A 138,272-nucleotide genomic window follows, 5' to 3' on the forward strand; every position below is an offset into this window, starting at 1 on the left:
TGAAGCAATGAAACATGACAAATGGAAACAAATGTACACAATTCCTATTGAATTTCTCAGTTGGGAAAGGCTAGTGTTTTAGAATCATTAAAGACACACGACAACTACCTTTTAGCCTGGCATCACACGATGTTCTAGAGTATAGATACTTTCATTTGTCATTCAATTCTGTGTGTACACCACCATCTTGTGGAGAAACTATTAAATATGACAGTGATATAATACAGAGGGATGAATAATTTCATCTGAAAGACAATTAGCCAACAAGGAAGGAACATAAACAGGAGGATCTCTAAATTCTCCATTTCTTATGAAATCAATCACATTCACATTTTCAAACTGAAGAGTATTTCGTAAGAACTTTTATTTTTTGGAAAAAAAAGAAAAAACTCAACAATATTAAAATATTTCTGATTTTTCTGGAGGAAAAGGGGGCATAAAATAATTCATATAAAACTCAAGCATTAATGGTGCAAATATCTTTCCAATCGGATTTGCACTCCTTGGATGTTGTCACTCTGACAACAAATCAGAGTGAAGCAAAGGTGAGGACAAAATCTCTTGGTCAAGGAACAGTACACGAATATTGGAATGCTCATCCATGAATTTACTCCACATTAAATTAAAAACAAGACGCTCTCAGCATCAATGATTCGGTCACTACCTTTTAAAACAGTTTCTATGAGCCTGCTGAAAAGACAAAATCAGCCACCTTCTCAAATACCATATCTTTCTCTCACCCAGAGACTTTCAAAAGCCCGTCTGTGGGGAACGGAATGGGGAGATGACTGGTTCCGGCACCACAGAATGCCGAAGGTGGACTCCACCTCATCGAGGGGATAAACCCACTGTGGCACCTGTGGGGCAGAGAGCTTTCTGTTCTCTGCGAGGAGGAACTGCATGGCTTATGGCAACTGAATTCGGGAAAGAAAAGCACCTACTTTGGACAACTACTTTTTGCTAACGATCTGTTGAGCTGGAGTGATAGTTTACCTCACCGGAAAAGCACCTACTTCGGACAACTGCTTTCTGCTAACAATCTGTTGAGCTGGAGAAATAGCTTACCTCATCAGACGGCGCCTGCGTATCCTACCACACAGGTCAGAACTACCCTAGAAGCTACGGTTCATTTTATAACAGCAGAAACTGCCCAGGAATTGGGAGACAGAGGTCTTGTCCCCTCACCTGAGACTCTTTACTCGAGTTTTGACTTCTAAATCCCCTCCGAACATCCTCCACGGGTTCCTTCCGCTCCTTGGAATGCCCTCAGCTGCTGCTTCTGTGAGGGACGGGAAGGCTCTCGTGAAGATACTTTAAGCTTCCGTTCTCCGAGAAGTCAGATACTACATGGTCCTGGCCTCGTAGCAACCACTTGGTCGTCAGCAGTCCCTCGATTCCCACGGGGCCCCGGGCGTGGATACGAGAAGTACTGATGCCCACTTCCGCTCCTGCAAAAGGGGACAGGACACAGTGCAGACTGGATGGACGGGGTCTCCTCCCTCCTAGATTACATTCACCCGCAGTAGAGGGACCCGCAAGGAACACCAAGCCTCTCTCTCAAGCCTGGCTATCACCCTCTCTCTTAGACCCCTGACCCACCCGGAATTCACCGTCGAAAGCTGCCGTCTGCTCCCTCATCTGCCAAAAGAGGCTCTCTTACCAAGCCCGAAGCGGTAGCCGTCTGAGAAGCGAGTGCTGGCATTCCAGAACACGCAGGCGCTATCCACATGCTGAAGGAAGAACTCCGCCGTTTTCTCTGCCAGGACAGCCAAGAGAAAGTGAAGATCAGTGAGCGCCCACAGAGCTCAGCACTTCCTCGGTTTCAAAAGCAACCAACCAAGGTAGAGGTCAGTCCTCTCATTGTGCTTTATTCACGGTTTAAGGCTTGAGGATAGAAGGGAAACCTTGATGAACAGCAAGAGAAAACAAAGGCCACGTGGAAATAAGGAGCATGTGAGAACAAGTCTTTTGGGGAACTTGACGTGCCCTCATCTGTATCAGAAATTGGGAGAGAAACAAGATGAACGGTCTCTACTAGTCTCAGTACATTAGTAGTGTCTCTTCAGGATTTTTATGTTTGCCCAGTGCTTTATAAAATGGAAAGTTCTACCCAACCACCTGGAAGACCGCACAGCGGGAAACGCGGCAGGGAGAGACAAGGACACAAATAATATATATTATAAACAGTGAGAGGCAAAGTAGGACAAGGTGGAAGGCAGCCACATCCACTTCCCCAAACAGCCAACAGTTGTGGAATTTCTCCCCCAAGAGGGAATAGGTGCAGCCCAGCTCCCTGAGGTGGGCTAGATCCAAACAGGCTCTCATAGTTGGTCAAACCTTCCCTAATAAAGTTCTAGCTATACCATGTGGTGAAAATGTGCTGTATGGCAGAACTGAAGGTACTTGAAAAGTGACAAAACAGAGATCAAGAAGACCCCCTGACCTGCTGAAAGTCACAAAGTCAGGGACAGAAATGGTAACAGGATCACGGCCCCTACATTCTGGACTGTAGTTTGGTATTTGGAGATATGTTGCGGCCCTCTAGAGAGTAATTAGCTTGCTTTTTCATGAGAAACCATTCAAAAGACCAACAAAAGAGAAGGACTAAGCCTCTGGAATAGGAATGAAGGTTCCAGGAAGAAATGGAATGGACTAAGGCTGCCTAATGCCAGACGCTGGCTACCTGGTTCTCTGAATGCCTCACTCTTGGCTTCAAAGCTGTCCATCACCTTGCCCCCTCCTACCTCACCTCCCTTCTCAATTTCTACGCCCACTCCGCTCCTCTGCCGCCCACCTCCTCACGTTCCCTCGTTCTCGCCTGTCCCGCCGTCGACCCCGGCCCACATCCCACCGCTGTCCCGGAACGCCCTCCCTCCTCACATCCGCCAAACTAGCTCTCTTCACCCCTTCAAAGCCCTACTGAGAGCTCACCTCCTCCAAGAGGCCTTCCCAGACTGAGTCCTCCTTTTCCCTCCCCATTCCCCCTACTCCCTCCCTCTGCTCTAGCCCCTTCCCGTCCCCACAGCACCTGTGTATATTTGTATAGATTATTTCTCTATTTTACTAATGATGCGTATATGCCTATGATTCTATTTATCTACTCTGACGGTATTGATGACTGACTGCTCGTTTTGTTTTGCTCTCTCTCTCCCCCTTTTAGACTGTGAGCCCGTTGTTGGGCAGGGACTGTCTCTATCTGTTGCCGAACTGTACATTCGCTCTTAGTACAGTGCTCCGCACACAGTAAGTGCTCAGTAAATACGACTGACTGAATGAATGGGAGAGAAGCCGTATACTGACCATTTTCAGTAATGATGACATCTGTGTGGGAGCTCCCGTATTTGTGGATATGTTCGATGGCTTCTTGAACGCTGTCCACCACTTCAATGCAGCACTCCAGATCTCCATACTCAGTGCGAAGAGACTTCACCTCAGAGGGACTGAACGTCAGGTAGGAAGCAAACTTCGGGCCCGCGTGGATCTTCACCTGAGACAGGCGGGTCAACAGCAATGAAATTACCCCAAACCCGCCCAGTTTTTGCTCTACTTCTAAGGATCTCTCACCTGCATTTATATCTAAGGATATAAGTGCTCTGTAAATAAGATGGATTGATCTCCCCTAAGATTTTTCTCTTCAAGTTCCATATTTTCAGAACAATATAAAAATCACAGTACAAAGCTCTCCATTTTAATACTTTAGATTCATAATCGATTTATGGCCACTTGAACAATTCGGAGTCAGCTCCACTGGTCACGACGAGACCCCCTCTTTTTGACCGCCTCAGGGTGAGGAGGACTCTACCTCTGTGTAGACCCCAGAGCTTAGTACAGTGCTCGGCAAATGGTATGAGCTTAACCAATACCACCACTATTATTATACTTTGAATGGGAAACCACAGAAAGAACCTATGACAGCCGCTGGTCTGAGGAATGGCAGTTCAGGACCCAACCGCCCAGAGCGATAACCGATCCACTTGCTGACTGACTGCGTGCGACTAACCTGTTCCACTCTCAACATGTCAATGATCTGGTCAAACAGTGGCGTTCTTAGTAGGTCCCGGTGAATTAACAAGGTTTCCAAGGCATTACAGGCAGCGGGGTATTCACACTTGGAGTCTCTGACTACGCAGGGAAGAACAGACAGACACTTACATCTCACTTTCTCGAAGGTAACGCCACAACACATCCGACTGCGCGATCGCCAAATCAGGCGCCAAAAAGAGACGTCTCGCTCTTACCTATTCTTGTGACCTTATCGACGCTAGCCTCTGGGTCGACATACATGTGGCAGATCCCTTCACTGTGTCCCATCACGGGGATTCCTTTAGCGGCTTTCTGGATGTCTCTGACCAGCTGAGAAGAACCCCTTGGGATGATCAGGTCTATCAGTTTATCTAGACGACAGAGGTCTTCGACTTCCTCTCTGGTGTTCACCTGCCAGGCCATCAGAATTAAGAGAGTTTAGGGAGGACGCCTAAGACGTCGTCATTGGTATAGAGGATGTCTCACTCAACAAGGTGTCTGCTGCTGCTGAGAAAATGCATAAGGGCATTCTGTTCCAAGGCCACCCAGAGACCACACGCACACTCTGCCTCGCGACGCACTACTGGCCTCAGGGGAAATAGGTAAGAGAGTGAGGATGCTTCAGCACAAACCAGGATCACTACCATAAAACGAGAACACGCTTTCATAACTTCCAAAGCTGAATTTCATGGTAGGTGACATTTTCTTCGCATAGGGAGACTCTCTCTCTTTCCCCGCCCCCTTCTCTCTAAATTACGCAACGGCTCAGATTCTCCAAAGCTTAATCAACTGGTTCAGACTGTTGAGACCGGAAGATAAATCAAAGTCGGTCACAGGGTCACTAAAAGTAATGATCCTACCCCAGAAGATTTCATATAATACGGGGTGGAGGATGAGCTTGGGGTAGAATTGACTGGGTGAGAGAGCTGGCCTTGGGTAGCACTCAGGAGTAGGGAAATATATCTCTGATAGAATGAGGAAGCAGCCCGGCCTAGTGGATAGAGCATGGGTCTGGGAGACGGAAGGACCTGGGTTCTAATCCCTGCTCTACCACTTGTCTGCTGTGGGCAATTTGCTAAACTTCTCTGTGCCTCAGTTGCCTCGGGGGTTAAGATTATGAGCTCTATGTGGGACATGTACTGCTCCCAACCTGATTAACTTGCCCAGTGCCCAGCACATGCTAAGTGCTTAACAAATACCATAAAAAAAATTTGTATTGTACTCTCTCAAGCGTTTAGTACAGTGCTCTGCACACAGCAAGTGCTCAATAAATACTATTTATTATTACTGAGTTGATTGTGAGCCCTCTGTGGATCTTATCCAACCTGATTATCTTGTACCTAATTCCAGGTCTTAGGGTAGTGTTTAATATGTACCATTATTATTACTACTACTATTAATGATGCTTTAGAAGGGAGTGTGTTTTATGGCAGACTACAATTGTTCAGGAAGGTTGCTAGAACTAGAGGCTCTGCACTTAAAAAATGGCCAAAAAACCAACACCACGGCACAAACTACAAGTTGGTACACAAGGGTGTTGATGGCAAAGTCAGTTGGAGAAACCCAAGATATATATATACATATACACACATACATATATATATACACGCCTGTTTTACTTTTATCCTTTCTAGTTGTAAATATTTCAATGCTTGTCTCCCCTGTTAGAGTGTAAGTTCCTTATGAACAGCGTGGCTCAGTGGAAAGAGCCCAGGCTTGGGAGTCAGAGTTTATGGGTTCGAATCCCGGCTCTGCCACTTGTCAGCTGTGTGACTGTGGGCAAGTCACTTCACTTCTCTGTACCTCAGTTACCTCATCTGTCAAATGGGGATTAACTGTGAGCCTCACGTGGGACAACCTGATTACCCTGTATCTCCCCCGGTGCTTAGAACAGTGCTCTGCACATAGTAAGCGCTTAACAAATACCAACATTATTATTATTATGAACAGGGAAAGTATCTCTCCATTATTCCCTATTTCCCAAGTACTGAGTACAGCGCACCGTACCAAGAGGGCACCCTATAAACACTACTATATCTATATAGTTGTATAATCAAGTATTACACTAAAGTATTAAATAGTAACATCATAAAGCAGCAGGGAGAGGTGCTTTATTTTAAAAAAACACACTCAGTTGCCTGATACGCAGGGCGCACAAAAACATCCCCCCCATCCCCGGAGAAGACACTTGTCCGAACTTGCTTCTCGGAACTCACCAACTGCACTGCGTCCTTGACCCCATACATAGAGAGGGCCTCCTGGGTCAGACTGTGAAGTATCCGGTTGCTGTGAATCGCCTCTTTCCCTCCTTTAAGCAACAAACCATTCCCACTGGCAATAGCTAGGGCTGCCACCTGTCAGACAAAGACAAACGCGGTTGGATCCAAGAAGCCCGTTGGGGACCTCGGCGTCTGCGGCTTTCGGCCACAAAGTTAAGGAAGCGCGGTAGGGCTACGGACCCTCCATCACTTCTTTGTGACCTCAGTGAGTCAGGTGGAGTGATGGATGGAAATAGAAGTCCCTTTCTAAACGAGGAAAGCCCACTCCGGAATCACTAAGCTGATGCGGACCGATGTAGGGGTTGTGTGACGATGTCTACGGAGGACAAAAGTGCACGACTGAGTCACGGAACTCAAACTGGAACTCTGCATCAATCACCCACCATCCCACCATCCCTACTCCTATTTCTCATGAACAATAATATATGCCATCTCCCAGGGATGGAGTGGGTTACATGTCATAATCGGTTACGTAAACAAAGTCTATAAACAAAAATAATTAGGGGGAAAAGCCTCATTTCTTCTTTTCCCATTCCCTTCTGCCTCCCCCTTGCACTTGAATTTGCACCCTTTATTCACCCCTCCCTTGACCCCACACCACTTATGCACATACCCACAATTTGTTTATTTTAATGTCTGTCTCAACCTCTAGACTCTAAGCTCACTGTGGGCAGGGAACTTGTCTACCAGCTCTGTTATATTGTACTCTTTCAAATGTTTAGTATAGTCCTTCACACACTAAATGCTCAATAAATGCGACTGATTGATTGATTAATTAATTGAAAACTGAACATGCCTTTTCTTTGGTCATTAAAATCCCTTATAAGTAGCCTGGCTCTCCAACGTCTGGGCTTCTGACCACCTACCTGGGGCAGGCAGTCAGGACGGGATTCAAAAATCACCAGCAGGACTCCAATCGGGACCGTCACTTGCTCCAATTCCAGGTTCTTGGCAATGAGTGTCCGCCGCACTACCCGGCCGACGCTGTCCTGAGACGAGGATGCAATCTGACGTAATCCGATGGCCAAACTGTTCAACTTGGATGTAGAAAGGCTTAAACGTTTCAGCAGAGGGGGTGCCAGTCTCCCTTGAAAATAAAAAAACAAGAGAAATGAAGAGTATAAGTGGTAAATAAATACTCGATCCTGAAGACCTATTATTGGGAGCCTGATTCCACTATTAACTACCTCCTCTCAAAAAATGTAGTAGGATTTATAGGGTGCCCTCTTGGTATGGTGCCCTATACTCAGGACTCGGAAAATAGAGAATAATGGAGAAATATGTTCCCTGTTCACAAGGAACTTATACACTCTAACGGGGGAGAAAATCACTGAAATATTTATAACGAGAAAGGATAAAAATAAGACATATAACTATATATATACACACACACTCAAGTGATATCAGTATAGATGTGTATAACTGTCTATATAAATATGTAAAAAGCCCCCACATTTACACAGTGATGTCCTTTTTTCCCAAGTGCTTTCCCAACCAATCTCTCATTTTCAACACGTAACATCCTTGTGCGATAGATAATATTTCCCTCATCTTATAGGTGATGAAACCAAAGCACAGAGAGGCTAAGTTTCCCCTGAGGTCAAACAGCAGGCCAGTTGAATAGCCGGGAGTAGAACTCAGCTTTTCTGATTCCCGGGGTTGCATTTTTACCACTAGGCCATGCTACCCGATGGGAAGTGCAGGGTTGTCTGCCTGAGTCACCATCGAGCGCACCGAGTGGCAACAAGATGGCTTCCAGGCAGAGACGGGCCACAGCAAGATCTAGATATGGGGGAAGGAGAAGGGAAATGTGAGGGGACGAGAGAGAGGAGGAAGCAGAATAGCAGCGTGGCCTAATGGATGGACATGGGAGTCATTCATTCATTCAATAGTATTTATTGAGCGCTTACTATGTGCAGAGCGCTGTACTAAGCGTTTGGAATGTACACATCGGTAACAGATAGAGACAGTCCCTGCCCTTTGACGGGCTCACGGTCTAATCGGGGGAGACGGACAGACAAGAACAATAGCAATAAATAGAATCAAGAGTCAGAAGAACCTGGGTTCTAATCCCAAGTCTGCTACTTATCTGCTGTGTAATGTAAACCTGGACAAGTCACTTTACTTCTTTGTGTCCCAGTGTAGCTCATCTGTAAAATGGGGATTAAGACTGTGAGCCTCCTGTGGGACATGGACTGTGCCCAACCTATCTCTTCCCTACCTCAGCGCTTAGAGCAATGCTTGACACACAGTAAGAACTTAAAAAAAAAAAAAAAAAAAAGCAAGGAGCTGGATTAACAGGTGGAGGTGAGCTGAGGCCCGAGGGCCTGGAGCCAACAGGACAGCTGAGGAAGAGAAAAAATAGGAGACAAAACATAAAGACGGCAGTGCTCAAAAGGCAGGGGCAATGGTTTTTATGTTTTGCACAACCCAGCTAAAATGTAAGCTCCTTGATGGTAAGGATCTACCAATTCTATTGTACCCCCCCAATCTTTTAGTACTGGGCTCTAAGCAGAGTAAAAGATCAATAAATGCTTAATTGACTCTAAACCAGAGAGCCCAGTTCAGAACCGTGATCCGTGGCAAATTGCTCTGCACATAGTAAGGGCTCAATAAATACTGTTGAATAAATGAAAGAAACCACTCCAAGTTTCTAGAGAATAATAATGTTGGTATTTGTTAAGCGCTTACTATGCGCAGAGCACTGTTCTAAGCGCTGGGGTAGACACAGGGGAATCAGGTTGTCCCACGTGGGGCTCACAGCAGTCTTAATCCCCATTTTACAGATGAGGTAACTGAGGCCCGGAGAAGTGAAGTGACTCGCCCACAGTCACACAGCTGACAGGTGGCAGAGCTGGGATTCAAACTCATGACCCCCGACTCCAAAGCCCGTGCTCTTTCCACTGAGCCACGCTGCTTCCGAGAAGAGAGGACAGCAGCGCTCAAAAGGCAGGGACAACGCTTTTTTTATGTTTTGTACAATTCCAGCTATATTGTAAGCTCCCTGACGGCAGGGATCATGTCTACTTACTCTATTGCACTACGGCTATACGCTTCTCTATCATAGCGTAATTCTCACAAGCCCTGAATAATAATGTTGGTATCTGTTAAGCGCTTACTATGTGCAGAGCACTGTTCTAAGTGCTGGGGTAGACACAAGGGAATCAGGTTGTCCCACATGGGGCTCACGGTCTTAATCCCCATTTCACAGACACGGTAACTGAGGCACAGAGAAGTGAAGCGACTTGCCCAAAGTCACACAGCTGACAAGTGGCGAGCCGGGATTCGAACCCATGATCTCTGACTCCAAAGCCCGGGCTCTTTCCACTGAGCCAGGCTGCTTCTCCTGTGTTTCACTCCAAAGACTCTTTTCTTCAGGAAATAACTTACAGGACACGTTTTCTTCCAGCAGAGAAAAGAAAAACTCTCCCAAGCACTAAATACAGTGCGTCGAACCCAGTAGGCTCTCAATAAATGCCATTTCTACTGCCGTCATTGGGGAAATAATGGGATTGGAACGATCAACACGCTCTCATGCTTCCACGAGCAAAACCGACTCGGTCGCCTTTACCCTCAGCCTCTTCCATGTCTTTTTTGTTGGCCAAAAGAATCTCATCCCGTTGGTCCGTCAGCAGGTCAGCAAGGCGATAGATAATTTCTGCTCTCTAGAAAGAACAAAGAGAACAGGGCGTTAAGAACACGCAACTGGCTTTTGAACCCTCCAGAGAAAGACACAAGCCAAGAAGTCTTGTTCTCACTCTCAAGTTTCCTCAGAAACTTGCAGGGTCACTTTCTGGTTTACTGTTATGAGGTCTAGGACCTCGGACAACCAGTGCGGGGAGCATCCCCAGGGAAGACCCCCCCAAGCCCGAGGAGGGAAAACTAGGACCAGAGTAGTGAATGGGGCAGAAAAGATGACCAGACTCTAATCGATAATAAGAATGTTGGTATTTGTTAAGCGCTTAATAGGGGCCGAGCACTGTTCTAAGCGTTGAGGTAGATACAGGGTAATCGGGTTGTCCCACCTGAGGCTCACAGTCTTCATCCCCATTTTACAGATGAGGCAACTGAGGCACTGAGAAGTGACTTGCCCTAAGTCACACGGCTGACAGGTGGCCGAGCCGGGATTAGAACCCATGACCTCTGACTCCTAAGCCCGTGCTCTTCCCACTGAGCCACGCTGCTTCTCTATACAGTTGCTCTGTATGGGGGTCCCTCCCCAGAGGGTGAGAAGCAGCGTGGCTCAGTGGAAAGAGCACGGGCTTTGGAGTCAGAGGTCATGGGTTCGAATCCCGGCTCGGCCACTTGTCAGCTGTGTGACTTGGGGCAAGTCACTGCACTTCTCGGTGCCTCAGTTACCTCATCTGGAAAATGAGGATGAAGACTGTGAGCCCCACGTGGGACAACCCGATTCCCCTGTGTCTACCCCAGCGCTCAGAACAGTGCTCGGCACATAGTAGGCGCTTAACAAATACCAACATTATTATTCTTATTAGGAAAGCTAAACCAAAGTATTCAGTGGCCACCTCAGATATTCTAGAGGGGCCCCAGAAGCATCAGGGACCGAACCGGACGGGACAACCGCTCAGAGAAGGAATCCAAATGACACTTCGCAGTTGTGCTCTATCTCCCCGCCCTGAAGTCTTGACAAGGTACCTACTGCCCTTGACGGTGACCCCTGGGTCACTGAGCACTCACTTCAAGTTCTGATTGGCTATGACTGATTTTATTTTTTTTAATTCTATTCCTGATTCTATTTATCTTGATTCTATTTATTGCTCTTGTCTGTCCGTCTCCCCCGATCAGACTGGAAGCCCGTCAAAGGGCAGGGACTCTATCTGTTACCGGTTTGTACATTCCAAGCGCTTAGCACAGTGCTCTGCACATAGTAAGCGCTCAATAAATACTACTGAATGAATGAATGAATTTATTACCTGTTCGGGCTGCAGAGCGGCTAATGTTCTTCCTCCGGATCGAGCCATTTCACCCTGTTGTTCAACTGTAGGGCCTGCAAGCGCATTTCCAAAAATAAAACAATGTTTGGGTTAGCTCTCCGGCCCAATCCCAGTTTATTGATAATTATACTCATACTACTAATCATTATGGTATTTGTTAGTGTACCGGGCATTGTACTAAGGGCTGGGGTGGATGCAAGGAAATCGGGTTAAGCACGGTGCCTGTCCCTCGTGGGGCTCACAGTCTCAATCCCCATTTTACAGATGAGGCAACTGAGGCTCATAAGGGAAGTGACTTGTCACACAGCAGACAAGTGGCAGAGTCGGAATTAGAACCCATGACTTTCTGACTCCAGGACAAGCTCTGTCCACTGCGCCATGCTGCTTCTCCTTGTTTCCACGATGAAGGGCCGGGGGCTCCCAGACCCTCCATGTCTTAGTTCCGACTTTATAGCTGGGGGCGAGGGATGGTGGATGAACAAGTCATACAAATAAACCATCAGTTTTTCTCAGCGCCTGCATAACGCTGAGAAGCGGCGTGGCCTGGTGGAAAGAGCACGGGTCTGGGTGTCAGAGGACATGGGTTCTAATCCCGGCTCCGCCACTCGTCTGCTGTCCGACCTTGGGCAAGCCGCTTAACTTCTCTGTGCGTCAGTTACCTCATCTGGAAAATGGGGATGAAGCCTGTGAGCCCCACGTGGGACAACCTGATTACCTTGTATCTATTCTGGCAGTTAGAACAGTGCTTGGCACACAGTAAGTGCTTAACAAATATCATTACTATTACTACTATTATTAGGTAAGCAGCGGATAAAAAACATTTAATGACCCTAGTTTCGGTTTGATTTTCATGGCAAATTGAATGTGCTATAGATAGAAGCTTCAGGGGATGTGGGGACCTGTACATAGGAAGTTCAGATGACTGGGAGTTGCTGCTCGTAAATCTATGCGGGACCAATTCACATTTTATGGGCTAGTAAAAGTCTTTCGTTAGGCTAATGTGTATTAGTGAGTCAAGTGCAGAAAAGAGAAGCTTTCAGAGGCATCCAAGTGCTTAGCAGAGTGTTTTATACACAGAAAGCATCCATTAAATATCCCCAGTTCACTGACTGATCCCACCTAGACCTATCATTACCTTTATCTCAAAGCAGGCACAGGAAAGCTGACTGCGGAAACTATAAATATCTAATGTGGAGTCCTCATAGATGCTCTCTGGGGGCATGGAATGTCACTCTTTATTGTTGTACTGTATCTCCCAAGTGCTCAGTACAGTGCTCTGCACACAGAGCTCAATAAATACGACAATGAATGAATGACAGGCTAGGGATCAACACGGCCAAAACTGACCACAGTGAGGCTCAGGTCCCAACACTGAAACGGCGGGCATATCCTCAGCACGGCAGACCCACGAAAAACGCGGGGATTACTCCCATACCGTATCACTGGCCTCCCAGGAGCATCCGACCCCATCATTAGCCTGGGATTCACCCGGAAGACAGTTTGGCCAGTTCAATAAAAAAACCTGCAGGTTTCTAGTCAGACAAGCTCCCATCTGTATTGGAACAGAGAAGTACTGTGCAATAGATCCATCCGCTCTACTAAACCTGTTTTACAGAGCTACACTTGAGGTCTCAACAAGGCACCTGAAACTTATTAAAAATAAGACTGCAAAGCGTGGACGCAGGTGTTCAAAGGCAGCGTGAACTGAGAACGATCTCCCTCAGTCATTCATCTTCAGACACAGAGAGTAATCACGTAACCCCTGAGGGATACGGGTGACCACACTCTGAGTGAGTCGGAGACCAATTTACCTGCCGGTTTCACGTCTGAGAAAAAAGTGCCGACTTTCTTCCCTTCCACGATGTCTGTTATCACGTGGCCCGAGATCTTCGGGTGGGTTCCATTGGCGATCACCACCGAAGTGCCACCCTGGAGGGCCCAGAGAGCGGCCTTTACCTGGAGGGACAGCGGAGGAGATTTCCACATATTAGATTCAGGACAGGCCCCATTTCTCACCCCCGGCTAATCATCCTTCTATCTGCTATGTGCTGAGCACTTAGTGGGGGCAGACCACTGTATCAAGAACCTGTGAGACGACATAGTAATAGCAGACGTGATCCCTGTCCTGAAAGAACTTACAGTCTAACAGAGATGGGAGTTGGAGGGCTGCTCCGTACTACAGACTCGGCAAGTCACTGGCGGGAAGTGTAGGAAGCAGAGGTTTCTCGAGTATTATTACTTTCACGATCCCGACCTGGACTGGAAAAGTCGCCAACTCGGCCCCACTCTGACGCCGGTGCTGAGGCCGTCGGATAAACGAGGTGAATGTTTCCGACCTCACGTATTAATTCCGCCGCAGGGATGCTAACCTGCCCTTCTGTTGTTCGATCTCTTCTTTCCTCTTTTTATTTCTGCTCGGGAGGACGGTGGGGTGAAAGATGGAACGGGATAAAACTGAAGACTGACTTTAGGACGGAGCCTTGTAAGGGCCTAAGACCCCAGCAAACTTGGCTAGTGGGCAAAAACCGATCCCAGTGGGGGACAGAAGCAGCGCGGCCTAATGGATAGAGCCCGGGCCTGTGAGTCAGAAGGACCTGGGTTCTAATCCTGGCCCCGCCACATGTCTGCTGTTTGACCTTGGGCGACTCACTTCACTTCTCCAGGCCTCAATTACCTCATCTGTAAAATGGGGATAAGACTGCGAGCCCCACACGGGACAGGGACTGTGTCCAGCGTGATTTGCTTGTATCTACCCCACTACCTAGTATAGTGCCTGGCACAGAGTAACTGCTTAACAAATTCAATTATAATAAGAGATCACTGCTCCCTCTGAAGATGAGGTTGGGGCTGGTGGGGATTGCTTATTACTCCAGATATGATCCTAACACTCCTAGTGCTGGATTGGGCTGCGTCTCTCCACTGTGGGTACTAAAGGGCCCAAATTTAAAGGCCTCTCTTTCAATTTCTGAGAAGCAGCGTGGCCTAGTGGATAGCGCATGGGGCTGTGAGACAGAAGGACCTGGGTTCTAATCCCAGCTCCACTGCTTATCCGCTGTGTGATGTTCTAATCCCAGCTCCACTGCTTATCCGCTCTGTGACCTTGGGCTAGTCACTTTGCTTCTCTGTGCCTCAGTTACCTCATCTGTAAAATGAGGATTAAGACTGTGAACCCCATGAGGGACACGGACTGTGTCCAACCTGATTACCTTGTATCTACCCCCAGCACTTAGAACAGTGCCTGGCACATAGTAAGCGCTTAACAAATACCATTTAAGAAAACCAAAAAAACCCCCTAAAAACCTCCTTACTTGTTGCCCTGAAGGCTGCATTGCATTGCAGAAATTTTAGGGATCTACATTCAACAGTAAAAAAGCCTCGTCATTTGAACTTGTGTTTTGAGAACCATCCTATACTTTTTCACTGGGTCTTTTTGAACAACTCCCCTTTCATTCCTGCCCTGTGGCATGGATGTTGGCATCTTGTTCCACTGTTGTTCCGTACGCACATGGGAATCTCTTGGAAACAAAGAAAAAAGCTTTTTGGGGAGGCACGCTTTTTAAAGGCTTCCATCAATATCATGGTTACCTATTTTCTGAGCACCTCAGTGTGTGGTACGGTATTAGGTCTCGACCGTGAGCCCGTTGTTAGGTAGGGATTGTCTCTATCTGTTGCCGAATTGTACTTTCCAAGCGCTTAGTACAGTGCTCTGCACACACTAAGTGCTCAATAAATATGACTGACTGACTGAATGAATGGTTTAAGAGAATGAGCAAAAATATGGTTCTTCTTCTCAAGGAAGAGAATCCAACTGGACCGTTCCCTCCTCAATGGCTGACGCTACAGTCTGTTAATCCCTCTGAAAATCCTAGGGCCATCAGTGCCTGGCATATCTGTTCAGCACACACCACCTGGCTCCCTGCCAGCCCTAAAAACTGTGCTGGGGAGGGACGTGACAGAGACAGTGGATGGATAAGCCATTTTTCAATTGCATAACCGCTGCGTAAAATTCTGTTTCTGCTGTATGGTCACCAGCGTTCAAATGATCCAGATGTACTGCAAAGGTCACTGGACACCAAGTGCCAATAAAATCAGGGTCTGCATTATTATTCCCCGATTAATCCCTCTTTTCCCCGGCTCGCTCTCCCTTCTGCGCCGTCTATATACTTGGATCTGTGATCTTTGGACATTTGGTATTCGCTCCACCCCCAAACCCACAGCACTTATGTACATATTTTTTTAAATTATATATCATAAATTATTTATTTATATTACTGTCTCTCCCGCTAGACTGTAAGCTCATTAAGAGCAAGAACTGTGTCTGCTAATTCTGCTGTACTGTAGTCTCCCAAGTGCTGTAAGTACCTTAAGCCCGTTGTGCGCAGGGACTCTTTTTATTGCTGCATTGTACTTTCCAAGTGCTTAGTACAGTTCTCTGAGCACAGTAAACACTCAATAAATACGACAACGAATGAATGCTTAGTGGAAGGAGCCTGGGCCCAGGACTCAGAGGACCTGGGTTACTGTGTGATTTTGGACAGGTCGCTTCACTTCTCTGTGCCTCAGTTGTCTTATGTTTAAAATGGGGATTAAGACTATGAGGGCCCCATGTGGGACGTAGGCTGTGTCCAACCTGACTGTAGATATAAGACAGTGCTTAGTACAGTGCCCGGCACATAGTAAGCACTTCCCCTCTACAATGTAAGCTCATTGCGGACGGGCAACATGTCTGCTAATTGTTTTACTGTATTTTCCCAAGCACTTAGTAGAGTGCTGTGCCCAAGGTAAACACTCAAAAAATACCACTGAATGATTGCTCTGCACACAGTAAGCGCTCAATAAATATAATTGAGTGATGATATTCTCATTTTTATAAAGGATAACAGACAATTCACATGAAGCAAGCTATGTCTACTTTGAAAAGGCAGCAAACAAAAGGGCAATCGCACGTGTTTGAAACACTCAGGGATGCAACCTATGCAAGAAGTTCCACCCAAGGCACGGATAAAAAGCGAATTCGCAAACTGCTGAACTAGGTGTTTTGTTTCTAATTTCATATATTTTTAATAAAACTAGGCCAAGCAGAAGGTGTCCATACCTTGGCCTCCATGCCACCCATTCCCACTCTGGACTTGGTTCCAAATGTCACCGACTGCTGATCTCCAGGGTAAAATATGTCAATGAGCTTGGCATCATCTGAACCCGGCGGGCTGTCAAAGAGACCTGAAATGGAGACCGGAACATCAATTTTGCTGTTTTCTCCTCAGGAGAAAAGAGGCAGGGACACGCAAACCCCAACCCTATTCAAGTTGGGCCACCACCAACCCGCCCCCTCGGGATCCCCCATCGTGTTAGAAATGTGAAATAGGAGCAGCTTAGGGAATGGCAAGAGGGACGTCAGATCTCTAAGGAATTAGTAAAGGGGCTAGCTATGCCTCTTTTAGAGCAGCCAAGAGAAAAATCGGGAGGAGTGTTAGGGGGAGGACTGTACAAGTACTTAGTACAGAGCTCTGCACGCAGTAAGCGCTCGATAAACACCACTGATTGACAAAAGAGCTGGAACTCCGAGGGAAACCCAGACAGCCATACTCCGAGCCCTTAGGCTGAGACCCAGAGGAAAGAAAAGGCTTCATTACCTACCTTCTACATCTGAAAGAACAATCAACAGGTCGGTTTTCATTTCCACCGCCAGCCGGGCGGCCAGGCTATCATTATCCTTAACACTAATGACCTACGATGCAGGTAAAAGGTCACAGATGAATCGTTACCCCCCCAGGGGCCGGCTCCAGCCAAGCTCTTCGCTACGCTCTAATGCCGCAAAAGCAGTGCTGGAGGACTGACAACAGAAGCCATGCACAGTCACCGGCCAACTCCCTCGAGAAACCCAAGCCACGCCAGCATCGCTCTTTTCGGACCCGGATCCCTCCGCCCACTGTGAACCGGCAAGGCATCACCTCGTTTCGCTTAGCCCACAACATTTCATTCATCTTAACGGCACGGCTGGCTTCGAGGGCCGGAGAGATCTCCTCGTGGGAATCCTCGCGGCTCTTCCGCATTCTCCCATCCCCGACATCGCTCCTGGGGTCACGAGGTGTTAAGCGCGACAAGCTGCCCGGCCGGTATTAGTGCCTCCGACAGACTCCACCCACAGGAATACTTTACCCACATTTACCCCCTGCAGGTCACTGTTGGGCTCCGCCGGGGGCACGACGGCATCGTTCGTGTTAATAATCGGGACGATGTTCATCCGCAACAGCTCATGCAATGTCCCGTTGAGGTTCCGGCGCTTCTGCTCATCGTGGAAGTCCAGATTGGTTACCAAGATCTAAAAGCAAGGAGTCAAAGAAATTACAGGATGAGAGCCATGAAACCTCACACGGGCCAGGCGTCTGACGTAGATCCAGACAAACAGAAGAGCCGTGCCACGCTGTACTCTCCCAGGCGCTTAGTGTAGCGCTCTGCACACAGTAAGTGTGCAATACATACGATCGACTGACCGACACTGGGACCGACGTGGGGCAATTCCTCAGAGTGGAATCACCGCCTGACCCAGCCAGTATGTCCGATGCACACTAACACCCCCTGGGTTTGGTTGGGACTCTCAATTTCCCCCGACTAGGCCTGAACTCCTCAGGGGACCCGGAACTGACCCGACTCCACCGGCCAAGACGGCAACGGCTGCCCGAGGACCAACCTGGGCTGAGCCAGATTGGCCTCAGCCCAGGTGCCAGGCACTGCCTTTCTGACCCAACGACGGTCACTCCAACCTTGCCAGAATGGCCTTGCTCAGGTTACTGTGTTGCATGGTTCCATATGGCAGCCCGTCCCGGTTTTCTCTCCATCAGAGAAAGTGCAAAGCGAGGTGAGGTAGGAGGGGACAAGGCGATTAAGTGCTTTAAAGCTGATGGTGAGGAGTTTCTGTTTGATATGGAAGTGGACGGGCAACCACTGGAGGTTCTTGAGGTGTGGGAAAACATGGACTGGATGATTTTCAGCAGAATGAAATATGGGCTGGAATGGGGAGGAACAGGAGGCAGGGAGGTCAGGAAGGAGGCTGATGCCGGGAATCAAGGCACATGGGACTGGAATAACGTGGTAGGTTGGATGGAAGAAATGGTGGATTTTAGCAATGTTGTGACGGATGAACCGACAGGACCTAGAGACAGACTGAATATGTGGCTTGAAAGAGATAAGTCACGGATAACGCCAAAGTTATGGGCTTGTGAGAAGGAAGGATGGTGGTGCTGTCTACAGTGGCAAGAAAGTCAAGGGGAGGGCGGGGTTTGGGTGGGGAGAGAGGAGTTCTACCTTGGACATGTTAAATTGGAGGTGTCAGCAGGACATCCAAGTAGGGATGTCCCGAAGGCAGGAGGAGATGTGAGACTGTGGAGAGAACAGGGCCGGAGATGTAGATTTGGGTATCATCCGCATAGAGGTGGTAGTCAAAGCCACGGGATCGATTGAGTTCTCCAAGGGAGTCGGTGTAGATGGAGAATAGAAGGGGACCCAGAACTGAACTCTGAGGGACTCCCAAAGTTGAAGGGTGGGAGGCAGAGGAGGAGCCCGTGAAAGAGACCGAGAACGAGTGGTCAGAAGGATAGGAGGAGAACCTGGAGAGGACAGGGTCGGTGAAGCCGAGGTTGGTTAATGTTTCCAGGAGAAGGGGATGGTTGACAATGTCGAAAGCAGCTGAGAGGTCGAGTAGGATTAGAACGGATTAGAGGCTGTTGGATTTAGCAAGATCATTGGTGACCTTTGAGAAGTTGGTTTCTGTGGAGTGAAGGGGGCAGAAGCCAGATTGGACAGGGGGTCAGAGAGAGAACTGGAGGGAGAAAAAGTGGAGATAGGTGTAGACAACTTGCTCAAGGAGTCTGGAGAGGAATGACTGACCGATTCTGAAGCTGCTTCAGAATTTGGTCCGCTTGAGGGTGGGATCAAAGTAGTCCCAGCAGTTCCCCAAACCCAGTTTCCAAAAATAGACTTCTCGGAGCAAGACACACTACAAACCTGCCTGCAAGGCTGAACAACCGTGGCTCACATAAATCCCGATTTAGCCGAATCAGAGCCCAGGTTTGCAAGAGACCAGAAATAGGCACACGCCTTTTCAAGTGGGGCGACGTGGCCTTTGCGAAAGGCTGCCCAAAAGATCACTTACTTAATCAATCAATGATATTTACTGAGCTCTCTACTAAGCACTTGGGAAAGTGCAAAATAAAAGAGTTGGTAGACATGATTCCTGCCCACAAGGAGCTTAGGGTCTACAGGGGGAGAGAGGGAATAAGAGAAACTACAGATAGGAGAAATAGTAGAGCATAAAGATATTTACATAAATGTTACAAGGCTGGGGTGAGTCACGCCACAGTCAGAGCCTCCGGTCTAGTCAAGAGGGGAAGAAAGGTCAGACTCAGGGTCAGACTGACTGACAGCAATGGCTTTCAGCTGTAGTTATCTCTACCTAGTAGAAGATGCCTGTGAGTCAGCAGAACACGGCCTTATTATTACCTCTTACTAACTCCAAGACTCCTTTTTTTTCCACCTGTGCCTTCAGGAACCTTGTAAAGGGAAGAGAATCTTGGCAAGTTTTAAGGTTGAATAAAATTAAACCAAGAAGATTTGGTGAAGTTACTTAATTTCTCTGGGCCTGTCACCTCATCGGTAAAATGGATATTAAGACTGTGGGTCCCATGTGGAACACGGACGGTGTCCAACCTGATTAGCTGGTATTCATTCATTCAACTGTATTTATTGAGAGCTCACCGTGTGCACAGCACATGTGAGAAGCAGCGTGGTGTAGTGGATAGAGCAGGGGTCTGGGAATCAGAGGTCATGGGCTCTAATCCGACTCGGCCACATGTCTGCTGTGTGACCTTGGGCAAGACACTTCACTTCTCTGTGCCTCAGTCACCTCATTTGTAAAATGGGGATTGAGACTGTGAGCCCCACGCGGGACAGGGATCGTGTCCAACCAAATTTGCTTGTATCCTCCTCAGGGTTTAGTACAGCGCTTATCAAAATAAGCTTGATTCATTCAAAACATTTTACTAGTATAAGTGCACAGGATAATACATATTAGAAAACTTTACTCTATAGAAAACCTCACCTGGTTCCATAAAGAACGATCTGAATTTTGAACCTGTTCGGCTCTTTGCCCTGGTGACACAACTTGCTCAAGATTTTCAAGAAGGTATTGACAAGGTATCCTGGTAAAAGATTAAGGAAATCAAGGAGCCTTGGGAAAAGGATAAAGTCCTTTTGTTGATAAAACCTTGGTAGTAAGCAGCAAGAAGTGGGGTGATAAGAGGTTGGGGGTAGGGGCAGGTGCTAGTACCCACTTGGCAGTGGGGTATCTGTCGAGCTACGCGAGTTGAACTATTAACTGAGGCCCAACTTGATGGTACAGACACAAGGGGACACTTGAACAATGGTAGATTTGGGAAAAGCAACTGTCATCTTCTACTTATTTTGAGGGTTTAAGCAGCTACGAATCTAAAGCAATTTCCTGTCTTTATATTACTATAATATTTGCTAAGCACAAACTATATGTCAAGCACTGATCTAAGTCTGGATAGACACCAAATAACCAGGAACACAGTTCTGGTCCCACATGAGGCTCCCGGCCTAAATTAGGTTTTATGTCATGGTTTTTCTTTTGTTTTTTTTAACAAGCAACTCGATAGCCAATCAGTTGAGAATGGACTAATGGACTTGGACCTGCACATCCTGAGTTTTTATTGAGTTTTAGAACTTAAGTACTTCAAGGACAGGGAGTTGTTTAACCTCCCCCCACCAAAAAAAAAAAAACCAAACTAGGACACCTGTTTTCCAAGGCTTTCAAATATTGTCTCATCTACCTACCTATGAGATGCAGGAAGATGAGGGAGAAGAGAGAGTGAAGGACTAAACTGACAGAAAAACCAAACCTAGACAGCATAAGTGACTCACCATGGGACAAAGCTAAGTGACAGAAAAACCAAACCTAGACAGCATAAGTGACTCGCCGTGTCATAAATTCCAAAGAGGGTCTATGGGTATGCCGGTTGCATGTGAGAGTGAATGCGGAAGGTGCCCGTGCTGTGGCTAAAAAGCAGCAGAAGACTCTGGAGAAGACTACAAAGATGCCCACTGATACAGCCCATCCCTACAGCTGTACTTGCTGATTGTGAACTGTTGATAATGGAATGCCCTCGGTAACACTCCCTGAGAGTTGGGTACATTCAGAGGAGTCAGCAATATCTGAAGACCAGCAGAGAACTGTACCAGCTCTGGAAGAAGGAAGGTTAAGAACGGCTAGGATGAATATTTGGTGCACAGACTCAAGACTATACATGGCACAGTGGAAAAAGCATGGGCCTGGGAGTCATAGGCCTTGGGCTCTAATTGCGGGTCTGCTGTGTGACCCTGGGCAAGTCACAACTTCTCTGTATCTCAGAATCCTCAACTGTAAAATAGGGATTAAAATACCTGTTCTCCCTCCCACTTAGACTGTGAGCCCCGAGGAGGACTTAACTAACCTGGACCTACTCCTTCCGCTTAGAACAGTGCTTAACCCACAGACAGCGCTTAATACCATAATATAGGACATTCGTAGATGAGAATGGTGTATATACAGAATGTATATAAACTGAAATCTTCAGAACCACTCCATTAATCAATCATATTTACTGAGCGCTTACTGTGTGCAGAGGACTGTACTGGCTGGAAGAGTACAATGTAACTGAATTGGTAGCCATGTTCCCTGCTCACAAAGAGCTTACAGTCTATAGGAGGAGACAGACATTAAAACAAATTATGGGTACGGACACCGGTGCTGTGGGGCTGAGGATGGGGTGAATAAAGAGTACAAAGCTAAGCGCGAGGGTGACGCGGAAAGGGGGATGAGGGCTTAGTCGGGTAAGGCCTCTTAGAGATGTGATTTTAAAAAGGCTTTGAAGGTGGGGACGGTGATGGTCTGTTGGATATGAAGAGGCAGGGAGTTCCAGGACAGAGGAAAGAGTGGGTGAGAAAGAAGACGTGGTAGAGGTATCAGTGGCAGGACAGAAGAGATCGAGATACAGCAAGTAGGTCGGCGTTAGTGGAGCGAAGTGAGCATGCTGGGTTATAGTGGGAAATCAGTGAGGCAAAATAGGAGGAGAAAAGGTGAATAGATACTTTAAAACCAACGGTAAGGACTTGCTTTTTGATGCAGAGGTGAGTGGGCAACTACTGGAGGTTCTTGAGGAGTGGGGAAACACAGACTGAATGACTTGAGAAAAGTGATCCAGGCAGCAGAGCGTAGTGTGACTGGTGTAAGGAGCAACATGGGGCAGAGAGGTCAGCAAGGAGGCTGATGCAGTAGGCACGGAGGGTCGGGATAAGTGCTTGGATCGGCGTAGCAGCCGTTTATATGGAGAGGAAAGGTGAATTTTACCCATGTTGTGTGACATCATCTGAAGTCCCGGGTGGCTTCCAAGGTTCAGATCAACACCTTGCCCTTAACCCGGTCAGTTAAGAGTGTGAAGAAGCCTGAATGTGTGTGACTGGGAGGCGACAATTTACATGGGTGATGAGGCGACGTGTATGGGGGTGGGGAGGGGTGAGTTTGGAGGCATAAATATGGGTATGAGTGTGTTAGGGAAGTATGATGGCATCTGTTAAACTCTTTCTATGTGTCAAGCGCTATTCTAAATGCTGGGGTAGACATAAGTTAATCAGTTTAGATAGAAGTATTGCCCTGTGAAAACAGGTAATCGAATCCCCATTTGCAGGTATGGAAACTGAGGCCCACAGAAGTTAAGTGACTTGCCAAAGTCACAGGCAAGTGGCAGAGCCGGGATTAGAACCCAAGTCCCCTGACTGCCAGGCCTGTGCTCTTTCTGCTAAGCGATGCTGCTTCCCTACACGATATCGAAAAACAACGAATCAATAAAATTGTGATGTGCATGTAGAAACGCCGGGGTGCTCCTTGACTTTATTAGGCTAGTAGAACTGACTCTGGGGAAATCTCTGAGTGCCAGGAGATCCAAATCCCGGGATTGGGAATCCATGACAGGCACTGCTCCCGAGCAAACCATTAGTAGGGCCAGGTGGGTCCAGGACTCCGGGAGAGCGGGAAATAGATCTTTAGTAAAGAAATCACCACAGTGTGAGTGGATGCTCAGTCGAGGAAATGCCATTTTCCTCTTCTTTATCATTTCCTTCTTAGAAACGACAAAAAAACCCAACCCACAAGAGTAGGACACTCTGCCTCAGAGACGCGGCTTCTCACCTGAGCAGCACAGATGCTGTACTGGGTAAACATGGCCTCGTACAGCGCCATCAGGCCACTCTGTCCGGCGGCTGCACAGGCTCTTGCCTCCAAGACTGGAATCGCCTGCAAAATAAAAATAATGATAACGGTGCTATTTGTAAAGCATTTACTACGTGCCAAGCACCATTCTAAGTTAATAACAGGGCCCAGGCGTCCCTCCGCCCAAAGGGAGAGCTGGCGGGGTGGCTCCGTCCCGGCGTTGGCGGCCCCCGGCCCTCACCATCTCCTTCAGCTGGTTCTTCTGGCCGGAGTGGAGAGCCTGCCTCACGCTCTGGGAAAGCAGGATTTCGTGGCGCAGTCGCTGCTTCCCGAAGGCCACGGCTCCGCTGGTCACAAGCATCATTTCTCGGCCCTGATTCTGCAGCACTGATACCTGTGAGCGGCGAAGAAAGAACCGTCACCCCCATGCGGTGTGGGGAATCGAGTCACTGGGCATTCTCTTTCCTCCTTCCTTGTCAACTGGATGAGTTGCCCTAAGGGATGGAAACCCAAATGACTGGAGGGTAAGGTTTCCCCCACAACTTGTCCACATTCTTCAGTCCTGACCCAGGGGGAGTAACTGTTTTGTGGAGAAGGCCAGGGTAAGGAAAAAAAAAAATCTCATCACCAATTTTAAAGTTTTTCCCCTGAAAGCCTTCGCGAAACGGAATCCCCGCCCCCCCAAATCAGCATCCGTTGGGCAAATAAAAGTATTTAAACGTTGGCTGGTATTTACACTCCTATTAGCAAACAGAACTGGATGACTATTTAGATTATTTGCACACTATCTATGAGCTGTGAAATTTTCTTGAGCTACCCAAGTTTCCCACACTCATCTTCTTCATGTGTCTCCATTTCTTCTGTCCATTTGAGACATTCTAAAGTTTCCCATTGTTCTCCCCTTTCCACCTCTTGGGTCTCCAACACTCACCTTGTTGGTCACCATTCCCATTTGCCACCGTCTCTCCTGTCCCTCTCTGCCACCCCTCGCCTACCCTCTGCGATTGTGATGGGAGTCCAAGAGGCAGAGGCAAGCTTTCTTCACCTGCTCAGGTTTGTGGCCGGGTTTCGAATTGGGAGACAGGTCTGGGGAATTCGGCAAGGGTGTCTCCCAGCTGAGCTCATCAGCGGGCAGGATTAAGGGGCAGAGGAAGTTTTAACAATCTGACCTCCTCCCTAAATACAAAGTAGGCAGGGGAAGCCAAATTAACTGTGAATACAATGGGCAATGGGCAACATGACTTCGACTATTGTAACAGAAGGGTGTGAAGAGAAATGCAGCAGCAGAAATACAGATGAACAGCCAGCAGCACCTCGATCCCCTGCCTAGATTCTTGGGTTAATCCAGGGACTAACTACTATCTTTTATTTACATAGGTACCACTTTTCCACAACCCTTGTAAAACGATTTGGAAGGCTGAAAGAAGCCAAAAAGAGATGGAAATCTTTGTTTTTGGGATATGGAAAAGGTAGACAGAGGAATCAGTAACTTCGGTGTAGTGCTTAAAGATCGGCAGGGCAAATACCTGTTCAACAATGGAGGCCAATCTTCCCAGGGCCAGTCCACACTCGTCCCCTCGAGTCACCACGGCACTCCCCAGCTTCACTACAATCCTCTTAGCGTGCTTTAATTCACTGCGGTGGGAGAAAGACTTGCCGTGTGTTCGACTGAGGGGCAGAGTGATGAAGGGGATGTTGCTCCAGGAACGAGAAGATTCATGCTGGAAGGCCAGAGGTCGGATAAGAACGCCTGGAGCCCGGGAAAAAGGTTGGGAGAGAGTAACACCACTGCCATCACCCAAAGAGAGAGTGCGCAAGGACAGCGAAAACAGAAATGCATGCCTTCCCCGACTTTGTCCCCCAGTACGGATCTGCTTTCACTCCTGCTAAATATTTTGTTTCCTTGAAACTCCTACTTGCTTCCAATTTTGCTCTGCAGCAGAGGGTGTTCAAATCTCCTGCCCAACTCTCCTTATCCTACTGTTCCCTCCCTTTCGTCAAGCAAACCTACTCTTAACCTCTTTGTCCTCTTCTCCCACATACCCCTAACTAGCCTGATAGTTCTCTCATCATTCCCAACCTTTCTTGATTTTCACCTCCTGCAGGAAGGTTGCCTAGAACCTTCTCCTGCTAGTTGGGATGGTAGGAAAATGCTCACCTCTCTCAAAGGTTTGTCTGATGTCTTTCACTTTGATGGTCACACAAATACATAAATTAAAAAATTAGAAGCTGATTACTGAAAGTGACCTATACATGTGCTCAGGATAAACCCAGCTCTCCTATATGTTTTGCGTTCTCATAAAACAAGGCATCCTATGCTTCTTCCTGGAAATAGGCTATTTTCATCAGCAATGTACCCTAATACCTATATAACACTTTCGGCGAAGAGGGACCTGAGTTCATCCTTGAAGTCGAGACTAGAAAGCTCCAGTCTCCTTTAGAATTTCTGGAACTACCGCACAAAATTAAAACCTCTTAAGCTCCAAACGCAAGACGCCTTCTTAAAAGTGAAGTTGATGACATGAGAAGCTCCTTAGAGCACAAAGTTATCCCTGGAAATGTTGCCCTCACACACGTTCCTCTCGTGTCTTCCTCTCCTACCCATTTCTTAACTCAGAAAGCGCTCATTGAACGTCATTGATTCAATTAACTGATGGAACCTCGGGGACCCAGTTACTCTCCTATTAACTTGAATCTACACCAATTACTCCAAGAATTGTCCTGGCCTAATAATAATGAATAATTGTAGTAGTTCTTAAGCACGTACTATGTGCCAAGCACTGTTCTAAGCACTGAGAATGATACAAGTTCATCGGGCTGGACACAGTCCCTGTCCCATATGGGGCTCAGCGGCTTAGTCGCCTTTTTTATAGACGAGGTAACTGAGGCACAGATAAGTTAAGTGATTTGCCCAAGGTCACAGAGCAGACATGTGGCAGAGCTGGGATTAGAACTTCTGACTCTCAGGCCCATGCTCCATCCACTGAGCCAAACTGCTTGCTCTAATGAGCTACTACTCCCTAGATCTCCCCGGGCCCCGGCCCCGCGGCGTCCCGCCTCGGCCGGCGCCTAGCAGCTGACTTAGAACTGGTGCGGACCAGGGGAATCCGACTGTTTAATTAAAACAAAGCATCGCGAAGGCCCGCGGCCGGGGGGCTGCTCCTTTTCAGAACGATTTTCCCCACTGGTTCTCCCCAGAGAGAAAACGAAGAAATGGTTCAGTGAATAGGCCTGTGGATCTGTCGACCACCCTCTCCCCTGCCCAGAGTTTCTCCAAGATACGTACGAGTTCGGGAGCCAGCTGTGGGCCGCACCCAGGGAAGGAGGTGGTGACTGGAAGGCTGGAAGCCGGGACAGTGAACAGCTCGGCACAACATGCTGAATGGCCTAGAACGATCAAAGTTACCTGAAGGTTATATTTAAAAAACAAGACCAAAAAAATCAAGAAAGGCACCATCAAAGTCCCCTACAGGTTACGAGAGAGGTCCCTACTTCCTGTTCATCCTCTGAAAGTCTTTTAAGGGATAAAATTTCATCCTGCAGTTTCCATTCCCTGGGATCAAAATTCAGGGTCGGACTGGGAGGTTGAGGGACCCTCAGAACAACACAAGGAGCACTGGAAATATAAAAAATCTTAACCTATCCCCAAAGGAAGGTGAGAAGAAATACTGGAAGATATCCACAGCAACCCTCTAATTTCAAAATTAATCGGACAAATTCTGATTCCTACTCATTGTGTACAACTTTCCCTCCCATCTTCAGCAAACCAAAGTGCAGGCTTTACTTCCTTAAAGAAGGGATCATAAAGTGACTGACCATGTGGAAGAATTTCTAGGGTCTCTCTCATTTTTACTTCCCTGTCAACAACAATCACAGTGCAGTCAAACTAGAACTCGGGCCTTGTATTCCTGTTCTTTTTGGTCTAAGGGTATCATATGAACCGTAGGATCCGCATATAAAATTGGAGAAGGGCAGGGACCCCAAGGCAGAGAAGACTTGCATGATAGGCTGCCTGGAGGGGCAGGAGATGTGAAGGCTTCTTGAAGTTTAAGTAAAAATGTGAAAGCTTTTTAAGTTTAAATGGAATGAGGCTTGAGCAAGGATAGGCAGGTGGTCACGCTTTCAATCGTATTTACTGAGCGCTTACTGTTCGCAGAGCACTGTCCTAGGCGCTTGGAAAGCACAATTCGGCAACAGATAGAGACAATCCCTACACCACGGCTGGCTCACACTCTATTCCATACGGGAATAGAAGGGAGACAGACAACAAAATAAAACAAAGGAAATGGACGGGCATCAATAGCATCAATGTAAATAAACAGAATTATAGCTATAGACACATCATTAATAAAATAGATAGAATAATATGTTCATATATACACACACGTGCTGTGGGGTGGGGGTGAGGGGGTAGAGCAGAGGGAGTCGGGGCAATGGAGGGTGGGGAGGAGAAGCAGAGGAAAAGGGGGGCTCAGTCGGGGAAGTGACCTTTCATTAGGGTTTTGAAGGGGGGAAATGTGCTTGTTTGGCGGATGTGAGAAGGGAGGGCTTTCCAAGTTAGCGGTAGGACGTGGGCCAGGGGTCGGGTGGGACAGGTGAGAACGAGGCCTCGTGAGGAGGTTAGCGGCGGCAGAGGAGCGGAGTGTGAGGGCTGGGCTGCAGAAGGAGAGAAGGGAGGGGAGGTAGGAGGGGGCAAGGGGATGGAGAGCTTTGAAGCCAACAGTGAGGAGTTTTTGCTTGGTTTGAAGGTTGATAGGCAAGCACTGGAGATTTTTGAGGAGGGTGACATGCCCAGAGCGTTTCTGCGGGTGGTCCTCCCACCCACTTTCCTCCCCTTCCTCCCCCATCATTAATGACATTCAATAACAAAAATAATGATGGCATTTGTTAAGCACTTACTATGTGCCAGGCACTGTACTAAGCGCTGGGGTGGATACAAGCAAATCGAGTTGGACACAGTCCCTGTCCCATGTGGGGCTCACAGTCTCAATCCCCCTTTTACAGATGTGGTAATTGAGGCAGAGAAGTGAAATGACTTGCCCAAGATCACCCAGCAAACAAGTGGAGGAGCCGGGATTAGAACTTTCTGACTCCCGGGCCTGTTCTCTATCCACTACGCCATGTTGCTGTGGGTTTGATGGGACCTGAGGTAATACTCTGGTAACGAGGAGGAATGTGAACAAGCAGCGTGGCTCCGTGGAAAGAGCCTGGGCTTTGGAGTCAGAGGTCACGAGTTTGACTCCCGGCTCTGCCACTTGTCAGCTGTGTGACTGTGGGCAAGTCACTTCACTTCTCTGGGCCTCAGTTACCTCATCTGTAAAATGGGGATTAACTGTGAGCCTCACGTGGGATGACCTGATCCCCCTGGATCTCCCCCATTGCTTAGAACAGTGCTCTGCACATAGTAAGCGCTTAACAAATGCCAACATTATTATTATTACTATTATTATAGTCAGCAAGGGGTAAACGGTCCATCAGCTCTCACACCCTCACCCCGATACAAACACAAACACACACGGCTCATCAGCGGCATTTATGGAATGCTTATTCTGTGAAGAGCCCTGTACTGAGCACACGGGAGAGCACAATATAACAAAGTGGGGGGGCAGGGAACGTGTCAACCAAAGAGCTTACCTGGTAGATCAACTTGGAAGTGAAAACAGAATTAAACCACAAATTAAAGCATGTTTGTTCACGTTCCTCTCAGTGTCAAACTTTTTCAAATTGGTGACTCAGCAGGTCAGCACTGGATGTGCATTTGTTTCGGTAATAATAATGGTGGTATTTGTTAAGCGCTTACTATGTGCAGAGCACTTTTCTAAGCGCTGGGGGAGATACAGGGTCATCAGGCTGTCCCACGTGGGGCTCACAGTCTTAATCCCCATTTTCCGGATGAGGTCACTGAGGCACAGAGAAGTTAAGTGACCTGCCCAAAGTCACACAGCTGGCAAGCGGCGGAACCGGGATTCGAAGCCATGACCTCTGACTCCCAAGCCCGGGCTCTTTCCACTGAGTCACTCTGAGCCACGTTTTAATGCCCTCAGACTCAGTGAAAAGTTTTCATTAGTGTTTTATTTAGATGGCTTGGTGCCCAAGGAGAAAACAAAATATCTCCAACACAACAGAGTTCACGGCACTGTACCTCATTTCACTGTGCAGCACAAAATGGACAGGCCTTAGGTTATATTAGCAACAAATTTCCCTCAAAGTGAAGCCGACGCCACGTGAGGTTTCTCGGGGAGCAAAGTTATTCCTGGAAATCTGGCCCTCACGTCTCCCTGGCCAACCCATTTCTTGACTCGGGATTTCTCTGCCTGCAACTTTTTCCTCTTCTCCATTTCTCCTAGGGAAGACTAAGTAAACTGTTTCACATGTTGGCTCTCGGCTCCCTTCTTTGCCAGTTATGAACTTGGAAATGGTTAAGTTTGCCCTTCCCTTTCAAAGCTTGCTAGTCATAAAGGTTGCCTCATAAGGAAGCAGAGCTTCTTACTGTGTGGTTTTATTAGTGCTCTGAGCTGAGAGTTACTTGCTTTTCATAAAGGAACCTCGTGTGGGACAGAGACTGTACTGTACCTATTTATTTTGAGTAAGCCCTTAAATACCAGTTATTATAAGGGAAGATGATGCTATGACGGGGAAGCCTATTCATCTGTGGGTCTAGTTTTTAAAATCTATGTGTCACTAACACTGCGCTCCGCACCACAAACATATAAATGTTGTCCTTTACTGACCTGATGGGCTTAAGGCTTGCAGTCTCTACAAGTCACCGCTTTAACATTTAGCATTTGGTTTCCCTTCCTTCCCAAGTCCCATTTTGTAGGACCGGATAATGAATCAATCAATGGTACTTAGTGAGTGCTTACTGTGTGCAAACCACTTTACCAGTGCTTGGCAAAGTACAGTTCGAAAGAGTCGGCAGACGAGATCCCCGTCCGCAGGAGCTTGCAGTCCTCAGTGGTCGTCAAACATCAAAATAGATTACGGACAGGCCTGAGAAGTGTCCACATTACTGCTCTCATTTTTCAAATGTGAAGACTTGAGCAGAACGAGAAAGAAGCATATAGTTACCTTTTTTTATTTATTTTTTTGGCCAGTGTGAGGTGGAGACAGTGGAAGCCACATTATTCCTGCTGCGATTCGATCTGGCACCAAAAGGCAAGATCCAGTAGTTTGTCAGATTCATCAGAGGAGTCCTGGAAAATGGCTTGGTGGGGCAAGTATGCCCAGGAGGGCTATGTTCTGCCCACCTCTGCCCAGACCATCCCTTGGAGGCCCAGACCAGTGGTCTCCTCTAGGACTTTCCCTTGGCCACCAAATGGTCTACACTTTGCCCGTGCCTTGTCCTCTATACAGTCCATTAGGCAATTTCCAAATTAAAATACCGAACCCCTGTAGTCAAAGGAGCATGGCCTTCGGTTTAGTGCAAAGAGCTGGAAGTCAGAAGACCTGGATTCTAACTCCAGCCCCGTGACTTGCCTTCCGTGTGATCTTAGGCAAGTTACTTAACTTCTCAATGTTTCAGTTTTCTCATCTGTGATTCTTTTCCCCCCAAATGTGAATTTTCCAGATTCAACACACACGTGCACACACGGCCTGGACATCCTGCAAAGCTCACACCCAAATGCAAGCATGTGCAAACCCTGCTGAACGGGCTACAAAACACCCACGAACCCCTGGCAGTCTCCAAAACACACACCCCCGGATGGCCAACAACACACAGAGGCATGCACCCCTACGTGGATGGCCTAACACTCACACACAAACACATACACGCTAGATGGCCTACAAACCAAATAGACACCCCTGGTCAGCCTTCGAACCACGTGCGCACCCACCCACACACCTAATGACCTCCAAAACAAACACACCTGGATGGCCTTCCAAACACACACACCCACACATCTGGTGGGCCTACCAAACACACATCTGGAAAATCTAGAAAACACACACATCTAGACTGCCTACCAAACACACGTACACTTGAACGGCTTACAAAACATACACGAACAACAAAACGTACACCAACACATCCTTCGCCTGGATGCCATTCAACAGCCAGACACAGACGCACAAACACATCCTCTGCCCGGACAGCCTAAAAAACTCAGACATAAACACACGTAAACCCATCCTCTGACGGGATGGCCTACAAAGCCCAGATTCATTCTCTCTCTCACCCTCTCTCTCCCCCATCCCCCATTCCACCCCCCACCACCAATTCCAACTGCCTGGACGTTACAGAAATTAGGGACCCATGTGGGTTTGTTCCAGAGACGCAAACTGCCCCCTGTAAAATAGCGGGACGGGGGAATAGTCTAGAGAATTTGGTAAGCTGACATTTTTTGCTCTGCTAGCTTTGCATTTTGAGCACGGGTGGAAATGACTGGCAGAATTTTAGGGGATGTGACTTCAAGGTGCTGTGGTATCCACAGCGCACAACTTGGAATAGAAGTCCTGACTCCCCTTCCAGGAGGGCCTCCAGTGAGACACCAACACCCTCCCCCTACTGCTCCTGCAAAAAAGCAAACAAAAACAAACCTTAATAACCACAAACGGGTCAGAAGGATAAAAAGGATATCCAACCCCTCAAAGGCAGCATTGGGCCGTACTGTCCTTCCTTAAGCACACTGCGGATAGCTCTCAATCAGTCCCCCCCAGTCATCTAGATTCACATCTGGTTCTTCTCACATACAATCCCCCTTTAGCTTGTGGCCCTTCCTACTCAGCTGGATGTGGTCCTTAGGAAATCCTAGTGGAGACTAGGGGGATTCTGAAAGCAGGTTTCTGTACCACGTCCGAAAAGCCAGATCTTTTCTCTCGGTTCATTTCATTCATTCAATAGTATTTATTGAGCGCTTACTATGTGCAGAGCACTGTACTGAGCACGTGAAATGTACAATTTGGCTACAGAGACAATCCCTGCCCAACAGTGGGCTCACAGTCTAAATAAGACCAGCACATTTGAGGGTCTGCAGAGACAAAGTAATGCTCGGGGAAAGGAAAGTACAGTATTTTACATGTGAAGAGTCCCAAAAGAACAGCCAAGTTTATACTCTCACAGCGTCCACACAATCCAGTCCTTCTATATAAAGTTGTTAAGTTCTTTCCTGGGTCGGTGAACTCGGGACCAAAATAAATAAAGGCTGCTCCCCTCACCCCCTCACCTCACCCCAACAGTGATTTCAAGCCCCATACAGATTTTTATCATCCCTTTACTAAAGCAGACAGCTAAAGTACCTGTACACTTATTGTTCTCCAGATAAAGGCTTCTCTATTTTGACCAAAGAACATCTCCAGGGCAGACATCTCTCTTCGAAAACAGAAAATCTTATCTCGCTCTTTTGGTGGAGGACTGAACTTCAATCCCCAACCTTCGCCCCAAAACATATGCTCGGTTTATCCCTCGGGCCATTCCAGACATAAAAGCAAAGTCGATCAGAAACGCGGCTTCCTCCGGGAGAAAGAGAGAGGGAAGCTATGAGCCACAGAATTTTTACGGCCAGTGCTGCAAGAGACAGCGAGAGACCCTGTCTCGGCTACAGATAGATTCGCGGCCCGCCCAGCCGCACGACATTATCAATCCAGGGTATCTACTGAGCACCCACCGTGTGCAAAGCACCAGACTAAGCACATGGGAAAGTACAATACGGAGGATGGACACGATCCCTGCCCGCCACCTTACAATCTGGTGGGGGAGACGAACGTTAAAATAAATTACAAGTCCGGGAAACGACCGTATCGTTATAAATCCACTGAAAGGGGGAACTACCCTATGTGATGCAGCCTGTGGAATCTCTTAAGGATAACGCCGAGGCAGCTCCCTCAACTTCAGCAGTTGTCCACGTCGGCAAAGTGCAGTTCTCTGCACACTTCGAGCGTTCAAAAAAAATTACCAGCGTTTGAGCCGCCAAACAACAACTGCAAAGACAAAGCTATTCTTGAATGCAGTGGACAAGGCCAAACCTTCCCGAGGTCAACTGGAAAGCGTGGCCTGGTGGAAAGAGCACGGGCCTGGAAGTCAGAGGACCCGGGCTCTAATCCGGTTCAGCCAATTGCCGCTGTGTGGCCTCGGGCAGGTCACTTCACTGGGCCTCAGTTTCCTCAACGGTAAAAATTCTCCCTCACACTTAGATCGTGAGCTCCGTGTGGGACAGAGACTTCTTTTAATGGTATTTGTTAAACACTTACCACGTGTCAGGCGCTGTACTCAGCACGGGGGTAGATACAACATAGATGGGCTCACCATTTTAATGAATCCCCATTTTACGGATGAGGTAACTGAGGCACAGAAGTGAAGTGACCTGCACAAGGACACAGAGCAGACAAGCGGTGGAGCTGGGATTAGAACCCAGATCCTTTGTGCTCTATCCAGTCAGAGGGTCATATTTTAGAGCCTTTCCTGGGTGCAGAACACTGTACTAAGCGCTTGGGAGGCTACAACAATAAACGCACACATTCCCTGCCCACAACGAGCTGACAGTCTAGGCGGCAAGGGTAACTACAGCGATCTCATCCACTAAGGCCGGCTGCTTCTCTAAGACTGTATCTCACCTGGTAATAAGAATTAAAATAATAATGATGGTATTTGTTAAGCTCTTACAACGTGCCAAGCACTGCATTGAGGATTCCAGAAATGACACCAGAAGGGCTCCCAGGACTGGATTAGACTAGTCTAGACTGGAAGCTCTCTCTGGACTGGAAACACGTCTACCAACTCTGGTATATTGTACTCTCCCAAGTGCTTAGTACAATGCTCTGCACACAGTAATTCATTCAACTGTATCTATTAAGCGCTTACTGTGTGCACAGCACTGTACTAAGCGCTTGGGAAAGTACAATACAGCAATAAAGAGTGACAATCCCTGACCTGAGTGAGCTCGGGGCTCGCGGGGGGCAGGGGGCGGGATGGTCATCAGTACAAATAAACAGACATCAAGATAAATAAATAAAATTCTCTGTGCCTCAGTTACCTCATCTGTAAAATGGGGATTAATTGTGAGCCTCAAGTGGGACAAGCTGTATCTACCTCAGCGCTTAGAACAGTGCACATAGTAAGCGCTAAACAAATACCAGCATTATCATTAAATGACAGATAAAAAGCCACGTGCTGTGGAGCGGGGAGAGAGTAAAGGGGGCCAGTCGGGGCGACTCAGAAGGGGGTGAGAGATGAGGAAAAGTGAATGAATGAAGGAAAAGTGGGGCTCATTTGGGGAAGGCCTCATTCATTCAACTCATTCGATCGTATTTATTGAGCACCCACTGTGTGCCGAGCACTGTACTAAGTAATTGGAATGGACAGTTCGGCAACAGATAGAGACAATCCCTGCCCAATAACGGGCTCACAATCTAAAAAGGGGGAGACGGACAACGAAACAAAACCAATGGTCTGGCATCGGTGCCATCAAAATAGATGAATAGAATCACAGATTTTACACACATCATTAATAAAATAGAGTAATAAATACGTACAAATCTACACAAGTGTTGTGGGGAGGGGAAGGGGGTAGAGCAGACGGAGGGAGCAGGGGCGGTGGGGAGGAAAGAAGGGGCAGAGAGAAAGGGAGGGCTCAGTCTGGAAAGGCCTCTTGGAGGAGGTGAGCTCTCAGTAGGGCTCTGAAGAGAGAGTTAGTTTGGCGGAGGTGAGGAGGGAGGGCGTCCCGGGACGCTGGGAAGACGTGGCCCGGGGGTCGACGGCGGGACGGGCGAGAACGGGAGCCGGCGAGGAGGTGGGCGGCGGAGGAGCGGAGCGTGCGGGGTGGGCGGTGGAAAGAGAGAAGGGAGGAGAGGTAGGAGGGGGCAAGGGGATGGACAGCCTCGAAGCCCAGAGTGAGAAGTTTCTGTTTGGTGCGGAGGTCGATAGGCAACCCCTGGAGGTTTTTAAGAAGGGGAGCGACAGGCCCAGAGCATTTCTGCGGGAAGATGAGCCGGGCGGCGGAATGAAGAACAGACTGGAGTGGGGAGAGACGGGAGGGAGGGAGATCCGAGGAGGCTGATGCAATAATCCAATCCGTATTTATTGAGCGCTTACTGGGCGCAGAGCACTGTAGCGAGCACTTGGAAAATACAATACACCAATAAAGAGAGAGGCAATCTTCAGCGAGGCTCGGTGGGGAGAAAGACTAACTGTCTGAAGGATGTGAGGCTAACATATCTGCCTCAACAGTGCTTGGTATCTGTTGCCGAACTGTACTTTCCAAGTGCTTAGTCCAGTGCTCTGCACATAGTCAGCGCTCAATAAGTACGATTCAATGAATAGTTCATGCTCACAGACAGAATAATAACAATAATAATAATAATAATGGGAGGGGCAACGATTAGAGGAATGGCCCTGAGGCCCAGGGTTGGGGGGGCGGCCTGCGGGAGATGAGTGGTCCACGGTGGGGGGGGGGGTGTCTCCCCTGCTCCTCCTCACCAACACCGCTTTTATTAATAATAATAATAATAATAATAATAATCAGCGATTTCTTAAGCCCTTACTATCTGCCAAGCACTGTTCTAAGTACTGGGGGAGATACAAAGCCATCAGGTTGCCCCACGTGGGCTCACCGTCTTCATCCCCATTTTGCAGATGAGGGAACTGAGGCCCCGAGAAGTGAAGCGACTTGCCCAAAGTTAGGCAGCTGACAAGCGGCGGAGGCGGAATTCGTACCCACGACCTCTGACCCCCGAGCCCGGGCTCTTGCCACTGAGCCACCAATTTTCTTCTCTGTCCTCCAAGAGGTGGCCACACTGAACCCCGACTCCACTCTGTTATGAGGGGGGAAAGGCCCTCAGGGGGAAATAATAATAATAATAATGATAAAGATGGCATTTCTTAAGTGCTTAACGATGTGCCGGGCACTGTCCTAAGCGCTGGGGTGGCTCAGTTGAAAGGGCCTGGGCTTGGGAGTCAGAGATCACGGGTTCTAATCCCAGCTCCGCCACTTATCGGCCGTGTGACTTTGGGCAAATCACTTCACTTCTCTGTGCCTCGGTTCCCTCATCTGTAAAATGGGGATGAAGACTGGGAGCCCCACGTGGGACAACCTCATCACCCTGTATCTCACCCAGTGCTTAGAACAATGCTTGGCACAAAGCAAGTGCTTAACAAATACCAACATTATTATTATCATCGTGGCTCAGCGGAAAGACCAAGGGCTTGGGAGTCAGAGGTCGTGGGTCCAAAACCCGGTTCGGCCGCTTGCCAGCTGCGTGACTTTGGGCAAGTCACTTCACTTCTCTGGGCCTCTGTGACCTCATCTGTCAAATGGGGATGAGGACCGGGAGCCCCACGTGGGACAGCCTGATGACCTTGGATCTCCCCCAGCGCTCAGAACAGTGCTTGGCACCTAGTAAGCGCTTAACAAACGCCATAATTATTATTATTATTAGCAAAGCAGAACAGAAGAACCCGACAACATTATAAAGATAAATAGAATCGAGGGGACGCCCACCTCATTCAGATAATAAACGGGGTGATAAATAATATATAGAAATGAGCACAGCGCTGAGGGGAGGAGCGGAGGGAAGGGGGGGGGGGCTCGGTCTGGGAAGGCCTCCTGGAGGAGGTGCTGCCCAAAGTGGCCCGGCAGAGGAGGGATTAGTAGCATCCAGGTAATGATACTAATAATGTTGGCATTTGTTAAGCGCTTCCGATGTGCGGAGCACTGTTCTAAGCGCTGGGGGGATTCCAGGCGATCAGGTCGTCCCACGTCTTCATCCCCATTTTCCAGAGGAGGTCGGTGAGGCCCCGAGAAGCGACTGGGCCAGAGTCACCCAGCTGCCAAGGGGCAGAGCCGGGGTTGTTGTTTTTGCCCTTCTGTCTCCCCCTTTTAGACTGCGGGCCTGTCGTGGGGCAGGGACGGTCTGTCTCTGTGGCCGAACTGTCCGTCCCGAGCGCTTAGTCCAGCGCTCTGCACATCGTGGCGCAGTGGAAAGAGGACGGGCTTGGGAGTCAGGGCTCATGAGTTCGAATCCCAGCTCTGCCACTTGTCGGCTGTGGGACTGTGGGCGAGTCACTTCATTTCTCTGTGCCTCGGTTCCCTCATCTGTAAAATGGGGATGAAGACGGGGAGCCCCACGTGGGACAACCCGATTCCCCTGTGCTTACCCCAGCGCTTAGAACAGTGCTCCGCAAAAACAAATACCAACATTATTATTATTATTATTATTATTATTAAATACCACCGAATGAATGAACGAGCTCCGGCTCCCCAGCCCGGGCTCTGCCTGCGGGCCAAGTCACTTCCCTTCTCTGGGCCTCAGTCTCCTCCTCTGGAGAATGGGGAGGCTGGCGTGGGCCGGCCCGATGACCCCGGGGGTGTCTCCCCTCCCCACCCCCCGGGCGCTCAGTACAGTGCCGGGCCCGTAGTGAGCGCTTAACCGGTACGAACACGAGGCCCGTTCCGCGTCCCGACTCTCTTTATTGCCCGTTTTCTCGTCTGACCCCCCCCTCCCCCCCCCCCGCTTAGAGCGTGAGCCCGTCAGAGGGCGGGGAGCGTCTCGGTTACCCCATCTGTCCACTCCGAGCGCTCAGTCCGGTGCTCGGCACCGAGGAGGCGCTCAGTAGATAGTAGTGAATGAATAAATACTACGGATCGAATGAGTCCCCGCGGGCGGGAGCGCTCAGCTAGGCCTAGATGGTGGCGGCGTTGGCTCGGCCGGTCCCGCCCCGCCCCTACCTGCTCCGGGAGCCGACTGTGCGCGACCCGTTGGGCGGTCCGGGGGGGTCCGGGGGGGTCCGGGGGGTCCGGGGGGTCCGGGGGGTCCGGGGGGTCCGGGGGGTGAGGGCCCGGGGGCCGCCCCGCTCCGAGCCAGCGCAGAGAGGCCGCCGCCGTTCGGGCCTAAGCGGCCGCCTTGAGCCGGCGCCGCGCTCCACGTGTCCGGACCCGCCTCCCGCCCCCTCCCCCCCCCCCCCCCCCCCGGGCCCGCCCCCCGAACCCGGCCCGCCCCCCGCCGCGCCCGCTTTCCCCGCTCTCTTTCTTGCCCTCGGGCGTGCATGCGTGCGTGCATTCATTCATCCGGCCGGCCAGCCATTTATTCATTCATTCACTCACCCACCCATTCACTCATCCTTCCTTCCTTCCATCCATCCATCCATCCATCCATCCATCCATCCATCCATCCATCCATCCATCCATCCATCCATCCATCCATTCATCCATTCACCCATCCATTCATTCACCCATCCATCCACCCACCCATCCGATCCATTCACCCACCCACCCATCCATCCATCCATTCATTCCCTCACCCCTCCATCCATTCCCTCACCCCTCCATCCATCCACCCACCCACCCATCCATTCATCCACCCACCCATCCAGCCACCCACGCATCCATCCATTCCCTCACCCCTCCATCCATCCACCCACCCACCCATCCATTCATCCACCCACCCATCCAGCCACCCACGCATCCATCCATTCACTCACCCCATCCATCCATCCATCCATCCATCCATCCATCCATCCATCCATCCATCCATCCATCCATCCATCCATTCATTCATTCATCCACCCATCCATTCATTTACCCATCCTTCCATTTATTCACCTATTAATTAATTCATTCACCCATCCATTCATTAATAATAATAATAATAATATAGCTATTTGCTAAGCACTCACTATAATAATAATGTTGGTATATGTTAAGCGCTTACTATGTGCAGAGCACTGTTCTGTGCGCTGGGGTAGATACAGGGTAATCAGGTTGTCCCACGTGAGGCTCACAGTTAATCCCCCATTTTACAGATGAGGTAACTGAGGGCCAGAGAAGTGAAGCGACTTGCCCACAGTCACCCAGCTGCCAAGTGGCAGAGCCGGGATTCGAACCCATGAACTCTGACTCCCAAGCCCGAGCTCTTTCCACTGAGCCGCGCTGCCTCTCGCTATGTCCAAGCACTGTTCTAAGCGCTGGGGTAGATCCGGGGTAATCAGATTGTCCCACGTGAGGCTCGCAGTCTTCACCCCCATTTTACAGATGAGGGAACCGAGGCCCTAGAAGTGAAAAGACTTGCCCAAAGTCACCCAGCTGACAGGTGGCAGAGCCGGGATTCGAACCCATGACCTCTGACTCCCAAACTCGGGCTCTTTCCACTGAGCCACGCTACTTCTCTGCAATTCGGCAACAGATAGAGACAATCCCTGCCCAGCAACGGGCTCACAGTCTAAATGGGGGAGACCGACAACAAAACGAAACAATAGTCTGGCATCAATACCATCAAAATAAATAGAATCATAGATAGATAGATAGATAGATAGATACATCATTAATAAAATAGAGTAATAAATAATATACATTCATTCATTCATTCAATAGTATTTATTGAGCGCTTACTATGTGCAGAGCACTGTACTAAGCGCTTGGGATGAACAAGTCGGCAACAGATAGAGACAGTCCCTGCCGTTTGACGGGCTTACAGTCTAATCGGGGGAGACGGACAGACAAGAACAATGGCACTAAACAGCGTCAAGGGGAAGAACATCTCGTAAAAACAATGGCAACTAAATAGAATCAAGGCGATGTACAATTCATTAACAAAATAAATAGGGTAACGAAAATATATACAGTTGAGCGGATGGGTACAGTGCTGTGGGGATGGGAAGGGAGAGGTGGAGGAGCAGAGGGAAAAGGGGAAAATGAGGCTTTAGCTGCGGAGAGGTGAAGGGGGGATGGCAGAGGGAGTAGAGGGGGAAGAGGAGCTCAGTCTGGGAAGGCCTCATGGAGGAGGTGATTTTTAAGTAAGGTTTTGAAGAGGGAAAGAGAATCAGTTTGGCGGAGGTGAGGAGGGAGGGCGTTCTAGGACCGCGGGAGGACGTGACCCGGGGGTCGACGGCGGAATAGGCGAGACCGAGGGACGGCGAGGAGGTGGGCGGCAGAGGAGCGGAGCGTGCGGGGTGGGCGGTAGAAAGAGAGAAGGGAGGAGAGGTAGGAAGGGGCAAGGTGATGGAGAGCCTTGAAGCCTAGAGTGAGGAGTTTTTGTTTGGAGCGGAGGTCGATAGGCAACCACTGGAGTTGTTTAAGAAGGGGAGTGACATGCCCAGATCGTTTCTGCGGGAAGATGAGCCGGGCAGCGGAGTGAAGAATAGACCGGAGCGGGGCGAGAGAGGAGGAAGGGAGGTCAGAGAGAAGGCTGACACAGTAGTCTAGCCGGGATATAACGAGAGCCCGTAATAGTAAGGTAGCCGTTTGGGTGGAGAGGAAAGGGCGGATCTTGGCGATATCGTAGAGGTGAAACCGGCAGGTCTTGGTAATGGATAGGATGTGTGGGGTGAACGAGAGGGACGAGTCAAGGATGACACCGAGATTGCGGGCCTGCGGGACGGGAAGGATGGTCGTGCCATCCACGGTGATGGAGAAGTCTGGGAGCGGACCGGGCTTGGGAGGGAAGATGAGGAGCTCAGTCTTGCTCATGTTGAGTTTTAGGTGGCGGGCAGACATCCAGGTGGAGACGTCCCGGAGGCGGGAGGAGATGCGAGCCTGAAGGGAGGGGGAGAGGACAGGGGCGGAGAGGTAGATCTGCGTGTCATCTGCGTAGAGATGGTAGTCAAAGCCGTGAGAGCGAATGAGTTCACCGAGGGAGTGAGTGTAAATGGAGAACAGAAGAGGGCCAAGGACTGACCCTTGAGGAACTCCAACAGTTAAAGGATGGGAGGGGGAGGAGGCTCCAGCGTAGGAGACCGAGAATGATCGGCCAGAGAGGTAAGAGGAGAACCAGGAGAGGACAGAGTCCGTGAAGCCAAGGTGAGATAAGGTATGGAGGAGGAGGGGATGGTCGACGGTGTCAAAGGCAGCAGAGAGGTCAAGGAGGATCAGAATGGAGTAGGAGCCATTGGATTTGGCAAGAAGGAGGTCATGGGTGACCTTAGAGAGAGCAGTCTCGGTAGAGTGGAGGGGACGGAAGCCAGATTGGAGGGGGTCTAGGAGAGAATGGGAGTTAAGGAATTCTAGGCATCGATTGTAGACGACTCGTTCTAAGATTTTGGAAAGGAAGGGTAGTAGGGAGATAGGACGATAACTGGAGGGGGAAGTGGGGTCAAGAGCGGGTTTTTTTAGGATGGGGGAGACGTGGGCGTGTTTGAAGGCAGAGGGGAAGGAGCCCTTGGAGATTGAGTGGTTAAAAATAGAAGTTAAGGAAGGGAGGAGGGCAGGGGCGATGGTTTTAAGAAGGTGAGAGGGAATGGGGTCCGAGGCGCAGGTGGAGGGGGTGGCACTCGCGAGGAGGGAGGAGATCTCCTCTGAGGATACTGCAGGGAAGGATGGGAAAGTAGGGGAGGGGGTTGTTGGGGGGGAGGGGAGAGGCGGAGGGGTGACTTTGGGGAGCTCAGACCTGATCGTGTTGATTTTCGTGAGGAAATAGGTGGCCAGATCATTAGGGGTGAGAGATGGGGGAGGGGGAGGAACAGGGGGCCTAAGGAGAGAGTTAAAGGTCCGGAACAATCGGCGGGGGTGACGGGCATGGGTGTCGATGAGGGAGGAGAAGAAGCTTTGCCTGGCGGAGGAGAGGGCAGAGTTAAGGCAGGAAAGGATAAATTTGAAGTGTGTGAGGTCGGCTTGGTGCTTGGACTTTCGCCAGCGGCGCTCAGCAGCTCGAGCATAGGAGCGTAGGAGGCGGACGGAGGAGGTGATCCGGGGCTGTGGGTTAGTGGCGCGAGAGCGGCGGAGGGAAAGGGGGGCGAGAGAGTCGAGATGAGTAGAGAGGGTGGAGTCGAGAGCGGAGACCTGATCGTCGAGAGTGGGAAGAGAGGACAGGGCGGCAAGGTGAGGCGAGATGCTATTGGAAAGACGGATGGGATCGAGAGAGCGGAGGTCTCTGTGGGGCAGTAGCGAAGATTTGCAGGGGGAGGGAGTGTGAGAGATGAGGCGGGTGAGAAGGTTATGGTCCGAGAGAGGGATTTCAGAGTTGGTGAGTGAGGAGATAGTGCAGCGGTAGGAGATGACGAGATCGAGGGTGTGACCGAGTCGGTGAGTGGGCGCGGTATGGTGGAGGAGGGGGTCGGCAGAGTCGAGGAGGGATAGCAGGCGGGCGGCAGAGGAGTCGTCGGGTACGTCCGTATGGATGTCGAAGTCTCCGAGGATCAGAGTGGGCAGAGAGAAGGAGAGAAGGAAGGTGAGAAAGGGGTCAAGGTGGTTGAAGAAGTCGGAGGTGGGACCGGGAGGGCGGTAGATGACGGCGACAAGTAACTGGAGTGGGTGGTAGAGGCGAACGATATGGGCTTCGAAGGAGGGGAAGGAGAGGGAGGGGGGAGGAGGGATAGTGCGGAAGCGGCATCGGGGCGAGAGGAGGAAGCCGACGCCTCCTCCCTTACCGGTGAGTCTGGGGGAGTGGGAGAAGGAGAGGCCTCCGCCGGAGAGAGCGGCGGCGGAGACCGTGTCTTCGGGAGAGAGCCACGTTTCCGAAAGGGCGAGGAGGAGGAGAGAGCGGGAGAGGAAAAGGTCATGGATGAAAGGTAGCTTGCCTGTAACAGAGCGGGGGTTCCAGAGGCCACACTTGAAAGTAGCTGTGGGTGCAAGGGGGGGAGAGGGGGAAGGGCGGGGGGAGGGGAGGGTTTGGATGGGAAGGAGGTGATAATAATAATAATAATAATAATGTTGGTATTTGTTAAGCGCTTACTATGTGCCGAGCACTGTTCTAAGCGCTGGGGTAGACATAGGGGAATCAGGTTACCCCACGTGGGGCTCACAGTCTTAATCCCCATTTTACAGATGAGGGAACTGAGGCCCAGAGAAGTTAAGTGACTTGCCCACAGTCACACAGCCGACAAGTGGCAGAGCTGGGATTCGAACTCATGAGCCCTGACTCCAAAGCCCGTGCTCTTTCCACTGCGCCACGGGGCCCTGGACGAGGAGAGGGGGATGAGGGGTGGCGGTGGGACAAGAGGACTGGGATGGGGCATGGGTGGGGAAGAGAGAAGGGGGGAGGGGGTGAAGAGGGGGTTTGGTGGGGGGAAGAGTAGGGGGAGGGGGAAGAGGGGTAGCGCTGGTAAAGTGGGGTTCTAGGGCGGGAGAGAGGAGGGGGGGAGGAGACAGAGGAGAGAGCGGGAAAGAGCTGAGCGAGAGAGGGGAAGGGGAAGGGGAAGGGGAGGATAGGAAGGGGCGGGAGGGGGGAGGAGGGACATGGCGAGGCCAGAGAGGTGGGTGGCAGCACTGACAACAATAAACAGTAATAAACGAAATCGGTAATATAGCAACATGATACAATATGATACAATACAGTGGTGCTAATATAGCAACATGATACAGTATGATACAATATCGTCGTGTTAATAAAAGGGGTGATGACCAGGGTCGGGGGTAGACTCGATTAAGGGGCGACCTGATCAAATTCAAAATCTGACGACAATAAACAATAAAAAGCGAGATCACAAATATAGCAACATGCTACAGTAAGGCACACTACAAATATACAGTAGGGCTGTGGGGAGGGAAGGAGAGGTGGAGGGAAAAGGAGGGCTCAGTCTGGGAAGGCCTCCTGGCGGGGAGGTCTCATGAAACTTGATCTTCCATCTGAGGATGAGTGAGCGCAGAACTCCATCGTCACCACATCCTGCCACGCCACCGCTCCACCCTGCCCAAATCTTCAGTGGTTAATGAAAAAGGAACGGGAAATGGGAAGCGGCGTGGCCCGGTGGCAAGAGCACGGGCTTGGGAGTCAGAGGTCGTGGGTTCTAATCCCGACTCCGCCAAGGTCAGAAAACCATGGTTAGGTAGTGTTCCCAAAGCCTCCCCTCTGACCTCCCTTCCTCCCGTCTCTCCCCGCTCCAGTCTATTCTTCATTCCGCCGCCCGGCTCATCTTCCCGCAGAAACGCTCTGGGCCTGTCGCTCCCCTTCTTAAAAACCTCCAGGGGTTGCCTATCGACCTCCGCACCAAACAGAAACTCCTCACTCTGGACTTCGAGGCTGTCCATCCCCTCGCCCCCTCCTACCTCTCCTCCCTTCTCTCTTTCCACCGCCCATCCCGCGCGCTCCGCTCCTCCGCCGCCCACCTCCTCGCCGACCCCCGTTCTCGCCTGTCCCGCCGTCGACCCCTTGGTCACGTCCTCCCACGGTCCCGGAAGGCCCTCCCTCCTCACCTCCGCCAAACTCACTCTCTTCCCCTCTTCAGAGCCCTACTGAGAGCTCACCTCCTCCAGGAGGCCTTCCCAGACTGTGGTCCCCCCTTTTCCCTCCGCTCCTCCCCCTTCCCCTTCCCTCAGCTTAGCCCCCTTCCCCCTGCTCCCGCTCCCCTCCATACCCCACCTTCTGCTCCTCCCCCTTCCCTCTTCCCCTCCCCTTAGCACTGTGCCCATTTGCATATATTATTTATTACCCTATTTAATCATAAGAATAATGTTGGTATTTGTTAAGTGCTTACTAGGTGTCGAGCACTGTTCTAAGCACTGGGGGAGATACAGGGTCATCAGGTCGTCCCACGTGAGGCTCACAGTCTTCATCCCCATGTGACAGATGAGGTAACTGAGGCACAGAGAAGTGAAGTGACTTGCCACGGTCACACAGATGACAAGCGGCAGAGCCGGGATTCGAACCCATGACCTCTGACTCCCAAGCCCGGACTCTTTCCCCTATCTATGTTGTTAATAATATGTACATCCCCTTGATTCTACTTATCGTGATGATGTCGTCTTGTTTTTGTTTTGTTCTGTTTGCTCTGCTGTCCTTCTCCCCCGATTAGATTGTGAGCCCATCACTGGGCGGGGATTGTCTCCATCTGTTGCCGAATTGTCCATTCCAAGCGCTTAGTCCAGTGCTCTGCACATAGTAAGCGCTCAATAAATACTACTGAACGAATGAAAGGAGCCTAATCCTGCCTACTTGTTTTGTTTCCTCGTCTGTCTCCCCCTTTTAGACTGCGAGGCTGTCGTTGGGCAGGGATTGTCTCTATCTGTTGCCAAACTGTACACTCCAAGCGCTTAGTACAGTTCCCTGCACACAGTAAGTGCTCAATAAATGATTGAATGAATGAATAACCCTCAGGGTCAGGAGCAGCCAGACGGTTGAGGATTAAGGCGGAGTGGATTCTGCTGGAGAAGCAGCCTCTGCCACATGTCTGCTGTGTGATTTTGGGCAGGTCACTTCACTTCTCCGTGCCTCACTTACCTCATCTGTAAAATGGGGATTAAGACTGTGAACCCCAGGTGGGAAAGGGACCGAGTCCAACCTGATTAGCTTCAATCTACTTCTCCGTACCTCAGTTACCTCATCTGTAAAATGGGGATTAAGACTGTGAACCCCAGGTGGGAAAGGGACCGAGTCCAACCTGATTAGCTTCAATCTTCTTCTCCGTACCTCAGTTACCTCATCTGTAAAATGGGGATTGAAACCGTGAGCCCATGCGGGACGGGGACTGTATCTCCCCCGGTGCTTAGACCGGTCCTCGGCACAGAGCAAGTGCTTAAAAAATACCATAATTACTATTATTAAAAAGGGATCAGGGTCTGCCCCTCCCCCTGCCTGTCCGCAGAAGCTTTCGATCCGCCTAACGATCCGCAACCTGAATCCGTACAGAACTGTCCACTTTATTATCGGTCACCCGCTGGGGCCGGTTGGAGAGGTTCACATCATTCTTCCCGTTTGAAAGATGGAGAAATTTGCCCCAGTTAGGCAAATTAAGGGATTTTTAAATTAAATTAAGGGATTTTTCCCCATGGACTTCCTGGGACACAGGTCCAGGACCCATTTGATAAATGGTATTTCTTAGGCGCTTACTACGTGCCAGGTACTGTAAGAAGAAGAAGAAGAATGACGGTATTCGTTAGGTGCCCACTATGTGCCAGGTACTGTAAAAATAATAATGATCGTATTCGTTAAGAGCTTACTATGTGCCAAGCATTCATTCGTTCAATAGTATTTATTGAGCGCTGACTATGTGCAGAGCACTGTACTAAGCGCTTGGAATGGACAAATGGGTAACAGATAGAGACAGTCCCTGCCCTTTGACGGGCTTACGGTCTAATCGGGGGAGACGGACAGACGAGAACAAAAGCACTGTTCTAAGCGCTGGGGTAGATACAGGCTAACATGTCCAGAGAAGTAGAGTGAAGATAATCAGGTTGGACGCGGTCCCAGTCCCTTTCCTACGTGGGGCTCACAGTCTTAATCCCCCTTTTCCAGATGAGGTCACTGAGGCACAGAGAAGTCAAGCGACTTGCCCAGAGTCACGCAGCAGACAAGTGGCGGAGGCGGGATTAGAACCCGCATCCTCTGACTCCCACGCCTGCCCTCTTGCCACGAAGCCACGCTGCTTCTCTGCGCTGGGGGCTAATCAGGTCGAACACGAGCCATGTCCTAGACAGGGCTCACAGTCTTAATCCCCATTTTGCAGATGAGGTACCTGAAGCCCAGAAAAGTGAAGTGACTTGCCCAAGGTCCCCCAGCAGACGAGCGGCAGAGGCGGGATTAGAACCCAAGTCCTTTTGACTCCCAGGCCTGTGGTTTAAGGACTAGGCCATGGAGTTTGTAGGAGCTGGGCTTGGCAGGTGTGCACCTCATCAGGGAAGACAAGTAAGTTGGCTGTCTCTATCAGGCGTGATGTCCCTAAAATTTCCACCACCCCACCCCAGTCCTCCCTCCATCCTGCCCCTTCTAAAGAAGCAGCAAAGCCTAGTGGCAAGAGCCCGGGCTGGGGAGTCAGAGGTCATGGGTTAGAGAAGCAGCGTGGCTCAGTGGAAAGAGCACGGGCTTTGGAGTCAGAGATCATGGGTTCGAATCCCGGCTCCGCCGCTCGTCAGCTGGGTGACTGGGGGCGAGTCACTTCACTTCTCTGGGCCTCAGTGCCCTCATCTGTAAAATGGAGATGAAGACGGTGAGCCCCACGTGGGACAACCCGATTCCCTTGTGTCTACCCCAGCGCTTAGAACAGTGCTCGGCACCTAGTAGGCGCTTAACAAATGCCCCCGTTAGTATTATTATTATTCTAATCCCGGCTCCTCCACTTGTCCGCCGTGAGACTCTGGGCGGGTCACTTAACTTCTCTGTGCCTCGGTTCCCTCACCTGTAAAATGGGGATGAAGACGGTGAGCCCCACGTGGGACAACCCGATTACCTCGTACCTACCCCAGCCCTTAGAACAGTGCTTGGCACTTAGGAAGCACTTAACAGATACCACAGTAAGTGCTCAATAAATATGACTGACTGACTGACTGAATGAATGTTAATGCTTGAAAAGTGTGTTCCTTAAGTGTATGACTTTAAAAATGGAGAAATCATACATGGTCAATGAAAAGGGTGTTCCTTAAGTGTAAGAACAACTTTAAAAATGGAGAAATCATAAATGGTCAACCTTTAAAATCACATGAAAAATCTCGAACTCTCAAGCTTATTTCGTCGAGCACAGTTCGATGGTATTTGTTATGTGCTTACTACTAATAATAATGTTGGTATTTATTAAGCGCTTACTAGGTGCAGAGCGCTGTTCTAAGCGCTGGATCATCAGGTTGTCCCACATGAGGCTCACAGTTAATCCCCATTTTACAGATGAGGTCACTGAGGCCCAGAGAAGCGAAGCGACTTGCCCGCAGTCACACAGCTGACGAGTGGCGGAGCCGGGAGTCGAACCCATGACCTCTGACTCCGAAGCCCGGGCTCTTTCCACTGAGCCACGCTGCTTCTATGTGCCCGGTACTGAAATAATAATAATCATAATGATGATGATGATGATGGAATTCGTTAAGCGCTTACTATATGTCAAGCACTGTTCTAAGTGCTGGGGGAGATACAGGGTAATCAGGTCATCCCACGTGGGGCTCCCGGTCTTAGGGTCCATTTTCCAGGTGAGGTCACTGAGGCACAGAGAAGTCAAGTGACTCGCCCAGGGTCGCACAGCAGACAAGTGGCGGAGGCGGGATTAGAAGCATCTTTTGATGCCACTGTCAAAAACGGAATAGTGAACCGGATGCCTCATTCCCATGATCACATATAGGAAGATACTACAGCGGTGTGGCCCGGTGGTTAGAGCGAGGGCCTGGGAGTCAGAAGGACCTGGGTTCCAACACCGGTTCCACCACTAGTCCGTTGTGTGGTCTTGGGCGAGTCATTTCACTTCTCTGCGCCTCGGTCACCTCATCTGTAAAATGGGGGTTAAGACCGTGAGCTCTAGGCGGGTCAGGTACCGTGTCCAATCCGATTAACTTGCATCTACCTCAGCGCTTAGTACAGTGCCTGGCGCCCGGTAAGTGCTTAACAAACACCGCGGTTATTATTATTAAATTGCCTCGTAGTAGAAACATTATAACACGATTGGATTATATCGGAATCTTTATTAAAAATTCCCCGAGGCCTTGAGAGAATGAATCAGAAAAACAGAACCCAGGTCTCGACTCCCGTTCTAGTGTTTTTATCAGTGAGATCGTCGCTTCTTTACGTAAATACATTTATGATACTGACTCCAGGGAAACCCTTTTCACAAAACCAGCCGAGACACATAGACTACCCCATTTTTCCTTCCTCTCACTCCTGTAGGAAAGGAAGAAGGGCGCTGTTGTCCAGGTGTGCTGGAATTCCTTCGCCTGGGAAGATGCTGGGAAATTCTCTTTTTCCTTTTATGCCTTTTTGGGAGACTGTGGATAGGAGAGGAGCCCACTGGCTGGTGAGGGCAGGAGTTACGAGGCAATTCCCCTATAGCACCTATGTACCTATCTTTTACGCTCTACTGCTTCCTCCAATCTGCAATATATGTGTCCATCTCTCCTGCTGGACTATAAGCTTCCTTGAAGGCTGGGTCATGTCTATTAATTCTGCTGCACTCTCCCAAGTGCTCAGTACAGTGCTCAATAAAAGCGATCGAATGATAGACGGGTTGAGTCTGCCTGGTTAACTCGTTTTTGTCGGACCTGTTTTACTCCGAAGAAGGAACGCTACCGAATTCAGAGAATTCACAGGGAGCGGCAGTCGGCAGGTGAAGTCAGATCTGGTTCAGGTGGAGAGTGCAAGAGAAGGAGGGTGGACACTTTTCTCCCCTCCGCACTCAGAAAGGCACATTGGCAGCGCCTTACCAGACCTAAAGGAGAAAGCCAAGCTGAGTGACATTTTTGTTCTCACCTATTTCCTCTAAAATCCCCACTGTTTCCTGTCCAGTGGCCCCTTTCCTTTTGCCCTTTACTGCCCCAAACCCTTCCCTCTTTTCAAATCCGGGAAGGAATCTGAATGAATCCCCCGATGGAGCAAGCCACCGCGTCACCGTTCCCATTTTGAGGATTTTCAGAATCTGATTCTTCTCCTTCATCTCATCTCCAGGCCGAGAACGCGGTGGAACAACAAACAGGATAGGACAGAGGCCGTAAGCAGGTCTCGCGAAGAGTCCGCCCCTCCGTTGAACGCGGCTTTGAAGGGAAAGAAGAAGTCGAATGGCAGTTTCCATTCCTTCTTGGGTTGGCCGCGTGGAGGCTCTGGCCTCCGCGTGATGTCAGTGAAGGTCACGGAGGTCGACAACGATACCTCAGTAACGCGAACGGATAACTGCAAGAAGGAAGACGATGCAGGTTCAGTGTTCCGAGAGGTGCACACCTGACAGCCAACTCTTAACTTCTCTTAAGATCATTCATCCCGGCAAAGAAACTACAAGTCCCACAGAGACCCTTGGGCCATTTCCACTCCCAGACTTTCCTTTTTGGCTCAAGCCTGAATAGTATTCCTGCTGTAGTCCCGCTCCTTACAGCACTTAGGTAAATGTCCTTCTACTCTTCTATTTCCCCTATCTGTAATTCATTTTAATTCATTCAATAGTATTTATTGAGCGCTTACTATGTGCAGAGCGCTGGACTAAGCGCTTGGAACGGACAGATCGGCAACAGATAGAGACAGTCCCTGCCGTTTGACGGGCTTACGGTCTAATCGGGGGAGGGTACTCAGGTGCTCAGTACCCAGGTGCTCAGTACAGAGCTTTGCACATAGTAAGCGCTCAGGAAATACCACTGTCTGATTGATCTCAAGCACTCAGTGCGCTGCTCTTCCCCATAATGGGTTCAATATAATGTTGGGATTTGTTAAGCGCTTCCTATGTGCAGAGCACTGTTCTAAGCGCTGGGGGAGATACAGGGTAATCGGGTTGTCCCGGGTGGGGCTCACAGTCTTAATCCCCATTTTACAGATGAGGGAACTGAGGCCCAGAGAAGCGAAGTGACATGCCCACAGTCCCACAGCTGACAAGTGGCAGAGCCGGGAGTCGAACCCATGACCTCTGACTCCGACGCCCGGGCTCTTTCCACTGAGCCACGCTGCTTCCCCATAATGGGTTCAATACCACCGAGTGATTGATGCAAAATGGATAAGGATGGGGAAACACGGAAGAAAAATACCTGTGAGGCTCTGTGGACCACAAATTGAACAAAATCCAATAGTGTAAGCATGCAGAGAAAAGTTTTGGAGGGTAAATACGTAAAGATAGGCTACTCTTCTCTGGTCATAACAAACGAATTGAAGAAGCACTTTGAGGGCTTTTAGGCTGCAGCTGAAACTAAACCGGGGTCAGGAAAAGTGGGACACTAAATGCAAGGCAAAAGTTGCCAAACCCAAGAGGCAACCACAACTCTTCAGATATCAGAAATTGCGGGTGATTTCTTCGAACCTTGGGGTCTCCTTGCACTTTAACTAGGGCTGCCAATGCCTAGGCCATTCCCCGCACGCATCCGCCTCCATCCACGAGAGGATGGGGTGATTTCTCCCTTGCTAACAAAATCTCCCAGGGCCGCTCATCCCTACGGTAGGGTCAACTGAGACAAATGGCCCGGGCCCTGCATCCTAGGGAGAAGCAGCGTGGCTCGGTGGAAAGAGCACGGGCTTCGGAGTCAGAGGTCATGGGTTCGAATCCCGGCTCGGCCACTTGTCAGCTGACTTTGGGCAAGTCACTTCACTTCTCGGTGCCTTAGTTACCTCATCTGTAAAACGGGGATGAAGACTGTGAGCCCCACGTGGGACAACCTGATTCCCCCGCGTCTACCCCAGCGCTTACAACAGTGCTCGGCACATAGTAAGCGCTTAACAAATACCAACATCGTTATTATTATTATTAGGGACCCCTGGACCCGTCGGCCACCAAGAGCGTGCACGTCAGGGGCCGGGAGGAAGGCAGGAGTGGTCAAGCATCCAGGGCCAGTGACTTCCTTGTTCCTCCTTCCCCATTTCCCAGCTCAAAATGGCAACGGTCATACTGAGTCCAATTCTCTGGGAGACCTGGCACCCCTGGGACCTCTAACAGCTCTGGGAAGGATGGAGCGGGGTGGTTACCTCTGTCACCGCCTCCTCATCCCAATCGGGAAATACCACAAACGACCCTACTGTCTAAGGGACCCCAGCTATCTCCAAATGGCCTTGCCCACAGTAAACTGGGAGTTGTGCCACCCACGAGAGCAGGGGGAGAGATTTAAGGGTGACCTTCCTCTCTTGAATCCACTCTTCCTCCTGCCCCAGCAGCCCCAAGTAACTCCAGTCCCCAAATCTCCCTAAGAGATGGCCTTGTCAATTCTGGGGAGTGGATTAAACAGTCAGGATTTAGAAGGCACTCGATCACAAGGATTAGACGCTGCATCTTGTAGGTCATCTGTTCACCTAGATTCACTTGGGGCGACTAGACGAGGATGGCTCACTGGGACCATGGGCCATAAAAACGAAAGGTTCTTCGAGGGGTATAATTGAAGGCTGAAATCCAGGCTTATATATTAGCATTTTCAAAAGTATCCTTCATATCACCCATAGGTTCCACCCAAAGGAAAATCCAAATGATAGCAGGATGAGAATGAGGATATCTCTCTCAAAATCTGGTAGTTTTGTTTCTTTTTATCCAGAGAGACAAAAGGGCAGAAAGCAGGGAGTTGAGTAAGTACATTTTTGGTTTCGGACTAATCAACTCCATTCAACTCCACATCAGCGCTGACTGAAGCCATTTCAGTTTCACTGTAATGATCTGACCTGACTCATTTTAAAAAACAGTACTACGAACTCTAAGGTTTTGGGGGTTTGTCTGCTTCAGTTCCATTTGAGCTCCAGCAAAGAGCTCCAGTTCACTTAAGGTTGGAAGAAAAATACATTTGGATCAGTTTATGGTTTGTTTTTTGTTTGACTCTCTGGCAACAAATAGAAGCGGGCTTTTAGGTTTCCAGATTTTCTCTTATGCACAAGGAGGAGCGTATTCATTCAATCGTATTTATCGAGCGCTTACTGTGTGCAGAGCACTGTACTAAGAGCATATTCAAGGAAGCACTATGACAAATGAAAACAGAAGTCACGATTGAAGAACCAGAACGGTGATGCTATTTAAAAAAAAAAGTCAGGCGTCTCACTCCATTTTGCAGCCTGGTTCCATCATTAACCACCGTTGGCCGGCATTGTTGAGATGATGATTTAAGATTCCCGTAGAGTGCTTTTCACTGAAAATCCATTCTTATTTAAGATCTGTACTTTTTTCTGATCGAAGGGAAACTACTGTCGAGAAAGGGAACTGCCAGTGATGAAAACCGAAATTTAGAAGAGGCAGCCTTCCTTTAAGGTAGGTAAAGTTTTATATAAACGAATTACTGATATTGTGTTAATGATCTATACACTGGATATAACTTTCTTTCCTGGATGATGTTCTTCTTCCATTTCTCTTAGTGACAAGAGTATCTTACCCCACTTTCAAAGTCATTATTAAAACCTCCCATTTCTAAATGATTCTATTTGGTAAGGGCTTACTATGTGTCAAGCACTGTTCTAAGCACTGAGGTCGATAAAAATTAATCAGGTTGGACGACGTCTCTGTTTCCCATGGGACTTACTGTCTAAGGAGGAGAGAGAGCAGGTTTCGAATCCCCATTCTACAACTGAGGAAACTGAGGCCCTGAGAAGTTACGTGACTTGCCCAGGGTTGTGGAGCAGGGGTTGGAATCCAGGTGTTCTGAGAGCCAGGCCCGTGCTCTTTCCACTAGGCCCTGCTCCTCCCTGAGATCCTCCCCTTTTAAGCTTTCATTTCCCCTATTCTCACTCCCTTCTGTGTTACCTATTCATTTGGAGCTTTATCCTTTAATCAATCAACTTATTGAGTGATTACTGTGCACAGAGCATTCTATTCATCGTTTGAGAGGGTATAACAGAGTCGGTAGGCAACATCCCTGCCCACCTGAAGCTTTAAAAACTTGATATTCAGCCCGCCTTCAACGCCACATTACCTATCTACGGATTTATTTTAACGTCTGTCTCCCCCTCTGGACTATAAGCTCACTGTGGGGAGGGAATGTATCTACCAACTCCCCTTATTAGACTGTAAGCCCGTCAATGGGCAGGGACTGTCTCTATCTGTTGCCGATTTGTACGTTCCAAGCGCTTAGTACAGTGCTCTGCACATAGTAAGCGCTCAATAAATACTATTGAATGAATGAACTCTGTTGTACTGTACTCTCCCAAGCAGTTAGTACAGTGCTCTGCACACAAGCACTCAATAAATTCCAATGATTGGCTGCTAGGTAAGGGTTTTAAGAGGAAGCCAGGGGACAACCTCAATTCAGCATAGTAATAATGTTGGTATTTGTTAAGCGCTTACTATGTGCAGAGCACTGTTCTAAGCGCTGGGGTAGATACAGGGTTGTCCCACGTGAGGCTCACAGTTAATCCCCATTTTACAGATGAGGTAACTGAGGCACAGAGAAGTGACGTGACTTGCCCACAGTCACACAGCTAAGTGGCAGAGCCGGGAGTCGAACTCATGACCTCTGACTCCGAAGCCCGGGCTCTTTCCACTGAGCCACGCTGGCTAGAGCACAGGCCTGGGAGTCAGAAGGTCATGGGTTCTAATCCCAGCTCCACCGCTTACCTGGTGTGTGACCTTGGACGAGTCACTTCTCTTTGCCTCAGTGACCTCGTCCGTAAAATGGGGATTGAGACTGTGAGCCCCACATGGGACAGGGACCGTGTCCAACTTGATCTGTTTGTATCCCTCAGCGGTTAGTACAGTACCTGGTACATAGTAAGTGCTTAACAGATACCATTATTATTATTGTTAATAATAATAATAATTCTCCCAGAGCAATGAGGATGAAATGACAACTGTGATGGCGTTTCCCCTTGCGGCTGATGGATGAGCCTTGGTCCTGAGAATTTAGGACTGAGAATCTAAAGCACTATACTTGATTTCAGTTAACAACAAAACTGATCCCGAAGAAAGAAAATCTCAAGCATTGAGCTTATCTTGAAAAATAAGGCAAGACGGGCGTCAGGAATTTCAGGCAAATTGAAGTAGGATGAAAATATTACTGGGGATAACAGTCGTTTAGAATAAACCTGATAGAGAAGATCTCAGATCGGCGTGGATTTTTGTAACGGAAAAAACTAACAAAAAAAGAGGTAGTAAAATAATAAAACCTTGAACTTTGAGTTCCTTAAAGCTTTAAATAAAATTCCTTCTAGGCTAGTAAGAAAAATAACTCCAAGTTAAGGGGCAAAGTACTAGCAAAGTCTAATAATTAATTAAGTGACGGAAAAACACAGTCCAGCGAAGAGAGACGTTATCAGTAGAATTTTTTTATGGTATTTGTTAAGCCCTCACCATGTGCCAGGCACTGTACTAAGCGCTGGGGCAGATACAAGTTAATCAGATTGGAAACAGTCCCCGTCCCACCTAGGACTCACAGCCTTAATTCCATTCTACAGATGAGGTACCTGAGGCCCAGAGAGCTTAAGTGAGTTGCTCAAGGTCACACACAGCAGACAAGTGGTGGAGCCGGGATTAGAATCCAAGTCCTTCTGACCCCCAGGCCTGGGATCTATCTACTAGAAGAAGCAGCGTGGCTCAGTGGAAAGAGCCGGGGCTTGGGAGTCAGAGGTTCTAATCCAGGCTCCACCACTTATCAGCTGTGTGACTTTGGGCAAATCACTTCACTTCTCTGTGCCTCAGTTACCTCATCTGGAAAATGGGGATGAAGACTGTGAGCCTCACGCGGGACAACCTGATTACCTTGTATCTACCCAGCGCTGAGAACAGTGCTTGGCACATAGCGCTTAACAAATACCAAAATGAATGAATGAATTACTAGACTACACTGCTTCTCAAGAATCTTCCATGCTGAGTATCCTTATTTGGACGAAATTCTTTTAGTTTTCACTTGGGAAAAAAATAGAGGTGATTGTGAAAACCTCGAATACCAAGAGAATCAATTAATCAGTGGTATTTATTGAGCATTTACTGTGTGCAAAGCACTATACTAAATGCTCGGGAGAGTAATAATAATAGCGGTACTTGTTAAAGCACTTACTACGTGCCAAGCACTGTTCCAGGCAGGTTGGACACAGTCCCTTTCCCACATGGGGGCATTCTTCAACCCCATTTTACAGATGAGGTAACTGAGGCCCAGAGAAGTGAAGTGACTTACCCAAAGTCACACAGCAGACCTGTGGCGGAGCCAGATTAGAACCCGGGTTCTTCTGACTCCCAGGCCCGTGCTCTATCCACTAAGCCACTCTGCTTCTCAATATACAATATAAAGTACATCCATTCATTCAACAGTATTTATTGAGCGCTTACTATGTGCAGAGCACTGTACCGAGCGCTTGGAATGTACAATTTGGCAACAGATAGAGACAATCCCTGCCCAGTGAAGGGCTCACAGTGTAAACGACAGCACAGTATAACAGAGTCAGTAGACACGTTCCCTGTCCGCAGGAGAGGAGAGAAGCAAACATTAAGCAGAAGGTGTTAACCTAAACAAAAAAAGGGTAAACTTTTACTTTTGCTTTGCATTTGCACAGTTCCTTCAGCTGTGGTATTTGGTGGCAAGAACTGTTACCTCTGATTTACAGAGAGAAAAACTGAAGCGCAAAATACGTCTTGCTACGGACCCACACCGAGTCTGCGTCGGAATCGAAAGGAAGGAAGCCATGCCAATCGTTCAGTTATTATTTCACCCCCACAGAGGAGCTAGATTTCTGGGTTATAGGTAAAATATTTATTCATTCAATAGTATTTATTGAGCGCTTGCTATGTGCAGAGCACTGTGCTAAGCGCTTGGAATGTACAAATGAGCAACAGATAGAGACAGTCCCTGCCCTTTGATGGGCTTACAGTCTAATCGGGGGAGACGGGCAGACGAGAACAATGGCAACAGTTTAGAAAGATATAAGCCCAGCTCTCTAGGTATTTCCCTGCCTTTGATGCATTAGTAGCAAAGATGCTAACCCTGAAACAAACTATGAAATGGGATCTGGAAACCCCAGAAGTGGGTATTTACTCAGTGATGATCGGACTCCTTGAAAGCGGGGATCGTATCTATTCTACTGAACTCTCCCAAGTGCTTAGTAGAGTGCTCTGCACGCAATAAAATCCCCAATAAATGCCACCGATGGTTTGATCGATCACGAGGAGAAAGACATTGGCTCCACTGGAGTGAAGTAGATAAACGAGGCTCTTTCCAAGGGTACAATCTGCAAAATCGTCCTAGTTAATGCCAATTTGCAGAGCCTGAGCGTGAAGGACTTACATTTCTGGCCTGGCACTTGTAGAGGAGCCGCGCTCCCAGCACTTGAGCTTGGGGGTTGGACAGGAGACCCGTGTGAGCCCACAGTACTTGCATCTCCAGGGCAGTGGGAATGGAACAACCCTCGGCCTGCAAAGAGAGGCAGAGATACAATCATCGACAGTCTCGTCTTCAACAGGAGCACGGCCCTGTCAGGGGCGCCGGGGACGCCGTAAGAACCTGCCGGAGGAATTCATTCCAGCCCTAGCGGCTTGGCCGGCCTCTCTTGTCCCTGCCAACCATTTCCCGCCGGGGAGCCGGGGGTGCAGTGCATTGTGAGGTGCATTTTCCACCTTTCCTCACATTAGCCGGCAACAGGCAGAGCTGGGACTAGAATCCGGGTCTCCTGAATCCCAGAGCGGCGCTCGCCAGACCAGTGCTCGTTCCACTGGGCCATCGGCGGCGCGGTGACCTTGAACTGGGCACGATGACAAGCGAGTTAATCGGACATACTCCCTGTGATCCAGGAGATCACTTTTTATAACCAAAAAAACACTGACAAGAGACTACAATTTAATGATCGAGTTAAACATTTACAAGTATGTAACAATCAATAGAGGAGGCTGCAACAAGAATTAAAATACATCTTTTAGCTTGGGAGTCCGACGAGGGACAAGGATGGCGTCTGATTCCCATCCGTGTATTCTCTCCCATTGCTTAGTACAGTGCTATCTGCTTGTCACACAGTAGACAAGTGGTGGAGTCGGGATTAGAACCCAGGTCCTTCTGACTTCCAGGCCCGTGCCCATGCTATGCACATAGTATGTGCTTAATAAATACTGTTACTGCACGTTACACCCACACACATAAGACTGTGAGCCCCATGTGGGAGAGGGACTTTGTTCAATCTGATTTGCTTGTACCCACCCCAGAACTTCTGGCACACAGTAAGTGCATAACCAATGCCATTATTATTATTATTATTGTTGTTGTTATTTTATACATACCTATTCCTACACCTCAGTCCAGTTTTGGTAATTTTGGAGTTGGGCAAGTAAGTGCACCATTCATTCAATTCAATAGTATTTATTGAGCGCTTACTATGTGCAGAGCACTGTACTAAGCGCTTGGAATGTACAATTCGGCAACAGATAGAGACAATCCCTGCCCAGTGATGGGCTCACAGTCTAATCGGGGGAGACAGATGGACAAAAACAAGACAACATAATCACGATAAATAGAATCAAGGAGATGTACACCTCATTAACAAAATAAATAGGGTAATGAACATATATACAAATGAGCACAGGGCTGAGGGGAGAGGAGAGGGGGAGGAGCAGAGGGAAAGGGGGCTTAGCTGAGGAGGTGTGACGGGGGAAGAGGAGGGAGCAGAGGGTGGAGGGGCAGCAGAGAGGGAGCAGAGGGAGCAGAAGGAAAAGGAGAAGCTCAGTCTGGAAAGGCCTCTTGGAGGAGGTGAGCTCTCAGCAGGGCTTTGAAGAGGGGAAGAGAATGAGTTTGGCGGAGGTGAGGAGGGAGGGCGTTCCGGGACAGCGGGAGGACGTGGGCCAGAGGTCGACGGCGGGACGGGTGTGAACGGGGGACGGTGAGGAGGTGGGCGGCGGAGGAGCGGAGCGTGCGGGGTGGGCGGTAGAAAGAGAGAAGGGAGGAGTGGTAGGAGGGGGCAAGGGGATGGAGGGCCTCGAAGCCTAGAGTGAGAAGTTTCTGTTTCGTGCGGAGGTCTATAGCAACCACTGGAGGTTTTTAAGAAGGGGAGTGACAGGCCCAGAGCGTTTCTGCGGGAAGGTGAGCCGGGCAGCGGAGTGAAGACTAGACTGGAGTGGGGAGAGACGGGAGGGAGATCAGAGAGAAGGCTGACACAATTATCCAGCCGGGATATTATGAGAGCATCACACTTCTATTTCATCGGGATAGTCTTCTTGGAAGAAATGAGCTTTTAGGCGGTCTTGAATCTAGGAAGAGTGACTGGTTGACGGGCATGGAAAGAGAAGGTGTTCACAGCAGGCAGTCTGAAGTGAGAGAATTAGACAAAAGAAAAGAGCAGGAAGATTTACCTCGTTAGAATGCAGGGAGTGGGTGAGGAGGAAGAGTAAATGAATCCAGTTGGCTAGGTTAAAGTGTATTGATGGATGGCCTTGAAAACTAGTTTCGTTTGAAAACAGAGTGATTTGAAAAAGGAAATATTTTTACGGAGAGAGGAGATTCTGGAACCAATGCTCAGGACTGACTAGGATAAAAGTGAGAAGGATGCAGGGCTTGGACAAAGGATTTGGACATAGAAATGATAAGAAAGAAAATCACGAAGGAAGAAACTCGTTCCTTAGAATGGGTCCGATTTTTAGTTCACCCTCTTGTAGCAACCCCATTCCAATTAGTTACTTGAGTTAGTTTTTCCCTCAGGAGCTGGGGGGAAAGAAGAAATGAAAAGTTAGCTTTTCATATAAAACAAAATGTTAGTCCTCTCCTTACCAGAGGGTCACAGTTTTTGGTGAGGACCCTGATCCACTCTCCTTTCTGGGTCAGCTCAGCATTCCCAAAAACGGCCAGGCGGTCCGGGCTGGGGACTCCACGCAGAGACTTATACAACTCGCTCTGCATTTGGCTGCAGTCTCTCTCCTCTATTCTGCAATTGCACAGAGGGGTGCGTTGGAGTTAATATCTCTAGCATCCCCTTCCCCTTCATCCCAACGGCTACTCCGCCGATCCAAGAACTTATTATAATAATAACGTTGGTATCTGTTAAGCGCTTGCTATGTGCAGAGCACTGTTCTAAGCACTGGAGTAGATACACGGTAATCAGATTGCCCCACGTGAGGCTCACAGCCTTAATCCCCATTTTTTACGGATGAGGGAACTGAGGCACAGAGAAGTTAAGCGACTTGCCCACAGTCACACAGCTGACGTGGCAGAGCCGGGATTCGAACCCATGACTTCTGACTCCCAAGCCCGGGCTCTTGCCACTGAGCAACCTGCCTCGACTTCAGCATTGCCCTCCTCGCTGACCTCTCTGCCTCCTGGGAAGCTCTAGGGAACAGAGACCGGGCCTGGGAGTCGGAAGGACCTGGGGTCTAATCCCGGCTCCGCCACTTATCTGCCGTGAGACCTTGGACGAGTCACTTCATTTCTTTGTGCTCCAGTTCCCTCACCTGTAAAATGGGGATTAAGAGCGTGAGCCCCATGTGGGACAGGGATTGTGTCCAACCTGATTAGGTTGTATCCATCCCAGCTCTTAGAACAGCGCTTGATACATAGCAAGGGCTTAACAAATACCATCATCATTATTATTATCCTTTCTTGGCTCCAGTCCATACTTCGCTCTGCGGCCTGGATCGTTTTTCTAAAAAGTTGTTCTGTCCATTTCTCCCCACTGCCATCCGCTTCTGCATCCAAACAGATATTCCTTAATATCGGGTTTAAGATTCATTCATTCACTAGTATTTATTGAGCACTTACTACGTGCAGAGCACTGTACTAAGCGCTTGGAATGGACAAGTCGGCAACAGATAGAGACAGTCCCTGCCCTTTGACGGGCTTACGGTCTAATCGGGGAAGACGGGCAGACGAGAACGATGGCGATAAATAGAGTCAAGGGGAAGAACAGAAGCAGCGTGGCTCAGTGGAAAGAGCCTGGGCTTGGAAGTTAGAGGTCAGGGGTTCGAATCCCGGCTCCGCCACTCGCCTGCTGTGTGACTGTGGGCAAGTCACTTAACTTCTCTGAGCCTCAGTTCCCTCATCTGTAAAATGGGGAATAAAACCGTGAGCCCCACGTGGGACAATCTGATCACCCTGTATCTACCCCAGCGCTTAGAACAGTGCTCTGCACATAGTAAGCGCTTAACAAATACCAACATTATTATTATCTCATAAAAACAATGGCAAATAAATAGAATCAGGGTGATGTACATCTCATTAAACAAAATAAATAGGGTGATGACTACTCCAACAGCTCTCCCTCCTCCTACCTTTCACCTTGCTGATCCCCTTCTACAACCCAACCCACACACTTTGCTTCTCTAATGCCAACCTACTCTCTGTACCTCAATCTCGTCTAGCCCACCTCTGGCCCCTCGCCCACGATCTGCCGTGGGCCCGGAACTCGCTCCCTCTTCATATCCGACAGGCCACCGCTCTCCCCACTTTCAATGCCCTCCTAAAATGACATCTCCTCCAAGAGGCCTTTCTTGACTAAACCATCATTTCTTCTAATAATAATGTTGGTATTTGTTAAGCGCTTACTAGGTGCCGAGCACTGTTCTAAGTGCTGGGGTAGATACAGGGTAATCAGGTTGTTCATTCATTCATTCATTCATTCATTCATTCATTCATTCGTATTTATGGAGCGCTTACTATGTGCAGAGAACTGTACTAAGCGCTTGGAATGGACAAGTCGGCAACAGATAGAGACAGTCCCTGCTCTTTGAAGGGCTTACGGTCTAATCGGGGGAGACGGGCAGGTGAGAACAATGGCAATTAACAGAGTCGAGGGGAAGAACATCTCATAAAAACAATGGCAACTAAATAGAATCAGGGTGATGTACATCTCATTAAACAAAATAAATAAAATAAATGGGGTGATAAAGATATATAAAGTCGAGCGGACGAGTACAGTGCTGAGGGGGTGGGAGGGGGGAGGGGGAGGAGGAGAGGGAAAAGGGGGGAGGTTCCACGTGAGGTTTACAGTTAATCCCATTTTACAGATGAGGTAACTGAGGCCCAGAGAAGTGAAGTGACTTGCCCACAGTCACACAGCTGACAAGTGGCAGAGCCGGGATTCGAACTCATGACCTCTGACTCCCAAGCCCGGGCTCTTTCCACTGAGCCTGGCTGCTTCTCTACCTGCCCTCACCTCTGTGTTTCTTACACACTTAGTTCTGAAATCCTTAAATGCTTGCCATTCACCTCCTCCTCAGTCCCACAGCACTTAGGTACATTTCCTCACACGCGGCCATTTCCCCTATCTGTAATTTACATTAACGCCTGTCTTCCCCTTTATTCATTCAATAGTATTGAGCGCTTACTATGTGCAGAGCACTGTACTAAGTGCTTGGAATGTACAATTCGGCAACAGATAGAGACGATCCCTGCCCAATGACGGGCTCCAGTAAGCGCCTTGTGGACAGGGAATGTGTCTACCAAAGCTCCTGAATTGTATTTTCCCAAGTTCTTAGTACAGTGTTCTGTACACAGTAAGCGCTCAATAATAATAATAGTGAAATGTATTAAATGCTTACTCTATGCCACACCTATATTTTTGTATTCAAGCTATTCGTCTTTCCCACTTTTCCTTTTCTCCTAGAAAAGAAAGATTCAGGGATAAAATAATGATGTTGGTATTTGTTAAGCGCTTACTAGGTGCCGAGCACTGCGACTGGGGGAGATACAGGGTAATCAGGTTGTCCCACGTGGGGCTCACACAGTTTTAATCCCCATTTTAAAGATGAGGGAACTGAGGCACAGAGAGGTGAAGTGACTCGCCCACAGTCACACAGCTGACAAGTGGCAGAGCCGGGAGTCGAACTCATGACCTCTGACTCCGAAGCCCGGGCTCTTGCCACTGAGCCACGCTGCTTCATTAAATGAAATCACTGTTATTAAACTGAAATCCGGAAACTCTATCAGAAGGACTGATTCTGTATCTGTCTTCCCGGCCACCATTCCAACAGTGGAGCTGCCAAGCGTACCATCTAGTGGGCAGGGCATGGGCCTGGGAGTCCGGAGACCTGGGTTCGAATTCCACCAAGCCCCGTCCTGCTGTATGACCTTGAGAAATCGGTTAACCCCTCTGTCCTTCAGTTTCCTCATCTGTAAAAATGAAGAAAAGATACCACCTCTCCCCACCTCTTAGATCTGCAAGCTCCTTGGGGGGCAGGGGCTGTGCTCATTCTCATTTCCGGTACCTACCCGAGTGCTTAGCATACTGCTTTATTTTTAATTATAATAATGATAATAATGGATTTTGTTAGGCACTTACTATGTGCCAATCCCTGTTAGTAAGCAATGGGGTAGTTAGTGTCCTCTAGACGAAACTCATTGTGAGCAGGGAACGTGTCTACTCTCCCAACTGCCTAGCAAAGTGCTCCGCACAGAGTAAGCGCTCAAATACCATTGATGATGACGATGATGATACAAAATAATCAGATCAGACACAGTTCCTAGCCCACCCTGGGCTCGCAGTCCAAGTAGGATGGAGAAGAGACAGGATCGGAGCACCTTACCTAACAACAAAGAGCTTCCTTATAGCAGCATTCATTCATTCAATAGTATTTATTGAGCGCTCACTATGTGCAGAGCACTGTACTAAGCGCTTGGAATGTACAAATCGGTAACAGATACAGTCGCTGCCCTTTGACAGGCGCACAGTCTAATCGGGGGAGACAGACAGACAAGAACGATAGCAATAAATAGAATCAAGGGGATGAACATCTCATTAAAACAATAGCAAATAAATAGAATCATTCCAATGAGTAATAATAATAATAATAATGTTGGTATTTGTTAAGCGCTTCCTACGTGCAGAGCACTGTTCTAAGCGCGGGGGGAGATACAGGGTCATCAGGTCGTCCCACGTGAGGCTCACAGTTAATCCCCATTTTACAGATGAGGTAACTGAAGCAGCGAGAAGTTTAGTGACTTGCCCACAGTCACACAGCTGCCAAGTGGCTGAGCCGGGATTCGAACCCATGACCTCTGACTCCAAAGCCCGGGCTCTTTCCACTGAGCCACGCTGCTTCTCTGTAAGAAGAGTAAGAAGGAGAGAGTCGGAGTTTTTTCCCTCCAAGCATTTCCTTGACTCCCAGCCTTGTCAGGAGAAAGCACGTTACCCCAACCTACAGGCTATTTGGGGCAGAGTGGTGGTTATGGATTCACTCATTCATTCAACGGTATTTACGGCGCGCTTACTGTGAGCGGAGCACTGGGATCCCAGAGCGGATGCTTTACCTGAGCTTGCAACCAGCTAGCACGTTCATCCCAAACTGAACCTGGTGCCTGCGCTCAGAGCAGCTTCCATCACCCTGGCTCTGTAAGATACTCACCTGAGACAGCGGGGAGAAGGTGACGGTTAAGGAAATGAAAGAAAAACCCAGACAAAACGCAGACCGTCCTTGTTAACGCTATAAGAAATCGACGACAATCGACTTGGACTACGTGCGTCTTCCTTTCACTCGGAGGAGCAGGGTGGCCTAGTGGAAAGAGCCCAGGCCTGGGAGGCAGAGGATCTTTACTCTAATCCTGGCTCCACCAAGTGCCTACTGTGTGACGTTGGGCCGGTCACTTCACTTCTCTGTGCCTCAGTTTCCTCATCTGCGAAAATGGAGAAAAACTGTCCTCTCTCCACAGCTTTAACCCCCATTCGACAGTTGAGGTCACTGAGGCACAGAGAAGTGAAGTGACTTGCCCAAAATCACACAGCTGACAAGCGGCGGAGCCGGGATTAGAACCCATGACCTCTGACTCCCAAGCCCGGGCTCTTTCCACTGAGCCACGGATGTATTTGCACACGGATTTGCTCTCTTTTTTCATTCCTTCCTCCGCTCCACTCAGCACTTATGTACATAGCCATAATTAGTTTATCAGCCAATCGGTGATATTTATTGAGAACTCACTATGTGCAGAGCATTGTTCTGAGCACTTGGGAGAGGACAATACAGAGAATAAGCAGACAAGTTCCCTGCCTATAATGAGATTTATTATATTGTCTGTATCCCTCTCTAGGCTGTACGCTTGTTGTGGGCAGGGAGCATGTCCGCCTACTCAGTGGAAGGAGCCCAGGCTTGGGAGTCAGAGGCCATGGGTTCTAATCCCAGCCCCGCCGCTTGTCAGCTGTGTGACTTTGGGCAAGTCACTTCACTTCTCTGTGCCTCAGTGACCTCATCTGGAAAATGGGGATTAAGACTGAGAGCCCCACGTGGGACCACCTGATTACCTTGTATCTCCCTCAGCGCTTAGAGCGGTGCTTGACGCATAGTAAGCGCTTAGCAAATACCATCATCAACATCACCAGCATCATCATCATCTCTGACAGAACTACCCTGCTTTCCCAAGTATTTGCCTGAACGTTCATCTGCACAGAACAATGGGAGTGACAGATAAAGATGAGCAGAGGCTTAATAATGTTGGTATTTGTTAAGTGCTTATTATGTGCAGAGCACTGTTCTAAGTACTGGGGTGGATACAGGGTAATCAGGTTGTCCCACGTGAGACTTGCAGTCTTAATCCCCATTTTACAGATGAGGTAACTGAGGCACAGTGAAGTGACTTGCCCACAGTCACATAGCTGACAAGTGGCAGAGCCTGGATTCGAACACATGACCTCCGACTCCCAAGCCCGGGCTCTTTCCACTGAGCCATGCTGCTTCTCGTCAGCTAAATATTCTACCAGTAAAACTGCAAGACCACACCAAACCAAACCCCTATTCTAATATCTGTTTGGACCTTCAATATTTATTATATATAATACACAAACATGTGGATTTCAGATTTAAAGAATCTGTTAAAGAGCTGAGGTGCTGGGAGAAACAGATGCACGGAGCAGGTACGGCTTTACCAGGGGGCTTACATAAAGGTGACTGCGGATTTATTCCGGAGAGGATACGGAGTGGCGGGTGCCTCCTGTCAAAGCCAACAGTGGCATCCCTACGAGATAGCCAGGATTTCCACTTCTCGGAAGGGAGGGCGAACCAGCCGTATTCCGCTTAAAGGGCTGTGGACAGAGAGAGAGAGAGAGAGAGAAAAAATGATCCAAGGAGAGAAAACATCCTCCGAAACCCCCAACTCCTGGGCAATCCTGACTCCCTCAGCCTCTGAAGTCTGCCACCGATGCAGCAAGTGCATCCCCATCATCGATGGTATGTATTGAGTGCTTATTCCGTGCAGAACTCTGTACTAGACAGTTGGGAGAGCACAATTCAACAGAGTTGGCGACACATCCCCTGCCCACAGTGAGTAAACAAAAACTTCTCACTCTAGCTTCGAGGCTGTCCATCATCTTGCCCCTTCCTACCTCTCCTCCCTTCTCCCTTTCCACTGCCCACCCCGCACGCTCCACTCCTCCGCCGCCCACCTCCTCGCCGTCCCCCCCGTTCTCGCCCGTCCCGCCGTCGACCCCCGGGCCACGTCCTCCCACGGTCCCGGAACGCCCTCCCTCCTGACCTCCGCCAAACTCACTCTCTTCCCCTCTTCAGAGCCCTACTGAGAGCTCGCCTCCTCCAAGAGGCCTTCCCAGTCTGAGCTCCCCCCTTTTCCCTCTGCTCCTCTCCCTTCCTTTCCCCTCAGCACTGTGCTCATTTGTAAATATTTTTATTACCCTATTTATTTTGTTAATTGAGCTGTACGCCCCCTTCTTTATCGTGATAATGTCGTCTTGCTTTTGTTTCGTTCTGTTTTGCTCTGCTGTCTGTCTCCCCCGATTAGACTGTGAGCCCATCATTGCGCAGGGATTGTCTATCTGTTGCCAAATTGTACATTCCAAGCACTTAGTACAGTGCTCTGCACATAGTAAGCACTCAATAAATACTATTGAATGAATGAATATTAAATCGCTATATTATACTCTCCCTAGTGCTTAGTACAGTAAGCACTCGATAATATGAGTGACCGATTCCTCACCTCTTGTGGCAACTCCTCCCCTAATAATTCCTCCTCCCGACGTGCACAGCCTCAACCAAGTACAGTCTGTAGAACCTCCGCTCCATCCCGGGGAAGCTTCCCTTCATCCTTGACCTTTTCTGACCTAATCGCTGCTCTTCCTTGTTAATGAAATGTACATTGCCTTGATTCTATATTTATGCTATTGTTTTAATGAGATGTTATTCCCCTTGATTCTATTTATTGCCATCGTTCTCGTCTGTCCATCTCCCCCGATTAGACCGTAAGCCCATCAAAGAGCAGGGACTGTCTCTATCTGTTACCGATTTGTACATTCCAAGCACTTTGTACAGTGCTCTGCACATAGTAAGCGCTCAATAAATACTATTGAATGAATGAATGAATGAGTGAGTTATCCCCAGATAACACTGTCTCCCCTCCTGCTCTCTCATCTTCTATTGATCCTTGATTCTATTTATTCTTGATTCTATTTATTTGCTATTGTTTTAATGAGATGTTCATCCCCTTGATCCTATGTATTGTTATTGTTCTTGTCTGTCCGTCTCCCCCGATTAGACTGTAAGCCCGTCAATGGGCAGGGACTGTCTCTATCTGTTGCCGATTTGTACATTTCAAGCGCTTAGTACAGTGCTCTGCACATAGTAAGCCCTCAATAAATACTATTGAATTAATCTTCTCCCACGCCCCAAGGCTCATTAGGAAAGTGTTAGGAGTTTGCTTCCTTCTCGCTCCCTAATGTCGCTTTTATACCATTCCACGTCCCCCATCCCTCTCTTTCCCTTCCTTGGTATCTCATATCGTCCACCTCTATCACCCACTCCAGCTACTAGTCTCGCTCATCTACCGTCCTGGCACTACCTCCAACTTTCTGAACTATTTTGATCCCTTTCTCAACTCCACTGACCTCCTGCTCCACTGCATCTCACCCACTCACCAACTTGGACACTCGATATCATCATCCCTTCCCCTCTTCAAAACCCTACTTACAACTCACCTCCTCCAAGAGGCCTTCCCAGACTGAGCTCCCCTTCTCCCTCTACTCCCTCTACCGCCCCCCCTTCACCTCTCCGTAGCTTAACCCTCTTTTCCCCCCATCTCCCTCTGCTCCTCCCCCTCTCCCTTCCCATCCCCTCGGCACCGTACTCGTCCGCTCGACTGTATATATTTTCATTACCCTATTTATTTTGTTAATGAAATGTACATCGCCTCGATTCTATTTAGTCGCCATTGTATTTACGAGATGTTCTTCCCCTCGACTCTATTTATCGCCATCGTTCTCGTCTCCCCCGATCAGACCGTAAGCCCGTCCAACGGCAGGGACCGTCTCTATCTGTTGCCGACTTGTTCATTCCGAGCGCTTAGTACGGTGCTCTGCACAGAGTAAGTGCTCAATAAATACTATTGAATGAATGAATCATCTCTAGTCACTCTCTACCATCACTAACTCTGAAATCCTTCTATCCAACCATGAACTTCTCACCTGTCTCCCACACTCCCCTTCCCGCAAATCTGTCCCATTCCCCAACAGGGATCTCCAATCCTTGGACACACACCCATTTTCTAAAATTCTCATAATAATAATGATGGCACTTGTTAAGCACTTATTATGTGCCAAGCACTGGGCTGGCTACAAGGTAATCAGATTGTCCCCCGTGGGGCTTACAGTTTCAATCTCCAGTTTACAGATGAAGTAACTGAGGCACGGAGAAGTGAAGTCATTTGCCCGAAGTCACACAGCTGATAAGTGGCGGAGCCGGGATAAGAACCCACGACCTCTGACTCCCGGGCCTGGGCTCTTTCCACTAAGCCACATTGCTTCTTTATCATGTCCCATTTCATTCATTCATTCAGTAGTATTTATTGAGCGCTTACTATGTGCAGAGCACTGGACTAAGCGCTTGGAATGTACAATTCGGCAACAGATAGAGACAATCCCTGCCCAGTGACGGGCTCGCAGCATTTACTCTCCAATACCAATCTATCTTCCCTTGATTCACAAATTGACATCCTCAGCACTTCTCTCTCTACTGAACTCAACTGACTAGCTTTCCTATCCCTTCACCGATCTCATACCACTAACCCACAGCCCCGGATCACCTCCGCAATATTCATTCACTCGATTCATTCAGTCGTCTTTACTGAACGCTTACTGTTTGCAAAGCACTGTACTAAGCGCTTTTACTAAGTACTACACTTCCTTTACCTCTGTGCATGAAATGCAGAGTGCTGTTGACCGAAATCCAGATACTAGGCCAACCTTGCTCTTCTCATCTTCATCTCCTTTAACTCTGCCCACTGTTTCAGACATTTAACTCCCTCCTCAAAACCTCTGTCCTCCAGCCCGCCATCTTTTGCTCTGACAATGTGGTCACGTACTTTATTGATAAAATTGGAACCAACGTTCATGATCTCCCTAAAATCTCTTCTGCTCCCCTCTGTCTTTCCCTTCGCCTGCTCCTTCTTTGAGTCTCCCATCTTTCCCAGCAGTATCTCAAGAGGAGAGCAGCTGTCTCCTCTCAAAATCTTACCCCTCCACCGGTGCCTCCGACTCCATCCCTCGGAACCTTAGGGTGACGCAGAAGGGAATGGGAGATGAGGAGAAGTGGGGCTTTAGTCTGGGAAGGTCTTTTGGAGGAGGTGGGCCTTCAACAGGGCTTTGAAGGGGGATGGAGGGGAACTGTCAGGTGGATTTGAGGAGAGAGGGTATTCCAGGCCAGAGGCCAGACGTGGGCCAGGAGTCAATGGCGAAACAGGAGAGATCGAGGCACAGTGAGAAGGTTAGCACCAGAGGAGCGAAGTGTGCGGGCTGGGTAGTAGGAGAGAAACGAGGTGAGGTAGGAGGGGGCGAGGTGATGGAGTGCTTTAAAGCCAATGGGGAGAAGTTTTTGTCTGATACAGAGGTGGATAGGCAACCACTGGATATTTTCGAGGAGAGGTGTGACATGTCCTGAACGTTTTTGTAGAAAGGTGATCGGGGCAGCCGAGTGAAGTATGGACTGGAGTGGGTAGAGGCAGCAGGTTGGGAGGTCAGCAAGGAGGATGATGCAGTAATCTAGGTGGGAGAGGATGAGTGATTGGATTAATGTGACAGTAGTTTGGATGGGGAGGAAAGGGTAGACCACGGTGATGTGGTGAAGGTGGGACTGCCGGGATTTGGTGACGGATTGAATATTTGGCTGAATGAGAGATAGGTGTCAAGGATAAAGCCAAGGTTATGGGCTTGTGAGTCAGGAAGGATGGCAGTGCCGTCTACAGTGACGGGAAAGTCAGGGAGAGGACAGGGTTTGGGTGGGAAGATAAGGAGCTCTGTTTTGGACATGTTAAATTTGAGGTGACGAGGGGACATCCAAGTAGAGATGTCTTAAAGGCAGAAGGAGATGCGAGCCTGGAGAGAGGGAGATGGATCAGGGGAGGAGATGCTGATTTGGGTATCATCTGTATAGTGAGGGCAGTTGAAGCCATGGGAGCGAATGAGTTCTCCAAGGGAATGGGTGTAGACGGAGAATAGAAGGTGACTGATAATTGAACCTATCCCACTTTGACTACTGCATCAGCCTCCTAGCTGACCTCTCTGCCTCCTGACTCTCCCCACTCCACTCCCTACTTCACTCTGCTGCACGGATCATATTTTTTTTTAAATTCAATTTTTCCTCACTCTTCAAGAACCTCCAGTGGTGCTCGGCCACCACTGCCTCAAACTGGAACTCTTAACAAAGGCTTTAGAGCACTGAATAACCTCACCCCTTCCTATCCTTGCCCCTTCCTATCTTACCTCACTGATTTCCTACTACAACCCGGCTTGCTTACTTTGCTCCTCTAATGGCAACCTACTTACTGTGTCTCCATCTCATCCATCTCGCTGCCGACCTCTTGCCAACATCTGTCTCTGGCCTGGAACTTTTTCCCACTTCATATCCAACAGACCACCACTCTACCCATCTTCAAAGCCTTATTAAAAAAACTTCTCACTCTAGGCTACAAGGCTGTCCATCCCCTTGCCCCTTCCTACCTCTCCTCCCTTCTCTCTTTCTACTGCCCACCACACACGGTCCGCTCCTCCGCCGCCCACCTCTTCACCGTCCCCCGTTCTCGCCTATCCCACCGTCGACCCCTGGCCCACGTCCTCCCGCTGTCCCGGAACGCCCTCCCTCCTCACCTCTGCCAAACTCTCTTCCCCCCTTCAAAGCCCTACTTAGAGCTCATCTCCTCCAAGAGGCCTTCCCAGACTGAGCTTCTCCTTTTCCCTCTGCTCACTCTGCTGCCCCTCTACCCCCTCCTTCACGTCCCCTCAGCTAAGCCCCCGTTTCCCTCCCTTTCCCTCTGCTCCTCCCTGCTCCCTTCCCCTCCCCTCAGCACTGTGCTTGTCCACTCATTTGTATATATTTTTATTACCCTATTATTTTGTTAATGAGATGTACATCCCCTTGATTCTACCTATTGTTTTAATGAGATGTACATCCCCTTGATTCTATTTATTGCTATTGTTTTTGTCTGTCTCCCCCGATTAGACTGTAAGCCCGTCAATGGGCAGGGACTGTCTCTATCAGTTGCCGATTTGTACATTCCAAGCGCTTAGTACAGTGCTCTGCACATAGTAAGCACTCAATAAATACTATTGAATGAATGACTGAATGAATGAATCTCCTCCAGGGAGCCTTCCCCAACTAAGCCCTCATGTTCCCTACTTCCTGTCCCTCCTGTGTCACATTTGGATTTGCCCCTTTTATTCACCCCACCCTCTGCCTCATGTCACCTATGTCTTGTCTTATGCCGTCGAGTCGTCTTCGACCCACAGCGATGCCGGGTACAAAGCAGCGTGGCTCAGTGGAAAGAGCCCGGGCTTGGGAGTCAGAGTTCAAGGGTTCGAATCCCGGCTCTGCCACTTGTTAGCTGTGTGACTGTGGGCAAGTCACTTAATTTCTCTGTGCCTCAGTTCCCTCATCTGTAAAATGGGGATCAACTGTGAGTCTCATGTGGGACAACCTGATTACCCTGTATCTACCCCAGAGCTTAGAACAGTGCTCTCCACATAGTAAGCGCTTAACAAATACCAACATTATTATTATAACTATAATATATTTTAACATCTGTGTCCCCACTCTACACTGTAAGCTCCTTGTGGACAGGGAATATGTCTACCAACTCTGTTATACTGTCCGCTCCCAAGCCCAGTACAGTGCTCTGCACAGAATAAGCACTCGGTAAATATGACTGATTAGAAATCTAAACCCCGGGCAGATCTTGGGTTCAACTAATACTGAAATATCCAACTCATGTTGTTTCCGTTAGGCACTCTTCCTTCTGATGCTGAGTTCTATATTAACAATAAAATTAACTGTGGCATTTAAGTGCTTATTATGAGCGAGCCATTCATCAGTCGTATTTATTGAGCGCTTACTGTGTGCAGAGCACTGTACTGAGCTCTTGGAATGTACGATTCAGTAATAGATAGAGACTATCCCTGCTCAACAATGGGCTAAATACTAGGGTAGATACAAGATCATCGGGGCCCACAGGCAGCTCTCAGTCTAAATAGGAGGGAGAACACCTACCGATTCTCCACTGTGCAGATGAGGGAACCGTGGTACAGAGAAGTGAAGTGGAGCCAGGATTAGAACCCAGGTCCTCTGACTGACTTCCACACCCGTGCTTTTTCAACTAAGCCGCTCTGCTTCCCTTTCTTTCCCTTCCTATACCCCAAACCCTTATGAAACAAGGGCCCTCACCCGGAAAAGCACAGTGAAGTGCTGCTGCAGGGAAGCTCCCGGGGTCCCAGACAGGTTAGTCTGGACCAGACGGACAGAAACTTTCTGGATCCCAAAGGTCCCATTGGTCTCTATTTCATAGATGACCTGAAATGCAAAGAAGGAACAGAGAGTCAGCATTCCTGGGAATGCAGATAGTCAAAGATCTGCCTTGAAAGTGGAAGAATGGGTTGTACTGGGATGTTCCTTTACCTGAGAAACTACGTTATGGCAGGTATTTCCTTTCAAAAGCGGAGGTGCAGGCTGGGAGGCCGAGGCGATAGGTACCTGAAGAAAGCATTAATGATAATAATAATGGTGGTATTTGTTAAGCGCTTACTATGTGCATAGCACTGTTCTAAACGCTGAGGGGATACAAGGTGATCAGGTTGTCCCACGTGGGGCTCACAGTCTTAATCCCCATTTTTTACAGATGAGGAAACTGAGGCACAGAGAAGTGAAGTGACCTGTCCAAAGTCACACAGCCGACAAGTGGCGGAGTCGGGATTCGAACCCATGACCTCTGACTCCCAAGCCCGGGCTCTTTCCACTGAGCCACGCTTCATTAGGTAGCCAGATATAAGATCTCTGAGAAAGAAAATCCAGTTGAGCAATGTGGAAAAAAAGGATTCATCTCCTGAATCTCCTCCCCCAGGTCCCCAACTTGGAAAGAAAATTTCACCACCACAGCGCTGCATGAATCCATCCAATGTGGCACTAGGCCAAGCAAGTGTCCCTGAGGTAGTAATGGGCCTAGATTTACATAAGGAAGGAGGGTTGGAAAAGGAACTGCCGTGGTTCGGCCCCTGGCACCAGCTTAACCTCACACTTCTTCTGGCACGCCTCTGGTGAAGGCAAGGGGTGAAAGGGAGAGGCGGGAGGGACTTGAGCCTGGAAGGTCCAGTCGGCAACTAGGCTGAGCAGAAAATGTAAGAGATTGTCGGGAAATTACACTCCTGTCACGGGTACAGGTACAGGTCATCCAGGTCCTGGCTTGACGCATCCCTGCCTCCCAACCCTCAAACTGGCGTGCTTCCATTCCTCGCCCCGGGCCTAAAGTTGGAGTGGCTCCACAAGTAAATGGAGAGCTTCTCGGTTTATTCTCTCCTGTGGCTGGCAAAAAGAAACCTCACCTGCATGTTCTGCAGATCAGCCAAACCGCTTGGGACCTGAATGGAAGGAGAAGTATTGGTATGAGCAGAATTCCCAGGGAGAGAAGAGCCAGTATCCTGCAGTCCCCTACAAAAGGGTAATAATAATAAAAATAATAATGGTATTTGTTAAGCACTTACTATGTACCACGCACTGTACTAAGTGCTGGCGTGGATTAGAGAAGCAGTGTGGCTCAGTGGAATGAGCACGGGCTTGGGAGTCAGAGGTCGCGGGTTCGAATCCCGGCTCTGCCACTTAGCTGTGTGACTGTGGGCAAGTCACTTAACTTCTCTGTGCCTCAGTTCCCTCATCTGTAAAATGGGAATTAAGACTGTGAGCCTCACGTGGGACAACCTGATTACCCTGTATCTCCCCCAGCGCTTAGAACAGTGCTCTGCACCGAGTAAGGGCTTAACAAATACCAACGTTATTATTATTATATAGGCTAATCGGTTTGGACACAGTCCCCGTCCCACGTGGGGCTCACAGTCTCAATCCCCCTTTCACAGATGAGGTAACTGAGGTACAGGGAAGTGAAGTGACTTTCCCAAGGTCAAACAGCAGGCAAGTGGCGGAGCTGGAATTAGAACCCATGACCTTCTGACTCCCAGGCCCGTGCTCAATACACTACACCATTACCCAGACTCTTTCGACGGAATACGGTATTGAGGGAAATGGTCACTCGGTCTCCTTAGATGGAATAAAATTTTCAGTGCAGGGAGAAGCAGCATTGCCTAATGGATAGAGCATGGGCTTGGGAGTCAGAGGACCTGAGATCTAATCCCAGCTCTGCCAATTGCCTGTTATGTGATTTTGGGCAAGTCACTAAAGTTAATGTTGGTATTTGTTAAGCACTTACTATGTGCAGAGCACTGTTGTAAGCACTGGGGTAGATACAGGGTAATCAGGTTGTCCCACATGAGGCTCCCAGTTTTAATCCTCATTTTACAGGAGGTAACTGAGGCACAGAGAAGTTAAGTGACTTGCCTACAGTCACAGCTGACAAGTGACAGATCTGGGATTCCAACCCATGACCTCTCACTCCCAAGCCCAGGCTCCTTCCACTGAGCCATGCTGCTTCTCTTTGTTTCCCAATTACCTCACCTGTAAAATGGGGCTAAAATACATGTTCTCCCTCCCTCTTTGACTGTGAGCCCCATATGGGACAGGGACTGTGGCCAGGCCCACTTAACGGACACTTAGAGTGCTCTGCACACAACAAAGACTCCGGTTACTATTATTATTACCATCACATTCTGTCAGAATGAGGCACTGGCAAGAGCGTGAAGTGGAAAAATATGAATCCCAATAAGATAAGTCATAAGTTGCAGGGGGACTCCAGGACAGGCCTAATTTAAGTCAGCACATTGCCAAAAAGTAGGTAACATGAAGACTTTTAGTTAAAGGGAGCAATAAACTTCTCACTCTAGGCTTCAAGGCTCTCCATCAACTTGCCCCCTCCTACCTCTCTTCCCTTCTCTCTTTCCACCGCCCACCCCGCACGCTCCGCTCCTCTGCCGCCCACCTCCTCATCGTCCCTCGGTCTCGCCTATCCCGCCGTCGACCCCTGGGCCACGTCCTCCCGCGGTCCTGGAACGCCCTCCCTCCTCACCTCCGCCAAACTAATTCTCTTCCCCTCTTCAAAACCCTACTTAAAACTCACCTCCTCCAAGAGGCCTTCCCAGACTGAGCTCCCCTTCTCCCTCTACTCCCTCTGCCACCCCCCCTTCACCTCTCCGCAGCTTAACCCTCTTTTCCCCCCATTTCCCTCTGCTCCTCCCCCTCTCCCTTCCCATCCCCTCAGCACTGTACTCGTCCGCTCAACTGTATATATTTTCATTACCCTATTTATTTTGTTAATGGAATGTACATCGCCTTGATTCTATTCATTGCTATTGTTCTTGTCCGTCTGTCTGATTAGACTGTAAGCCCGTCAAAGGGCAGGAACTGTCTCTGTCACCGATTTGTACATTCCAAGCACTTAGTACAGTGCTCTGCACATAGTAAGCGCTCAATAAATACTATTGAATGAATGAATGAATGAATGGAGTATGTGGAAAATGAGATACCTTCAAGACTGTGAAGTCATAGTAAGAGGAAGCGCAGAGCGCAGGGTCCTTGGCGCAGCTTTTTGCCACACTGGGGAAGATCCGGGTGCAGGATGTGGTTTTACTTTCCAGAAAGCCTGGGGACACAGAATGTTGAGTAAGAAGGGGAGGAGAGCGCTCTTAATCTGGGATAAAAAGGCTAGGTCTGCCAAACCTGACTTCACCTGCAGGATTCCCATCAGCACACAGCCCGCCAATTCCCGCCGGTTGCCTGAGCATGCTCGATAGAGACCACTTGGGGAAGTATGTCAGAATGGGATCTCCAGCCTGAGGAAAAACCCAACGAAGGATTTATTACTAATCAAATAGCATCTGCATGCTAGAAGCCTGTGTACATTTGAACGGAAAGGATGAAGAAACAATGGTCCTAGAAGACTGGGTGGGTACTGTGTCCCACAAGCTAACTACAGGTCTTCGCAACAGGCAAGCCAAAAGTGAACAATCAGGAGTAGAGGACGAGGGGGAGAAGGATGCTCGAACTCTTGAAGTGGATCCATGACTCTTGTTTGAGTCAGCTGTGGATGGGAGGAACAATCCCCAAAATATGGAGGCCTGTTGGCAAGTAAATGCAGCATCTGTGGCTGGAACAGGACTGGGAGAGGGGAGGGGGAGATTGCCATAGATGAACGTAGCTGGCCCACGGTCCAGTTTAGATTCCCCTCCTGGCTGTAGTTTGTCGGCCCTGCCTGAAGCAGCCCTAGCTGCTCACTGAAGCTTAGCTCCATTTCCAGCAAGGAGTTTAGAAGTGTAGCCATCGCATTCTGGTTCTGCTTAGCCAGCCCAATAAATCTCCCCCTTTTTTTAACGGTATTTGTTAAGTGTCTACTCCGCGTCATGAACTATTCTAAGTGCTGGGGTAGATGCAAGTTTATCAGGTTGGACACAGTCCCTGTCCCACATGAGGCTCACAGTCTAAGGAGGAGGGAGTAGGACTTTATCGCCATTTTACAGTGGAGGAAACTGAGACACAATGAAAGGTACATGACTTGCCCAAAGTGACACAGGAAGCAATTGGCAGAGCCAGGATTAGAACCCAGGTCCTCTGACTCCCAGGCCCATGCTATTTCTACTAGGCACACTGCTTCTCCGTGCAAATGTTTCCAGCAATCCAAAAACCTGCACTCGGAAAGGATACTATACGGTGATGATAGTTTACGTGAGACATTTCGACGACGACTTTTGTCTCTGGTCTCTGCCTACTGCTGTCACCAGGGTTCATACACCCATCCTCCTAGGTATTTATAAGGGATGGGGAGTTGAGTGAAGGGGAAGAAAGAAAAAGCGAAGCTAGAGGAACCTTCCTTTTCCTGTAACTTCAGTTAGATTCCTTTAGAGACTGCAAAACAATTGTAGAAACATAGGGAGCTCATTGGTGTTTGGGTAAGTCCTGGAAGGGGACTGTTACAGAGGAGGCAGGGTTGGAGAACGGCAGAGGAGCCCACAGGGATTCCTGCTCCCAAAATGCAGCTCTTCCAACCAGGGTCCCTTTCAAAATTATCAGCTTGGATTTTCCTACTCCCTGGAAAATCCACACGCCAAGGCCACCCCATTCTTGGGATTTCTCTATCCCCTCAACCCCTCCAAATCATTTAGGGAGGAGACTCCGTTTCCCTTGGGGCCTTCTGGAGAACGCATAGCCGGTTGTTTTCTAAAAGAAAAAAATATCATCCCCTCCCCGCTCCTCTCTAGCTCACCTTATAAAAGGCGGAGGAAGGAGACTGGGCCGGGGGCGGTGAGATGATGGACGGTCCTCCATACTTCGTTGAGAGGCTGGCGATGTTGCTTGCATTGACTTTTTGAAGCTGCTGAAAATAGTTCAGCTTTGCTAAAAACAAACACACAAACCCCCACACACATACCAGGATTGAAAAACATAAGTTTTAGCCCTCGCAAGGGCTGACTCTAAGGGAGAAAGGGAGGGTGTTACCCTGCCCCACCTCCCCCCATCCCCACCTCTATAGGAGGTGGCACCAAGGCTTTGCCCCTTAGCTTTCCGGGCAGGGTAGGCTGTCTTAACTAGTGCAGTCCACCCCAACCCTCGTAGCTGGAAAGGGACAAGAGGTGGAGCAAGATGGTGGCTACATCCTTATTTCCTCTAGCAGGAGGAGGTTTTTCCTCTCCACAGGACTTTGGGGAAGGAAGCTAGTGGTTTCTCTCACTCCCAGCCTCGAGTCCTTGTGAGGAGGAGCCAGGTACTCACCCACCCGCCACCGCTCAATCAGCCTGGGCCACCTAAGGGATCCCCTGGGATTGGGGTAGGACGGTAAGGCTGGTGGATGGCTCCTCTTCCTAAGATTTTGGGTCTAGAGGACCTGCTTGTGCCCAGTCAAAACCCGGAAGGAGAAAAGTGGCAGTGGAGGAGACACAATACGCCAGGTCGGGCTTTCCTCTTCCCCTCTTTCTCTCCCCTTCCTCCCTTCTCTTATTTTCTCCTCCTTCTTCTTTACTTCTTTTCTCCCCATCCCTCCTCAACTCTTCCCTTCCTGCTTTATCATCTCTCTCTCCTTCTGGCACCACTCCATCAAAGCTCTCCTCCCAAGTTCATCTCTGTGCTTAAAATATAAAAACTGGTACATGCTAACACCATATAGCCTCATCAAACATCACAGTTTTCTTCTCTGAGGTCTGGGAGGTATATTTCTGTCCCAAGGTTTGTGACAGTTCTGATACACAATACTAAAATAACTGAATCTAGGTGAATGCTATGGTATTTATTTGCATAATTGTCTCTACTGCTTAACCACCATCTCCCTCCCCCCCCCCCCCCAGTGCTTTAGGAAGAAATAAAAGATTGTTTTAGTAAACAGTGATAGCGGCACATACTAGGATAGTGGCTCTGGGGTAAGAAGAGAGTTACACACGGTATGCATACACTGGTAGAAATAGGAGAAGGAAGGGAGGGGTTACCGGAATTCATCGAATGCCAACGTATGCAGCACTTGGGAGCCTGAAATAAAAGACCCTCTTTCCCTTCTCTTCCTTCTCCCCTCCTCTCCTCCATTTGTTTTCTTCTCTTTTTCCTCCTGCTCCCCTAATTACAAGCCCCTTCCCTGGTTGAAGTTGCAAAAATTATTTTAAAATGGGAGCAATTATGTAAGAAATTCTTAAAGTGAATCTTTCCACTAGCCTATTAAATAACAATGGCATATTAAGCACTTAATAAAAGACGCAGGAAGCACTCAATAAATACCACTGATTGATTATCCATTCTGGTTTCAGAGAGTATTTGTTCTCGACACAACCCAACCCCTCATGATACATGATAAAATGAGAGATGTAGGATTGTTCCTCATGAGGCACTTTCTGGGAGGCGGGGAGGAAGACAGACCTTCAAAGCCCTAGTAAAATCACATCTCCTCCAAGAGGCTTTCCCCGACTAGGCCCTCATTTCCTCTACTCCCTGCCCTTCTGGGTCGCCCTTGTCCATGGATTTGTACACTTTATTTACCCCACCCTCAGACCCACAGCACTTAATGTACATATCTGTACTGTATTACTGTATTCTAACGTCTGGTTTCCCCTCAAAACAGATGCTCCGCCGCTTGCCAGCTGTGTGACTTCGGGCCAGGCACTTAACTTCTCTGTGCCTCAGTTACCTCATCTGTAAAATGAGGGTTAAAACTGTGAGCCCCACGTGGGAAAACCTGATCACCTTGTATCCCCCCAGCGCTTAGAACAGTGATTTGCACATACTAAGCACTTAACAAATACCACCATTAAAACAGATGAGTCCATGTCTACCAGCTCCTATACTGTACTCTCCCAAGAGCTTAGTGTAGCGCTCTGTACACAGTAAATGCTCAATAAATACATGGATTGAATGACAAAGGGAGAAAGAAGGAGAAAATAGTCTTCTGAGAGGAAAAGTGGCTCTTTCTCTCACAGAAGCACTTTCAAACAAGAGACGGACAGCCAAGTCCCAGGCCAATGTAGGTGAGGATGGCATAAGCTGCCTGGATAAGAAGAGGAAGGGAGAAAGGGGAACGAGGCAGAGAATCAAAATGAAATAAAAGAATCAAAGGAAAAGAACACCAGCAGCAGCACAGTGCTGACACTTGATAAATGTTAGCAATGGAGAATAAAACATTTTTCTACTCACAGTTATTCACCTCAACACAGAACTCCCCAAGCCCATTTGGCTTCAAGTTTACTCTTGAGGAAAATGGGGAATTACTCCGGAAGATGAGTGAATTCTCCACACAAACCCAACTCTTAGCCCTGTGCCAAACAAAAAAAGTTAGAAAATTACCGCTTTGAAAACAACGGAACTAGAAGAAAATCCTGATACTTTTAAAGGAAAAAATACATTCAAAGCTACAGTCACAAGAATCCCAATCTAGGAAATAACTGGAAAATGCTTTTCCTCAATGAATTCCTAACACAAGAGTCCTACTGTGATACAATGGGAGCTTGAATCAGAAAGGGACTGTATTGGTCAGGGGAGCGGAAGGGGACAGATGTGAAAGATGTTTTTGAGGAAAGCAGCATGGCCTAGTGGAAAGAGTACGGGCCTGGGAGTCAGAGGACCTGGGTTCTAATCCCAGAATTGCCACTTGTCTGCTATGTAACCTTGGGCAGATCACTCCATTTCCTGTGCCTCAGTTACCTCATCTGTAAATGGGAATTAAATTTTCTTCCCTCCCACTTAACACTGTGATCCCGAAGTGGGACAGGAAATGAGTTCAATTTGATTATCTTGTATCTATCCCAATGGTTAGTACAGTGCCTGGCCCATAGTTAACTCTTAGCAGAAGCTAGGTAAAAAAAAATGAGAAAAAGTGTTCGATTTTAGCAGTAGATTGGATGTGAGAGCAGATTGACAATAAGAAGTGGATGACGATGCCAAGGTTGTGGACTTCAGCTATAGAGTGGTACTGTTATCAACAGAGCGCTTAGTACAATGCTCTGCACATAGTAAGCGCTCAATAAATACTATTGAATGAACAGAGATGGGGATGTTGGGAGGACGGGAGGGTTTAGGAGTGAAGGTGAATAATAATAATAATGTTGGTATTTGTTAAGCGCTTACTATGTGCAGAGCACTGTTCTAAGCGCTGGGGTAAATACAGGGTCATCAGGTTGTCCCACGTGAGGCTCACAGTCTCAATCCCCATTTTACAGATGAGGGAACCGAGGCACAGAGAAGTGAAGTGATTTGCCCACAGTCACATAGCTGACAAGTGGCAGAGCCGGGATTTGAAACCACGACCTCTGACTCCCAAGCCCGGGCTCTTTCCACTGAGCCACGCTGCTTCTCAAAAGTTCAGTATTGGACTGGTTGTGTTTGAGGTGCTGACAGGCAATCTAAGGGGAGATGCTATAAACCCAAGTCCCATAAACACTCTGATACTTCATCGCCAAAACCCACAGCACTTAATCCACACTTTATACCCTCCTGCTTGCCTGAGCTTTATTTTATTTTAATGTCTGTCTCCCCTATATGGCTGTAAGCTCCTTGAGGGCAGGGATCATGTCTACCAACTCTGCAAATACTTAATATAGAGCTCTACACACGTTAAGCGCTCAAATACTATTACTTGATTGACAGATGTCTGGCAGGTAATGTGAGATGTGATAGGACACCCAGTAAGTGCTTGATAAACACTATTAATCGACTTAATATGCCTGGGAGGTAAGGCAAGATTAGTACAATGCTCTGCACACAGTAAGCACTCAGTAAATACAATTGATTGATGAGAGATTAGGTAGCTGGTGAGAGGTCAGGATGAGGGAAGGTTTGTGAGGGGCCACTATTCCACGCGGAGCTGCTCGACCTTTCTGCTCCCCTCAACACTGCGGCCCACCTCTTTCTCCTCGAAACATTATCTAACCTTGACTTCAACAACACTGTCCTTTCCTGGTTCTTCTCATATCTTTGTCTGCTCCTCCTCTTTCTCTAGTCTCTTTCACAGGCTTCTCCTTTGCCTTCCACACTCTAACTGCGGAGGTGCCTCGAAGTTCAGTTCTGGGTCCCCGTCTATTCTTCATCTACACCCATTCCCTTGGAGAATTCATTTGCTCCCACAGCTTCACCTACTCTCTCTACATGGATGCCACCCAAATCTACCTCTCCAGCCCTGACCTCTCTCGTTCCCGGCAGTTCAAGTTGCAGGTCAACTCTACCTGGACGTCCCACTGACACCTCAAATTTAACAGGTCCAAAGAGAACTCCTCATGGGTTCTAATCTCGGCTCTGCCACTTGTCTGCTGTGTGACCTTGGGCAGATCTCTTCACTCTTCTGGGCCCCAGTTACTTCAATTGTAAAATGGGGATTGAGACGGTGAGCCCCATGTGGGACAGGGACTGTGTCCAACTGGATTTGTTTGTAACCGTCCCAATGCTTAGGACAGTGACTGGCATATAGTAAGTGCTTAACAAATGCCCAAATTACTAGTATAATGGACGGGATTTGGGAGGAAGTCATAATAATAAGAATAATTATAAATAACAATAATTATTATTCCCAACCAAACCCTGTCAATCCCGACTAGCACTGTGCACAGCACCACCATCCTTCATCTCACGAACCTGTACCCTGGCATTATCCTCAACTTTCTCATTCAACCCACACAGTCCTGTCATGAAATCCTGTCAGTTCTACTTTCACAACATCTCTAGAATCCACCCTTTCCTCCCCATCTGAATTACTACCATGCTACCAGACACTCATCATTTCCTGTCTGTTCCCATCTTAATTACTGCATCTGCCAGGAGGCTGACCTCTCTGCATCCTACCGCTCCACTCTCCAGTCCACACTGCACTCTGCTTCCCAGATCATTTTTCCACGAAACCATTCAGGTCACTTCTCTCTCCTCAAAAACATCCAGTGGCTGCTCCTCCACCTCTACATTAAACAGAAATTCCTTACCATTGGCTTTAAAGCACTCAATCAGTTCTCTCTCTCCTAACTAATCTTGCTGATCTCCTACTACAGTCTAATCTGCACTTTCTGCTCCTTTAACACCAACATACTCTCTGTACCTCAAATTCATCTATCTTGCCACCCACCGCTTGCCCACATTCTCCCTCCGGCTTGGAACTCCCTGCCCCTGCATATCTGACAATCCACCACTCTCCCCACCTTCAAAACCCTCCTAAAATCACATTTCCTCTAAGAGGCCTTCACAGACTAAGCCCTTTATTCCCCCATCTGCTCTCCCCTCTGAACTTGGCTGTGTTCTTTTACTACTACTACTAATAATAATTATTGTGGTATTTGTTAAGGGCTTATTATGTGCTAGGATCTGTACTAAATGCTGAGGTGAACACAAGCAAATTGGGGCCTGTCCATGGGACTCCGTCTTAGTCTTTCCATTTAGACTAAATTCCCATTTTAGAGATGAGGCCACAGAAGCTAAGTGACTTGTCCAAGGTCACAAAGCAGACAAGTGGAGGAGCTGGGAATAGAACCCAGGTCTTTTTGATTCCCAGACACGCGCTCAGTCCACTAGCCCATGCTGCTCCAGGCTGTACCCGTTAAGCACTTCGATAGACACCTCAGTGCCTACGTAAATATACTTATATTCTACTATTTTCACCATTGCTAATCTAATTTAATGTTGGTCGCCCCCTATACACTGTAAGCTTCTTATGGGCTGAGATTACGTTTACCAACTCTGTTGTTATGTATCTTCCCGGGGATTTAATAATAATGTTGGTATTTGTTAAGCGCTTACTATGTGCCGAGCACTGTTCTAAGCGCTGGGGTAGACATAGGGGAATCAGGTTGTCCCACGTGGGGCTCACAGTCTTAATCCCCATTTTACAGATGAGGGAACTGAGGCACAGAGAAGTTAAGTGACTTGCCCACAGTCACACAGCCGACAAGTACAGTGCTCTGCACACAGTAAGGGCTCAATAAATACGATTGATTGATCGACTGATTTGCATACAGTGGAAATTAATGAGGGGAAGCAGCGTGGCTCAGCGGAAAGAGCCTGGGCTTCGGAGTCGGAGGTCAGGGGTTCGACTCCCGGCTCTGCCACTTGTCAGCTGTGTGACTGTGGGCAAGTCACTTCACTTCCGTATGCCTCAGTTACCTCATCTGTAAAATGGGGATTAACTGTGAGCCTCACGTGGGACAACCTGATTACCCTGTATCTCCCCCAGCACTTAGACAAGTGCTCTGCACATAGTAAGCGCTTAACAAATACCAACATTATTATACAGTGCTCTGCGCACAGTAAGTACTGAAAAAATACAATTAAATGAATGAATACAACAGGCTATCCGAATGGACGAGTTCTCTGAGAGAATGAGCGTTGCAGGGGCGGGGGAGAGCGAGGGACCGGCCTTCAAGACATCTCTACTGGGATGTCCCGCTGTCACCTCAAACTTAACATGTCTAAAACAGAACACCTCATCTTTTCCCCCAAACTCTGTCCTTCCCATGACTTCCCAGCCATCCTTCCTGTCTCACAAGCTCATCACTTTGACTTCACTCTCACTCAACCCACATATTCATCACTAAATCCTGTTGGTTCAACCTTCACAATATCGCAGAAATCCCCTCCATCCGAACGACTACCATATCAGTCCCAACACTCATCCTATCCAACCTTGATTAATAATAATAATAATGTTGGTATTTGTTAAGCACTTACTATGTGCAGAGCACTGTTCTAAGCGCTGGGGTAGATTTACAGGGTAATCAAGTTGTCCCTCGTGAGACTCACAGTCTTTATTCCCATTTTCCAGATGAGGTAACTGAGGCACAGAGAAGTGAAGTATCTTGCCCACAGTCACACAGCTGACAAGTGGCAGATCCAGGATTCGAACCCATGACCTCTGACTCCCAAGCCCGTGCTCTTTCCACTGAGCCACGCTGCTTCTCCTTACTGTAATAATGTTGGTATTTGTTAAGTGCTTACTATGTGCAGACCACTGTTCTAAGCGCTGGGGTAGGTACAGGGTAATCAGGTTGTCCCACGGGAGGCTCACAGTTAATCCCTATTTTACAGATGAGGTAACTGAGGCACAGAGAAGTGACTTGCCCACAGTCACACAGCTGACAAGTGGCCGAGCCGGGAGTCGAACCCATGACCTCTGACTCCCAAGCCCGGGCTTTTTCCACTGTGCCACACTGCTTCTCCTTACTGTACAGCCTCCTCATTGACCTTCCTGCCTCCTGTCTCTCCCCCCTCCACTCCATATTTCACTCTGCTGCCCGGATCATTTTTCTACAGAAACATTCAGGGCACGTTGCCGCACTCCTTAAGAACCTCCAGTAGTTGCCCACCCACCCCCTCATCAAACAGAAACTCCTTACCGTTGGCTTCAAAGCACTCAATCGCCTTGTCCCTTTCTACTTCACCTCGCTAATCTCTTACTACCACCCAGACCGCACACTTCGATCCTCTAATGCCGACCTTCTCACTATCCCTCCACCTCGTCCATCTCGCCGCCGACCTCTGGCCACCGTCCTGCCCCTGGCCCGGAACGTCCTCCCTCCTCATATCCAACGGACAATTACTCTCCCCCTCTTCCAAGCCTTATTGAAGGCACATCTTCTCCAAGAGGTCTTCCATTCCTTCATTCAATCTTATTTATTGAGTGCTTACTGCGTGCAGAGCACTGTACTAAGCGCTTGGGAAAGTACAATACAGAGAGTCAATCCCTGCCCACAACGAGCTCACGGTCTAGAGGGAGGGAGACAGACAGCGATTCAAGTAAACACACATCAATATAAATAAATAAAATCTTCTCCCACTCCCTTCTGCGTAGCTTTGACTGGTTCCCTTTATTCATCTCCCCTTGTATACATATCAGTAATTTTATTAATATATATTAATGTCTGTCTATCCCCTCTAGGCTGTAAACTTGTTGTGGTCAGGGAATGTGTCTGTTATGCTGTTATATTGTACTCTTAGGGAAGCAGCGTGGCTCAGCGGAAAGAGCCCGGGCTTTGGAGTCAGAGGTCATGGGTTCGAATCCTAACTCTGCACTTGCCAGCTGTGTGGCCTTGGGCAAGTCACTTAACTTCTCTGGGCCTCAGTTTCCTTATCTGTAAAATGGGGATGAAGAGTGTGAGAGTCCTTATGTGGGACAACCTGATTACCTTCTATCTACCCCAGGGCTTGGAACAGTGCTTGGCATATTGTAAGTGCTTAACAAATACCAACGTTATTAATATTATTATTAATTTGGGGATTCATTCATTCATTCAATCATATTTACTGAGCGCTTACTATGTGCCCCGTGACTGTGGGCAAGTCACTTCACTTCTCTGGGGCTCAGTTCCCTCATCTGTAAAATGGTGATGAAGACTGTGAGCCTCACAAGGGACAACCTGATTACCCTGTATCTACCCCAGCGCTTAGAACAGTGCTCTGCACATAGTAAGCGCTTAACAAATACCAACATTATTTTTATTATTATTACTCTCCCAAGCCCTTAGTAGAGTGCTCCGCACACAATAAGCATTCAGTAAATACGACTAAGTAGCTTGTGTTATACCCGCGGCTAGTGGTTTTGGAAAGTGGAGCCAGATAGTGAAGAAGGAAGGGAACCAGAAGAGTCCTGAGTGGACAAAACCAATGACTTTTAGCATTTTAAAAAGAAGGGGGTGGTCAACAGTATCAGAAGTGGCAAGAGATCGTCCAGGGGGATTAGGACAGAGGGCAGGGCTCTGAGGTACGGTTCTTCCCACAACCGTTGGCTCTGGGAACAAGAAATTGTGTGGCCCAAAGGTGGGATATAGGAAAAGTACTCTTCTTTATTCATTCAATCCACTGTATTTAATTGAGCACTTACTGGGTTATGCTTTATAGCTTTGTTTCAGTAATAATAATAATGATGGCATTTGTTAAGCGCTTACTATTTGCAAAGCAGTGTTCCAAGCACTGGGGAGGATGCAAGGTGATCAGATTGTCCCACGTGGGGCTCACAGTCTTAATCCCCATTTTCCAGATGAGGTAACTGAGCCACAGAGAAGTGAAGTGACTTGCCCAAAGTCACACAGCTGACAAGTGGCAAAGATGGGATTTGAACCCATGACCTCCCAAGCCCGGGCTCTTTCCACGGAACCACGCTGAGGCTCATTGTGGGCAGGCAATAAATCTGTTTACTGTTGTATCATACCCTCCCAAGCGCTTGGTATAGTGCCGTGCATAGAGTAAACGCTCAGTACTATGAATAAATGAATTATACATTCTGCAGCCCAGATTCACAATGACTATTGGTAACCCCTGCCCTCAGGAGGCAAGAACTTAACAATAATAATCATGTTATTTGTTAAGCGTTTACAATGTGCCAGGCACTGTACTAAGTGCTGGGGTGGATATAAGCAAATCAGGTTAGACATAGTCCCACATCCCACGTGGGGCTCCCAGTTTCAATCCCCATTTTCTACATGAGGTAACTGAGGCCCAGAGAATAACAATAATAATAATGGTGGTATCTGTTAAGCGCCTACTATTTGCAAAGCACTGTTCTAAGCGCTGGGGGGATACAAGGTGATCAAGCTGTCCCATGTGGGGCTCACAGTTTTAATCCCCATTTTGCAGATGAGGCAACTGAGGCACAGAGAAGTGAAGTGACTCGCCCAAAGTCACACAGCTGGCAAGTGGCGGAGCCGGGATAAGAACCCACGACCTCTGACTCCCAAGCGCGGGCTCTTTTCACTGAGCCACACCGCTTCTCTCCATCTAGCTGCTGGTCTGCCTCTTCCACATTTTCCCTGGACTTTTCCTAATAATAATTGTGGCATTTGATAAGCGTTTTCTGTGTGCCAGGCACCGTACTAAGCACTGAGGTGGGTACGAGCAAATCGGGTTGGACACAGTAGGGTCTTCTCCTGAGGATGTGTCCAAAATAGGCTAATCTAAGTCGAGTTGACGTGGCGGAAGGTTTTGCTAAAAGTTAGACAGCTTGGCACATGGTAAACCCTTAATGAAATACAAAAAAAAAAAGGAAAAGGAAAAAAGAAAACTCCGCATGGGCCCCTCACCTGGTACTTCCAGGAAGACAGAAGGAGAAAACTGCTCTGGGAGAGGAAAGGTAGCAGTCTCTGTCACAGCAGCAGTTTAGGTCACAAGTGTTCGGTGAAAGGTCACAGATGCAGATGGGTAAAGCTGTAAAAGGAGATGATAATAATAAACATAATTACTGTGGTATTTGTCAAGGGCTTACTATGTGCCAGGCACTGGATTGAGCGCTGGGGTGGCTAGAAGCGAATCGGGTTGGACGTAGTCCCTGTCCCGCGTAGGGTTCGTGCTCTAAATCCCCATTAGAAGCAGCGTGGTTTAGTGGAATGAGCCCGGGCTTGGGAGTCAGAGATCGTGGGTTCTAATCCCGGCTCCGCCGCTTGCCAGCTGTACCTTGGGCAAGTCACTTAACTTCTCTGGGCCTCAGTTTCCTTATATGTAAAATGGGGATGAAGAGTATGAGCCCTACGTGGGAAAACCTGATTACCTTCTATCTACCCCAGGGCTTGGAATAGTGCTTGGCACATTGTAAGCGCTTAACAAATACCAACATTATTAATATTATTACTAAATTGGGGATTCATTCAATATTTATTGAGCGCTTACTATGTGCAGAGCATTGTACTAAGCACTTGGAATGTACAATTCGGCAACAGGTAACGACAATCCCTGCCCAACAACGGGCTCACAGTCTCAATGGGGGTGGCAGACAGCAAAACAAAACAGAATGATGGCTGTGAGCCCCATGTGGGACAACCTGATGACCTTGTAATAATAATAATAATGTTGGTATTTGTTAAGCGCTTACTATGGGCCGAGCACTTTTCTAAGCGCTGGGGTAGATACAAGGTAATCGGGTTGTCCCACGTGGGGCTCACAGTCTAGATCCCCATTTTACAGATGAGGTAACTGAGGCCCCAAGAATAAATCGTGGTATTTGTTTAGCACTTACTATGTGCAAAGCACCGTTCTAAGCACTGGGGGATACGAGGCGATCAGGTTGTCCCACGTGGGGCTCACAGTTTTAATCCCTATTTTACAGATTAGGTAACTGAGGCCCAGAGAAGTTAAGTGCCCCAAGTCACACAGCTGGCAGGTGGTGGATCTGGGATTCGAACCCATGACCTCTGACTCCCAAGCCCGGGCTCTTTCCACTGAGCCAGGCTGCTCTACCCCAGCGCTTAGAACAGTACTTGGCACATAGTAAGCGTTTAAATACCATCATTATTATTTCACCGATGAGGGAACTGAGGCCTAGAGAAGCGACATGCCTTGCCCAAGGTCACAGAGCAGGCAAGGGGTGGAGTTGGGATTAGAACCCGGGACGTTTTGACTCCCAGGCCCGGGTTCTAGCCGGTGGGCCTTGCTGTCGGGGGAGCATCCCCTCGGCCCATCCCGCCTCGAGTTATTAGTCGGAGGCTGCGGGCCCTGGCTCTCTCCGGGGCCGTCGCGGCTCTCACCCGGAAAGGGCCCCACGATGGTCTTGTTGTCCGGAGGCGGCGGGGTGACGGCGGCGGGGGCACCGGGAAGGGTCGGGGTGACGGCGGCCTCAGCGGGGCTCGAGCCCGGAGGCTCAGGGGAGGAGGAGGACCCGGCCGGCCGGGGCCCGGTTGCGAGAGGGGCGTCGGGGGTCCCTCCCGGAGGGGCAGGCTCCGGGCCCGGGGAAGGAGTGCCCTGAAGGGACCGGTTGCCGGGCTGGGGCCGGGCCCGCTCTGCCGTCCAGAGGAAGAAAAGGGGCAGCAGCAGGAGTCGAGGAGGCCCCATGGTGACGCCCTCGGGACCCCCAGTCGGGCCGATGCCTTCAGGACGGTCCCCTAGGGCCGGTGCCCTCAGGCCGGTCCCCTCGGGCCGGTCCTCTCAGGCCCGTCCTTCAGGGCGATCCCCTCAGGCCGCCCCGTCAGGGATGGTGCCTTCAGGCCGATGCCCACAGGGTGGTCCCCCCAGGCCAGTCCTCTCAGGCCTGTCCTTCGGGCCGGTCCCCTCAGGCCGCCCCGTCAGGCTGGTGCCTTCAGGCCGGTCCCCTCAGGCCGCCCCGCCAGAGATGGTGTCTTAAGGCCGGTGTCCTCAGGCTGGTCCCCTCAGGCCGGTCCTCTCAGGCCTGTCCTTCGGACTGGTCCCCTCGGGCCGCTCTGTCAGGCTGGTGCCTTCAGGTCGGTCCCCTCAGGCCGGTGCCCTCAGGCCGGTCCTCCCAGGCCACCCTGTCACCCTGAGGCTGATGCCCCCAGGTCGCCCCCTCCGCCCCCGTCGCCAGACGCGTTGCTAAGGCGGGAAGGGAGGACGCGCAGGCGCACTCGTGACCTCATCCCGCACGTTCGCCTGCCCCCCCCCCCCCGCCCCGCCCCATTTCGGCGCACGCGCACTGGGGAAAGCCCAGGGATCGTCCCGGCCCGCGGCCCCCTCCCCAGTGCGCTTGCGCCGACTCTCCGCCCTTCCGACCTTGTGGGCGGAGCTCGTAGGGCGCCGTAAATCCTGTGCGGGGGCGGCACGGGGCCGCTAGGTGGCGCTTCACCACCATCCTACCATTCATTCATTCATTCATATTTCATTCACTAGTATTTATTGAGCGCTTACTATGTGCAGAGCACTGTACTAAGCGCTTGGAAGGGACAAATCGGCAACGGATAGAGACAGTCCCTGCCCATTGACGGGCTTACAGGCTAGTCCGGGGAGACAGACAAAAACAATAGCAATAAATAGAATCAAGGGGATGGACAGCTCATTAAAACAAGAGCCATAATCAGAGAGGCTCCAGCTCGGCCTGCGGATTTTTTTATATTGATCGCATTTCATAATAATAATAATAATAATAATAGTATTTGTTAAGCGCTTACTATGTGCAGAGCACTGTTCTAAGCGCTGGGGGGAGATCCAGGGTCATCAGGTTGTCCCACGTGAGGCTCACAGTTTATCCCCATTTCCCAGAAGAGGTCACTGAGGCCCAGAGAATAATAATGTTGGTATTTGTTAAGCCGTTACTATGTGCAGAGCACTGTTCTAAGCGCTGGGAGATACAAGGTGATCAGGTTGTCCCACGTGGGGCTCACAGTTTTAATCCCCATTTTACAGATGAGGTCACTGAGGCCGACAGAAGTGAAGTGACTTGCCCACAGTCACCCAGCTGACAAGTGGCAGAGCCAGGATTCGAATCTATGACCTCTGACTCCCAAGCCCGGGCTCTTTCCACTGACCCATGCTGCTTCTCTATTGAGCGCTTTCTGTGTGCAGAACACTCTACTAAGCGCTTGGGAGAGTACTCCATAGCAGAAACATTCCCTGCCCGCAACGAGCTATGTTTGTTTAGCGCTGCTTTGTGCCAGGCACTATAATAATAAAAATGATGGCATTTATTCAGTGCTTACTATGTGCAAAACACTGTTCTAAGCGCTGGAGGGGATACCAAGTGATCAGATTGTCCCACGTGGGGCTCACAGTCTTAATGAATCCCCATTTTCCAGATGAGGTAACTGAGGCACAGAGAAGTGAAGTGACTTGCCCAAAGTCGCACAGCAGACAAGTGGCGGACTCAGGATTTGAACGCAGATCCTTCTGCCTCCCACGGCCGTACTCCATCCACTGGGCAACGCTGCCTCTCTCGCTTCTGATATCACCATCGCAGCTGGTCAACCCACCATCTTCCTCATCTATCAGGAGAAGCAGTGTGGCCTGGAAAAGAGCATGGGAGGGAGATGACTTCTTGCCTGCTTCGATTAGACTGTGCGCCCGTCAGTGGGCAGGGATTATCTGTTGCCGAAATGTACATTCCAAACGCTTAGTACAGTGCTCTGCACATAGTAAGCGCTCAATAAATACTATGGAATGAATGAATGAATGGTGTAGATGGAAGGTAATGAGGTTGGACACAGTCCAAGGCCCACATGGGGCTCACAGTCTTATTCCCCATCGTACACTTACGTATATAGCTGTAATTTTATTTATGTTGATGTCTGTCTGCCCCCGCTCTACTCTGTGGGCTCGTTGTGAGCAGGACTTGTTTCTCTTCATTGCTGTATTATAATTTCCCAAGTGCTCTGCGCACAGTAAGTGCTCAATAAATACGACTGAATGAATGAATGAGGTAAATGGGTCACAGAGAAGTTACGTGACCTGCCCGAAGTCCCACAGCAGAAAGGTGGTGGAGGCAGAACTAGAATAATAATAATGTTGGTATTTGTTAAGCGCTTACTATGTGCAGAGCACTGTTCAAAGTGCTGGGGGAGACACAGGGTAATCAGGTCGTCCCACGTGAGGCTCACAGTTAATCCCCATTTTACAGCTGAGGTAACTGAGGCACAGAGAAGTTAAGTGACTCGCCCACAGTCAGACAGCTGACAAGTGGCAGAGCCGGGAGTCGAACTCATGACCTCTGACTCCGAAGCCCAGGCTCTTTCCACTGAGCCATGCTGCGAACCCAGGTCCTCCTGCCTCCCCGGCCTGTGCTCTACCCACCAGACCATCCTCCCCTTCTGGCCGGGCTGTCTGGAGTGGCGGGAGAGGTCAGCTGGTCTGCGGCTCCTGTTGAAAGGGGAGGGGGCTTCTACAGGGGTACCAGGGCTGGGAAGACATTTGCATTTAGCCTGGAAAATGGAAAGCAAATGGCCCAGTGGTTAGAGCACAGGCCTGGGAGTCCAAAGGACCTGGGTTCTAATTCCAGCTCTACCACTTTCTGGGTGACCTTGGGCAAGCCACTCGATTCCAACGTGGCTCAGTGGAAAGAGCCCGGGCTTGGGAGTCAGATGTCATGGGTTCGAATTCCGGCTCTGCCACTTGTCAGCTGGGTGGCTGTGGGCAAGTCACTTAACTTCTCTGTGCCTTAGTTACCTCATCCGCAAAATGGGGATGAAGACTATGAGCCTCACGTGGGACAACCTGATGAACCTGTATCTACCCCAGCGCTTAGAACAGTGCTCTGCACATAGTAAGTGCTTAACAAATACCAACATTATTATTATTATTTCCCTGTGCCTCAGATACCTCATCTTTAAAATGGGGATAAAGACTGTGAGCCCCATGTGGGTCAGGGATTGTGTCCAACTTGATTAGCTTGATTCTACCGGAACACTTAGTATGATGCCTGGCCCAGAGTACGTGCTTAACAAATACGATTTTAAAAAAAATGACCTGACTTCCTCAAGCACCATAGTTCTATATTTTTTTTAAATGGTATTTGTTAAGCACTTACTCTGGGCCAGGCATATGAAGCACTGGGGTAGATCCAAGCTAATCAAGTTGGACACAGTTCAAGTTACACTTGAGGCTCACACTCTTAATCCCCAATTTACAGATGAAATAACTAAGACCCAGAGAAGTCAAGTAACTTGCCCATGGAGAACACAGCAGAGAAGTGGCAGAATTAGAACCCGGGTCCTACTAATTCTAAGCTCACGCTCTAACCACTAATGATAATCGTGGCACTTGCTAAGCGTCTGCTATGTGCCGAGCACTGTTCTAAACCCTGGAGTAGATACACCTCAATCAGGTCGGACACATGGGCTCATGCTCTTAATCCCCATTTTACAGATGAGGTAACTGAGGCCCAGAGAAGTGAAGTGAGCTGCCCAAGGTCACACAGCAGACAACTGGTGGACTCAGGATTTGAACCCAGATTCTTCTGCCTCCCACGCCCGTACTCTATCCACTAGGCAACGCTGCCTCTCTCGCTTCTGAATCACCATCACAGTTGGTCAAACCACCATCTTCCTCATCTATCAGGAGAAGCAGTGTGGCCCGGAAAAGAGCATGGGAGGGAGACGACTCTTCCTCCTCCTCAGCAGCCGTTGCCTCTGCTCATTCCTCCAGAGCTTGGTGGTTCCACTTTGCCTCTCCAGCCTTAATGGGATTCTTGAGTTTTGGGGCAAGACAGCGTTCTTGAGTCCTGGATTATGACCATTTAGCCCTCAAAATCTAGGGTGTAGACCCTCTCTTACCCTTTTACCGAGGGAAATGAAGCTTCAAATTGCATGCAGTTGACAGCTCAGAATCCATCTTCTCATATTTTTATTTTCAAAAATGCACTTGGCTGCTCTTCCCACACAATCTCCATGACTCCTTTTCAAATCTAGTGCCCATCCTATCAAACGACCTGGTCCAAGAGGTGCAGCGCTCCCAGTGCTTAGTTCGGTGCCCCAGGCATTTAGTACAGTGCTCCAACTGCTCAGTCCAGTGCTCTGCTCACAGTATGCACTCAATAAATATCACTGACTGATTGACTGAAGATGATAGCTCTCAGCCGCCGCCGGGGACGGGTTCTTTCGGAATCGGCGTGGCGAGAGAGAGAGAGAGAGACCGGGGATGGAAAACCTGAGTTTGTATAGAGTTTGTATAGAATTTATTCTGCGGGGCGAATTGAATTAATTAGTTATTTAGATACGACAAATCGGCCTTCCCTTTGGGAAGAAATATGGTGTTAAAGCTTCCCTAACGGGAGGAATACACTGATATGTTATTTGCGTGTGGCCGAACACCCCAGCCCACTTATGACTTACAACGTGGTGAGGCGGCTGGCTCCCACCATGTGCGCGCCCCACCCAGGAGGAATCCACCTTTGCGTTAAATACACTTATGCGTTAAACACTAATGAGTTACGTACACTTATGAGCTACATACACTTATGCGCTAAACCCAGTTACGCATTACCCACTTATGGTTACTGGCACTTGGTGAGGCGGCTACCTCCCACCCTGTTCACGTTCCACTGGAGAGGCACCCACTTAGACATCAAATCCATTTAAACGTTACATACCCACGGTGAAGCACCTGGCTTCCAACCCCACGAGCGCTCAGCAGGACGGAACACTCCCCCATCCCACGGCTCTTCACCCGGTGCAGGCAGAGCGACCTTCTCACGCTCCGGATAGAGGCGACCTGTAGCCGGCTGCTGGAAGTCCCGTTCCTCTGCACAGAAGGTTAGAGGCGGCAGGTATTTATCACCTGTGCCCTTAGGCCATTCCAGCTTCTGGCCTCAGTTTATCCAATCTCTGCCCGCCCCCGTCCTCCGTTCCTAATTTGATTGACACGGGGGCGAAGGGCACCTTCTGTATTCCCAGCTTGGGCTGTCAATCTGGCAGTTTGGGCTGTGGGGGTGGTATTCCACCTTCACTTCTCAGTCCCACCTGCTGGCTCAGGAGGTCACGAGATAAACATTTGACCTTGAGATGGTCGGTACCCCAGGGTCACCTTGGGACAATAGCATCTGGCTGCTGGGCTGGAAATCAACCCAAGCCATACTGGAAGAAGTCCAGAGTGCTCTGTGCACAGTAAGCGCTCAATAAATACGACTGAGTGAAGGAATTTCAGCTGTGACTTTGGGCAAATCACTTAACTTCTTTGTGCCTCAGTTACCTCATCTATAAAATGGGGATTAAGACTATGAGCCCCATGTGGGACAACCTGATTACCTTGTAGCTATCCCAGTGCCGAGAACAATGCTTGGCACATATTAAGCACTTAACAAATACCATTATTATTATTATTATTAATTCACTTCCGGTGGATACTGCCAGGCACACCAAGGTATCCATTGGTTGCTGAGAATTTCATCCTAGGAGCATGCAATCAATCAATCAATCAATTAATGAATGGCATTTATTGAGCACTTACTATGTGCAGAGCACTGTTCTAAGCACTTGGGGAGAGTACAGTGTAAGAGAATTAACCGAAACGTTCCCTGCTCATAATGAGCTTACAGACTAGGGATGTATTTTACAGTCTAGAGAAGAGGAAGCACTCTCAAAAATGAGTCTTGGTTCATTTAGTTCATTTTTAATTCACCTCTTTTAAATAACGGTAGTTGTTAAGCACTTACTATGTGTCAGGCACTGTAACTAAGCGCTGGGGTAGATACAACATAATCAGGCTGGACACAGCCCACACCCTACATGGAGCCCAGAGTCCCCATTTTACAGAGGAGGTAACTGAGGCACAGAGAAGTGAAGTGATTTCCCCAAGGTCACACACAGCAGACAAGTGGCGGAGCCGGGATTAGAACCCAGATTCTCTGAGTCCCAGGCCTGTGCTCTTTCCACTAGGCCATTCAGCTTCTGCTGTGCTGTGTCTTCTTCTCTTGCCCCAAAGAGAGGGCTGCAAAGACCTGGGGGTTATCCAAACCCCACTTGAATTTGGCTAGTTTCAAGTGACATATCTGTTATGATTTATTTATTATTTATTTATTTATATTAATGTCTGTCCCCCCCTCTAGACTGTAAGCCTGTTGCGGGCAAGGAATTTGTTTATTGTTATAGTGTACTTTCAAGAAGTGTGGCTCAGTGGAAAGAGCACAGGCTTGGGAGTCAGAGGTTATGGGTTCGTATCTCAGCTCTGCCACTTGTCCCTGTGTGACCGTGGGCAAGTCACTTCACTTCTCTGTGCCTCAGTTACCTCATCTGTAAAATGGGGATGAAGACAGTGAGCCCTCACGTATGATAACCTGATTACTTTGTATCTACCCCAGCACTTAGAACAGTGCTCTGCACACAGTAAGCGCTTAACAAATACCACCATTATTATTCGGTGAGGAGGGAGGGCATTCCAGAACAGCGGGAGGACGTGGGCCAGGGGTCGACGGTGGCAGAGGCGAGAACTGGGGACGGTGAGGAGGTGGGCGGCAGAGGAGCGGAACGTGCGGGGTGGGCGGTGGAAAGAGAAGGGAGGAGAGGTAGGAAGGGGCAAGGTGATGTAGAACCTCGAAGCCTAGAGTGAGGAGTTTTTGTTTGGAGCGGAGGTTGATGGGCAACCACTGGAGGTTTTTAAGAAGGGGAGTGGCAGGCCCAGATCGTTTCTGCGGGAAGATGAGCCAGGCAGCGGAGTGAAGAATAGACTGGAGCGGGAAGAGAGAGGAGGAAGGGAGATCAGAGAGAAGGCTGACACGGTAATCTAGCCGGGATATTACGAGAGCCCGTAGCAGTAAGATAGCCGTCTGGGTGGCGAGGCAAGAGCGGATCTTGGCGATATTATAAAGGTGAGACCGGCAGGTTTCGGTGACGGATCGGATGTGTGGGATGAACGAGAGAGACGAGTCAAAGATGACACCGAGGTTGCGGGCCCGAGAGACGGGAAGGACGGTCGTACTGTCCACGGTGATAGGAAGTCAGGGAGAGGGCAGGGCTTGGGAGGGAAGATGAGGAGCTCAGTCTTGGTCATGTTGAGTTTTAGGTGGCGGGCAGACATCCAGGTCCATCTCCCTGACTAAGCCTTCTCCTCTTCTCCCACTCCCTTCCTGCAGCACTCTTACTTGCTCCTTCATTCATTCTCCCTCCCATCCCCATAGCACATATGTATATATCAGTTATTTATCTATTTATATTAATGTCTCTCTCCCCCTCTAGAGTGTGAGCTCATTGTGGGCAGGAATGTTTCTGTTTGTTGCTATATTCTACTCTCCCAAGCGCGTAGTACTCAATAAATAAAGCACTCGATAAATACGATTGTATGAATGAATGAACACGAGAGAGGACTGGCTCTGTTTTAAAGAGGAAAACCCCTGTCCAGGGCACTGTGGGAAGTAGAAAAATTTGTTTTCTCCTATTAAGGGGTTAATTAACTAAAGTGGGGAGCAGGGAAAATGTACATTTCCAGATATTCAAGAGATATTTTACCCAAATAATATAAACAGGAAATCAGAGAAAAAATAGAAGCACAAAGAAAGAGAAAGGAACACCAAACAGAAATAGGAATGAAAGGGGCAGAAAGACACAGAAGAAATTAGAGAGCAGAGGTCAAGGAAGACAGAAGGACACCCAAGGGAGAAAGAGAGGAGTGACAGGAACGGATTGGGTTAGGTTAGAACGGTGAGGAGAAAATACTGGTAATAATGAAAATAATGATAATAACCCAAACTACAACATAATAATAATAATAACTGTGGTATGGGGTAATAATAATAATGTTGGTATTTGTTAAGCGCTTACTGTGTGCAGAGCACTGTTCTAAGCGCTGGGGTTGATACAGGGTAATCTGGTTGTCCCATGTGAGGCTTGCAGTCTTAATCCCCATTTTACAGATGAGGTCACTGAGGCCCAGAGAAGTTAAGTGACTTGCCCACAGTCACACAGCTGACAAGTGGCAGAGCTGGGATTCGAATCCATGACCTCTGACTCCCAAGCCCCTGCTCTAAGTGCTTACTATGTGCCCAGCACTGTCCTAAGCACTGGGGTAGATACCAGGTAATCGGGTTGAACACAGTCCCTGTCTCACATGAGGCTTACAGTGTAAAGAGGAGGGAGAACAGGTATCGAATCTCCATTTTACAGATGAGGAAACTGAGGCATAGAAAAGTTAAATACTTGTTCAGGTTTACATAACAGACGAGAGAGAGAGAGTGTATGTGTATGTGTGTGTGTATACCTCTCTTCCTTCGTGTGAAATCTTGCAAAAGCAGCACTGGGGAAGGGAATTGGGTTCCTGTGCTCACGGCAGAAAACTAGTGGGACAACTGTGGACCAGTATCCTGGCGGGTTATATGGAATCCATGAACCAGGGGTTAAACATCACAAAAAATAGAAAAGAACTGAAAAAAAAATTGCTCATTCTCCAGTTTTCCTGAGTCCGAACCACCTCTGGCCAAGTAGTGTTTTAAATGATTTCCTTGTGAAGTTAATCCATGAATAACAGTGGTATTTGTTAAATATTTACTAGGGTAGATTCAAGATAATCTGATTGGACAAAATTGCTGTCCCACGTGGGGCTCCCAGTCGAATCCATCCGAATTGAGAGGTAGATTTATACTAGGAGACGTCACTTGTGCTTGCGAACGGTATCAAGATTTAACGACAGACTGAGCACCTCACGGTGCTAAATACAGTCTTCCCGGCTCTCATTCCTGTCCAAACTCTCGGAACAGGTCGTACACATCCACTGCCTTCACATCCTCCCTGCCGGCTCCCTTCTTGACCCTTGGCAATCTGCCTTCCGCCCCTTCGCCTCACTGAGACGGCACTTTCCAAGGTCACCTCCTTACCAAATCCAATGGGCTCGACTTGATCCTAATCCTCCTCATCAGATCAATCCTAGTTGACCTCTCGGCTGCCTTTCACACTCCTACAAGTCCTCTATGACTTTGGTTTTCCTGACACAATTCTCTCCTTGTTCTCCTCCTATCGGGTCTCTCCTTCTCTGTCCCCTTTGTGGCTTTTTCTTCTGTCTCTTAATCAGCCAATCAATCGTTGGCACTGATTGAGCGCTTACTGTGTTCGGAGCACCGTGCTAAGAGTTTGGGAGAGTAAATGCAAGAGAGTTAATAGTAGTAATGACTATTTATTTAGTGTTTACCGAATGCAGAGCACCGTATTCAGCACTGGGAAAGAATACGCAGATCAGAATTAGACACGGTCGCTTACTCTGTGCCACGCACTGTTCCCGGAAATACGGTCGATAGGAGTTGATCAGGTTGGACACAGTCCCTGGCCCACGTGGGGTTCACTAGTCCTAGTCCCCATTTTCCAGATGAGGGAAATGAGGCCCGGAAAAGTGAAGTGACTCTCCGAGGATCACGCAGCGGATGGGTGGCGGAGCCGGGATTGGAGTCCAGATCCTTCTGACTCCCAGGCCCGGGCTCTATCCACTAAGCCACTGTAAACCCACTGTGGGCAGGGAATGTGTCTGTTTATTGTTGATCTGTACTCTCCCAAGTGCTTAGTACAGTGCTCTACACACAGTAAGTGCTCAATGAATATGATTGAAGGAAGGGATGAATGAATGAAGGTACAGTTCCTTGTGGAGGAATCCTACTTAATAATGTTGGTATTTGTTAAGCGCTTACTATGTGCAGAGCACTGTTCCAAGCGCTGGGGTAGACACAGGGGAATCAGGTTGTCCCACGTGGGGCTCACAGTCTTAATCCCCATTTTCCAGATGAGGTAACTGAGGCACAGAGAAGTTACTTGCCCACAGTCACGCAGCTGACAAGTGGCAGAGCCGGGATTCGAACCCATGACCTCGGACTCCAAAGCCCGTGTTCTTTCCACTGAGCCATGCTGACTTATAATAATAATAAGAATGTTGGTATTTGTTAAGCGCTTACTATGTGCCGGGCACTGTTCCATGTGCTGGGGTAGATACAGGGTAATCAGGGCTCCCACGTGAGGCTCACGGTTAATCCCCATTTTACAGATGAGGTCACTGAGGTACAGAGAAATAAAGTGACTTGCCCACAGTCACACAACTGACAAGTGGCAGAGTCAGGATTTGAACCCATGATCTCTGACCCCAAAGCCCGAGCTCTTTCCACTGAGCCATGCTGCTTCTCTCAAGCAGTTACTTGACCTGAGATAGTGAGAGCCCTTTGTGGGACAGGGTCTGTGTCCCACTTAATTATCTCGTATCTATCCCGGTGCTTAGAACAGTGTCTGGCACATAATACTAATAATAATAATAATGATACTTACTTACTTACTACACTTACTACGTGCCAAGAACTGTTCTAAACACTGGAGTAGCAGCGTGGCTTAGTGGCAAGAACATGGGCTTGGCAGTCAGAGGATGTGAGTTCTAATCCCAGTTCCACCACTTGTCTGCTGTGTGACCTTGGGCAAACCACTTAACTTCTCTGTGCCTCAGTTACCTCATCTGTAAAATGGGGATGAAGACTGTGAACCCCACGTGGGACAACCTGATCACCTTGCATCTACCCCAGAGCTTAAAACAGTGCTTGGCACATAGTAAGCTCTTAACAAATACCATATTTATTATACAAGATAGTCAAGTTGGACACAGTCCCTGTCCCACAGAGGGCTCAAACTCTTAACCCCCATTTCACAGATGAGGTAACTGAGGCCCAGAGAAGTAAAGTGATTTCCCCAAGGTCACACAGCAGATATGTGAGCAGTGTGGCTCAGTGGAAAGAGCCCGGGCTTGGGAGTCAGAGACTGTGGGTTCGAATCCCGGCTCTGCCACTTGTCTGCTGTGTGACTGTGGGCGAGTCACTTCACTTCTCTGTGCCTCAGTTACCTCATCTGTAAAATGGGGATTAACCGTGAGCCTCACGTGGGACAACCTGATTCCCCTGTATCTCCCCCAGCGCTTAGAACAGTGCTCTGCACATAGAAAGCGCTTAACAAATACCAACATTATTATATGTGTCGGAGCCGGAATTAGAACCCATAACCTTCTGACTCCCAGGCCACTGTTCTATCCACTAAGCCGCGCTGCACATAGTAAGCAATTAACAATTATTGTTATTATTATTATTAATAGCAGTAGTATCTCACTCATCTCCTATAAGTCTGTGGGTCAGGATGGCTTGGGACAAGTGGGGACCATCCAAAATCGGGGCTGCTCGGTGCAGATTCCCCTCCCGCCCCTCCAGCCCCCCTCACACCAGGGCTCTGGCTGACCAGACTGACCTTCTAAATAGGTTTTGGGGTGCTTGGGGGGCGGGGGGATCGTTACCTTAAACTGGTCACCATGGCTCTTTTTGTCCTGAATCAAGAAGTGAGAGAGACTCCTCCCCATCACCTGTGTTTTTGAAGACTTCCCAGGCCAGGAACTGGAGGCAGGAAGGGAGGGGAGATAAAGAGAATTCTTTTCCCTCACAACAATGGTTGTTGATTAGAAATGCTCCCGGTTCAAGCTGGTTCCCTGCTCCAGGCCTCCTGAAGGCTTTGACAAAGAGAACTTATTTTTTTAGCCATTGGGAATCAACCCTGGAGTCTCACATTTTCCATTTCATGATGTATACACCAAGCCTTAATTGCTTCTGAAACCTTCACGTGCCCTCCCGATGCCCTGGGAATGGTCCTTATTACTTTTCATTCCTGCACGTTTATTCTTTGCCACAAATCCTTCCTCAATTCTACCTCTTCCTTAAAACCTTTACTGATTAAGAAGCCACATCAAACCACCGTCCAAGCAACCCCTCACTCATTCATTCATTCATCCATTCAATAGTATTTATTGAGCACTTACTATGTGCAGAGCACCGTACTAAGCGCTTGGAATGAACAAGTCGGCAACAGATAGAGACGGTCCCTGCCGTTGGACGGGCTTACGGTCTGATCGGGGGAGACGGACGGACGAGAACCACGGCGACAAATAGAGTCGAGGGGAAGAACATCTCGTAAATACAATGGCAACTAAATAGAATCGAGGCGATGTACATTTCATTAACAAAATAAATAGGGTAATGAAAATATATACAGTCGAGCGGACGAGTACGGTGCCGAGGGGATGGGAAGGGAGAAGGGGAGAAGCAGAGGGAGATGGGGGGAAAGAGGGTTAAGCTGCAGAGAGGTGAAGGGGGGGCGGTAGAGGGAGAAGGGGAGCTCAGTCTGGGAAGGCCTCTTGGAGGAGGTGAGTTGTAAGTAGGGTTTTGAAGAGGGGAAGAGAATCGGTTTGGTGGAGGTGAGGAGGGAGGTCGTTCCGGGACCGCGGGAGGACGTGGCCCGGGGGTCAACGGCGGGATAGGCGAGAACGGGGGGCGGTGAGGAGGTGGGCAGCAGAGGAGCAGAGCGTGCGGGGTGGGCGGTAGAAAGAGAGAAGGGAGGAGAGGTAGGAAGGGGCAAGGTGATGGAGAGCCTCGAAGCCTAGAGTGGAGGTCGATAGGCAACCACTGGAGTTGTTTAAGAAGGGGAGTGACGTGCCCAGATCGTTTCTGCAGGAAGATGAGCCGGGCAGCGGAGTGAAGAATAGCCTGGAGCGGGGCGAGAGAGGAGGAAGGGAGATCAGAGAGAAGGCTGACACGGTAAGTCTAGCCGGGATATAAGGAGAGCCCGTAGCAGTAAGGTAGCCGTTTGGGTGGAGAGGAAAGGGTGGATCTTGGCGATATTGTAAAGGTGAGACCGGCAGGTCTCGGTAACGGATAGGACGCGTGGGGTGAACGAGAGAGACGAGTCAAGGATGACACCGAGATCGCGGGCCCGAGAGACGGGAAGGACGGTCGTGCCATCCACGGTGATAGGGAAGTCCGGGAGAGGAACGGGTTCGGGAGGGAAGATGAGGAGCTCGGTCTCGCTCACGTTGAGTTTTAGGTGGCGGGCCGACATCCAGGTGGAGACGTCCCGGAGGCGGGAGGAGACGCGAGCCCGAAGGGAGGGGGAGAGGACAGGGGCGGAGATGTAGATCTGCGTGTCATCTGCGTAGAGATGGTAGTCGAAGCCGTGAAAGCGAATGAGTTCCCCGAGGGAGTGAGTGTAAATGGAGAACAGAAGAGGGCCGAGGACTGACCCTTGAGGAACTCCGACAGTTAAAGGATGGGAGGGGGAGGAGGCGCCAGCGAAGGAGACCGAGAAGGACCGGCCAGAGAGGTGAGAGGAGAACCGGGAGAGGACGGAGTCCGTGAAGCCAAGGTGAGATAAGGTATGGAGGAGGAGGGGATGGTCGACGGGGTCAAAGGCAGCAGAGAGGTCGAGGAGGATCAGAATGGAGTAGGAGCCATTGGATTTGGCAAGAAGGAGGTCACGGGTGACCTTAGAGAGAGCGGTCTCGGTAGAGCGGAGGGGACGGAAGCCAGATCGGAGGGAGTCCAAGAGAGAATGGGAGTTAAGGAATTCTAAGCAGCGATTGTAGACGACTCGTTCTAGGATTTTGGAAAGGAAGAGTAGTAGGGAGATAGGGCGAAAACTGGAAGTGGGGTCGAGAATGGGTTTTTTTAGGATGGGGGAGACGTGGGCGTGTTTGAAGGCAGAGGGGAAGGAGCCATTGGAGATCGAGTGGTTAAAAATAGAAGTTAAGGAAGGGAGGAGGGCAGGGGCGACGGTTTTAATAAGGTGAGAGGGAATGGGGTCCGAGGCGCAGGTGGAGGGGGTGGCACTCGCGAGGAGGGAGGAGATCTCCTCTGAGGATACTGCAGGGAAGGATGGGAAAGTAGAGGAGGGGGTCGGTGGGGGGGAGGGGAGAGGCGGAGGGGTGACTCTGGGGAGCTCAGACCTGATCGTGTTGATTTTCGTGAGGAAATAGGTGGCCGGATCATTGGGGGTGAGAGATGGGGGAGGGGGAGGAACAGGGGGCCTAAGGAGAGAGTTAAAGGTCCGGAACAGTCGGCGGGGGTGACGGGCATGGCTGTCGATGAGGGAGGAGAAGAAGTTTTGCCTGGCGGAGGAGAGGGCAGAGTTGAGGCAGGAAAGGATAAATTTGAAGGCACTCAAAAATGCCTTCTCTCTCTCCTTCTACCACAAAAAGTTAAACGGTTCACCAGGAGGCATCAGTCTCTATCAGGTGCCAGGAGTGCAAGGGATAATAATGTTGGTATCTGTTAAGCGCTTACTATGTGCAGAGCACTGTTCTAAGCGCTGGGGGAGATACGGGGTCATCAGGTTGTCCCACTTGAGGCTCACAGTCTTCATCCCCATTTTACAGATGAGGTCACTGAGGCACAGAGCAGTGAAGTGGCATGCCCACGGTCACACAGCTGACAGGTGGCAGAGCCGGGATTCGAACCCACGACCTCTGACTCCCAAGCCCGGGCTCTTTCCACTGAGCCACGGATAATGGAATCAGAACTCCCAAACCTGGCAGGATGATCACAAAAATGGGAAGCAGCGTGGCTTAGGGGAAAGAGCACGGGCCCGGGAGCCAGAGGACCTGGGTTCTAATCCTGGCTCTGCTACTTGTCTGCTGTGTGACCGTGGGCAAGTTACTTAACTTTTCTGTGCCTCAGTTTCCTCATCGGCAAAATAGGGATTAAATCCTTCTCTCTCTTACTTTGACTGTGAGTCTCATGTGGCACCGGGACTGTCTCCACCCTGAACATCTTTTATCTAACCCGTTGCTCAGTATTCATTCATTCAATAGTATTTATTGAGCGCTTACTATGTGCAGAGCACTGTACTAAGCGCTTGGAATGCACAATTCGGCAACAGATAGAGACAGTGCCTGCCCAGTGCCGGGCTCACAGTAGACTAATCTGCTTGGGTCATAGTAAGCGCTTAATAAGTACCAAAAAGACTGGCGATTAGCCTGATAATAATAATACTAGTATTTGTTAAATAAGGTTGGTATTTGTTAAGCACTTACTGTGTGCAGAGCACTGTTCTAAGCACTGAGGTAGATATAAGGTCATCAGGTTGTCCCACGTGAGGCTCACAATCTTAATCCCCATTTTACAGATTAGGTCACTGAGGCACCGAGAAGTTAAGTGACTTGCCCACAGTCACACAGCTGACAAGTGGGAGAGCCGGGATTCGAATGCCTACTATGTACCAAACACTGTATTAATAATAATAATAATGTTGGTATTTGTTAAGCGCTTACTATGTGCCGAGCACTGTTCTAAGCGCTGGGGTAGACATAGGGGAATCAGGTTGTCCCACGTGGGGCTCACAGTCTTAATCCCCATTTTACAGATGAGGGAACTGAGGCACAGAGAAGTTAAGTGACTTGCCCACAGTCACACAGCCGACAAGTGGCAGAGCTGGGATTCGAACTCATGAGCCCTGACTCCAAAGCCCGTGCTCTTTCCACTGAGCCACGGTAGTATTAAGCGCTGGGGTAGATAAAAGATAATCAAGTCCCACAAGGGACTTACAGTCTATTAGGAGGGAGAACAGGTAGTGAATCGCCATTTTACAAATGAGGTAACTGAGGCCCAGAGAAATGAAATGACTTGCCCAAGGTCACACAGCAGACAAGTGAAGCAGCATGGCTCAGCAGCATGGGCTTAGGAGTCAGAGGTCATGGGTTCTAATCCCAGTTTCGCCACCTGTCAGCTGTGTGACTTTGAGCAAGTCACTTGACTTCTCGGTGCCTCAGTTCCCTCATCTGTAAAATGGGGATTGAGACTGTGAGCCTCACGTGGGACAACCTGATTAACCTGTATCTACCCCAGCGCTTGGAACGGTGCTCGGCACATAGTAAGCGCTTAACAAATACCAACATTATCATTATTATCATTAATAAGTGGCGGGGTCTGGATTAGAACCTGGGCCCTGCAGACTCGGTTCCATAATAATAATGTTGGTATTTGTTAAGCACTTACTCTGTGCAGAGCACTGTTCTAAGAACTAGGGTAGATACAGTGTCATCAGGTTGTCCCACGTGAGGCTCACAGTTAATCCCCATTTTCCAGATGTGGTAACTGAGGCACTGAGAAGTGAAATGACTTGCTCACAGTCACACAGCTGCCAAATGGCAGACGGGATTCGAACCCATGACCTCTGGCTCCCAAGCCCAGACTATTTCCATTCAGCCACGCTGCTTCCCTAGCATTTGTTAAGTGCATACTATGTGCCAGTGGGTAATATAAGATATTAAGAAATAAACTTATTGTTGAACTTAGATTAGTCATGTTTATTGAGCGCTTGCTCTGTGCAGAACACTGTTCTAAATGTTTGGGAGAATACAAAAATAATAATAATAATAGTAGTATTTGTTAAGTGCATACTATGTGCCAGTGGGTAATATAAGATATTAAGAAATGTACTCATTGTTGAACTTAGATTCATTTTTTGGTTAACGCAGGTTATCACTAGGCTGTAATGATAAAAAGCTCAGAAGAAACCTAAAAAGAAGAAAACTTCCGAAATAATGAATGAAATTATACCACAATGTGTGTGCCAGGCTCTGTACTAAGAGCTGGGGTGGGTACAAGTAAATCCAGTTGGACACATTCCCTGTCCCACGCGGGGCTCGCAGTCTCAAGCCCCATTTTACAGATGAGGTCACTGAGGCACAGAGAAGTAAAGCGACTTGCCCAAGGTCACACAGCGACAAGCGGCAGAGCCGGGATTAGAACTCATGACCTTCTGATTCCCGAATTCATGACCTTCTGTCTCCCAGGCCGTGCTCTACCCACTGCACTATGCTGTTTTCCAGTACAACAATCGGTAGACACATTCCCTGCCCACGGCGAGCTTACGGTCTCTCTCTCCCTTTTCTCTTCCTTCTTCTCCCTCTTCCTCCTCTTTCACAGAGGAAGCTTGATATATTGGAAAGAGCATGTGACTGACTGGGCGTCAGGAGATCTAGGTTCTACTTCTGCCAGTGGCCTGCTGTGTGACTTTGGGCAAGTCATTCAACCTCTCTGGACCCGTTTCCTCAACCAAAAAATGGAAATGAAATGAACTCTGAGCCCTGCTTGGAATAGGGACTGCATCCAATCTGACAACTTGCATCTGAGAAGCAGCGGCATGAGAAACAGCGTGGCTCAGTGGAAAGAGCCCGGGCTTGGGAGTCAGAGGTCATGGGTTCTAATCCCAGCTCCGTCACTTATCGGCTGTGTGACCTTGGGCAAGTCACTTAACTTCTCTGTGCCTCGGTTCCCTCATCTGTAAAATGGGGATAAAGACTGTGAGCCCTACGTGGGACAACCTGATTACCTTGTATCTCCCCCAGCGCTTAGAACAGTGCTCGGCACATAGTAAGCGCTTAACAAATGCCAACATTATTATCTGCCCCAGGACTTAACTCCTATTAAATGCTTAGTAAAGGCCACAATTATTATTGTTACTATTCTTCTCCCTGTTTCTTTTTGAACAAGCCAACCACCTCCGTTATATTGAACTCTTCCAAGGGGTTAATGCAGTGCTCTGCTCACAGTAACTGCTCAATAAATATGATTGATTTCTTTCCACTTCCTCTTCTTCTCTACCCCTCCGCTTTTCCTCCCCTTGCCCTTTTTTACCCCACTTCTTCCTTCTCCCCCTTTTCCCTTCCCCGATTTACCCTTCTTCCTCTTCCCCCTTCTCCTTCTTTTTTCTTCCCTCCTTTTTTCCCCACATGCTTCCTCCCACCCTACTCCACCTCTATCTCTCTCTTCAATCAATCGCTCGTATTTATTGAGCACTTACCGTGTGCAGAGCGCTGTAGTAAGTGCTTGGGAGAGTAGACTATAACAGACTTAGTAGACACGTTTCCTTGTCCACAGTGAGTGTATGGCCTAGAGCAACAGACAGATGTGAATATAAATAAATAAATTATGGATATGCACATAAGTGCCCTAGGACTGAGGGAGGGGTGAATAAAGATTGTCAAAGGGCAATGCAGAAGGGAGTGAGAGAAGAGGAAATGAGGGCTTAATCAGGAAAGGCCTCTTGAAAGAAATGTTTTTTATTAGACTGGAAGCCCGTCACTGGGCAGGGATTGTCTCTATCTGTAGCCAATTGTACTTTCCAAGCGCTTAGTACAGTGCTCTGCACATAGTAAGCGCTCAATAAATACTACTTAATGAATGGAACGAATGAATAAGGACATGATGGTGGGCAGAGTGGGCAGAGAAGGGAGAGGGAGTTCTAGGGCGGAAGCAGCACATGCGGGAGGAGACAAACTAGAGAAGCAGCATGGCGTAGTGGATAGAGCGTGGGCCTGGAAGTTGGAAAGTCCTGGGTTCTAATACCGGCTCCACCATTTGTCTGCTGTGTGACCTCGAACAAGTCACTTCACTTCTCTTGGCCTCAGTTCCATCATCTGTAAAACGGGGATTTAGACTGTGAGCCCCATGAGGGACAGGGACTGCGCCCAACCCGATTTGCTTGTATCCACCACCCCAGTGCTTAGTTCAGAGCCTGGCGCAGAGTAAGCACTTAAATTTTGTCTAACACCATCGAGTCGTCTCCCAGCCATAGCGACGCCATGAACACAACTCTCCCAGAACACCTCACCTCCATCTGCAGTCGTTCCGGTAGTGGATCCTTAGAGTTTGCTTGGTAAAAATACAGATGGACTCCTTCCACACAGTAAACGGGTCTCCGCCCTCGACTCTCTCGCGTGCCGCTGCTGCCCGGCACGGGTGAGTTTTGACTTGGAGCAGATTGCCTTCCACTCGCTAGCCATTGCCCAAGCTAGGAATGGAATGGGTAGACCTCTTCTTGACTCTCCCTCCCGTAGTCGAGACGGTAGAGGACTGGAAACTCTCCGGGTGCGACCCTGAAAGGGGGCTTAAAATACCATTATTAATATTATTATGAAAGTGCAGTGAGTTGCCTGGCATTAGAGGAGTGGAGTGTTGGGGCTGGGTTTAAGTAGGAAATCAGAGAGGTAAAATAGGAGGGGCGACGGCGTATATTCTTTTGAGGCCCCACTTTGTCTCTCCCAGAATTCTGGGCCCCATAGTTTGGGACGGTGGCTACTACCGTAATGGAAGTTCTGAAAATCCACAATCAAATCATTCATGTGTGGTTTAGCAGGGATCTGAGAACTGCAGATCAAAACTGCCCCACTGCCTCAGTCTTCTTGTTGTCAAGGCACACATCAATAAAGAGCACTGTTCATTTTTGACAGGGAGTTGATGCATAGATTGAAGCAGGGCTATGCTTCAGTTGGCCACTTTTCTATTTTCCTCAGTTTCGGACTCCATTTTACGTGCTAGTGAAAACAAAAGGATTTCTTTAAGGCTTAGAACCACCACTTCCATAGCTTCTGTTAGTTCTTACGTGACTTTGGGAAAAACATTTGTTGGGAAAACCCATGACCTGAGATTTGTTCCTCAGGGAGAGAGCCAATTCGGGTTCCTTTGTTCTGCCCTTCTCCTTGAATGACTTATTATTCTTCAACTCTGCTGGTTGACTGTTGTGGCATTGTAGTTGGGATTGAGTGTGGCAGCCATGGAATAGGTGATAATTAAGATTTGTGGCTCTAGAGAGGGTGGGAGGCGGGCAGGGGTGAGAGGCCTGGGTCATCTCGCCTGATGCGTCATGTCTCCGCAGAGGAGGAAAATGTGTTTAAAGAAGGAAGTTCCACCCTTAAATCTCTTCCTCCCTCCACCCTTCCCAACTCTTCCCGTTTCCCCAGCTCTCTCTGTCTCCCCCTTCTCAGCCCCTGGGCCTCCCAGTGCCCCTGGGGCATTCATTCGTTCAATCGTATTTATTGAGCACTTAATTTGTGCAGAGCACTGTACTAAGCCTGTGGGAAGAAGCAGCGTGGCTCAGTGGAAAAGAGCATGGGCTTCGGAGTCAGAGGTCACGGGTTCGACTCCCGGCTCTGCCACTTGTCAGCTGTGTGACTGTGGGCAAGTCACTTCACTTCTCTGTGCCTCAGTTACCTCATCTGTAATATGGGGATTAACTGTGAGCCTCACATGGGACAACCTGATGACCCTGTATCTACCCCCAGTGCTTAGAACAGTGCTCTGCACATAGTAAGCGCTTAACAAATACCAACATCATTATTATTATTACAATACAACAATAAACAGTGACATTCCCTGCCCACAATGAGCTCACAGTCTGGGGGGGGAGACAGACATCAATACAAAATAAATAAAATTACAGATATGTACATAACTACTTTGGGGCTGGGAGGGGGAAGAGCAAAGGGATAAATAAAATTACAGATGTGTACTTAAGTGCTTTGGGGATGGGAAATGAGGGAGAGGGAAGGGAGCAAGTCAGGGTGACACTGAAGGGAGTAGGAGATGAGGAAAAATGGGGCTAAGTCTTGGAAGGCCTCTTGGAGGAGATGTGCCTTCGATTTGTACATTCCAAGCGCTTAGTACAGTGCTCTGCACATAGTAAGTGCTCAGTAAATACTATTGAATGAATGGATAAGGCAGCCCTGGGCCTGAGACCCCACCCCCTCTTTGTTAATAATAATAACTGTAATTATGATTTTTTTAAGCACTTACTATGTGTCAGTCACTGTACTAAGCTCTGGGTGGGTAATCATAATAATAATGTTAGTATTTGTTAAGCGTTTACTATGGGCAGAGCACTGCTCTAAGCGCTGGGGTAGATACAGGGTAATCAGGTTGTCCTACGTGAGGCTCACAGTCTCAATCCCCATTTTACCGACGAGGGAACTGAGGCACAGAGAAGTGAAGTGACTCGCCCACAGTCACACAGCTGACAGGTGGCAGAGCCGGGGATTTGAACCCATGACCTCTGGCTCCCAAGCCCGTGCTCTTTCCACTGAGCCACGCTGGGTTGGACACAGTTCCTGTCCCACGTGGGGCTCACAGTCTCAATCCCCATTTTACAGATGAGGAAACTGAGGCCCAGATAAGTGCAGTGATTTGACCAAGATCCCACCACAGACAAGTGGCGGAGTTGGGATTAGAACCCGTGACCTTCTGAGTCCCAGGCCTGTGTTCACTCCACTTTGCCATGCTTGTTCCCTCCTCTCGCCTCTGCTGGCTTGGCTGGTGACGGCCTTCCGGGAAGGGTCCCAGAGCATGGAAAGAGCAGGACTCTGGCCTTCCAGCGGACCTGAGCCTTTGGGTCCCGACCCTTCCCGCAGATCTCCGGATCCCTGCACTTGGGCGGGGCAGAACCAGAAACTTCCACTCAGGGCCATAGCCTGTCCTTTTCCCCATTTTCCCGGCCAGTGGTGAGTGTCTAGAGGCTCCTAACTGGGAGACGTGGGCCCCCTAGGGCATAGCAGCGAGGCTTAGCGGATTGAGAAGGACCTGGGAGTCAGAAGGACCTGGGTTCTAATCCTCGCTCCACCACACGTCTGCTCTGTGACCTCTGACAAATCACTTCTCTGGGCCTCAGTTACCTCATCTGTAACACGGGGATTAAGACTGTGAGCCCCTTAGAGAAGCAGCGTGGCTTAGTGGCAAGAGCCCGGGCTTGGGTGTCAGAGGACGTGGGTTCAAATCCCGTCTCCGCCACTGTCCGCTGTCCAAGACGATCAACTTGTCTCTAGCCCACGTTTAGAATAGTACTCGGCACACCATTATTATAGGGCGGTTGTCCCGGCGTTGGGCCGATTATTCAAGATGATAACTGGAGGGAGGACAAGCTGTTCCAGTCTTGTCAAGATAATCATACTGTTGTCAGTGCTGGAACTGACTGCCCGTAGGCAGGATTGTGGTTGTCAGTCAGTCAGTCGATCGCGTTTATTGAGCGCTTACCGTGTGCAGAGCGTTCATTCAGTCGTATTTATTGAGCGCTCACTGTGTGCAGAGCGCTATACTAAGTGCTTGGGAGAGTGCAATATGACAATAAACAGATACATTCCCTGCCCACGAGGAGCTCACAGTCTAGAGGAGGAGGCAGACATTAATAGAAAGAAATGAATTACAGATATACAAATAAATAACGGATATATAAACAAGTTACAGATATTATAGCTAGCCTTGGGACTATCCCTCCTTGGCATCTTGTCTGGGGCTGGGGGGAGCGCCTTGGAGCTGTGATGCCAGGTCAGGAGTGGGTTCCCTGGAAACTAACATTGTGATTGGGCAGACTCCGAGCGCCGGACCCAGAAGGCTGGGAATTTCTGAATAACCGGCGGCCTGCCCGAATAAAGTCCTCTTTCCCCGATTCCCTCTCTCTTTACTTTACTTTATTTACTTTGGTCTGTACCTTACGGTATTCACCCCGCCCTCAGCTCCGCAGCACTTATGTACATAGCCACAATTTACTTATTTATATAAATAATCATATTTATTTATTTGTAGTAGATTTATTTATACTTATTTATATAAATGTCTGTTCTCCCCCTCTAGACTGTAAGGTCATTTTTTTTTTTGGCGGGGGTTAATGGATCTTGTCGAGTGCTTATTGGTTACTAGGCACCGTACTAAATGCTGGGGGAGATACAAGCTTCCTGCAGAAATGCTCTGGGCCTGTCACTCCCATTCTTAAAAACCTGCAGTGGTTGCCTATCGACCTCTGCATGAAACAAAAACTTCTCACTCTGGGCTTCGAGGCTGTCCATCCCCTTGCCCCCTCCTACCTCTCCTCCCTTCTCTCTTTCTACCGCCCACCCCGCACGCTCCGCTCCTCTGCCGCCCACCTCCTCGCCGTCCCCCGTTCTCGCCCATCCCGCCGTCGGCCCCTGGCCCACGTCCTCCCGCTGTCCCGGAAGGCCCTCCCTCCTCACCTTCGCCAAACTAACTCTCTTCCCCTCTTCCAAGCCCTACTGAGAGCTCACCTCCTCCAGGAGGCCTTCCCAGACTGAGTTTCCCTTTTTCCCTCTGCTCCCTCTGCAGCCTCTCTGCCCCCCTTCACCTCCCCTCAGCTAAGTCCCCTTTCTCCCCCTTTCCCTCTGCTCCTCCCCCTCTCCCCGCCCCTCCCCTCAACACTGTGCTCATCTGTTCATTTGTAGATATTTTTATTACCCCATTTATTTTGTTAATGAGATGTCCATCCCCTTGATTTTATTTATTGCTGTTGTTATTGTCTTTCCGTCTCCCCCGATTAGACTGTAAGCCCGTCAATGGGCAGGGATTGTCTCTATCTGTTGCCGAATTGTACATTCCAAGCGCTTAGTACGGCGCTCTTCACATAGAAAGCGCTCAATAAATACTGTTGAATGAATGAAGATTGGACACAGTCCATGTCCCCCATGGGGATCACAGTTTTATTCCCCATTTTTTACAGATGAGGTAACTGAGGCAAAGAGATGTGAAGTCACACGGCAGACAAATGGCGGAACAGGGATTAGAACCCAGGTCCTCTGACTTCCAGGTCTGTGCTCTTTCTACTAGACCATGCTGCTCCTGCCCTCATTTTTGGGCAGCGAATATGTCTACCAACTTTGTTATGTTGTACTCTCCCAAGCGCTTAGGTCGTAGGTTCTAATCCCGGCTCCGCCACTTGTCGGCTGTGTGACTTTGGGCGAATCACTTAACTTCCTTGGGGCTCAGTAACCTCATCTGTAAAAGAGGGATTATAATAATAATAATAATAATGTTGGTATTTGTTAAGCACTTACTCTGTGCAGAGCACTGTTCTGAGCGCTGGGGGAGATAGAAGGTAATCAGGTTGTCCCACGTGAGGTTCACAGTCTAAATCCCCCTTTTACAGATGAGGTGACTGAGGCACAGAGAAGTTAACTGACTTGCCCAAGGTCACACAGCTGACAAGTGGCAGAGCCGGGATTATGACTGTGAGCCCAGTGTGGGACAAGCTAATAATAATAATATGGGTATTTGTTAAGCGCTTACTATGTGCAGAACACTGTTCTAAGCGTTGGGGGAGATACAAGGTCATCAGGTTGTCCCACATGAGGCTCACAATCTTAATCCCCATTTTCCAGATGAGGTAACTGAGGCCCAGAGAAGTTAAGTGACTTGCCCAAGGTCACACAGCTGACAAGCGTTGGAGCCGGGATTCGAACCCATGAGCTGTGACTCCCAAGCCCAGGCTCTTTCCACTGAGCCATGCTGCTTCTACCCCAGAGCTTAGAACAGTGCTTGGCACATAGTAAGCGCTTAACAAATACCATCGTCGTTATTATTATTAAAATGGGGATCGAGACCCTGAGCCCCACATGGGACAGGGACTGTGTCCAACCCGATCTGCTTGTATCCACCCCGGAGTTTAGTACAATGTCTGGCACATAGTAAGCACTTACCAAATACCATAATTATTATCCCAGTGCTCTGTACACAGTAGGTACTCAATAAATATAATTGATTGATTGATTGACCCAGAACCTGGATCCCTGAGCAATTCTGTGGACACTCGGCCATCTTTAGTGAATCTACAGCCCACAGGGCAAGACTGTTAGATGGGCTTCCGTGAGTTTGGTGGTTGTGATATGAGCGTGGCTCAGTGGAAAGGGCCCAAGCTTGGGAGTCAGAAGTCATGGGTTCTAATCCCGCCTCCGCAGCTTGTCAGCTGTGTGACTTTGGGCAAGTCATTTCACCTCTCTGGGCCTCAGTGACCTCCTCTGTAAAATGGGGATGAAGACTGGGAGCCCCACGTGGGACAACCCGATCACCTTGTATCCCCCCGCCCCGTGCTTAGAACAGTGCTTTGCACATAGTAAGCGCTTAACAAATACCAACATTATTATTATAATTATGCAGTTGCATTGATGGTGTTTGCCGTGGTGGAGATGATAGCTGTGGTTGGGAGGATCGCGGTGTGTTTTTTGGTTTCGATTGACTTGCTTCTCCTCAATCCTGTCCATCTCTTCACTCTGCTGCCCAGGTCATTTTTCTGCAAAAACATTCAGTCCACGTTTCCCCACTCCTCATGAACCTCCAGTGGTTGCCCATCTACCTGTTCTAAGCCCTGGGGGAGATACAAGGTCATCAGGTCGGACACAGTTCCCGCCCCACAGGGGGTTCACAGTCTTAATGACAGTCTTAAGAGAAGCAGCGTGGCTCAGTGGAAAAAGTACAGGCTTGGGAGTCAGAGGTCATGGGTTCGTAGCCCGCCTCTGCCACTTGTCAGCTGTGTGACTGTGGGCAAGTCACTTCACTTCTCTGTGCCTCAGTTCCCTCATCTGTAAAATGGGTATTTAGTTTGTGAGCCTCCCGTGGGACAACCTGATGACCCTGTATCTCCCCCAGCGCTTAGAACAGTGCTCTGCACATAGTAAGCGCTTACCAAATACCAACATTGTTAATCCCCATTTTACAGATGATGTAACTGAGGCACGGAGAAGTGAAGCGACTAGCCCAAGATCACACAGCAGGCATCTGACGGAGCCGGGATTAGAACCCACTTCCTCTGAGTTCTAGGCTCGTCCCCTTTCCACTAGGCCACGCTGCTTCTCTTGTCTGCTGCGTGACCCTGGGCAAGTCACTTCTCTGTGCCTCGATTAAGAATTTGAGCCCCTTGTGGGACACGGACAAGGTCCAACCTGCTGAATCTGTGTCTATTCTAATGCTTAGTTCAGTGCCGGGCACATAGTAAGCACTTAACAAATGCCATATAAAAAAGTACCGTGATTCCTCATAATAATAATAATCGTGATATTTGTTAAGTGCTTACTATGTGCTAGGACACTGTACCAATCGCTGGATAGAAGCAAATGGGAGTGGACAGAGTCACTGTCCCACATAGACCTCACAGTCTTAACCCCGTTTTACAGCTGAGGTAACTGAGGTACAGAGAAATGAAGTGACTTACCCAAGGTCACTCGGCAGACAAGTGGGGGAGCCGGAATTAGAACCTGTGTCCTTCGGACCTTCAGGCCCCTGTACTACCCTCGAGGCCCTATTGCTTGAGGAACATTGAGGAACCCCGTTCACACCTTGCTCAGTGCACATCTGAATAAAACTGAGGCTGAGTGGAAATGGTGCAGCTGCTGGTCGCTCCCCACATAGCCACACTGCCTTCCCGGGAATCTGCTCTGTCTCCTGTCCTCCTTATCCACAAGGAGCTTCCCTCCCATCCCACCGTACACCACTTCGGGGGGAAAAAGAAAATCAGCCTCGGAGGGGGGCCCCCGCCAAACCTCGGGAAGGCCGGGGACTGCCACAGTGGAGACCGTGGATATGGAGCCGTGAGGGGCTTCAGATTCTTCCCCTTGAAACTCAGCATCCTGCTGATTTCTGTTTTTATTTTGGGTATGCATCCTGGGGGTTGTTTTAATATTTCATTGTTTCAGCAACATGGCTTAGTGGAAAGAACCCGGGCTTGGGAGTCAGAGGTCGTGGGTTCTAATGCCGGCTCCGCCGCTTGACAGGTGTGTGACTTTGGGCAAGTCACATGACTTCTCTGTGCCTCGGTTACCTCATCTGTAAAATGGGGATCAAAACTGTGAGCCCCACATGGGACGACCTGATCGCCTTGTATCTCCCCCAGTGCTTAAAACAGTGCTTTGCATATAGTAAGTGCTTAACAAATACCATTATTATTATTATTATTGTTATCACTCCTAAATTTACTGTCACCAGTTCGCCCTCTCTCCATTCTATTCATAGGCTGTGCGCTGCAGAGGGCCAAAGGCCTTGCCTATTTCCAACCTGTGTATTGTTTCCCAGCGTTTAGGACAATGATCTGCACATAATAAGCACTTAATACATACTCTTACTAGGTCAGACAACTACAGCGTGGCTCAGTGGAAAGAGCCCGGGCTGGGGAGTCAGAGGTTATGGGTTCGAATCCCGGCTCTGCCACTTGTCAGCTGTGTGACTGTGGGCAAGTCACTTCACTTCTCTGTGCCTCAGTTACCTCATCTGTAAAATGGGGATTAACTGTGAGCCTCACGTGGGACGACGTGATTACCCTGTATCTGCCCCAGCGCTTAGAACAGTGCTCTGCACATAGTAAGCGCTTAACAAATACCAACATTATTACTTACAGTGTCGGGCTACAAGACAGTGCTGGAGAGGATAGAACATTTTACAGGCTGAAGAGAATTTCTATGTGCCAGGAACTGTACTAAATGCTAGTGTAGATACAAGTTTAGGTTGGACACATCCCTGTCCCACACGGGGCTCACGGTCTTAATCCCCATTTTCCAGATGAGGTAACTGAGGCACAGAGAAGTGAAGTGACTTACCCAAGGTCACGCAGCAGACAAGTGGCTTGAACCGGGATTAGAACCGAGGTCCTTCTGACGCCCAGGCCCGTGTCCTATCCACTAGGTCACGCTGCGTTGCTGATTTTCCTCACAGTCCTCCTCTACACCACCTAGCCGTATTGTCCACAGCTCTCCACCCTGCCGGCGCTAGTCAGTTGCTTCGAAAAAAAAATGAGTGTTATTTCTTTGTCAAAATAGACACAATTTCTTAAGTTTGATGTACTTTAAATAATAATAATGGCATTTATTAGGCACTTGCTAGGTGCCCAGCACTGGGTGGATGCAAGATAACCAGAAGAGACCCAAAACCACATAAGTTTAAACTCTAAGAACGAATCTAACGGATTGTACTCCACCCTAATCGTCCTTGGTCTCTCAGTAGCCTCTAACTCTGAGCAACTCCCTTCTCCAGGAAACGCGATCTCTCCTTGTTTTCTCTGACACCTTCTCCTGGCTTTCCTCCTTCCTCTCTGGCTCTTCTTTCTGGGAATCCTTTGCCGGCTCCTCCTCTGCCTCCCACCCGCAAACTCCCACCTGCAAGATTCTGTTCTGATTCTCCTTCTATTTATTTACACCCACTGCCTTGAAGAATTCACCCGCTTTACTCGGATGTCCTGCAGATATCTATAGACTGTAAGCTCAGTGTGAGCAGGGAATGTGTCTGTTTATTGTTATATTGTACTCTCCCAAGTGATTAATACAGTGCTTTGCACCCAATAAGCGCTCAATAAATGTGATTGAAGAATGAATGAAGGAATGAACGTCTTGAACTCAATATGTCTAAAAGCAGTGTGACCTGGTGGAAAGAGCAGAGGCCTGGGAGGCAGAGGGAGGCAGAGGACCGGGGTTCTAATCCCGGATACGTCCCTTATCTTTCATTCATTGATTCATATTTATTTAGTGCTTACTATGTGCAGAGCCTAGTACTAAGCTCTTGGAATGTACAATTCGGCAACAGATACAATCCCTGACCAACAATGAGCTCACAGCCTAAACGGGACAGACAACAAAACAAGTAGTCAGACATGAATACCATCAAAATAGCTAAATAGAATCACAGATATATACACATCATTAATAAAATGAATAGAGTAATAAATAATATATACAATATGCATAAGTGCTATGGGGAGGGGAAGGGGGAATTCAATTCAATAGTATTTTCAATAGTATTTATTGAGCGCTTACTATGTGCAGAGCACTGTACTAAGCACTTGGAATGTACAAATCGGCAATAGAGACAGTCCCTGGCCATTGACGGGCTTACAGTTTAAATGGGGGAGACACACAGACAAAAACAATAGCAATAGAATCAAGGGGATAAACATCTCATTAAAGCAATAGCAATAAATAGAATCAAGGTGATGTACATCTCATTAACAAAATAAATAGGGTAGTGAAAATATATACAATTGAGCGAACGAGCACAGTGCTGAGGGGAGAGGAAGGGAGAGGGGGAGGAGCAGAGGGAAAGGGGGGAAAAGAGAGATTAACTGAGGGGAGGTGAACAGGGGGTAGAGGGGGAGCAGAGGGAGCAGAGGGAAAAGGGGAAGCTCAGTCTGGGAAGGCCTCTTGGAGGAGGTGAACTCTCAGTAGGGCTTTGAAGAGGGGAAGAGAGCTTGGCAGATGTGAGGTAGGAGGGGCCTTCCAGGCCAGAGGTGGGACGTGGGACAGAGGTCGACGGCGGGACAGGCGAGAACGAGGCACACTGAGGAGGTGAGCGGCAGAGGAGCCGAGTGTGCTGGCTGGGCTGTAGGAGAGAAGGGAGGTGAGGTAGGAGGGGGCAAGGTGACGGAGAGCTTTGAAGCCAAGAGTGAGGAGGAGTTTTTCTTTCATGAGAAGGTTAACGGGCAACCACTGGAGGTTTTTGAGGAGGGGAGTGACATGCAAAGATGATCCAGGCAGCGGAATGAAGAATAGACTGGAGTGGGGAGAGACAGGAGGATGGGAGATCAGAGAGGAGGCTGAGGCAATAATCCATTCGGGATATTATGCGAGTTTGTATCAGCAAGGCAGCGGTTTGGATGGAGAGGAAAGGGCAGATCTTGGCGACGTTGTGAAGGTGAGACCAGAAGGTTTTGGTGACGGATTGGATGAGTGAGGTGAATGAGAAAGCGGAGTCAAGGATGACATCAAGGTTGCGGGCCTGTGAGACGGGAAGGATGGTAGTGCCATCCACAGTGATGGGGAAGTCAGGGAGAGGACAGGGTTTGGGAGGGAAGATAAGGAGCTCATTCTTGGACATGACTGTGTGACCTTGGGAAAGTTACTTTACTTCTCTCTGCCTCAGTTCCCTCATTTACAGAATGGGGATTCAGTAACTGTTCTCCCTCCTACTTAGTCTTTGAGCTCCATGTGGGACAGGAACTGTGTCCAACCTTATTATCTTGTATCTACTCCAGGGCTTAGTACAGTAGTTGGCACACAGGTAAAGAGCTTAACATATACCACAATTAATGTTATTATTATTGTTCTTATGATTATTATCATTATTATTGATAATAATAGTAATGGCATTTGTTAAATGCTTACTGTGTGCCAAGCACTGTTCTAAACACTGGAGTAGATACAAGGTAATCAGGTTATCCCACGTGGGGCTCACAGTCTTAATCCCCATTTTATAGATGAGGTAACTGAGGCACAGAGAAGTTAAGTGACTTGCCCAAAGTCACAAAGCTCACAAATGGCGGAGCTGGGACTAGAACCCCCGACCTCTGCCTCCCAAGCCCGTGCTCTTTCCACTAAGCCACGCTAAACTGAATCTCTCATTTTCTTTCCCAAACCCACTCCTCCCTACAACTTTCCCATCACTGTCGACAACACCACGATCCTTCCGGCCTCACAAGCCCTCAACTTTGGGCATTTTCCTAGTACAGAGTACTTAGTACAGTGCTCTGCACCCAGTAAGCACTCAATAAAATGCCACTGACTTACCTGAGCTTTTCTCTCTTATACCTGCATACGGTCAGTCCCTAAATCCTCTTAGTTCTATGCTCATAATATCTCCAAATCCACTCCTTCCTCTCCATCCAAACTGTTTTCGTGTTGGTCCAAGCATGTGCCATGTCTTGTTTTGATTACTCACCAGCTTCCTCGCTGAGGTCCCCGCCTCTAGCCTCTCTCCTCAAACATCATTCTGTGCACATCTCCCTGATCCTCCAAAACCTCCAGTGGTTGCCCATCCTATCTGCTTATCAAGCACAAACTCCTCATCATACACCTTGGGGCACTCAATCAATCTCTCCTCCTTCCTCTCCCTCTACAACCTAGTCCACTGTGTGCAGAGCAGTCTACTAAGCGTTTGGGAGAGTACGATACAAAAATAAACATTCCCTGCCCACAATGAACTTATAGTCTAGAGGGGGAGGCAGACATTAATATAAACAATTACAGATATTCGCATGTGTTGTGGGGCTGGGAGTGGGGAGGAACAGAGGGTGTAAATCAGGGTAATGCAGAAGGGAGTGGGAGAAGAGGAAAGGAGGGGGGCTTAGCCAAGGAAAGCCTCCTGGAAGAGATGTACCTTCAATAAGGCTTTGAAGAGGTGGAGAGGGAGAGTAACTGTCGGATTTGAGGAGGGAGGGTGTTCTAGGCCAGAGGCAGGATTTGGGTACGGGGTCGGCGATGAGATAGGTGAGATAGAAACACAGTGAGAAGGTTACCTTTAGGGGAGTGAAGTGTATGGTCTGGGTTGTAGAAGAAGAGTAGCAAGGTGTGGGAGGAGGGGCAAAGTGATGAAGTGCTTCAAGAAGTTTCTGTTAGATGTAGAAGTGGATGAGCAACCACTGGAGTTTTTTGAGGAGAGGGGTGACATGTCCTGAATGTTTCTGTAGAAGAATGATCCAGGCAGCAGAGTGAAGTATGGACTGGAGTAGGTAGAGGCAGGATGCTGGGAGGTTAGCAAGGAGGCTGATAGTGTAATCCAGGCGGGATAGGATGCGTGATTGTATTAAAGAGATAGCACTTTGGTTGGAGAGGAAAGGGTGGATTTTAACGTTGTTGTGGAGGTGGGACTGACAGGATTTAGTGATAAATTGAATTATGTGGGCTGAATGAGAGAGAGAAGTCAAGGATAGCACCCAGGTTATGGGCTTGTGAGACAGGAAGGGTGGTGGTGCCATCTACAGTGGTGGGAAAGTCATGGGGAGGACAGGGTTTGATTGGGAAGATGAGGAGGGGAAGATGAGGATACAAGTTCTTGAGGTTGGACCCGGTCATTGTCTCAAATGGTGCTCAGATGAGGGAACTGAGGCCCAGAGAAGTTTAAGTGACTTGCCTTAGATCACACAGCAGACAAGTGGCAGAGCCAGGATTGGAACACAGATCTTTCTGACTCCCAAGTCTGGGCTCTATTCTTTAGGCCATGCTGCTTCTCAGTAGCTTGAGAGTACCCCAAAACTACAGTCTTGGGCAAGTCCACAGTGAGCTGGGCACGGCTGCCAAGGAATAGAACCCACATGGTAGTGGGGAGGGAGAGGAGTGTCTGGGGAAACTCCCAGATCCCTCCTCTATCCGGGAGGATCCTGGAACGGAGGCGTCATTCCAGGTTGGCCCAAAATGGCCCCAGTGGACTCTGCTTCCCTCAGGGCACCAGGGAGTCCAATGGCTCCCCGAAACCACACGCTCGGCCTGGTGGTGGTCCCAGAGAACCTGGCAAGCTACGGGTGGGCTCCCTCATCATCTGCCTCATCATTTTCCCGCCCTATTGCTTGACCAATGCACTCCATCCCATCTCATCCTATCCCACCCCCACAGAACTTCTGTAAATACCTTTATGTACAGTTGCTCCCCCTACCTAAAATTTTATTTTAATGTTCATTCATTCATTCAATAGTATTTATTGAGCGCTTACTATGTGCAGAGCACTGTACTAAGCACTTGGAATGGACAAATCGGCAACAGATACAGTCCCTGCCCTTTGAAAGGCTTACAGTCTAATCGGGGGAGACGGGCAGACGAGAACAGTGGCAATAAATAGAGTCAAGGGGAAGAATATCTCATAAAAACAATGGCAAATAAATAGAATCAGGGCAATGTACCACTCATTAAACAAAATAAATAGGGTGATGAAGATATATACAGTTGAGCGGATGAGTACAGTGCCGAGGGGGTGGGACGGGAGAGGGGGAGGAGGAGAGGGAAAGGGGGGAGAGAAGAGGGTTTAGCCGCAGAGAGGTGAAGGGGGGTTAGAGGGAGCAGAGGGAAAAGGGGGGAGCTCAGTGTGGGAAGGCCTCTTGGAGGAGGTGAGCTTTAAGTAGGGATTTGAAGAGGGGAAGAGAATTAGATTGTCGGAGGTGAGGAGGGAGGGCGTTCCAGGACCGCGGGAGGATGTGGCCCAGGGGTCGACAGAGGGATAGGCGAGAACGGGGGACGGTGAGGAGGTGGGTGGCAGAGGAGTGGAGGGGGCGGGGTGGGCGGTGGAAAGAGAGAAAGGAGGAGAGGTAGGAGGGGGCGAGGGGATGGACAGCCTCGAAGCCTAGAGTGAGAAGTTTATGTTTTGTGCGGAGGTCGATAGGCAACCACTGGAGGTTTTTAAGAAGGGGAGTGGCAGGCCCAGAGCGTTTCTGCGGGAAGAAGAGCCGGGCAGCGGAGTGAAGAATAGAACGGAGCGGGGCGAGAGAGGAGGAAGGGAGATCAGAGAGAAGGCTGACACAGTAGTCTAGCCAGGTCTGTCTCCCCTGCTAAATTGCAACCTCCTTCAGGACAGGGATCATGCCTAAGTCTACTCTACTCTCTCAAGCACTTAATACAGTGCTCTGCACAGAGTAAGTGCTCACAAAATTGATCGACAAGAAAGAATTGGTATTTTACGCTCATTTTACAAATGAGGAAACTGAGGTACAGAGGTTTAGAGACTTGCCCACTGTCACACGGCAGGTCAGAGGTAAAGCTGGGGCTGGGACCCAGATCTCTTGACCCCCAGTCCTGTGCTCTTTCCACTGGGTTGTGTTGCCTCACTACAGTGTTTCATTTCCAAAATGCTTCTATTCTTCATTTCTCCATATCTTCAGCGCTCCTGTCAGGGAAGTCAGAAATGTTCTTTTTTTTTTATTATTTTTGAGACAAGAGAATAGGGGTACAACAAATTGAAAGGATTTATCCGGGTCCCATCAATCATCGACATGTGATGAACATCAATGTGCTAGACGAACTGCAGAAGATGAAAATGGGGAATGACTATGTTGAGGTCTCTTTATTCCAGGCAGGACTGGAATTAATTGGCTCAATCTATCAATCAATAGTATTTCCTGATAATTTTGTACAGAGAGCTGCACTAAGCCCTTGGGAGAGTACAAATCCGAAATTGATTTGTTAATATTAATGTCCGTCTCCCCCTCTAGATTATAAACTCTTATGGGCAGGGAGCACGTCTACCAACTTTGTTGTACTCTTCCAAAGGCTCTGGATACAATAAGCGCTCAATAAATACGATTGATTGATTAATTGATTGTTCCTCCATGTTGCGGAAGTCCACCTGATTTAGCACGCTAAAATTGGCCCGGATCTAGAACTTTCTCCCCAGATATCCCTTTCTCCACCCCCTGAATTGTTCCGGGTCCTTTTCTAGATTTGTAGGAACTCAGACTCCACATCTGCTCTGTGGCTCGCGGCAATGGGAGTCATAGGGGAGGGAGGGTTGGCGGGCGCTAAAAATGGAAGCGACGGATATAAGAGTGTCTGGTATCAAGTAAGTACCAGGCAGGGCAGAGACCAGCTGGAAACTGTACTGTCCACTGCAGGTGCAGATTAATGCCTATTTCAGGTCCTAAGGAACCCCTAGACTAAATCTGGTCCTTAAAAGTCCTCATATAGTTTTTAATCTATGTTTCCTTTTAGGGTTTGCCAAAATATTTAAGTGCTCCCCATGTGTCAAGCACTGTACTAAGGGCTAGGGCAGATACAAGATAAGCAGGTCAAATACAGGGCTCACAGTCCAAGCGGGAGGGAGAAAGTATTGAATCTCCCTTTTACAGCTGAGGCACAGAGAAGTTAGTGAGTTTTTATTTACTGATTTTTTTATGGTATTTGTTAAGCACTTACTATGTATCAGGTACTGAACTAAGCAGTAGGGTAGATACAAAACAATAATAATAATAATCTTGCTATTTGTTAAGTGCTTACTATGTGCAGAGCACTGTTCTAAGTGCTGGGGTAGATACAGGGTCATCAGGTTGTCCCACATGAGGCTCAGAGTTAATCCTCATTTTACAGATGAGGTAACTGAGGCACAGAGAAATTAAGTGACTTGCCCACAGTCACACAGCTGCCAAGTGGCAGAGCCGGGATTTGAACCCATGACCTCTGACTCCCAAGCCGGGCCTCTTTCCACTGAGTCACGCTGCTTCTCTAGGATTGGACACAGTCCTGTCCCACTGTGCCTCAGATACCTCATCTGTAAAATGGGGATTGAGACTGTGAGCCCTGCGTGGGACAGGGACTGTGTCCAACCCGATTTGCTTGTATAAACTCCAGTGCTTACTACAGTGCCTGGCACATAGTAAGCGCTTAACAAATACCATAATTTTTTTGGTGGTGCTGTGAGTGAGAAGCCATCTTTTCTCAGCTTGGAAAGTTAAAATTAATGAATCTCGGGAGCGTCTCGGTTAGTGTCAACAATAATAAAGAGGACAGGCAGAGGGGTCCCTCTTCAGAATGTGTCAGCTTTGCAAAAACAACTGGTTGTTGGACACATTTCCGGACTCAAATGTGTGGTAATTCTGAAGTGCTTGATTTCCTTCTTCTTTTTTTTGGAATTGAAAACTTCCTGCACTGATCGTCTGGACCGTTGTTCGAATTCAAATGTTTCAGTCCTTTCACGGGGATGGGGTCATTTAGGGGAATAGAGGCTCTACGAGGAAGAATTCGGAATTTGTTTCTGATTGGGAAACCAAAGCTATTGTTTTAATGAGATGTAGCGCCCGGGCTTGGGAGTCAGAGGTCATGGGTTCGCATCCCGCATCTGCCACTTGTCAGCTGTGTGACTGTGGGCAAGTCACTTCATTTCTCAGTGCCTCAGTTACCTCATCTGTAAAATGGGGACTGTGAGCCTCACGTGGGACAACCTGATGGCCCTGTATCTACTCCAGCACTTAGAACAGTGCTCTGCACATAGTAAGCGCTTAACAAATACCAACATTATTATTATTATTATGTTCTTCCCCTTGAGTCTATTTATTGCCATTGTTCTTGTCTGCCCGTCTCCCCCGATTAGACTGTAAGCCCGTCATAGGGCAGGGACTGTCTCTATCTGTTACCGATTTGTACATTCCAAGCGCTTAGTACAGTGCTCTGCACATAGTAAGCGCTCAATAAATACTATTGAATGAATGAATGAATGAATAAATTCTCCGATGAGAGAAACAGGAGGGTCTTTCGCACATGATCTTCTACTCAATAGCCTTACCCGCCACCTCCCCAGGAGGAGGTAGTGTATGCCTCCCTCCTCTTCTACTCAGACAGTCCAGGGCCTTGGCAGCAGCCCCGCCTGGAAAAAAGAGACCTAAATACGGTCATCCCCCTAGGTCTAAAATCTCAGGGGCAATTCAGGCCAAAGAAATCCTAATTCTGTTTATTCTTTCAGAAGTCTTCCCTTCTGCTCTTCTCAGGTGAAGAATACTTGACTAGATATTTTTCCCTTAGTGGGATTTTTGTTTTGTATCTTGAAAAACAATCCTTAATATGGTATTTGACGTGAATGCTTTTTTTAGACCAAATGCAAAAACTATGCTGGGAAAGGGGCCAGGCACCGCTGGGGAGAAGCACTGTCCTGGGGGCGTCCTAGGGCAGACAGAAACCAGGACCATCATCTGGTGGCCCCAGACTCATTCATTCATTCATTCAATAGTATTTATTGAGCGCTTACTATGTGCAGAGCACTGTACTAACCGCTTGGAATGGACAAATCGGCAACAGATAGAGACAGTCCCTGCCCTTTGACGGGCTTACGGTCTAATCGGGGGAGAGGGACGGACAAGAAGAATAGCAATAAATAGAATCGAGGGGATGAACCTCTCATTAAAACAATAGCAAATAAATAGAATCAAGGGGGTGTACATCTCATTAACAAAATAAATAGGGTAATGAAAATATATACAGTCGAGTGGACGAGTACGGTGCCGAGGGGAGGGGAAGGAAGAGGAGGAGGAGCAGAGGGAAAGGTGGGAAAGGAGGGTTTAGCTGCGGAGAGGTGAAGGGGGGGGTAGAGGGAGCAGAGGGAAAAGGGGAGCTCAGTCTGGGAAGGCCTCTTGGAGGAGGTGAGCTTTAAGTAGGGTTTTGAAGAGGGGAAGAGAATCGGTTTGGCGGAGGCGAGGAGGGAGGGCGTTCCGGGACCGTGGGAGGACGTGACCCGGGGGTCGACGGCGGGATAGGCGAGAACGGGGGACGGTGAGGAGGTGGGCGGCAGAGGAGCGGAGTGGGCGGGGTGGGCAGTGTGAAAGAGAGAAGGGAAGAGAGGTTGGAGGGGGCAAGGTGATGGACAGCCTCGAAGCCCAGAGTGAGAAGTTTATGTTTTGTGCGGAGGTCGATGGGCAACCACTGGAGGTTTTTAAGAAGGGGAGTGGCAGGCCCAGAGCGTTTCTGCGGGAAGATGAGCCGGGCAGCGGAGTGAAGAATAGACCGGAGCGGGGCGAGAGAGGAGGAAGGGAGATCAGAGAGAAGGCTGACACAGTTATCTAGCCGGGATCCGGTGGGCAGTTTGCTCCCCCAGTCCCGCCCCCAGCCCCCCGCCAGCAATTGCTAAGGAGAAGACCCGTACCCTGAGCAAGAGATGGGCCAGAGCCAGGACCGCGGCATACCTGGACGGCCCTGCTGAAAAACCTTCCTTAACCGTCTTGCACTGTAGCTCTGTTCAAAGTGTGCAAAGATGCAGTGTGGCCTAGTGGAAAGAGCGCGGGCCTGGGGAATCAGAAGATCTGGGTTCTAGTCCCGGCTCTGCCACCTAACCTGTTCGGGGACCTTGGGCAAGTCACTTTAACCTTGGGCCTCAGCTTCGTCTTCTGTAAAATAGAGTTTCATTACCTGTTCTCCTTCCTGCTTAGACTGTGAGCCCCGTGGGGACCAGGGACTCTGTCTGACCTGATGATCTTGTCTCCATCCCTGTGTTCAGAACAATGATTGGCACATAGTAAAGGATTAACAACCACCCCAATTATTGTTGTCGTTGTATTGGTTGTGTTCCCTTTGTCCACATTATATCCTTTCTTATGGGTCTATCTCTTTCACTCATTCATTCATTCAATCAATCGTGTTTATTGAGCGCTTACTGTATGCAGAGAACTGTACTAAGCGCTCTTCTCCCACCCGCCTTTTGAGATTGTGAGCCACCGAAGTGTCAGGGATCATTACTGAATGATCATCCTTGTACCTTTCTTTCCCTAGTGCTCAGCATACAGTAGGTGTGCAACTATTACAATTACTATTATTGCTAATATTATTCCTACTATTAGCACTCAATCACCTTTCCCCCTCCTACCTTACGTTGCTGCTTTCCTACTACAACCTAGCCTACACGCTTCGCTCCTCTAATAATAGTAATAATTATGGTATGTGTGGCTCAGTGGAAAGAGCACGGGCTTCGGAGTCAGAGGTCATGGGTTCGAATCCCGCCTCTGCCACTTGTCAGCTGTGTGACCGTGGGCAAGTCACTTCACTTCCTCTGTGCCTCAGTTACCTCATCTGTAAAATGGGGATGAAGACTGTGAACCCCACGTGGGGCAACCTGATTCCCTTGTGTCTACCCGAGCGCTTAGAACAGTGCTCTGCACATAGTAAGCGCTTAACGAATACCAACATTATTATTTGATAAGTACTTGCTACGTGGCAAGCACTGTTCTAAGTGCTGGGGTAGATACAAGCTAATTAGGTTGGACATAGTTCCTGTCCCATACAGGATTTACAACCGTAATCCTCATTCTACAGACGAGGGAACTGAGGCACAGAGAATTTAAGTGACTTTCCCAAGGTTCACACAGCAGACAGGTGGCAGAAAGGGATTAGAACCCATGACCTTCTGACTCCCAGGCCCGTGCTCTATCCACTCGGCCACACTGCTTCTGTAAAGCCTACCTACTCACTGTATCTCATCTATCTCAGCCCTGACCTCTCACCCACGTCCTGCCTCTGACCTCGAACTCCCTCCTCTCTCGTAGATGACAGACCATCACTCTCCCCACTTTCAAAGCCTTATTAATAATGTTGGCATTTGTTAAGCGCTTACTATGGGCAGAGCACCGTTCTAAGCGCTGGGGTAGATACAGGGTCATCAGGTTGTCCCACGTGAGGCTCACAGTTAATCCCCATTTTACAGATGAGGTCACTGAGGCACAGAGAAGTTAAGTGACTTGCCCATAGTCACACAGCTGACAAGTGGCCGAGCCGGGAGTCGAACCCATGACCTCTGACTCCGAAGCCCAGGCTCTTTCCACTGAGCCTCCTCCAAGAGGCCTTCCCCGACTAAGCCCTCATTTCCTCTTCTCCCACTCCCTTCTGCATCACTCTTATGATTGGATCTGCAACCTTTATCCACCCCACCATCAGCCCCTATAACTCTTCGTGAAGCGGTGTGGCTCAGTGGAAAGAGCACGGGCTGGGGACTCAAGGGTGATGGGTTCAAATCCCAGCTCTGCCACTTGTCAGCTGTATGACTTTGGGCAAGTCACTTAACTTCTCTGTGCCTCAGTTCCCTCAACTGTAAAATGGGGATGAAGACTGTGAGCCCCAAGTGGGACAACCTGATAATAATAATGTTGGTATTCGTTAAGCGCTTACTATGTGCCGAGCACTGTTCTAAGCGCTGGGGTTAGACACAGGGGAATCAGGTTGTCCCATGTGGGGCTCACAGTCTTCATCCCCATTGACCTTGTATCCTCCCCAGCTCTTAGAACAGTGTTTTGCACATAGTAAGCGCTTAACGAATGCCATTATTATTATTTATTATGTGTATGTACATAATTTATTTATACTTATGCCCGTCTCCTCCTCTAGACTGAAAGCTCCTTGTGGGCAGGGAACATATCTGCCCACTCTTTTGTATTGTACTCTCCCAAGTGCTAAGTACAGTGCTCTGCAAACAGTAAGCGCTCAATAAATATGATCGATTGACGGATGGATCGATCGTCACTACCAATGCCAATAATACTAGCGGGCTGAAAATAACCCTAAACGCCCTGGATTTTAAACCTGTTTTGATAGACCAGTTTCCACTAATCTTATCTCATCGGTTTGGTGAGTAAGTACTCAGGTAGTTTCTGGGAGGGAATCTCTTCTCTCTTCTCCAGGGCTTTCCCCAGTGCAGGGAGAGAGAGAGAGTGATAGCTTCCAGGGAGAGTTGACTTTTTTCTGGATAGACTTACCTCGCCTTGGCTTTATTGATGGGCTTTAACCATCTATGGTCAATTCCGGTAGTTGCTGAACTGTCTAGTTGATTATCCAGGATCTCAATCTAGACCTAAAGCGACTGTAGGGATTAATAATAATAATAATAATAATGTTGGTATTTGTTAAACGCTTACTATGTGCAGAGCACTGTTCTAAGCGCTGGGGTAGATACAGGGTAATCAGGTTATCCCACGTGAGGCTCACAGTTAATCCCCATTTTACAGATGAGGTCACTGAGGCACAGAGAAGTTAAGTGACTTGCCCACAGTCACACAGCTGACAGGTGGCAGAGCCGGGAGTCGAACCCATGACCTCTGACTCCGAAGCCCGGGCTCTTTCCACTGAGTCATGCCTGAACAATGTCTAACAAGTTTGAGGTGACACAGGCAAAACTCTTGGAAGACTTACGTCCTTATTCCCTTCCACTCCCTAATAATCCTCTCTATTACGACGAATTCCACAGTGTCGACGTGGTCCCCATCTAACATGCTTCCGAGGTATTACTATTTTTCATTGGGATCCGTACAGGAAAATGGAAACAACAGCGATTACTACAGTGTTTCATAGGCAATGGCTAATCTGTTACCTGGAGAGCTAAAGGTCGATTCCCCCCTCTCCAGCAGGAAACCGGTTTGTCGTGAACTGGCACCGAAGAAAGGCTTTGCAGAAGTTTTTCTTCACCCCAGGAGGCGGTTCTGAACTTTTGAATCTCTTGTTTTCCTGAGGAAAGGTTCTGAAGACAGAACCTGTTCCTTGGGGTGGTGGGAAAATAGGATTACACTGTTCCTCAGATGTAGAGCGGAACACTTACTGTGAGCAGAACACTGTGCTAAGCCCCAAACTCTCAGTACAGTGCTCTGCCCGCAGTAAGGACTCAATAAATAGCACTGATTGATGGATAAGCTCGTCTTCTAGATTGTAAGCTCGTTGTGGGCAGAGAATGGCACCGTTTATTGTTGTGCCGTATTTTCCCGAGAGTTTAGTCCAGTGTTCCGCACACAGTAAACGCTCAATAAATAAGGTGGACTGAATCGATTAGTTTTCAGGATGCAACCTTCTATTAGTTCCTCTAATGAGATGTTCATCCCCTTGATTCTATTTATTGCTGTTGATTTAATGAGATGTTCATCCCCTTGATTCTATTTATTGCTATTGTTTCTGTCTGTCTCCCCCGATTAGACTGTAAGCCCATCAGAGGGCAGGGGCCGTCTCTATCTGTGGCCGATTTGTCCATTCCAAGCGCTTAGTACAGTGCTCTGCACATAGTAAGCGCTCAATAAATACTATTGAATGAATGAATGAATGAATGAACAGAGCAGCAACGTGGCTTAGACGAAAGAGCGGCGGCTTGAGAGTCCGCCACTTGTCTGCTGTGTGACCTTGGGCAAGTCACTTCATTTCTCTGTGCCTCAGTTACCTCATCTGTAAAATGGGGATTAAAAATTGGAGCCCCATGTGGGACAACCTGATTACCCTGTATTACCCCAGTGCTTAGAACAGTGTTTGGCACATAGTAAGCACTTAACAAATACCACCATTATCATTATTATTATGTAGAAAAAGAGATTCTCAGGTCCTGGAAATGGAATCGATGTGAAGGAGGATTGCCTACCCACAGTCGAGGATCCACTGACTTTCCCTTCCCCCAAGGTTTGCTTGGGGTCCCTAAAAGACGGAAACAATAGACTCCCGACCTTCCTTAAAACAGAAATAACAGCTCCGCATGTACTGGGCATCTCGTTCATTGAGCATGATTCTTCTGCCCTCCTCCCAGCCCCCCTCCAACGGCACCTCCTGCCTCCAAGGGGAGGGCACGGCGATGGGGAGATAACATTTTTGGAGCAGTGTTGGCAACACCCAGAGAGCCTTCATGCCTATCTCCTCCTCCCTCTTTCCTCTTCTCCCCCATTAAGAGAAGTTTATTGAGTAACGGATAGATTAGGAGCCTGGGAGTCAGGGGACCTGGGTTCTAATCCCGGCTCTGCCTGGGCCTGCTGTGTGACTTGGGAAGGTCACTTTATTTCTTTGTGCCTGAGTTTCTTCATCTGTAAAATGGGGATTAAGCACCTATCTTTCTTTCCTCTGCCCGTCCCCCTTCCCCCCCCCCACCCGAGACTGTGAGCCTCATATGGGATCGGAGCTGTGACTGGTTGATTTTAGAGAAGCAGCTTGGCTCAGTGGAAAGAGCACGGGCTTTGGAGTCAGGGGTCATGAGGTCGAATCCCAGCTCTGCCACTTGTCAGCTGTGTGACTGTGGGCAAGTCACTTCACTTCTCTGCGCCTCAGTGACTTCATCTGTAAAATGGGTATTAACTGTGAGCCCCACGTGGGACAACCTGATTTCCCTGTGTCTACCCCAGCGCTTAGAACAGTGCTCTGCACATAGTAAGCGCTTAACAAATACCAACATTATTATTATTATTATCTTGTAGCTACCCCAGGCCTTAGAAGAGCGCTTGTCACTGTCTCTGGGGTATAATAATGTTGGTATTTGTTAAGCGCTTACTATGTGCAGAGCACTGTTCTAAGCGCTGGGGTAGATACAGGGGAATCAGGTTGTCCCACGTGAGGCTCACAGTCTTGATCCCCATTTTACAGATGAGGTAACTGAGACACAGAGAAGTTAAGTGACATGCCCACAGTCACACAGCTGACAAGTGGCAGAGCCGGCTTTCAAACCCATGACCTCTGACTCCCAAGCCCGTGCTCTTTCCACTGAGCCACGCTGCTTCTCAGTTCTGTAACGTATATTACATTACCATGTCGACAAAGGAGTGTCTGAAATTCTTTAGAAACATCAGGGACCACGCTAGAGTGAAACAGGAATAAAATAAGAGCACCGCAGTCTACAGACTCCTCTTTTGAGAAGCAGCGTGGCTTAGTGGATGGAGCACAGGCCTGGGAGTCAGAAGGACCTGGGTTCTAATCCCGTCTCTGCCATTTGTCTCCTGTGTGACCTTGGCCAAGTTACTTCATTTCTCTCTGCCTCAGTTACTTCATCTGTAAAATGGGGATTAAGAGTGTAAACTCCAAGTGGGACAGTGTCCAACCAGATTAATTTGTAGCTACGCCTGCAGAACACGGGCTTGGAAGATAATTGGTGCTTAACAAGTACCATAAGTATTATTATTACTATTATTGATCTCTCCAGAGCAGTATCTTTTGCCAAGGAGAGTGGGCTAGATAAACTGTACCCCCCTGTGGCTAGGATGAGATCCACTAGCGTGTTTTCCTACTGTTGAGGCAAAAAAATCCGAAATTCTATCAGTACGGCCCGAGGGAACCAGATAATCCAGCATTTACCGGTTAATGTGCTCCACCTGATGAGCTCCATAGAGATATGGAGCCCAACCAGAAAAATCAAGCACCAAAAATAATTTTGAGCCTATACGATCAAGTTGGGTTCTCTACACGAAGCAAATCAATTGAACCATATTCATTCGTTAAGCCCTTACTATGGGCCAGGCACTGTACTAAGCGCTGGGGAAGGTACAAGCTAATTAGACTGGACACAGTCCCTGTCTCACATGTGGTTCACAGTCCAAATCCCTATTTTACAGATGAGGTAGCTGAGGCACAGAGAAGTTAAGTAACATGCCCAAAGTCACATAGCAGACACGTGGTGGAACCAGAATTAGAACCCAGGTCCTTCTGACCCATTCCTGCGTCTACCCACTGTGATGATTATTATTATAATCCTATATATTATATATGTGTATTATAATTATAATACCATGTAGTATTGTATACTAATATATATATATGTTACCCTATTTATTTTGTCATTACCCTAATTATTTTGTCATTACCCTAATTATATTTATATTACCCTATTTATTTTGTTAATGAAATGTACATCGCCTTGATTCTATTTATTTGCTATTGTTTTAATGAGATGTTCATCCCCTCGATTCTATTTATTGCCATTGTTCTTGTCCGTCCGTCTCCCCCGATTAGACCGTGAGCCCGTCAGAGGGCAGGGACCGTCTCGGTCTGTTACCGATTTGTACATTCCAAGCGCTTAGTACAGTGCTCTGCACATAGTTAGCGCTCAATAAATACTATTGAGTGAATGAATATATATGTTGATATGTAAGTTGTATAGTAACATAAGTGTTAAGCGCTTACTAAGTGCCTAACACTGTGCTAAATGCTGGGGCAGATTCAAAAGAGTCAGATGTCAAATGGTGCTCACAGTCTGAACAGGTGGAAGAACAGGAATTGAATCTCCATTTTGCAGATGAGGGAACTGAAGCCCAAAGAAGTTAGGTGACTTCCCCAAGGTCACTTCCCTGACTCCTTTCCTCTTCTCCCACTCCTTTCTACCTCGCCCTGACTTGCTCCCTTTATCCTTCCCCCCTCCCGGCCCCACAGCACTTATGCACATATCTGTAATTTATTTACTTATATCGATGTCTGTCTTCCCTTCTAGACCGTAAGCTCGTTGTGGGCAGGGAATGTGTCTGCCTCTTATTATATTGTAATAATGTTGGTATTTGTTAAGGGCTTACTATGTGCAGAGCACTGTTCTAAGCATTGGGGTAGATTAGGGTAATCAGCTTGTCCCACGGGGGGCTCACAGCCTTAATCCCCATTTTACAGATGAGGTCACTGAGGCACAGAGAAGTCAAAGTGACTTGCCCACAGTCACACAGACTGTGAGTCCCACGTGGGACAACCTGATTCCCTCGTGTCTACCCCGGCGCTTAGAACAGTGCTCTGCACATAGTAAGCGCTTAACAAATACCAACATTATTATCACTATTAAGTGGCGGAGTCAGGATTCGAACCTGTGACCTCTGACTCCCAAGCCCGTGCTCTTTCCACTGAGCCACGCTGCTATTGTACTTTCCCACGAGCTTAGTACAATGCTCTGCACACAGTAAGCGCTCAATAAATACTATTGCCTGACTGCCTGACTGACAAGGACATGCAGCAGGCAAAGAGGAAGAACTGGGTTTAGAACTCAGGACCTCTGACTCCAAGGCCCATGCTCTTTCCATGTGGCCATGCTGTTTCTCTAATCGGCCACTCCTTCGCTTCCCTTGGTTCTGGGCAGATTCAGCCCTTGAGCGAGTTTTAACCATTTTTCTATATCCACTTTCCATCCATAAGAGACGCAGCATGGCCTCGTGGCAAGCGCCCGGGCTCGGGAGTCAGAGGACATGGGTTCTAACCATGGCTCCGCCACTTGTCTGCTGTGTGACCTTGGGCACATAATAATAATAATATTGTTGGTATTTGTTAAGCAGCGTGGCTCAGTGGCAAGAGCGCAGGCTGGGGAGTCAGAGGTCATGGGTTCGAATCCCGGCTCCGCCACTTAATAATGTTGGTATTTGTTAAGCGCTTACTATGTACAGAGCACTGTTCTAAGCGCTGGGGTAGATACAGGGTAATCAGGTTGTCCATCGTGAGGCTCTCAGTTAATCCCTATTTTACAAGTGAGGTACCTGAGGCACAGAGGAATGAAGTGACTTGCCCACAGTCACGCAGCTGACAAGTGGCAGAGCCGGGATTTGAACCCGTGACCTCTGACTCCCAAGCCCGGGCTCTTTCCACTGAGCCACGCCGCTGTGAGCCTCACGTGGGACGACCTGATGACCCTGTATCTTCCCCAGCGCTTAGAACAGTGCTCTGCACATAGTAAGTGCTTAACAAATACCAACACTGTTCTAAGCGCTGGGGTAGATACGGGGTCATCAGGTTGTCCCATGTGAGGCTCACAGTCTTCATCCCCATTTTACAGATGAGGTCCCTGAGGCACAGAGAAGTGAAGTGACTTGCCCACAGTCACGCAGCTGACAAGTGGCAGAGTCGGGATTCGAACCCATGACCTCTGACTCCCAAGCCCAGGCTCTTTCCAATGAACCACGCTGCACATCACTTTGTAAAATGGGGATTAAGACTGTGAGCCCCACCTGGGACAACCGGATTACCTTGTATCTACCCCGGCACTTAGAACAATGCTCAGTATGTAGTGAGCGCTTAACATATACCATAATTATTATTATTTTATCTGTGTATGGACAGGCTAAATAGCATATCCATCTACCAGGGGAGAATTAGGCGACTGTAAGTACTGAGTGATTTAAACTCTCTCTCTTTCCATCCTGTGGAACCTTGTTATTGAGAGGAGCGTGTTCTGGGATATGAGAAGCAGCATGATGTAGTAGAGAGAGCATGAGCCTGGGAGTCAGAAGGTCACGGGTTTTAATCCTGGCTCTACCACTCGTCTGCTGTGTGACCTTGGAAAAGTCACTTCGCTTCCCTGTGGCTCTCCGTTACCTCATCTGGAAAATAGGGATTGAGACCGTGAGCCCCACGTGGGACAGGGACTGTGGCCAACTCGATTTGCTTTGTATCCACCCCAGGGCTTAGTACAGTGCTCGGCACATGGTAAGCGCTTAACAAATACCGTAATAATTACGTGAGTCTTGCTTTGGAGTTCACTATAGCGACATCACTCAGTGAACAATTTGGGGTTCCCCTCAGCAAATCTTAGCCCTAGTTTCATACCAACAATCCACGCTCAGCCCTACTTCTAGCAACTCTACACTGATTTACGCCCATCCTCAGCACGTGTATATGTAGAGATAATCAATTATGTGTTTAATTATCATCCTGATTCTTCTAATAGTATTTATTGAGCGCTTACTATGTGCAGAGCACTGTACTAAGCACTTGGAATGTACAATTCGACAACAGATAGAGACAATCCCCGCCCAATGACTGGCTCACGGTCTAAATGATGATAGTTAATAATAATAATAATAATAATAATAATGATAATAATGTTGGTATTTGTTAAGCGCTTACTAGGTGCAGAGCACTGTTCTAAGCGCTGGGGTAGAAGCAGGGTAATCAGGTTGTCCCACGTGAGGCTCACAGTTAATCCCCATTTTACAGATGAGGGAACTGAGGCCCAGAGAAGTTAAGCGACTTGCCCACAGCCAGCTGACAAGGGGCAGAGCCGGGATTCGAACCCATGACCGCTGACTCCCAAGCCCAGGCTTTATCCACTGAGCCACGCTGATAATAATGTTAAGCGCTTAGTACAGTGCTCTGCACATAGTAAGCGCTCAATAAATACTATTGAATGAATGTTGGTATTTGTTTAGAGCTTATTATGTGCCAAGCACTATTCTGAGCACTGCGGTAGATACAGGGTAATCGGGTTGTCCCACGTGAGGTTCACGGTCTTAATCCCCATTTGACAGATGAGGGAACGGAGGCACCGAGAAGTTTAGTGACTCGCCCGCAGTCACCCAGCTGACAGGTGGCAGAGCTGGGATTAGAACCCATGACCTCTGACTCCTAAGCCCGTGTTCTTTCCACTGAGCCACGCGATTTTACGTCCATCTCCTATATTAGACCGTAAGCTCCTTGTGGGCGCGAGAGCTGCTCTGTGCTTTTCTTGTTCTTTTCCAAGTGTTTAATTAATTGTCTTGCACTCAGCAAGTGCTTAATAAATGCCATTCATCCTTCTCCTCCCTCTCCTTCTCTTCCTCCTCCTCCGCCTCCGCCTCCCACTACTAGCAAAGCAGCATGGCCTAGTGGATAGAGCACGGACCTGGGAGTCAGATGGTCATGGATTCTAATCCTGGCTCTACCACCTGTCTGCTGTGTGACCTTGGCAAGTCACCTCACTTCTCTGGGCCTCAGTTCCCTCATCTGTAAAATGGAGATTGTGACTGCGAGCCCTATGTGGGACCGGGACTGTGTTTAACCCGACTATCTTGTATCTATCCCAGAGCTTAGAACAGTGTCTGGTACATGGTAAGCATTTAACAAATACTGTAATTATTATTATTATTACTACTACTGATAATAATGACGGCATTTGTTAAGCGCTTACTTTGTGCCAAGCACTGTTCCAAGCGCGACAACTAATGATAATGCTTGGAGTTTTTGATAAGTGCAGCGTGGCTCAGTGGAAAGAGCCCGGGCTTGGGAGTCAGAGGTCACGGGTTCAAATCCTGGCTCTGCCACTTGGCAGCTGTGTGACTCTGGCAAGTCACTTAACTTCTCTGTGCCTCAGTTACCTCATCTGTAAAATGGGGATGAAGACTGTGAGCCTCACGTGGGACAACCTGATTCCCCTGTATCTACCCCAACGCTTAGAACAGTGCTCTGCACATAGTAAGCGCTTAACAAATACTAACATTATTATTATTATTATTATTAATCCCGGCTCAGCTGCTTGTCAGCTGTGTGATTTTGGACAAGTCACTTCACTTCTCTGGGCCTCAGGTACCTCATCTGTAAAATGGGGATTAAAACTGTGAGTCCCACATGGTACAATCTGATCACCTTGTATCCCCCCCAGCGCTTAGAACAGTGCTTTGCACATAGTAAGGGCTTAACAAATGCCATCATCATTATTATTATTATGTACCAAGAACTGTGTGCTAAGTATGGGGTAAATTCAAGATAAACACAACAGACGCAGTCCATCGCCCAAATGGGCTCACATTCTAATAGAGAGGGAGGGAGAACAGGTATTTAGATCTCATTTTACAGATGAGGAATCTGAGGCACAGAGAAGTTAAGTGACTTGCCCAGGGTCACACAGTAGTAAATAATGTTGGTATTCGTTAAGCGCTTACTATGTGCCGAGCACTGTTCTAAGCGCTGGGGTAGACACAGGGGAATCAGGTTGTCCCACGTGGGGCTCACAGTCTTAATCCTCATTTTACAGATGAGGTAACTGAGGCGCCGAGAAGTTAAGTGACTTGCCCAAACTCACACGGCCGACAAGTGGCCGAGCCGGGATTCGAACCCATGACCTCTGACTCCAAAGCCCAGGCTCTTTCCACTGAGCCACGCTGCTTCTCTAAGTGGCAGAGAAGGGAGTAGAATTATAATTACTACCATTAGCCAGTCCATCATATTTATTTAATGATGTTGGTATTTGTTAAGCGCTTACTATGTGCAGAGCACCGTTCTAAGCGCTGGGGGAGATTCAGGGTAATCAGGTTGTCCCAAGCGAGGTTCACAGTCTTAATCCCCATTTTACAGATGAGGTAACTGAGGCCCAGAGAAGTGAAGTGACTTGCCCACAGTCACGCAGCTGAGAAGTGGCCGAGCCGGGATTCGAACCCATGACCTCTGACTCCCAAGCCCAGGCTCTTTCCACTGAGCCAGGCTGCTTCTCATTTAGTGCTTACTGTGCGGAGAGGACTGTGCTGAGAGCTTGGGACAGTACAGTACAACACTGTAACGGACGCTTTCCCTCCCCACAACAAGCTTACAATCTACTACTGGTAGTACTGTGCAAGGAAATCAGGAAAGCTCCGCCCCAGGCAATAAGGCAACTATTCACAGGCTGCATAAATGGGAGAATAAAAGGAATTGGGTTT

The 138,272-nt window shown here is 48.8% G+C and overlaps 2 protein-coding genes across 3 annotated transcripts; both read right to left on the reverse strand.

Moving 5' to 3' along the window:
- Positions 1-331: 331 nt before the first annotated feature.
- On the reverse strand, positions 332-38,254 carry ALDH18A1 (aldehyde dehydrogenase 18 family member A1). Of its 2 annotated transcripts, none has more exons than XM_029060880.1 (18): positions 38,180-38,254; positions 26,806-26,906; positions 25,046-25,269; positions 23,761-23,913; positions 23,499-23,603; positions 17,427-17,579; positions 16,895-16,985; positions 16,353-16,477; positions 13,069-13,213; positions 11,237-11,310; positions 9,874-9,967; positions 7,169-7,389; positions 6,240-6,377; positions 4,239-4,434; positions 4,001-4,122; positions 3,301-3,487; positions 1,661-1,756; positions 332-1,448 (listed from the first exon to the last, which is right to left on the reverse strand). In XM_029060880.1, the coding sequence occupies exons 2-18, from the start codon at positions 26,894-26,896 to the stop codon at positions 1,267-1,269; spliced, it is 2,397 nt and encodes a 798-aa protein (XP_028916713.1). In that variant the 5' UTR covers positions 26,897-26,906; positions 38,180-38,254; the 3' UTR covers positions 332-1,266. The 2 variants fall into 2 exon arrangements, with proteins under 2 accessions (XP_028916713.1, XP_028916712.1); XM_029060879.1 differs by having other exon boundaries at positions 17,421-17,579.
- Positions 38,255-48,737: 10,483 nt separating this feature from the next.
- On the reverse strand, positions 48,738-89,779 carry TCTN3 (tectonic family member 3). The gene is made up of 14 exons (XM_029061002.2): positions 88,929-89,779; positions 87,492-87,615; positions 79,642-79,760; positions 77,237-77,367; positions 75,707-75,809; positions 75,504-75,619; positions 73,416-73,451; positions 72,496-72,570; positions 72,265-72,390; positions 65,526-65,633; positions 63,872-63,966; positions 59,402-59,555; positions 56,939-57,064; positions 48,738-49,955 (listed from the first exon to the last, which is right to left on the reverse strand). The coding sequence occupies exons 1-14, from the start codon at positions 89,230-89,232 to the stop codon at positions 49,719-49,721; spliced, it is 1,854 nt and encodes a 617-aa protein (XP_028916835.1). The 5' UTR covers positions 89,233-89,779; the 3' UTR covers positions 48,738-49,718.
- Between the last annotated feature and the right edge of the window lie 48,493 nt (positions 89,780-138,272).

This window comes from Ornithorhynchus anatinus, chromosome 3, assembly GCF_004115215.2.
Source record: "Ornithorhynchus anatinus isolate Pmale09 chromosome 3, mOrnAna1.pri.v4, whole genome shotgun sequence".
In the NCBI taxonomy this organism is placed as follows: Eukaryota; Metazoa; Chordata; class Mammalia; order Monotremata; family Ornithorhynchidae; genus Ornithorhynchus; species Ornithorhynchus anatinus.

What these genes read in the sequence shown, in the direction of transcription:
- ALDH18A1 (XM_029060879.1), bottom strand. Translation starts at nt 26,896, where the DNA reads ATGTTGTGCCGAGCTGTTCACTGTCCCGGCTTCCAGCCTTCCAGTCAC. An exon ending in TGTTCTTTCAGATGTAGAAG is followed by an intron (nt 16,478 to 16,894) that starts GTAGGTAATGAA and finishes TCTCCATTTCAG; the next exon opens with GTCTCTTTGACAGCCCGCCG. An exon ending in TCAAGGACGCAGTGCAGTTG is followed by an intron (nt 4,435 to 6,239) that starts GTGAGTTCCGAG and finishes ATGGCCTGGCAG; the next exon opens with GTGAACACCAGAGAGGAAGT.
- TCTN3 (XM_029061002.2), bottom strand. Translation starts at nt 89,232, where the DNA reads ATGGGGCCTCCTCGACTCCTGCTGCTGCCCCTTTTCTTCCTCTGGACG. An exon ending in CTGTGTTGAGGTGAATAACT is followed by an intron (nt 77,368 to 79,641) that starts GTGAGTAGAAAA and finishes GTTTGTTTTTAG; the next exon opens with CAAAGCTGAACTATTTTCAG. An exon ending in ACAAGTGCCAGGCCAGAAAT is followed by an intron (nt 49,956 to 56,938) that starts GTAAGTCCTTCA and finishes TCCTTCTTGCAG; the next exon opens with TTATCCGTTCGCGTTACTGA.